This window comes from Gossypium hirsutum, chromosome D09, assembly GCF_007990345.1.
Source record: "Gossypium hirsutum isolate 1008001.06 chromosome D09, Gossypium_hirsutum_v2.1, whole genome shotgun sequence".
NCBI lineage: Eukaryota > Viridiplantae > Streptophyta > Magnoliopsida > Malvales > Malvaceae > Gossypium > Gossypium hirsutum.
Genome location: NC_053445.1, coordinates 42859759 through 42963815, shown reverse-complemented (window position 1 = coordinate 42963815; position 104057 = coordinate 42859759). Strand labels below are relative to the sequence as shown.

At 31.1% G+C, this 104057-nt stretch overlaps 5 protein-coding genes, 2 long non-coding RNA genes and 2 pseudogenes across 12 annotated transcripts; 3 read left to right on the top strand and 6 right to left on the bottom strand.

The window, feature by feature from the left end:
• Positions 1-13372: 13372 nt before the first annotated feature.
• On the bottom strand, positions 13373-14853 carry LOC107891206 (uncharacterized). Its single transcript, XM_016815927.2, has one exon. The coding sequence runs from the start codon at positions 14063-14065 to the stop codon at positions 13511-13513; it is 555 nt and encodes a 184-aa protein (XP_016671416.1). The 5' UTR covers positions 14066-14853; the 3' UTR covers positions 13373-13510.
• A 24179-nt stretch (positions 14854-39032) lies between these two features.
• Positions 39033-39967, bottom strand: LOC107892879 (uncharacterized). Its single transcript, XM_016817908.2, has 2 exons — positions 39638-39967; positions 39033-39538 (listed from the first exon to the last, which is right to left on the bottom strand). The coding sequence occupies exons 1-2, from the start codon at positions 39756-39758 to the stop codon at positions 39288-39290; spliced, it is 372 nt and encodes a 123-aa protein (XP_016673397.1). The 5' UTR covers positions 39759-39967; the 3' UTR covers positions 39033-39287.
• A 3038-nt stretch (positions 39968-43005) lies between these two features.
• On the bottom strand, positions 43006-49049 carry LOC107891207 (ABC transporter G family member 22). 3 transcript variants are annotated; one of them, XM_016815928.2, is made up of 11 exons: positions 48896-49049; positions 48074-48484; positions 46846-46916; positions 46328-46563; positions 46026-46181; positions 45737-45920; positions 45319-45627; positions 44849-45136; positions 43989-44273; positions 43796-43903; positions 43006-43631 (listed from the first exon to the last, which is right to left on the bottom strand). In XM_016815928.2, the coding sequence occupies exons 1-11, from the start codon at positions 49011-49013 to the stop codon at positions 43410-43412; spliced, it is 2388 nt and encodes a 795-aa protein (XP_016671417.2). In that variant the 5' UTR covers positions 49014-49049; the 3' UTR covers positions 43006-43409. The 3 variants fall into 3 exon arrangements, with proteins under 3 accessions (XP_016671417.2, XP_040956690.1, XP_040956689.1); XM_041100756.1 differs by lacking the exons at positions 46846-46916; positions 48896-49049 and adding an exon at positions 46643-46823 and having other exon boundaries at positions 48074-48210; XM_041100755.1 differs by lacking the exons at positions 48074-48484; positions 48896-49049 and adding an exon at positions 47185-47942.
• Positions 49050-65445: 16396 nt separating this feature from the next.
• On the bottom strand, positions 65446-68621 carry LOC107891209 (myosin-binding protein 7). Its single transcript, XM_041100754.1, has 4 exons — positions 68248-68621; positions 66466-68073; positions 66086-66132; positions 65446-65903 (listed from the first exon to the last, which is right to left on the bottom strand). The coding sequence occupies exons 2-4, from the start codon at positions 67870-67872 to the stop codon at positions 65801-65803; spliced, it is 1557 nt and encodes a 518-aa protein (XP_040956688.1). The 5' UTR covers positions 67873-68073; positions 68248-68621; the 3' UTR covers positions 65446-65800.
• Positions 68622-70213: 1592 nt separating this feature from the next.
• On the top strand, positions 70214-79947 carry LOC107891208 (D-lactate dehydrogenase [cytochrome], mitochondrial). Of its 3 annotated transcripts, none has more exons than XM_016815929.2 (18): positions 70214-70834; positions 71010-71112; positions 71198-71298; positions 72205-72253; positions 72512-72604; positions 72972-73086; positions 73255-73315; positions 74601-74637; positions 74710-74771; positions 75609-75705; positions 76314-76388; positions 76458-76566; positions 76997-77106; positions 78224-78286; positions 78417-78496; positions 78613-78743; positions 78979-79022; positions 79538-79947. In XM_016815929.2, the coding sequence occupies exons 1-18, from the start codon at positions 70560-70562 to the stop codon at positions 79655-79657; spliced, it is 1725 nt and encodes a 574-aa protein (XP_016671418.2). In that variant the 5' UTR covers positions 70214-70559; the 3' UTR covers positions 79658-79947. The 3 variants fall into 3 exon arrangements, 2 of the variants coding, with proteins under 2 accessions (XP_016671418.2, XP_040956687.1); XR_001682147.2 differs by having other exon boundaries at positions 70255-70834; positions 78613-78829; positions 79538-79635; XM_041100753.1 differs by having other exon boundaries at positions 70265-70834; positions 71015-71112.
• On the bottom strand, positions 79718-80379 carry LOC121220912 (uncharacterized). Of its 2 annotated transcripts, XR_005918179.1 has the most exons (3): positions 80229-80379; positions 79984-80139; positions 79718-79893 (listed from the first exon to the last, which is right to left on the bottom strand). It is a non-coding gene; the product is annotated as an uncharacterized lncRNA (long non-coding RNA). The 2 variants fall into 2 exon arrangements; XR_005918178.1 differs by lacking the exon at positions 80229-80379 and having other exon boundaries at positions 79984-80219.
• A 4032-nt stretch (positions 80380-84411) lies between these two features.
• LOC107891210 (probable carboxylesterase 15) lies at positions 84412-89215 on the top strand (annotated as a pseudogene).
• A 3211-nt stretch (positions 89216-92426) lies between these two features.
• Positions 92427-93427, top strand: LOC107892880 (uncharacterized). The gene is made up of 2 exons (XR_001682650.2): positions 92427-92813; positions 93131-93427. It is a non-coding gene; the product is annotated as an uncharacterized lncRNA (long non-coding RNA).
• Positions 93428-94214: 787 nt separating this feature from the next.
• LOC107892881 (cytosolic sulfotransferase 17-like) lies at positions 94215-95474 on the bottom strand (annotated as a pseudogene).
• Between the last annotated feature and the right edge of the window lie 8583 nt (positions 95475-104057).

Below are 104057 nucleotides of genomic sequence, written 5' to 3'. Positions count from 1 at the left end.
TGAAGACGTGCCACCATCAAAAGATAATACAACCCAAGAACCCACAAAATGTTACCAAGACAAATCAGGCAATAAAGATTGCCTAAATAGCAAACATGTGTTAACACAACCCCGAAAAACAAAACATTAGAGAAGTAATAATATTGTAATAAATTTGAATTAAATTTAAAATTTGAGTTTTAAGTAATAGAGATTAAAATTTTTAAAAAAATATATAAGGATTAAATTTTATATTAAAAAATAATATAAAAATTTATGATATATTTTAACCTCTAATGGAGAGAAATTTAAGAATCATAAATATTAAAATATTTAAAAATAAATAATTAAACAATACTTTGGTAATTTATTTAAAAATAAGGAAGTTATTAAAGTTAATATGTTACTTTTGAAATAACATAATAAAAACTCAATAAAATTGATTATAAATAATATAGATAAAGAATGACTTGTATCTCTTAATTTGAAAATTAAAATATGTGAATTCAAATTTTGGTTATTTTTTTTTTCTATATAGTTAGGTTTGTTCTAAACTTATTCATCTCATTTTAAATAATGTCGTGATTCGTGAAGCGAATAAAGTATTGATGAAAAGGTTGAGTATTAAGAATTAAAATTTTTACGTTTAAGTGGATTCAGTCTTAATTTGATTGGTATGAGTATTATTATCAATACAAAAGAATGTGGATTGGAATGCGCTGAAACGCATTATCCTCCTATTTATGGGTATTATTGCCAATATAAAATTATTTGTGCTTTCATAAAATGTTTAATGTAGTATTTACATTTTTAAAATGATTAATGTGGTACATGAACTATCAATCTATGTATATTTATAGTATTTGGAGTTAACATCGTTAGTGAATTTTAAACTTGCGAATGAAAATTTCACATATGGGATGTTTTTTTTCTAAATCATCAATTTCATATGAATGATATAACGTTATATGAAAAACTAAATAAAACAAATTTAAATTAAATTAATAACTAATATTAAACCACATACGAGATAAACTTACATAAACAAAAACGTCGTCTTCTCTATTGAAATAAATACTAATATCATATTTTTCAAATAGTTTCCACTTTAAAATCAAGTTTAGTCCACATAAAATCTTAATTGTAAAAATTTGATCTTTCATTTTCCTCAATTTTTTCCAAAAGACTTTACCCTCCTCACTCGAAAATTTTAGAAACGAAATTTAGAAAATCTCATATTAGTCAAATTTGAGAAATTTCCCATGTGGACTTCATGATTTGGGAAAAAATTTACATGTTGACTTTTTCATTGACTAGTTTAACATTCACGAGTTGTGTTAACTTTATGTACCATAATAATAAATAGACTGATAGTTTAAATATAACATTGAATATTTTCAAAATATAAATACCATAATAAATATTTCATAAAAAAGAAATGTAGTCCTAAATTGCAATGGTTTAATATTGCATAAGTGGCCAGCCCTAAGCCCAAATGGGTTGACTGAATCCAATACCCCATACAAAATGGAAACTTCAAGAAAAAAATAACATTGTATTGATAGAATTATCACTGGTCAAGATTTTTAATATAATGGAATGATATTTATGGAGGACCAAATTTCATCATTGCATTTTCTACTTAAAATTTTAATAATGAAACATTAAATAAAAGCGAAAACCGATTAGATTATTGTGGATGTAATGTTAATGGTATTGATTTAATCGTAATATTGAATTCTGAAAGTTTTATGGGTCGGTTTCTAGATTTATTTTAATTTAAATCTTATTATATGCTTATGTTCATGTTATTGTAGTTATCACTACAACCGTGCGTTATAACTTGTAACCTCTTAAAACATAATAGGTGGATTATTTTCAATATTCATTTTAAGAGTTTTTTTGAAAATCTTTGTAACGTGTTTTTGAAAATTTTGATTTGAGATTTACATCTTTAACATTTATCCAAAAATATTTTTAAAAAGATAAAATGTTTATTTTAGATATGTTGATAGTAGGTATAGCAAGGGAGGAGAAAGGATGATGAGGTGGTGCAAAGGAGGCTAATTCACTTGGATAGGCAAAGGGTCGGAAAATGAGTGGAGTAAGGGAACAAAGGAGACTGAGTGCAGGTAAACACTTTGGGTTGCTAAGAAGGCCAAAAGGAAAGATAACCCCTTCATCGTTCTATAGGGTTTTTATAGGGGAATGAGGTCTCGTGTTTAGTAATGCCAGACATGGTGATCGTGCGGCCAGGCAAGTGGCAAGGCTATTGTATGTGGGTACACATCACTCGTGGTATGACTTTGACATTCTCCTTCCTCAGATAGTACAAGGTTGTTACGCATAGTGGTCCCCTATGAAGGTGAGTGCATTCTCGCTAAAAACGGGTGGTTTAGAGGATAAGGCGTCTGGGTGGTTGGTCACCCTATGACCAGTTAGGTGATGTAAGATGGGAGACTGTCACGATGACCTTCAAATAGGAAACTAACCAAGTGATGTAAAGTAGAGGACCATCTACGAATGCCTCTTAAGTATTCTCTTGTAATTTTATGTGCCTACGTCGGGTAGGAGGTATAATAAAATATGGTGTCAGTAATGTAAAAAACAAGTTACATAAAAAGTAAATTTCCAAAAGTTAGAAGCTGGAAATTTTACTCTTTTTAATTTGACTTAAAAATTTAGTTTAAAAATCACTTTTTAACTTGAAAAACTATTTATTTAACCTTGTTTAGAGCTTAAAAACTAGTTTAACTTAAAATGTTGCTTTACAAAACTATGATGGACACACCATTGATAAGTTATTTATCTACTTTGTCAAAAACCAACCAAAACACATATAGAATTTCATATCCTTTAACTCTGATGCTCCTAATCAACTTTAGAAACACATTCAAACATGATTTCTAAACATTTACATAAGATCAAACTTGACACCCTATCCATTTCAGACATTAAACCAAAATAACCCTAGGTGTATACCAAATGACCAAAATGGAATACACTTTATAAACTTTGTTGAGTCAGAAACGATAATCTAGATGCTGGCTTCAAGTTTTGAGGCTTCGAGGAATACCTGAACCTGCGGACAAGGAAAACAAATTATATGCTAAGCAATAGGGCTCAGTGGTACATTTGAGGCTTCAAGTATTTGTTGAACTAGCTTTATTTAATAAATTGTTTTGATATAACAAATAAAATGTTTTTAAATAAAATTTGTTTTTGAACAAAGAAATTATTAAGTTCAAAGCATAAAAATCATTTCAAGACTTACAAACATCTTAGAAATTGTTTTGAACACTTAGAAAATTTTGGACAAAGTTCAAAAACCGTTTTAAACTCTTAAACTCGATTGAAACAATTTTAAATCAATTGAAAAATTGCTCTCTACAAAAAGTATCTATATTTTACAAAACGTATTGATACCATACAATTTTTATCGATACCATATTTTTATTGATACCAAAATTGCTCACTGACTTGCATAAAAAATTGAATAAAAGCAATAAGTACCGATACTTTTCAAAATATATTGATACCTATTGAATTTTATTGATACCATATTTTTCTATCGATATTGCTTTTGCATTTTGTTTTATGATTTTTCAAACAATGAGTATCGATACCCATTAAAATATATCGATATCTTTTTACCAGGTATGGATAAATCATCTTTGGTATTGTTGTAAACTAACTTTAACGGTCACTGAACTAGAAATTAAATGTTACTAGTATCGATACTCGTAGAAAAAGTATCGATACTTTTTATTGCAAGTGAATTTAATGGTATGATATTTTCATCCCCAATTATTCTATTTATTTTCTCAACAACCACAACAATTGAAAATGAATTAGAGGGTATAAATATCATCTTCTAAAGGTCTTACAAAAACAAGAAAGAATATTCAAACAAAAAGATCAATCAAACAACCTTTGTGCCAAATATTTCATACTTTTCTTTCATACTATAAAAATAGAATGTCGGCAATGACAATAAATCGCAAAGAAAAGAGAAATAAAAATAAAGAACACACAAATTTTTATGTGAAAACCCTTTCAGGAAAAAACCACGAGCAGAGGAGAAGAAAATTCACTATGTCGAATTCGAATAATAACAAGAGGAATAAACTATGTCTATTTATACGCTTGTAAAACCATATTCTAATAAGAGTGTAGGAAGATTGAAACACCTTATTCTAATCAATATCAAATAGATGGAGTTTAATAAGGTTCTAAAATAAAATAAAACCTTATTCTAAAATAAAATAAAAAAGTGTAGTTCTATATGGATTTTACTTTTATTTTATTTTACCACTGTATTTTATTTAAATAAGGATTCGAGTCACTTAATTCTAACAATTTCCACCTTGACACGAATTCTCAATCAACAAGTTCTTTATCGCGAACTCTCAACAAACAAGTTCTCCACCTCTTCCATAAAACCTCTTAAGGGTTTAACTTCAACAATGAACACCAACCAAGTCTAAGCAATGTTCAAACTTGGTTATAGGAAGTGACTTAGTCATCATATCTAGGGGTGAGTAAAACTCGATTCAACTCGAAAAAATTGAAAAAAAATTCGAATTTCGAGTTACACGAATCGAGTTATTCGAATCAACTCGAATTTTTTTCGAATTTCGAGTTCGAATCGAGTTGAGTTTTCGAATTCGAATAACTCGAATAATTCGAATAATTCGAATATCAAACTATAATATTTTACATTTTTACCCTAAACTCCCAAAATTTTTTACTTTTCCCTCAAAACTTTTACTCCTTCCCACTTTTTCCCCAAAACTTTTACTCTCCTCCCCTCCCAATCCCCCAACCTACCCAAAATTCATTTCCCACCAAAATTTTACTCTCCCATTTACTTTTTCTCAAAATTTTACTCCCAAAAACCCTCAAAACCTTTTATTTTCCCCCAAAATTTTTACCACCTCCCACTTTTCCCCTAAAACTTTTATTCCCTTCCCATCCCACCTCCCATCTACCCCAAACCCTCCCCCTCCAATTTTTTTTTAATATTTTCCCTCCAAAATTTTACTCTCCTCTATTTACTTTTCCTCAAACTTTTATTCCCCAAAACTTTTTATTTTCCCCCTAAACTTTTACTTCTCACCCTTTACTCTCAAATAAAAAATCAAAATTATCCAAAAAAAATCACTAAACATAAATAGTAATAATTTTATTTATATCTACTATTTATATTATTAAATTAAATTTCACATTTTATATTAATTATATTATTGAATTGTTTAGTCATATTGAATATTTATATTAAAATTGAATTATTAATTATACCATAAAATATTCGTGTTAAAATTTTATATTGGTATCAATTTCACATTTTATTTTTAAAATAATTTTTATTAAAAAATCATATTTTTACATTTAATATATTATTTAATTCCAAAATACATAGTAACAAGAATCTGAAGATAATTGAAACAACTAAGCAAGAAAAAAAGCTAACCAGTATATAAAAATTTAATAAATAAATTATGAGGTGATGAAAGTTAATAAAATTTTTGATTAAGGTGGACAAATTTTATTACGATGGGTGACAATGGTTACAATGACCCAAAATTATTTTTTAAAATTTAACTAGAACAAATATATTCGATTCGATTCGATTCGATTCGATTCGATTCGATTCGATTCGATTTCCATCTCACTTGACTCGATTCGAGAAAACTTCAAATAAAGTTAGGGTGATAAAATGAGATTCGAAAACTCGATTACCTCAAAAAATTTTGATTCGATTCGATTCGATTTGATTCGATCGAATGCTCACCCCTAATCATATCTGTAGGATTTTCATTAGTACTAATTTTGCTCACAACAATATCACCACAACAATAATATCACGAACAAAATGATACCGAACATCAATGTGTTTTGTTCTCTCATGAAACATTTAATCTTTTGTAAGGAAGATGTCACTCTGACTGTCACAAAATACTGTATTGATTTGAAGGTCTTCATTAAGTTCACTAAAGAGTCCCTTCAACCAAATAGCTTCTTTACAAGCCTTAGTAATCGCCATGTACTCAGCTTTAGTGGTAGACAAAACGACTGTAGTTTGCAAAGTGGCAAACATTAGTAGTACCTCGTAAGTATCTTAAAATCTACTAAACTACTTTATAATGTTCTTTACCAGGATTTGCCACGTATCTGCTAACTGCACTGACAGCATATCATAAATCTGGACGTGAACAAACCATAGCATATGTGAGAGATCCCACTGCACTAAAGTATAGAACATATGACATGTACTCAATCTCATCATCTGATTGTAGAGACAAAGCTTATGAAAGTCTAAAATGGGCTACTAAAAGAGTACTAACAAGCTTAGCACTCTGCATATTGAACCTGCAAAGAACTTTCTCAATGTACCCCTTCTGACTTAGGTACAATTTACTTGTTTTTCTATCTCTGAAAATCTCCATACCAAGTATATTCTTTGCTGTTCCCAAATCTTTCATCTCAAATTCTTCACTTAGTTGGGCTTTGACCTTTATTATCTCTCATTTATCTTTTGCTGTTATCAACATGTCATCAACATAAAGGAGTAGATACACAAAAAAACCATCACTATTTTTCTTAAAGTAAACACAATTGTCAAAGCTACTTCTTTTGAAATCATGAGAAGTCATAAAGGAATCAAACCTCTTGTACCACTATCTTGGTGACTATTTCAAACCATAAAAGGACTTTTTCAGCAAGCAAACATAATCCTCTTTTTCTGATACTGTAAAACCCTCTTGTTGTTACATGTAAATATCCTCTTCAAGTTCTCCATACAAAAATGCAATTTTTACATCTAACTGCTCAAGCTCCAAATCATGCATGGCCACAATACCAAGTAAAGCTCGAACCGAACTATGCCTCACAACTAGGGAGAACACATCTATGAAGTCCACTCCTGGAATTTGACTATAACCCTTTGCTACAAGCCTTGGTTTATATATGGGTTCTTCAACTCCTGAGTTCCTTCTTTCTTTTTAAACACTCATTTACAACGAACAACCTTTTTACCTTTAGGAAGTTTTACAAGATCCTATGTTCTATTTTTGTGGAGTGATTCCTTCTCCTATTGCATAGCAAACATCCACTTTTTTTAGCCTTCACAGCTAACCGCCTCAAAATAATTAGATGGCTCTTGGTTTGTAGCTATATCTTTAGCCACATTTAAATGATAAGCAACTAGATCAGCGTCGACATATTTCTTTGAAGGTTTAATTTCTCTTCTAGTTCTATTTTTGGCAATAGAGTATTGTGGTGAAGAAACGACTCTATTCTGAATTTTTGTACTGGCTTGAGGAGTCGACTCTATTGTAGATTCTAGTTTAATCTGATGCTCCACTTGCTTTTGATTTTTTTTATTGGAAGAGTCTTTAAGAGATAAGTTAGGTAGCATACAAATTTCATCAAAAACATCTCTACTAATCACAACTTTTCTATTTTCAGGACACCATAACTTATACCCTTTTACACTAGTTTTATAACTAAGAAAAATACATTTAATGAATCTGGGTTCCAATTTTCCATTATCAACATGAGCATACGCAGGACACCCAAAGATCTTTAAATCAGAATAGTCAGCAGGATTACCAGACCATACCTCTTGTGAAGTCTTTTTCGCAATGGCAATGGATGGAGATCGGTTGATCAAAAAATATGTAGTAGAGGCTGCTTCGGCCTAAAATGGCTTTGGTAAATTGGCATTTGACAATATACATCGAACCTTCTTCATGATCATTCTGTTTATTCGTTCTGCAACACCGTTTTACTGTGGAGTATGACGAACTGTCAAGTTATCACGATACCTTCTGACTTGCACAGTTTATTAAACTTATCAGAACAAAACTCTAAGCCATTGTCTGTGCGGATGTATTTTATTTATTTTTCTGTCTATTTTTCAATTATAGTTTTCCAAGAATTAAATGCAGAAAACACATTACTTTTCTGCTTTAGGAAGAACACCCAAACTTTTCTGTAAAAATCATCAATAAAAGTTAGCATATAATTAGCTCTACCTCTCGAAGGCACTCTGGATGGCCCTCACAGATCAGAATGAATATACTTCAATGTTTCCTTCTTGTTATGGATTCCTTTGGTGAATCGAACTCTCTTTTACTTCCCAAAAATATAGTGCTAACAGAACTTCAGTTTGCAAATTCCTTACCCATCAAGAAGTCCTATTTTGCTTAATTCTGCCATGTCATTCTCATTCATATGCCTTAGGCGCATATGCCAAAGTTTAGTAATATCATCATCTAACAAGGAAGAGGAAGCGACAACTGCATCACCAGTAACAGTAGAACCCTGCAGAATATATAACTTGGCAGTCTTTCTCTGCCCTTTCATCACAATGAGAGAACCTTTGGAAATCTTCAAAACCCCACTTTCAACTATGTATTTATACTCTTTTGAATCAAAAGTAATCAATGAAATTAAATTTCTCTTCAATTTTGAAACATGCCGTACGTCACTAAGTGTTCTGACAACTCCATCAAATATCTTAACTTTAATTGGTCCAACACCTGCAATTTTACACGAAGTATTATTTCCCATTAAAACAACACCTTCAAAAACTATTTCGTAAGTTGTAAACCAATCCCAATTGGGACTTATGTAGAAGGTGTAGCCCGAATCAAGAATCTACTTCTCGGTCACTTTAGAATTATTAACAGAAGCGACTAGAAGTTTACCATCGCTGTAGTATACTACAACATCAACTTCACCAAAATTTTTTGATTGTTTTCCATTTTGATTCGCAACCTCCCTTTTGATCTTGTTCTATAGCTTATAGAATTCAGAATTAATGTGCCTTTTCTTGTTGTAGAAGTTACAAGTTTTACCTCTGTTTGAAGACTTCGATCTACCCTTAAATTTACGGCGAGGATTCCGTTCCTGTGTCCTTCCACGATTATCATCAGCATTCTGATCTTGTCTCCTACGAACAATGAGACCCTTTTCTCTGAGAGTCAGTTTTAACTACAAGATGCTTCATATTATCATACAAGGTCAAAGAATCATAAACCTCATCAAACTATGAGAGACTCGCGGCTATATAAAATCATATCTCTAAAGGTTGAATAAGACGAGGGTAACGAACAAAGTAGAATCAACCCTAGATCTTTCTTATCATACTAAACCTTCGTGGCCTCCAAGTTTGAGATAATTTCTTTAAACACTGTTAAGTGTTCGTGTATAGATGCACCTTTCTTCAAACGATGAGCATAAAGGCGTTGCTTCATATGCAACTTGCTGGTTAGAGTTTTCGACATACATATTTGTTCTAGCCTCTTCCATAATCTAGCGGCAGTCTTCTCCTTCATCACACCCTGTAAAATTTCGTTAGACAAATGCAGATGTAACTGTGTTAACGCCTTTCGATCTTTACGCTTATTCTCTTCCTCTATCAATGTCGAAGGCATCTTATCTACTCCTAGCAGGGCTTCCTCTAAGTCCATCTGTGCAAGAACTACCTATATCTTTATCTGCCACAATGTGAATCTGGTGTTGCGATCCAACAGCGGAATTTCATAATTTAAAGACGTCATTACCATAATTGAGATGAACAACCCGGAAGCTCTGATACCAAATTGTAAAAATAGAATGTCGGTAATGACAATATATCGCAAAGAAAAGAGAAATAAAAATAAAAAACACACAGATTTTTACGTGAAAACCCTTTTGGGAAAAAAACAACGGGCAGAGGAGAAGAAAATTCACTATGTCGAATTCGAATGATTACAAGAGGAATAGACTATGTCTATTTATACGCTTGTAAAACCATATCTAATAGGAGTGTAGTAAGATTGAAACACCATATTCTAATCAATATCAAATAGTTGAAGTTTAATAAGGTTTAAAAAATCTTATTTTAAAATAAAATAAAAGAAGTGTAGTTCTATATGGATCTTACTTTTATTTTATTTTACCATTGTATTTTATTTAAATAAGGGTTCGGGTCACTTGATTCTAACACATACACTTGTGAGCTCCATTGCTATTCTATTAGCTCAAGTGTTTTTTTTTTGTAATTAAGCTTAATTTGCAAATATTTTGATCTTGTAAGGATTATTTCTTTGTTTGCTTTTTTGTATCTTTTTGAAAGGATTTGTGTCTTAAAGTTTAGGTAGAAACCTTAAGGGGATTTGTAAGGTTAAACATTATCCTCAAATGTCATCAAATTAGTGAATTTGGGAAAATCCTTAATTATGGAAAACTAATGTAGTGGAGTAGGCAATTAAGGTCGAACCACTGTAAATTCTTGTCTTCAATTTTCTATCCTTTCTCTCTACCATCCACAAAATTTTTAAAAGTTAGTTCACCCCCCTTTTGGCAATTTCAGTTTGATTATTTGAGCTAACAATATGCACATCCCATTAGGTAAGCCAATTTGCTTAACATTTCAACATTATCATTAAAGTTATACTTTTTCTACACACCTTTCAGTTTTATACTTAACAAAGGCATTACTTTAATCAACTTGTAATGATCTATTCTATTATTTACCTTATACTTACTGGTCAATTCATTTCTGGAGTCTACCGACTCATTCACATTTGTTTCAGCCCTTAAGGCTTGATTCCATTTGCTTTGCATAATAAGATACATACTTCTCATTTCGAATTAATATTTGGACATATTCAAAATCTCAAGCATCACATTAGTTCGTTTCGATATAAGTTATCAAACTTATTATTAATGACCCCTATTAACCTAACTCGAATTTCAAGATTGATACATGAAATAGATAACCTGTATCTCAATTTGGTACTGTAGTGCATCATCAATATACCAAAAGAAAGTTATTGGCAAACATATTGCATCATTGGGCAAGTCGAAGCAATTATACTAACACACAAGGTGTATTATCGAATGAACTGAAATAATTATACTAACACACATAGTACATCATCGGATGTATCGAAACAAATATACTGGCACACAAGTGCATCATCGAATATACCAAAGCAATTATACTGACACATAAGTGCATCATTGAATAAATCAAAGCAGATACACTAGTATGTAAGTGCATCATTGGCTAAACCGAAGTATAAACCTATACAATTAATAAAGTAACGAATTTCCAATTTCATCATATATTTCAATTCAAAATAAACTCATCATTTCATCACATAATATACCATAATTCAGCTCAATTTCATGCTAATTTCCTATATCAATTAAGTCATACAATTTTTTATTGTATTTAATTCAGTCCTTATCTCAATATTCAATTTCAACAATAACATGTCAACTTAATAACCATTAACAACTCACCTCAATATTATATAATGCAAAATGTCACGATTATGTAGTAATTAGATTGATATCAGGTCATAGAGATACAAACTGAAAGCTCGTGTCACTCATCATCAGCTCCTGCCTTTTTTTTCCTTCTCGACGGTCCTACATCGTCTTTAGCTACGAATAATAATTCAATAATAATACAATATCAATTTCCATATCAAATCACATTCAAATTCAAAGTCATGCATATTTTATAATTTATTCAATTTAGTCCCTAAACCCAGGACAAACATAACTTTCAAGTTAAGGCTTCAGATTGACATCTGATTTTATATTTACTCACTAAGGACCTCCTATTTCTTACTCTTACAAAAAATTCATGTCACTTTTACATTTTAGTCAATTTGGTCCCTAATGTACGAAACTAACAGTTTCTTTTCTTAAACTAAGCTTAATTTTTATAAATTTAACACCTAAAACATTCAATTATCAACAATGACATCACATCAAAACTTCACTAATTGATCAAATTGATCATTGGGTTAGCTTAATCAAGCTTTCGAGATAAAAAAATCTATAAAAATCATTGGAAAATGGCTTGGGACTTACTTGAAATTGAAGTTAAAAGCTTGAAAACCCTTAAAAATGGCGTTAAGTCTTTCTTCTTTTCTTTAATTCGGTTGGAGAAGATGAGTTTGTCTCTCTTTCCATGGAAATTTGACTTATATAATGGGATTAATTTGTTAATTAACCTTAATTTAATTAAACAAAATTTAATTTACTTAAGCTAATGACTATGCAATCACACCATCCAATAAGACACACTTTATCATGGTGTGATTGCTGCTTTGAACCTTCGGTTATTTCCAATTTAAGTCCCCAATTCATTTCCTAATTAAAAATCTAGTGCGATTGGACTTTACAATTTAGTCCCTAGGCCTTAATTAACCACAATTTCGGTTAAATCACTTAACCAAATTTCAATTCATCAATATAATAACCCCGTAAATATCCTTATTTAATATTTATAGATTCAATTTCTGAAAACAAGATCTCGTAAAATTAATTTTCGACACCACTAAATTACGGGTTGTTACAAAAGACCATTCAGATTTACCCTTCATTCTTTTGATGGTATGAATTATGGAAAGAATAAATGAAATAAGGTGAGTATGGACATTTGTGTAAATATTTTTGACATCTTTCAAAGATGAGGAAGTGAAAAGAAGAAAAAGCAAACCCAGGGTGTTTTGGAAGGATGGCCCATAAGAAAGCTCCGGAAGGTGGCAATTTCAAAATGATTCATGTAGCTGAATTCATGTTGTAGAGTTGGTCCCAATGAGTAGACATATTTCAGAAACTTATGCCGCAGCCTGAGGGTCCCCATTGTCCACGAAATGGAATATCAACTTAGCCATCATATCATTTATTTCTTCTAATTTACTATAACGTCCAATGCTACTCCTTTCCAAATTGTTAGCTACACCCAAAATGAAAGAACCAATCCTGCCCTAATCTCTTCCAAGAATATTATGTATCCAATTCAATACAAAAATCATCTGCAAAGTTAAATTAGAGTCAATAATTTGATATTCTAATTTCTATATTTACAATCTTTATTTTTTTCTATTCCAAACAAAACCATTTGCAAAGTTTGGGGAAAAACATTAACCCACTGACAAATCCTAGTTGCAGACCTAGAAAGCCTTCAAACAGAGATTCGGCAACAAGGGGGGGGAGGGGGTTAAGTTGAACTAAGACCAAGGATAGGTGGCCAAAGTCTCATTGGCTCTATATATTCTAATTTTTCTCGTCTTTTGAAAGTAGGGAGCATTAAGATATGATTGTTGAAGAAAGAGTGATCTTTCAAACCAGAAGTATCAAATTTCAAAACCCAATTTTGATGTTTATTCAATCGTTCAATCCCCCCACAAAATTTCTGAATATTGTCAAACCTTTTGGACTAAGCTATTGAAAACAGTTTAGTAGGTAATTAGTATGAACACAATCTTAAATTTGAAACCAATCTCAAAAGGATTACCTTTTGATAAGATTATTATCCAAAAATTCCGTAGAATTAATGTCAACCCATATCAAGAATCCAAAAACAAGCAACAAAAACTTTCAAGGCGACAATCACAATCTCATTTACATACATGTCTTTGATGATATCAAAATCTTGCCAGTTACAATATTTCTTCATTGAAGAATCTATACAACCAGATCGTAGGAAAGAGGGAATTGTTTGTTTTTGTTTTTGTTAAAGTTGTTTAATTCTGGGTGGCTCTCCTTCTCTCTGAGAAGGACTTCTCCAAAATCCAGTACCATAGAATCTTTGCCACATCTCTTTTTCCAGTTCCATCACCGCTTTCTCTGCTTCTTCAGAAGCCTCCACATCTGGGAAAAAATCCTCCACTACCACCGTGTGAATCTGCAACTCGCTATTATCTTCAATTCCACAATGAGGCCGGTGGTTTTTCGGCTGAAGCAACCCTTTTTCCTTCAACTTACGCCGCCGTTTCAGGCGGAGAGCACGGCGGCATAGCCCCGCTGGAACCTTGTAAAATGCTAAAACTAGGAGGTTTGCTATTGTGCAAGGACAGCAGCAACAAATAACCGCACACTCGGCTGTGGTACCCCCACAAAACTCCCCGAACTTGGCACTATTCCTGGAACTGCTCCTTGTGGGGCTGCTGCTGCTTCCGCCGTCGTCGGTACTGGAGGAACAGAAGGAATTGGAAGATGAACCACTTTGCAGCAAGAATTGCCGCCGTTGGACGGACGTTGGGGTCCTAAAATTTATCTGGCGAGACATTATTTAATACAAAAAAAATGATGTTTTGGTTTTGTTTTCCTTTTTGCAACAAAGGGAACTGTCGAATTCTAAAAGAAACAAAAATGAAATTTGGAATTTGAAAAAATGGTCGGTTAAAATAATGATACAGACGATGAAAGAAAGAAGCCACTTTTCCACGGGCTTCGACCTTGTGATTCTCGAATCTCAACACAGTGGACAGAAATCCCCCAAAATAAAAGAAAATATTTGACTAAACTGCTTGAAAGAAACCCAACAATCTGAAAAAACGGGAAATCAAATGAAATGAAATCGAACCTCTTCCCTTTAAGAATCTATGATTACAAGAACCCACCAAGAATCAGAGGAGAGAGACAAGAAGAAAGGGGTTCTTGGGTTGATGATGGCTCTGAAGAGGCATACACTGCTAAAACAGGGGAAAACAGCTTAAGAGAAGAAGAAGAAGAAGAAGAAAAATATAAAATGAAAGCTGTCTTCTGAATTTGTGTGACTAGGATTTCACACACCAAGTATTTCGTATCTATCTTCGGTAATAAAGGCTGTTCTGTGGAGTAGAATTAAAAATATATATTTTTCCGAGTCAAACAGAAAATCAAAGACTGGGGCGAAGAAGAAGCCAAAACAAGATAAATGTGAAAGCATTTGAGTTCATCGAGCCCACGGGGGCGTGTCTACTTGCGCTACTACTTACCCCTCGGGTGCTTGAGAAATTATCAGGTGAAAAATGATGGATTAAACGAGTATCTTGGGAACACAGCGAGTTGTGAGTGTTTAGGGTAATGATTAGATTTGGATAGAGATGGAAGGGAGTTTGTGTTTATAAAGACATGGGCCACCATGACTCGACTTCCACGGCACTATTTTGCTTTGAAGTGTCCCATTCAACCATGGCATCATCTCCTTCTTCCTACCAACGTACGTGCTTTCACAACTCCCGATTCTCTTTCGGTTTAGCCGGCCCTCTTCCTAATTATTCTATGACATATAGCATCTCTTTTATTTCAACAAAATAATAACTAATTATGACTTTTTCTTATTATAATCATCTTTCAAACTACTAAATCAAATGTTTAATGTTCTAGTTTAGATTTTTTTTTCTTTTTCTCTGACCAACTTTTCTGTGCTAATTTTAACACTTAATGGCATCCAACAAAACCAAATCCTTTGTCAAGTAATAAGAATGGATTTATTATATAAAACAATTAAAAGTACAAGTCACTTGTTGCTTCTCATGATGTAGTTGGCATATAAAATCTAAAGTAGTAATTAAAGTTTGTTCCAAAAAGAAAATTTACAAATGCAAATCACAAAACCACAGATCGTCACTTCCTTTAATTATTTAAAGGACTACTTAAAATCTTATTGTAAGCATTGAGAAGTAGGTATGTTGTACATATGGGACAACAACATTGCTTATGCAAATGACTTTTACTTGTAAATTAAAACTATTTCCCCATATTGGAATGTGTCATTCCGCTTTGAGGGACAACAACAGAATGACTAATCATATTGTTAAAGAGATTAAAAGCGAAATGGAGTAATTAATTATCCGTATAGATCCACCAGAATATATGAAAAGTTTACTAAAAGATTATATTCATCATGCGATACATATGGAAGTTCAATACTAGTATAGTTTAGCTTTGGCTAATGTTTTATTATTTACCAAAAAAAGAAAACCTATTCAATAATCCCAACATTCTATCATCACTACCTTTAATTATTTAAACGACTTCAAGCACTGAGGTGAAATCTTATTTAATATCAAGTAATTTATGTCTATGTTTCAATTAGATTAGGTCAACATCAATTTATATTAATACAAAATTTTGATATTTTAAACTAATTTTTAAATTATTTTATTTTAACTAGTTTTATTTTTTTAAGGAAAATCATTTTAGTTTTTCTATAATTATATTTAAAATTAATAATTATGAAATTAATTTATTCAATCTAATTAATGATTTTAAAATTTATATTTATATATAAATATATTTTTATGGATGTAATTGAAATATATTTGTGTATATATAATATATAATTTTTTACAAAAATAATATATATAATTTATTAAGAAACTACAAACTAGATTATAAATATATATATATATGAAAAAATATTTAAATATATATACATTTTATCAAGAAACTAAAACTTAGATTATAAATATATATGTGAAAAATATTTTAAAATACCGATAAATCTGAAATAGTATACCGAAATATGTCAATACCGATATGAAGCATTACAAGACAAAAATAATACGTCTATTGATACGGTACTAACTACCTTGATCTAAACTTTCATAGGCGTCGATGTCTATTTAATATCCTAATAGCCTCTCTCATGTTTATGTGGACCTTGACTCCATTGATTGTTTAATATTTTAATTGCCTCTCACAAGGTGGTCTAAGTTTTGTTTTTTTTGTTACATGCGGAATCATTTAGGTAATCGGATTTTGGGCTTCAAATATTATTTGGGGGTTTGTTTTGTCTTTGATTCTAAGTTTTGGGGTATTTTGGATGGGTTGGTTCTTTTACAAAAGCATGACATGGACAGAGTGTTGATCCAGACGAATAGTTCTGAGATAGTCCAAGCAATTCAAGGGAGGAATCCAAAATGTTTGAGTTCAACTCTGGTTAGGTATGTTCAACAACTGTTACATAATAAATACCTTTGGGGTGGTAAGACACATCCCTAGGGAGTTTAATTTTGTCACAGACAAGATTGCCAAGATGGTTCCTACTAATGCAAAGGTGTTAACGTGATGACAAATCTCTCAACGAGTTTAAGTGAAGCCATTGATAAAGATATGACTAGTGGTACTTTTGATATTGTAAATCTAGATTAAACTTTTATGGTTTTTTCTTCACCAAAAGAAGAAGAAGAAGAAGAGAATATTGTATATTTTATTGGTTAAACATACTTGAAGTTTAGTTTTTTTGTAATTTTCATACATTTCGAACTTAATCTCTCTATTTAATTTTAAGGAATTTAGTCTCTTTAGTTTTTTATGTTAAAAATAAAAATTTAATTATTAACATTGTTAATTTTTTATTAAATTTGAATTCGTTATGAACTATTTTTTTGGTACATGGCTATTAAATGAATATTCTTAAAATTTTAAAATGTTGCACCAATAAATTTAACATAATACTTTTAATAGTGTTAATAATTGAATTTAAATTGTAAAATAAAAAGTAGAATAAACAAAACTACTGAAAATAAAAAAAATTCAAATAATTTGGCTTCTATTTTCGACAAGGGTCCACAAAAAACATAGGGTGGCCGCAGCATTGGTACTATTTGCATATAATCAAGACCATGGATTAACGAAGCGCGTAAGGAAACTCAATGGTGAAACGAAGACATCTATATTCTTCTAGACTATCCTAAGTGGGGCCCAGATTCCATCATACTTGTCTTATAGAAACCTATCACATCGAATGGCTACTTCACACGCCTATCCGCGTTTGGTACAAGCAATAGCTTCACCCAAAGGTGTACGACTGAATGAGTGAAAAAAGATGCCAGAACTTTCACTGTATTAACACGTATACAACCAAATAGTACAAGTAGGAGTAACATTATTGTTTGGAGGTTAAATTCGTTTATGAGATATATTTTTTGAATTTTAAAATTTTAATATTAATTTATGTGGTAGTGGTTAAGTTTAATTATTAGATTTATTTGAATTATTTTAAGTTGATATATTGTTTGAATTTTAAAATTTTAGTTTTGACATAAATAAAAATTATTAATTTATTAACTGGATTTTAGTAAGTGATGTGTGAAAATAAGAAACTGACATGATATTATACATATAATAATATATTTATTACATTAGATTCTAAAAATAACAAAACTTAACTAAATAAATTTAATAGTAATCATTTGGGGAAAACCAAATGTTTAAAATTGGAAAACAACAAAGACTAAAAATAACTAAATAAAAGTACATGGACTAAGTGCCCAACTTAAAATAGGGACTGATCTATGTAATATTACGTATTGTAATATCATATTTCAGATTAAAGTTGTTTTTGTTTAGATTTGAAATATTCTCACTACCCGTAATTGTATATTATCAAATATTGTCAATACGTCAAAATATAAAGTGTAATCTCAATACCATCCATTCTTTAAATTATTTGAGATAATGGGTGGAATTTAGAATTTTAACTCAATTTACCTTTTGTTTTTATTATTTTTTTCTTTTTTTCAAATAAATTTTAAATCTAATTAAAAACAAAATTCTCTCTTTAGACAATAGAAGTCATACTTTAAAAAATTATAATCGTAGGGAAATAATTCATGTATACAATGGACAAGTAAATAAAGTAAAAACAAAAAGATCGAACATGCAAATTTTTGTGAAAAAACTCTTCAAAAGAGGATAAAAATCCACGGAGAAAAGGAGATTTCACTATAATAAAAGGAGAATACACAAGATAGAGAGAATAAAAAAAACTCGAAACCCTAAAATAGAAACCGTACAAAACAAAGAACAAAATTCTCTCAATCTAAATATTTTTGTTATATGAAACATAGAGTAACTAAGGCCCATTTATTGGCTGAAATTCGTAGCATATATGACTAGAATATCCCTGGGTTAATCAGAGTTTAAGTGGGAACCTAAAACAGAGTTTAGCTAAGAGAAGAAAATCGAGAAGCCCAAGAAACATGTCGCATTGTCGTGACCTGGCATTTGCGTCGTCGGGACGAAGGGACATCACGTCATTGGGATAAAGGCTCTCTTCTTGTCATGACGTCGGTTGTTTGTTGGGATGAAGAATACTTTCTCGTTGCGATTTGTCCCGACATCACACATTGTTTGGTCTGAAAATGCAAGGCATAACTCCACAATAATTATTACATTTCATATTAATCTCTTAATTAGGTTTACTTTTATGATTTATAAATCATAGTTGATCAAACAACTATTTTTCATGAATTATTATAATTATTATTTATAAATTTATTTTAATATTATATGTTTATTGTTGATCTTACATCTTGTTAACCAAACATCAAAATCTTAAATTTCACTCGAATGAACTAAAGAAAGTAATATAACATACCCAACATTCCACCCATAATTTTACATTTTCATAATCCTATTACCACAGTTAGTTTTAGTTATTTTCTAAACAAAAAATGACAACAATTAAAACACAATATAAAATTATTATATTAATATATACAAATTTAGAATATATATATCATCTTAATTTTGCTACGGTTTAGATTAGGATTAAAATTTAAAAATTCAAAAAGTATAAGAATTAAAATTGATTAATTCAAAAAATACTAAGATTAAATTTGATCAAATTAAAATAAAAAAACTAAATTCACAACTTCTGAAAAATACATAAACTAATAGTAAAATTTAACTTTAAAAAAATAATAATACAAACATACAAAAAGCTATAATTTTTTTTTGATGGATACAAATTACTAGGGGTGAGCAAAACTCGATTTGACTCGAAAAAATTGAAAAAAAATTTAAATTTCGAGTTAAACGAATCGAGTTATTCGAATCAACTCGAATTTTTTTTTTCAAATTTCGAGTTCGAATCGAGTTGAGTTTTTGAATTCGAATAACTCAAATAATTCGAATATCAAACTATAATATTTTACATTTTTACCCCAAACTCCCAAACCTTTTTACTTTTCACTCAAAACTTTTACTCCTTCCCACTTTCCCCCAAAACTTTTACTCCCCTCCCCTCCAACCCCCCAATCTACCCAAAATCCATTTCCCACCAAAATTTTACTTTCCCATTTACTTTTTCTCAAAATTTTACTCCCAAAAACCCTCAAAACCTTTTATTTTCCCCCAAAATTTTTACTACCTCCCATTTTTCCCCTAAAACTTTTATTCCCTTCCCATCCCACCTCTCATCTATCCCAAACCCTCCCCCCTCCAATTTTTTTTAATATTTTCCCTCCAAAATTTTACTCTCCCCTATTTACTTTCCCTCAAATTTTTATTCCCCAAAACTTTTTATTTTCCCTCTAAACTTTTACTTCTCACCCTTTACTCTCAAATAAAAAATCAAAATTATCCCAAAAAAATCACTAAACATAAATAGTAATAATTTTATTTATATCTACTATTTATATTATTAAATTCCAAAACTTTTTATTTTCCCCCTAAACTTTTACTTATCACCCTTTACTCTCAAATAAAAAAATCAAAATTATCCAAAAAAAATCACTAAACATAAATGGTAATAATTTTATTTATATCTACTATTTATATTATTAAATTAAATTTCACATTTTATATTATCTATATTATTGAATTGTTTAGTCATATTGAATATTTATATTAAAATTGAATTATTAATTATGCCATAAAATATTCTGTTAAAATTTTATATTGGTATCAATTTCACATTTTATTTTTCAAATAAATTTTATTAAAAAATCATATTTTTACATTTAATATATTTTTTAATTCCAAAATACATAGTGACAAGAATCTGAAGATAATTGAAACAACTAAGCAAGCAAAGAAGCTAACCAGTATATAAAAAATTAATAAATAAATTATGAGGTGATGAAAGTTAATAAAAAAATTGATTAAGGTGGACAAATTTCATTACGATGGGTGACAGTGGATACAAGTACCCAAAATTATTTTTAAAAATTTAACTCGAACAAATATATTCGATTTGATTCGATTTGAATTTCATCTCACTCGACTCGATTCGAGAAAACTTCAAATAAAGTTAGGATGATAAAATGAGATTCCAAAACTCGATTAACTCGAAAATTTTTTATTCGATTCATTTCGATTTGATCGAATTCTCACCCCTACAAATTACTATACTCTTTTTCTGAAGGCTTAATTATCTTAAATATAATATACATACTTGACAAAAAACCAAATAGAAATAATTTATGGTTTCGCATATGTTAACTACAAATTAGTATAGTAATTAATTCAAAAAATATTAAGATTAAAATTAATCAAATTAAAGTATAAAGATTAAATCTACAACTTTCATAAAGTATAAGGACTAATAATAAAATTTAAGCTAAAAAATAATATAAACATATAAAATACTATAATTTTTTTTATGGAATACTAATTACTTTACTTTTTTCTGAAAGCTTAATTATCACAATCATAATACATTCACAATTATAATATAATTACAAATATATTATTTTCGCGAAAAACAAAATAAAAATCATTCAGGCTTCCACCTTGATTAATAATACCAAAACCTTATTAGTTATAAATTAGTATAAATTCTCTTATAACACCTTCACTTATCACCGTCACATTGCTTTGTCAATGATTGTTGGACAATTGAAATTGGGTGAAACGGGCTGGTGCGACTGATACAAACCAAAATTTTATCTGGTGTTGAAAAGAGAGTTGGTTGCACTGATTTACTATTGGAATGGTGCACGCTAGCTAGAATCGGTGCGGAACCGACTACATTGGTCGTAACTGAGGCATATAACAACTAAAGAATAGTATCACAAAACATTTGGTTACGCGGTTCAATAATCACCTAAGTCTATGAGACCTTAGCTAGAGAGTCAATCTACCATCTTCAACCACATACAAGGAATGATTTAAGCCTACCACTCACTAGTGTAGTAGCATCACACTTGTATTTAACATCTAGATTACTTTCCACTAGGTTTTCCCCTTGAAAACTTAGCTTGTAAAACCTAATGACTCTCTTGTTTTACTTACAAAATGCACCCACCAAAACAAGCTCCCAATGAATAGGTTAAGTGTTAAAATTTTCATATTTCCAACATACACAAGCCTTATATGTGTGTGTGTGTGTGTATGTGTCTGTGTATGTGTGTTTAAGGCTTTCCAACACATGAATCAATTACAGTACAAATCCCTAATAAAATAGCCTTCAAAATAGGACTACAAATATCCTAATAAAGTCTAAGATAAATAAGAGATCTTTAAGATTTTCCATCAAGTCATTCGATCCAATCTCCATAAAGTAGGGGATCCAACTTGCATGATCACATTTTATCCAATCTTCAATGATTTGTTTCTCCATTAGAACGATCTTCATAGAAGGAACGACACTGTAACACTCCTTACCCGACTTGATCGTCGGGTCTGAGCTACATGATGTCACATCCATTGTTGGAGCAACTATAAATATTTAACATTCAAATTACATCATAATACATACAAACATAAAAATTTCAAACCATAAACATGATATTCACCTTTTCCCGGGTCTTATACAAGCCTATGTATGCTCTAAAATTAGCCCAAGATCGAACAAGGATAAATTTGTAAAAGTTTCAAAATTTCGGGCTAACGTCACGATGTGAGGGAGTTCCTCATCGCAATGTGACATATTGACTTAGCCTCATCGTGACGATAGGGTTCCTCATCACACCGTGGCTTGAAGTCTAGAGTTCATCGCGACGACTATTGCTCGACGTCGCAATGTGGACTCTATTTTTGGTACAAATTAGGCCATTTGGTATATATTTCATGTCCACCTATCCAATTTTAAGTTTGGTGCATAATTGCACAACCTTACTTGCATGAAATCATACCAAAACACAATCCAAGCATTGCATCTAACTATTTCCCAATCAATCAATCAATCAATCCAATATAACATCAAATTGGCCTAAAAAACATTACAATCTAACTTAATCAAATTCAACCTAATCAATCATACACTTGATCATTCAATATAATCATTTAAATAAACCATTTCATACTCAGCATGCCATTCACACAACTCATTCCACTTAACCAAAAGCATATCATATTAGCAAGCTTTACTATATTGCAATCATACTTAACATAGATTTCAAGCTATGTCATTATACAAAGTTAACCAAAACAAATGCCTATGTTTATGCCATAAAATCAAGTTTGAAAACGATTGAAAGACTACAGAATCAATAACGAGACAATGTGAGCTTCTTGACGATCTGATAGACATGCTCCGCAAGTCAGCAATCTAAAAGGAAAAAGGAAGGGAATAGAGCAAGCATATCGAATGTTTAGTAAGTCCATATGAAATTTACTTATCTTACCTTGAAATTTCAAAAATTAAGCTATTAAAACACATTGGAATAAAACATTGCAATCGTTTGACATCCTTATACTTTCATATGCAATTAAACAAATGCATCCTATAGGTTAGTTCATTTGCATATCATGAACTTATAACACAATCATATACATATGTAACAATTCATCTTATATCATATACTAACCAAATCATACTCAATTTGCATGCACATATAATTCCATTCATATTCAATCATTTCAACCATTTCATTTCCATTTAGTTACCATTTTCTTGATCGAGGGAACCTTAGTAATCTAAAAAGTCGGATACACAGGACTATAGTGCTCACATAAGCTGACAATGATTAGAATTGCTCACACAAGCTGACATTTATGAATCGAGAATCTACAACAAATGTTGGATCTCAAATAACCATGTAAACCCCTGATCGTTTTTATATTAGAGCTTAATGGCATGCCATATGTATCCAAATCCTTTACAGAGTTCACACGGGTATTATTACTTTAATCATTTTGACCGGTTATCAGTGGCATGTAATAGGTGTACATATGTTTATATGTGTTGAGGATTAAAATGTATAAACTTACCCATTTTCATATGATTATATGTGTATGTATAAAAGCAAAGTTTATAATGTTGTTTTTGATACCAATAAATGTAACACCCCTAACCTTAATTCGTCACCGAAACAGGGGTACGGAGTATTACCGGAATTTATAAATCAAATAGACAGAAAATGTAAACATTTCATATCATATATCATTCATGTCAAGAACCAATCAAAATCACACATATTGTACCTTATATGAGCCTTCGAGGCTCAAATTACGCATAAAAAACAAATTAGGACTAAATCAGAAACTCAAAAAAATTTTCAAAAACATTTAATATTTTCAACACTGCAGGGGTCACATGCATGTGTGGTCAAGCCGTGTGGCTCACACGGTCATGGGACACACCTGTGTTTCAGATCGTGTCCAAAATTATGGGTTTATTGGCTTGGATCACACGACCGAGCCACATGCTCGTGTGCTAGGCCGTATGAGCGTACTGACTTGTAATATTAAGATGTAGAGGTCACACGGTGAAGCCACACACTTGTGTGCTAGGTCGCGTGAAAAAAATTTAAGCATACTGACTAATGCAAATTAAAGGATACAGAGGACACGCAGCCATATCACCTGGTCGTGTGTCACACAGAGTTGAGACACACGCCCGTATGGACGAAAATAAGTCATTTTACAAGCTATATTTCTCACCCAATTTTATGTCAACCTACAATCAACTTTGTGCATATCTACAAACCATAATTAGACATCAAAAACAAGTCAAAATCAAGCTTTAAACATATAATATTGTCACTTACAATCAATATGCTTTTAGGCACCTCAGATATCAGATTATAACTGTAATATCCCGAAAATTACTACTTTAATACCCCAAAAATTACTACAGTAAGAAAGTAGGTATCTTTAATATAGTAAAATAAGAAAATAAAGTGACAAAAAGGGAAATTTTGAGTTATGGCAACATTGAGAAGTATATTATGATATATTAATTCAAGAAAGGATTAAATCGCAAAAGTGAGAAATTTTTTGTTGATTAAAAGTAAATACTTAAAATTTGAAGGGGTAAAGTGTAAATATGAAAAAGTTGACGGACCAATGGTGCAAATATTTTAAGGGTAGAATAATCTAGAAACCAAGGAAAATGGATGAATTAGGACCAAATTGAAAAGGTGAATAATTTTTAGAGACTAAATCGTAATTTTACCAAATTAAGTGATGACTCAAGGATGGAATTTTTAAAGATTATGAAGGGTAAAATGGTCAATTAGAATAGAGAGAAATCTAGAAGGCAATGATGATGTTGGAGATATTTTAGATTAATTAATTAAATATTAGTTTATTAATATTTTAATTTGATTTTTAAATATTATTTTATTATTTTATTATTATTTTATTTAGGATATATATAAGAAAAGGAAGATGAAGAATCACCATCCCACCATTTTTCCCCATGCACCAACGTGAGAAGAAGAGAGAAAGAAAAAAAGTTTTGCTTTCTTTATAAATGGGTCTTTCTACCAAAAATTTACCATTTTCACCTAGAAATCAAAAGAATTTCCATATCCATCAAGAGAGAAAGATAACAAGGAGACTATGGGGAGCTAGAATATCAAGTTAGATTCAAGAAAGAGAAGCTGGAGGAGAGAGAAAATCAAGTTAAAGGTTGAAACTAATAGGACAAGGTAAGAACATCAAGATTTCAATATATTTTTAAGTTTGATATTATTGAAAAAGCATAGAAATGATGTTATAGTAGAGTTTTCTTATATAAGGTCTTATGTTCTTGATATATTAGTGAAGGGAAATAAGTAAAAGTGATGAGAAATATTATAGAGAAAGGGAATAAGGGAGTTATAAACTTAGTAATCAACATCTTGAACTAAAACAGTTTTGGATAGCAGTAGTGGGTTAACTTTGAAAAATTACCATAAATTGTGTAGATTGAATTAGATGATTAAACGGTGTAAGTAATGCAATTGTAAATCATGAGATATAATAAAATTTGTGAGACAATGTCAGAATGAATTTGGGTTCCCCTATTTTGATTTTGTAAAATCATAAAAAATTTTAGAAAAATAATTAGGAGCTTAAATTTATATTTTTAAATCCTTAATGAGTTTATTTTCAATAGAAACAAACAGTAACATCATCTGAATCCCGTATGAGGATATAATTTATTTTTAGTGAAGAAGGGTCGAAACTGTCAGACTGCAGAACATGGATTACTTTAAAGAATAAACTGCACTTATTGGCTAAACCATAAATTCTGAAAATTTTATGGTAAGAAGATATGTAAGTCTAGTTTCATATAAATTTAGAGGATCTTAATTCGGAGTTCCGTAGCTCAAGATATAAATAATTTAGTGACTATGCCTCAAGTGGACAGCTTTGAATGAACTTATAAATAAATAGTGAAATTATAGATAATGTTATATATAAGCATGTTATATATATTAAGGATGTGGAAATGGAGAGGAGGAGGAGAAAAAAATATATGATTATTCAACTAGCATGAGTCTTCATTAAAAATGATTAATTTGCATGTTTTAGGTTCAAGGACTAAATTGAATAAAAGTAACATTTTAAGGGTAAATTTGTAAAAATGTCAAAAAGTGACCAAATTGCATGAAATGAATTGTTTTATTATTTAAATTAATAAATTGAATAAAATATTAATTTAGATCAATATTGGGTGGAAATTTGAGGAAAATAGAAATTTACCAAAATGTCCCTGAATTTTGGTATTTTTGCAATTTAGCCTGGTAAGTTCGTATGAACTATATTTTGTATAATTTTAATTAAAGTGAATGTTATTTAGTGATGAATATTATATAAATATGTGTTTTATTATTGGAATTGAATTATTATTGGTAATATGTATAATTATTAGATGCATTGAAATGATTATCGGAAGCTCGATTGGGTTGAAAGCTTATCGGAGATATATCACACTATCCATTGGTTCTATCGGTAATTTTGGATGATTTGATTATGGTTATAATGGCATGTATAAGTTAAATTGGCCAACGTTAGCTCATTAATGTTTTGATTTTGATTGGTTATAAATATGAATGCTTGATGAAATGAAATGTTTGTAAATTAATTTGTAAACTCCGGTAATGCTCTATAACCCTATTCTGGCGATGGATACGGGTTAGGGGTGTTACAATAACAGGTATATTCATATTTTCAATATATTCATATGTATAACTAACTTATATGCATATTTGTACCTAAAGTTTACCAAGCTAATTTGCATTATTTCTAACTAAGTCACTTACCTACCAAAACTTACCATGTGATGCCCAAAATGTAATTCAAATACTAATATATTTAGTTATATATATACCTTACATATCATGGTACCGATTCATGATCAATTCATTGCATCCCAAAACACATGTATGTAAATGCACTTTTATCTAATATTTTACCTTTCACCATACAACTATAAACCAAACCACACATCAAACATTTAAGACAAATATGCACCAAACCAATATGTGCCAAAACACAAGCCAAATAAGTGACTAATATTAACAAAACTCATATAGGCCAACATTAACTAGAATATCTATACATGTCATTATAACCAAATCAAAACATTTAAAAGTACTGATAGATAGTGTGATATAACTCCGACAAAATACCAACCCGATCGAGCTTTCGATAATCTGAAAAGTAAAGGAAAACAACTACGTAAGCAACAAATGCTTAGTAATCTTGTATAAACTTTAATCATATTAATTCATTTCAAATATGAAATCTATACGTATCAACTGAAAAGTACTAGAAAACAACTACATAAGCAACAAATGCTTAGTAAGCTCGTATAAACTTTAATCATATTAATTCATTTCAAATATGAAATCTATACGTATCAAGAATAACCCAATATTGATACCACGATACTCATGAAGTTATATTCATCAATTCACAAGGTAAATAAATCCATAGTATCACATATACATATTATCCCAAGCATAGTAGGATTTTATATAACTTTAACTCTTCCAATTTTCTTTATTTTCATTTGCATTTCTTTACTTTCCACACTTATTCGATATGCATGACACACAAGTCATAAACATATCATTCAACCATGGCCACAAGCTAGTGCATTTAACCAAATCCTTTTTCGAATTGATCACATGGTAAGTCATTTCATAAGAAATTGCATAATTTAAACCTTACCACTCTTTCATGAGCACTAGCATATTTTCACTTAAATACTTATCATTTCAATGCATCGTATAAATAAACATATTACCATTCAACCAATAGCTTGGCACTTGCCTAAGCATCAAACTACAACACTGGTTAGCATACTTGCACATATTACATATAAATTTAACATTGATAAACTTATTTTCTCGACATGTCACACTTGAGTTTATTACTCGTCACAACATAATTTCCTTGTATCAACATATCAAAGATAATCACATATTTACATGTCATGATACATATCATTCTCTTGCCGTTTCTTCATAAACATATATCATTCATTTCATTGTATCAATATTTCATGTACCATCATTTTCATGAATTTCGTGCATATTTATTCCGGTAACAGTTCATAATCATGAATATACATAATTCTCAGGCATGTTTTATATACATGTATTTTCCATGTAATGTTTCAATATATCAAGTAAATATCATTTCCATGTATTTCAGGTATATACTGGTAATAGTTCATTTCAAACTCATGTTATCTTATATAAGAACTTTGCCCGTTGAATTTATTAGAAATATTGATGAATACACAGGTAGTACACTTGAAGTGTACAAACTATAAATCGTCAGTTCATATTCGGGAGTGCTCCTTAGAGCACATAATCGGGAAGCCCTCTCTCGAGCTATATAACAAGAAGCTCCGAAGAGCCATTAACGGGAAGCTTATCCGGGCTGTATAACAGGAGCTCATAAGAGCCAATAACGGGTAGCTCCGAACAGCCATTAACATGAAGCTCCGGATAGCCATGAATCAGGAAGTTAAAGCGAGCCATATCAGGAAGCTCATGAATAGCCATATATCAGGACGCTCATAAAGAGCTGCGGTATGTCCGCAATATATGCAGGATCAAGACCGATCATATAATAGGACGCTCACAAAGAGCTGTGGTATGTCCGCAATAGAGGTGTCCATGGGCCAGGCGGCTCGGCCCTGCCCGACGGCCCGCCTGAAATATGGGAGGGTTCAGGTAAAAATATAGGCCCAAAATATGAGTTTGGGCAAAAAAATGTAGCCCGTTTAGAAAACGGGCGAGCCTCGGGCACCACTTTTTTAGCCCAGGCCAAGCCCGGCCCGAATTTAATAAAAATTAATTTTTATTTTTATTTTTTAATTTTAAAATATTTTTAAAATACTTTTATTTTTATTTTTTTATTTTTAAGATTATTTTTTGGTGTTTATTAAAAAATGGGTCGGGTCGGGCCGGGCTCGGGCTTAGGATTTTATTCCGGGGCTGGGCCTGGACAAAATTCTAGGCCCATATTTTGGGTCAGGCCTAGGCCTAGGAGGCGGGCCAAAATTTTTTCTGGGCCTGGCCCGACCCATGGACACCTCTAGTCCGCAACACATGCAGAACCAATACCGACCAGGATGCTAGCAAGAAACATGTAACGGAAAGCTCGAGAGGGCTTATAACAGGACACTCTTTCGGGATATGGTGTGTCCGCAACATGTACAGGACCACAACCAATACGGGAAATCCCGTATCCATCGAATTTCATTATTCAAACGAGACTTATTATTTATCGGGCATAATCGGACATGTGATTTGTTTCATACATAAGGCATTTATACATTTCACATATACAACATTCAATTAAAACATATAAATATACACAATTTAGTTACATGAACTTACCTGGCTAAATTGCAGAAATACCAAGATTTAGGGGCATTTTGGTAATTTTATATTTTTCTCGATTTTCCACCTGATCTTGATCTAAATTAATAATTTCATTCAATTTATTAATTTAGACAATAAAAAAAATTCATTTCCTGCAATTTGGTTTTTTGACATTTTTACAAAATTACCCCTAAAGTTTTACTTTTATTCAATTTAGTCCCTGAGCCTAAAACATGCAAATTAGCCATTTTTAATGTAAACCCATGCTAGCTGAATATTCATATATATTTTCCTCCTCTTGTCCATTCCACATCCTTAATGTATATAACATGCTTATATGTAACATTATCTATAATTTCCTGCAATTTGGTTTTTTGACATTCTTACAAAATTACCCCTAAAGTTTTACTTTTATTCAATTTAGTCCCTGAGCCTAAAACATGCAAATTAGCCATTTTTAATGTAAACCCATGCTAGCTGAATATTCATATATATTTTCCTCCTCCTGTCCATTCCACATCCTTAATGTATATAACATGCTTATATGTAACATTATCTATAATTTCACTATTACTTATATGTTCATATCAAAGTTGTCTACTTGAGTCATAGTCACTAAATTATTTATATCTTGAGCTAAAAATTTCTAAATTAAGATCCGCTTGATATTTTTTAAACTATACTCAAATATATTTCTACCATAAAAATTTCAAATTTTATAATTTAGCCAATAAGTATAGTAAAATCTTCAAATTTATCCATGTTCTGCTAAATTATCTCTTAGTACGAGGTTTGGATGATGTCTCCGTTTATTTCTCTTGAAAATAGACTCATTAAGAATTTAAAAATATAAATTTAAACCCATAATTATTTTTTTACAATTTTTGATGATTTTCCAAAGTCAGAATAGGGGAACCCGAAATCAATTTGACATTGTCTCACAAAAATTCATATATCTCATAATATGAAACTCTTTTGCTTACACCGTTTATTATATGTAAAACTAGACTCAATAAGATTTAATTTAATACTTTAATTAACCTCTATTTCAATTTCTACAATTTTTGGTGAATTTTCAAATTCAGACTACTGCTACTGTCCAAAAACTGTTTTAGTGCAAAATGTTGATAACCAAGTTTATAACACCCTCCTTTCCTTTCTCTACAATATTTCCATCACTTCCTCTTATTTCCCTTCACTAACATATCAAGAACATAGAACCTTATATAAGAAAACTCTATTTTAACATCATTTTCCTGCTTTTTCAATAATATCAAACTTAAAAACATATTAAAATCTTAATGTTCTTACCTTGTTCTATTGATTTTAATTTTTAACTTGATTTTCTCTCTCCTCCAGCTTCTATTTCTTGAATCTAACTTGATATTCTAGCTCCCCACAGTCTCCTTATTATTTTACTCTCTTGGTAGCTATGGAAATTCTTTTAATTTCTAAGTGAAAATGGTGAATTTTTTATAAAAACACCAAATTGTAAAGAAAAAAATTTTCTTTCTTCTCTTCTCTTCTCACGTGGGTGCATGGAAAGATGAAGATAATTTTTCATCTTCATCATCTTTCTTTCCTTAAATACTAAATAAAATAATAATAAAATATATATTTAAAATATTAATAAAATAATATTTATCTAATTAAATAATTATAAAATATCATCAAAATATATCTAATATCATCATTGCCTTCTAGAGTTCTCTCTCTTTCTAATTGAACATTTTGACCTTTATGATCTTTTAAAATTCCATCCTTGAGTTACCACTTAATTTGGTAAAATTGTGATTTTAGTCCCTCATAATTCTTCACCTATTCAATTTGATCATAATTCATCCATTTTCCTTAGTTTCTAGATCATTCCACCCTTAAAATATTTACACTATTGGCCCTTCAAAATTTTCATATTTACGCTTTAACCCATAAAATTTTAAGTCTTTACTCTTGGGCCACAAAACTTTTCTTACTTTTGCAATTTAATCCTTTCTTGAATTAATATATCATAATACTTTCCAATATTGACATAACTCAAAATTTTCCTTTTTGTCACTTTATTTTCTTACTTTAATATATCAATGATAATATCTTACTTTCTTACTGTAGTAATTTTTGGGGTATTATAGTTGTGTAACACCCATTACCCATATCCGTAGTCGAAACAGGGTTACGAAGCATTACCAGAATATACTGATCAAGTAAACAGATATTTTATTTTATATAGTATTCATGTCAGAAATCAAACATAAAGTCTCTTATATGAACCCTTCAGGTCCAAAACATGCATTAGAAACGAGTCGGGACTAAACTGTGTACTTAAAGAATTTTTCAAAAAATATCAATATTTTGCTTAGGTTAGGGGACACACGCCTATGTGGTCAGGCCATGTGGCTCACACGGCCAAGGGACATGCCCGTGTCCTAGGCTGTGTAACTCTTTGACATGGGTCACACGGCCAAGACACACGCCCGTGTGTAAATACTTGGGCATTCTGTTTTGAAATTTTAAAGATGCAGGGGAAATACGGCTAGGTCACACGCCCATGTGCTAGGCCATGTGTCACACACGGCTGAGACACACACTCGTGTCTTTGCTTGTGTGGACAAAAATAGGCTATTTTCCAAGCCATATTTCAAACCCTATTTTGTCATCCTCCTACACCAACACTTTAACACATTCACAAGCTATTATAGGTTATTTAACCCAACTCAAAATCAAGTCCTATACATGATATAATACCTCATATAATCAAGTATACACACTTACTTAAATTACCAAGTTAACATATATGCATATCTTATCGAATATGCTAACTTAATTCAATCATCAATATGCCAATATAATTTCTATCAATCAACCATTCCAAAACATACCAACATATCCATTACAAGCCATTCCAATGGCTAGTTACAATTAAAACATTTATATGCCAATATTGGCCAATTAACCTATACATGTCATTATAACCATAATTGATTTACCATATATATATCGAAATGGGCTGATGGATAGTGTGAGTGATCTCCGCCAAGCTTCCAATCCAACGAGCTTCCGAATTACTATAGAACAGGGGAAAATAAAATAGAGTAAGCATGAAATGCTTAGTAAGTTCGTATAACATGGTAATTAACTTATCACTCATTTAAATTCAATATAAACATATAAGGCACACTCAATCAACTTGATTACGAGCCCTAACACATATCCTCATCACCCTTGTTAGTCACATATTTCATATAAATATCAAGAAACATGTATGGGCTCAACAATAATTAGATTTCCATGTACATATACTTTCCACATCATGTATTCATATAACATATACAAATCATATCATTGTATTTCAAGTACATTTTCATAATAATTTGTCTCGAGTTCATATTATTTCATGTCGAAACTTTGCCCATTAAATCATTTGAAATGTCAGTGTCACACGGGTAATACACTCAAGGTGTACAAATCTATAATCATAGATGAACATATTCATCAAACAAATTCCATGTTCATATATTATCATTTCGTATTTCTATACATCATGTATCATCATTTTCATGTATTTCAAGCAGATACTTGTATTAATTCATTTCATGTTCATATTTTCTCATGTTAGGATTTTGCTCGTTGAATCATTGAAAACATCGATGGATACACAGGTAGTACACTTGAAGTGTACAAATAAAAAATCCGTCAATTCATATTCAGGAGTGCTCTTTAAAGCACATAATCGGGAAATCCTCTCTCAAGCCATATAACAGGAAACTCACAAAGAGCATATCGGGAAGCTCACAAAGAGCCTATCAGGAAGCTTAAATGGGCTATATAACGAGAAGCTCATAAGAGACATAATCAGGAAGTTCACAAAGAACTTTTAATTAGGAAGCTCACGAATAGCCTTTAATCAGAAGCTTTGGATAACCATATATTGGGAAGTTCAAGCGAGGCATATTAGGAAGCTCATTAAGAGCCATATATCGGGACGCTCATAAAGAGCTGCGGTATGTCTGCATTATATGCAGGATCCATATCAATCATATAACAGGACGCTCACAAAGAGCTGCGATATATCCGCAACACATGTAGGATCAATACCGATCGAGATACTCGCAGGAACCATGTAACGGGAAGCTCGAGAGGGCTTATAATGAGATGTTCGTAGGAGCTGTGGTGTGTCCACAACATATGCAGGACTACAACCAATTCAGGAAATCCTGTATCCATCAAATTTCATTATTCAAGCGAGATTTAACATTTATCGAGTTTTGTCGAGTATGTAATCAATTTCATGTATATGGAATTTATACAATTCACATACACAACATTCAATTCAAGCATATAAATATACATAATTTAGTTACACGAACTTACCTCGACAAATGTTCGTGTACGTAAAATCTACTAATTCAACACTTTCTCTTTTCCTCGTTCTAACTTCGAATTTGGTCTATCCGAATCTATATGAATGAATTTAACATCAATTCATGTTTATTTCAATTCAATTCACATCTTAGGAAAATTACCATTTTGCCCCTAAACTTTTAATTAATGACGATTTCATCCCTAGGTTCGGAAAATAAAATTCATGCAATTTAATCCTTATTCCAAGCCTAGCCAATTTTTACATGTAAAAAACAGCCCATGTATTTCATAAAATTTAGAATTTTTCCATGAATTTCACATCTTTACAATTTAGTCCCTAAATCAATTTTTCATCAAATTTCCCTTTACAAAAGTTGTTTATCTATCAACAACCTTTCATTTTCTACCATAAAACTTCATAATTCAACTATGTTCATCCATGGAAAAACCCTAGTTCTTTGATTAAGCTATTACGATATCGGAAATATAAAAATCATTAAAAACTAGATAAGAAAACATACCTAATTGATCAAAGTAAGATTGCTTGAGCTACTTTCTCTTACCTAGGGTTTCCATGGAAATAATTTGGGAAAGATGATGAAAAAGATGATATTTTCATTAATTAATTAATTATCATCTTTTTTTTTCACTTTCCAATTTCATCCTTTTCTTTATTTTATTTTCCATGGATGAATCATCATCCTTAACCACTAAGAATTTTTAAATGGTCTATTTACCATATAAGGACATCCACTTTAAAGTTCTATAGCTATTTAATCCCTTTAGCTATTAGAACTCAACTTTTGCACTTTGTGCAATTTAGTCATTTATTAAATTAAACATGTATTTGGTGAAATTTATTTACGAAATTTTCATACGACATTATTATTGTACTGTAGACCATAAAATAATATTAAGATAAAATTTCTTTCTAGAATCAGAATTTTGGTCTCGAAACCACTGTTCCGATTTTACCAAAAACGGGCTGTTACAAGTTGAGTTATACATATGCTTATATGATGTGGAGATGGGTATGATTAATTTGAATGTGTTCTAGTGACTTGAAATAAGGTTGATATGATGATTGTATAGGCAATGCATGAATGGATTGATTTAACTTTGTTATATTGTGGTGTCAAATGTGGCATATTGGTTAGGCATTTAGGGATGTTTGCAAGGTATATTTTGGCATGATATGTGTATGTTTAAGTAGACAATTGATGTTGGTTAAAATGTGCATTTAGGTCCTATCTTGAGAATGATTGTGCTATGCTTCAAATGACCTTTTTTTGTCTCACACAGGCCAGTGACACGGACATGCGCTATTTTGGAATCAGAATGCATGTGTCCTACACGGTTACAGTTAATTACACAGTCTAGCCACATAGCTGTGTGATCATTGCACACATGGTCACAGCCTTTCACATGGCCTGGCCACACGACCGCGTGACTCATGTTTTCAGAAATTCTCATACTTTTTTTTATATATGTTCAATTAAGTCGTTAATTGTTTCCGGATTGATTTAAGAGCTTTCATAAACTCGTTTGAGACTCAGATTTGATTATAAATCATGGCATACTTAAATTATGAAGTGTTTAATGTTTGGATTGATTGCTAAATAAATGTTGGTTTTGGTTGTAACTATTCCATTATATATTGAAGCATCCTATAACTCAGGTTCGACGATCAGACCAGATTAGGGGTGTTGAACTTACTTCCATGATTCAACAAATCAACAATATGATCTTCACCGAATCTGTTTGATGTCTAGCTATGAGAAAAATTGTAAGTGTTGATTTACTATTTAAGTTGTTATGGTGAGTTGCAACTTATAAAAACAACTTAAAACTTGAAAAGCAAACAATGAACACAATCACTTGGTTATGCAATTCGAATCCAATCCTACGTTTATAGGGTCTTTCTCAAATAGTAATGCAATACAATTTCTATGGTACAAGAGATTATTTAAGCTCAATGTCACTCACGCTTGTTGCAACCTCACTCTCATACAATAATAATAAAGGAACTCTCCCACTAAAACTTTCTCCAATGAAGGCGTAGCTCAAACTGATAAAACAAGTTTATTACAAAATAGTTGCACTCATAAATATTCCTCTAATCAACAAAATTGTGTTCTCTTAATTCCACACACAAAACCATAAGTTTTGTCTTCAATATATATATTTATATGGGGAGAGATCTACTTACATAATGTAAAAACTAAAATAGTTTTACACACTTCCATAACTATTTATATTATCAATATTTTATTGATCCAACCGTTGAATTTATTAATATAATTGTACTTGTCGTGCATGTAAATTTTCGAATCAATTTAATATTTCTATCATATTGATCTAAAATATATAGTTGATTTTTTAATATAAAATAAATAGTTAAAAATTTTAAATTTACATCAAATTTGACATAAATTACGTGATTATAAAATATAATAATTGAATTGTTAAAATACTAAATAATTTTACAGACTGTATGAGTAGATCTGTTATGTTTATATATATACGTTTGTAGTCCTTGTAACCTAAGCTAATGTGATGAAAATAAGGTTCTAGAATTTTGTTTCAATTATTAGACCACATAATATGAAATAAATAATGTAGAAATATTTATGTATTAAACCACTCAATTGCATATTTTGTAAATAAGTAAAGATAATGACACTAAATTTTTTTTGAGTTATTTAATAGAAAGTCTTTCTAAATTATATCCAATTTACTGCACGAAATCTCATAAAAATTGCATAAAACTATCAAAAGATGCCATAAATAACTAAACAAATATTTTTTTTTTTGGGTAACAATATCCATAACATTGGTGGCTCATATCTTTTTCATATTTCTTTTTGGCAATTAGTGGTTTTGTGCCTTTTCATGTGAATTATATATTGCCTTTTGCGATCAAGAGGTGGACATTTAATGTCTTTTTTCTTTAATTTTCATATTGAAATAAATTTAAATAATTAATTAGTAAATCTAACATCGAATTAATGTCAATAACATAAAATTAAATTTTAGAATCCTAATTCACCACTTGTTGGATTAGGAAGAATTTTAAGATTTTTGTTATTTTTCTTCTTTAAAAATTGTGATGGTCTGATGATTGAGGTATTCACTATTTTAAGTGTGACCTGAGTTCGAGTTGCGTTAAATGTATTTATTATTCGAATTTTATCTCATTTTTATACTTCAAAAAAAAAAAAAAAGAAAACCTACAGATTCCATCATGGCTAAGGCATAAAACTGTAAATAATAATAAATTAATAAATTAATTACTCTCATCTTTCACGTTATATTAATTGTAATTAAGTTTGTGTTTTGTTTTTTTTTTCTTTTATGTTTCTTTCATGAAAATTAATTGGTTCAATCAAAATAACTGACATGTAATAGAAAATAAGTTTTTTAAAAAAAATGTTTTACCCTTTAAATATTACAATTTTATTTTTTTTAAAATAATTTAATTACTCTCACCTTTCATGTTAAATGTATCGTATGAAGAAAACTCAAGTCATTTTTCGAAAAATGCTCGTTTATGAATAATTTTATTTTTTAAAATAAAAATTAACTTGAATCAAATATAGTATTATTATAATAATAATTTTTATTTTTTAAAATATTTAAATATCAATATAAAATATTATAATTTTTAATATTATTAAAAATAAATATTTAATAATATAATTAATTATTTTTAATAAATTATTTAAATATTACAATTTTATTTTAATAATAAATTTTAACAGTAATAATTTTAAATTTCAAATAACATTTTAAATATATTATTTAATAATATTTATATTGATATTTTAATAATAAATATATATTACAATTTATAAATATTCAGTACTAAATGTTTTACGGTATAAAATATGAATATTTTAATTATATAAATATGAGTATTTATTTAGATCATGCTTAACTTCATTTATCTTTTCCAACTCTAATGTCCCACTATCCACTCTCATATATGTAATTTAAATTAAATTTTAATTAGGCATTGTTTATTATTAAGTTAATTTATGATATTAGTTATTATAAAATAAATTCCGGTTATCAAAAGGAAATGCTATTACAATATTTGGTAACAAATATATTTATGTTGTATCTGTGTCACTAAGAACAACTTTTAGAAAATGATTTTAGAAAATTTTGCCAAACAACAAAAAATGTTTTACACAGAATCATCCAAACACTAGAAAATATCAAATTTTTTTAGAAAATCAATCTATTTTTTGGAAGTTATTTTCAGTGAAACAAATACAACCTTATACTAACTAGTATGAACCTATGCTTTCATTGAGTTAATTATTTGTCTATGCCAAATTATAGAATAAATATTAAAGATTAAAATGTCTTTTAAGTTCCTATACACTTCATACATTTGAAACTTAATCTCCTATTTTTATTTTCAGGAATTTAGCCCCTATACTTTTCAATTTAAAAATTTAAGTCTAACTGTTACCATAGTTAATTTTTTTCTGGCTAAATTAACTGGTTTGTCATTTTTTTTTAAAACTTACCTGGTAGTGATGTTAAAAAGTTAATGTTAAAAATATTAATGTGATTTAAAAAAAACACCCATTTGAATTTGTCTTAATAAAATAATTTTTTTAGAATAGTGTTCTTAAAATTATGAATGCATTGTAATTGAAATAATTAATAATATTGACTAACTAATGACATTATAAAAACAGAGGGGCCAAATTATGTAAAATATTGAAGCATATTTTAGCATAGTATAGGGGCCAAAACTAAAATTTAACTATAGGACAAACCCAAAAATGTGTAGGTGTCTAATGCCCTTAAAGTATTTGGTCCAACTAAAAACAAATTTAGATGTAATTAATTTAGTTTGTATGGTTGTGATGAGAAGAGTTTCCATTGTAGCAGTCACCTTAAAATAATATCAAACCTAAATTAGATGTATATTTGTTCGTCAACGAAAACAATAGTAGGTAATTCTTCCTTACGTCAAGAAGACTTAAAGCAGCAAACGTTTACTTGTGGATGTATACCTTAAAAGTAAATGGAAAACTTCTTACCATCTTACATTCTTCAATTAAATGCCTACAGAAACAAGCAGTTTTAGTCAAAGAAACAAGAGAGTTAGAGTTTCAATCGTTGTCCATTTCCAGAGGGTGCCCTTTTTTCTTAGAGATGAAAAAAATTGAATAATTCAAAGATAATTTAAGCATGAAAACTGAACAAACCAAAGAAAAAAGAAAAGAGAATGTTTAGATGGAAAGAGAACTTCCCCTGCTGCTAAAATCAAAACTTCATCTCCTACTTGACTCAACAATAAAGAAGAAGTTGTACTAACTTCTGATTTGATCTCAAAGAACAAGAAAGGAAAAGGAAGTTTCAAACATGACGGGTTTTATATTGAAGAATTCCTTTGTACAAAACCTGCCGGTTGAGGGGCATGGAATTTGACATTTCCAGGAGCTGCTGAGCCTGAGCCTGAGTCTGATGATCATCTTCACCAGCTGCTTTATTTCCCTGCAGCTTTGGCAGGCTGTTCATGTTGCAGTATTCTTTGTTATTGGATGATGGCTCCCTCATCACATCGTCTGCAAACCCAACCCTTTTCTTTTGTTCATATTTTCCGCTTCCTGAAACAAACACACACACATGTACAAAAGAAAACGAGACCCAGAATGCAACGCACTGTAAAAAAAGATAAAAAGTGGTGTAAATGTAGAAATGTTTACCACACAATTCAAATTCAACCTTCCTCATGAAATCTGAGAGGAGACGTTTATGGAGTTGGTGTGCAATGAAAACTACACTTCCTGAAACTGCAAGCACTGCCACCAACCCTGCTGCTTCCATTTCTACAACCCTATAACGTTGTTTTGGAGTTTTTATAGAATTGGAGTTGAGAAGAGACAACTTGTTTTGGACGCAAAAGACATTAAAAATAACTATGAAGAATGACTTGTTTGCTTATTATATTATTTTCCTTTCAAGGAAAACCGTTGAAATTCCATATTTATTTTGAATTATATAAATTCTAAAAAGACATGCCAAAACAACAAGATTACAGCAGAATATTTAAGGTAACCAACTTCACATTTCATATTTAGGTTTTTCCCCAAATTCCATACACGTTTACAAACTAAAAGGCGATGATTTTTATTTTAGTTACATCATTCTTTTACGACATTTTTGGCTTTATTTCTTTTTCCACACATTTTTAGCTACGTCCAAACCCATTTTATAATTTAATAAGATTTATAAATTTCAATAAACATTTTTTTATTGCTTAACGTGTATATGACCTTTCATAAAAAGACATGTATATAACATAATTTATTTTGTTTTTAAGTCGCCCAAACATTAATGGTATAATGAGTTTTTTTACCTTTTTTACTTTATAAATTATTAATCAAATCACCTCAAATGGATAGAATGTCAACTTTGTTGACCATGTTAGCAATTAATTAATTTTTTAAAATTTAAAAATTAATTAATTACTGATGTAACATCCACGTGTATGTCATGTCATCAAAGCTAAAAGACATTAACTTTTTCATCTATTATAAGATGATTTGATAAGCAATGCAAATTTAAGGGCTAAAAAAAGATAAATTAAATAGAGAGCTAAAATAACTTTTTCATGGAAATTTTGAAATAATATTATTTTACACAAATCTTAAATTATCCATAATCTTGCATTTTCTGAAGGGTGGATATAATTAGGCGCATCCTCAAACTGTTAAAGAGTATACAAGTAACTTAGCTGAGCTGCATAAGCTAAACTGCTACCTAAGCTGAGCTGATTAAACAACTTAAAAGATCAGTTAATTGTTAAACAACTTAAGTTTACTTAATTCAGTTAGTTAGGTAATAAGTAAATGAAGTCTATTAATCAGATTTTGTAGATACAAGTTTTCAAAAACATCAAATATATTTCTTCTTCCTTAATCAATTACTCATAAATACAATATTCTAATATGGCATCAGAGCTACAAATTCGTTTGCATTCATGGTTTTGTTGTGCCGTAGAAAGAAAGATTCTTTGTATAGCCATGACTAACAGTAATGAACATCAATAATCAGCTGATAAGAATTTTAATAACAAGAAAATGAATATTCAATTTGATGAAAGTAATTTTCCTTTATGGAAACAACAAGTGTTGTTTACAGTTAAGAGTTTGAAAGGTACAGATGTCATTCCTACAGAATTTGTGGTTAACAAGATAGTTCTTCATGTTCTTGGTTGTTGTCTATTGTTAGTTTAGAAATTTTGACAGATCTTGTAAGTTGTGATTCAACTACTTCAATTTGGAATGTTATACAAAAGTTACAATTTGCCAAGTCTACAACAAAAATTATGAATCTTAAATGAACTTTGCAGCTCAAAAGAAGAGAGACCAGACAATGAGGGATTATCTTAGACAAATCAAGGTAATTTGTGATAACCTAGTTGTTTGTGGGAGAAGGTATCTGAAACAGAACACATTTATGCAATCTTACATGGTCTTCCATCGGAATATGAGTCAGTAGTCACAATAATTACAACCAGCATGCAAAATTATGATATTGAAAGAGGACAAAGTTTGAAGAAACCAGTGAGAAGTGTGTTTTCATTGGCTATAGTTCTATGTCAAAGTGCTATAAACTTTACAGCTTGAAACTAAGAAGATGATCATTGTCGAGAATGATAATTGTAATTGGCTAGAAGGAAAGGTCAAGGAGAAAACCGTTCCTACTATGATTATGCATCCAATAAATGTTGATGAGCAACCAACCTATTCTACACCAAGTTTTCCGTCTTCACCACCTAGCTCCACTCCAAGAAAAATGAGGAGTTTTTAAGTGATGTAACTATTGTGTAATATAACTAGAAAACTTTGACGAAGCAATCAAAGAGGATGCTTGGAAGAAAATTAGCAAATTGAAAAGAACAAAATATGGGTGTTGGTTAAAAAGTCAAATGACAAAGAAGCTATTAGCGTGAAATGGGTGTACAAAGTGAAGCACGATAAGCCAAGTTAATGGTGAAAGACTATGTACAACAACCTGGTATTGACTACCGTGAGATTTTCTTTAACCTTGTAGTTATTAACAACAACTCCATATTTTAATGTCTCTGGTTGGATTTTAAGTTGATTTGTTAGTGTGTTAAGTTGAACTATCTTCCGTTCCAATTTGAAAACCATTTTTTGTTGCAGCAAATGGAGAAAAACAGTGAGAAAAGACAAATTTATGAAGGAAAACTGACTGTAATACTACATCCTTGGATATTACTGACATTGTCATTGGCTTATAATATCTCCAAAACTTTCTCTTATATTCCTTTGATCTTCCCTTATCTTTCCCATATTTTCTTTTATTCGTTGGATCCTCGCTTTCAAACTCCTTATTTTTGGTTTCAAAGCCTCCTTCTTCTTAATGATGTCCAGCGCCTCCATCGTTATCGACTTAATTTGAAGTTTTCAACTAAAATCAAAGCTGAAAAGGTCGACATTGAGATGTAAACTTGGATTGTATGAGTGAGCAACCATGAACAATGGATTTATATAACAAGTTAATTTTAGCAGAATCGCATCTGGTTTCGGAATATGGAGGAAACAATTGAGAAATATGAAGAGAAACCAGGGGGAAAGGAGGAAGAAATATCAGTTTTACAGTGACGCCAATATGTGGGGAATCGGGCAGTAGGCTTAGAAGTTATGAGTAAAAAAAATTAGTGCACGTGTCAAAATATAAGTGGAGGGGCAGAGGATATTTGTTCCAAATTACGTTTTATAAAAATAATGAATTACGTTCTGATGTTTGTTTATTGTTCCAGACTGAACCGTGTTTGAGGTAACATTGGGTTGGATGGCAAACACTGACCATCATATAAATGTTTAGACAACCTAAACCCGGCGTTTTCTTCATCAAAACTGATAAGCTTAGCTTCACATATGTCACACAGAGGCAACCAATCATAACCCAATGAAACCCTTTTCTATGAGCTGCGAAACCATCTTTTTGATACATTATTTTACGCAGAAAAATGATGCATGAGATAGAGATAAGAGCCTCAATACCAACATTCATCTTGCAGTTTTCTATAGCGCTCTCACTGTTGATAAACTGGTTACCAAATTCCAAAGATAATTGGTAAATAATGGTTACTTACAAATCGAAAGGCTGCCTTTCAGTGTATGACTAAGAATAAGAACTCCATGAAGTTAAAGTTATTTTATCCTTAATTCAAAAGCATATGTTAGGACTAGGATTCTCCTGATACTAAAATCTTCATGCTTGCTTTGCTTATACTATGTGAAATTCTCATCAAAACTATCCCTTGTTATATGAGAGCATTGACCAACTCTTAAGGTAAAATCCCAAGGTGCTGCTGATTCTTGATCCTCTTTTATAACACTTCTCTCTGATAATGCCCAAGCTTTTCAGAATTATCCTTACGGCCTCGGCATAGTGGCAACGAGAAGCTTTTTTCATCAGACACTCGTCGAAATTACTGTATCATTAAGCTCCACGGTGAAGTTGCATCCTCCGCAAAGACAGGTATGCTAAGACACGGTAGCCAAAGATCATTGCTACCAGAGCACCCACTTCCCATAAGCCATTGTCTGTTTTTATCCCGTTTACTGGAGGCGTAATGTCTTGGTACTGTACTTTGAGAAGAAGCTTGTAAATATGATAGTTGAAAGACATATAGCGGATCCAGGATATGAACACTGGAACTTTCTGCAAAATTAAAGAAGATGATGACGACGAGTTAATATTTCTGCTCTTAAAGCTTGTAATCAGGCAGCTTATCCAAAGTAAACTCATTGCATTGATCATATGAAAGCTAGTATTTTTTATGCAGTTTTGAACTTCTGAGTAATATTTGGTTGCCTAATGCCTACCTTCACAAAATAGCCACCAGCCAGCATGAAGGTCATCACAGTTACTGAAGCCAAAGTTGTAGCCCTCTTTAAGTCCATTAGTGTGGCACCAATGGCTAGTCCAAGACCCTGTCAAAGCACCCATGCCATGGTTTTACACTCAGTCTTGAATGTTATTGGTATGCTTTTAACTGGTGGTTGCAAATGCACATACCTGGGCGGCAATGATGCAGAGAAAAACCGTAAGCATGCTGAGGAAAAAGCGGCCGGCACTCAGTCTCAGGCCAGCCATAAAGTAGACTACCAGAAGGAAAAGTACTGGTAATATTAGATCAAGTGGAAGGTCGCTTGTAGTCCTCGCTAAAAAATATGCGCTCAATCTGTACATGTCAGCTGCTCTTTCTTTACTAAGCATGGCTCTCTCTTGAGGAAAAGTGAAGATTGCGGTAAAGACAGGAAAGAATCCCCAGAAGACAGCAATAAAGAACAATAACCCCGCCTGCAAGGTTCCATGATATGCTCATTCCAGCAAATTTTTTGTGATGATTAGTTAATGTTGAAAATTGACCAACCATGCTGCAGTTATATTTTTCGTTAAGTGCATGCAGCTTGTAAACATGCTGCAGCACGTATGCTTGCTGTAACAGCAAGGTTGTTTAGTTACTTTGTTAAGCTACTTAGTTGAAAATGAACTAAGTTGGTATTGTTTTGATGTTTTTAGGTGCTGATTGACATAATCAGCTTGTGTGCAAGTTAAGTTTTACTTGTTTCAAAGTATGATTAGTGGTAGTAGGTAGTATTTGGTGATGTATTTGGCTATAAATGTATTGTTTTTTCTAGTTGAATGAATGAGCAAAATGAGCTATCAGCCATAAGCTCCCTTGCTGCAAATTTGTGAGCAAGTAAAAATATTTCTTGCATCTTGCTTCATTGTTCTGCGCTCTCTGTTTTCTTCCTTTGCTCCTCCTCATCCCCAGCAGTTAAGAAACAACTATTATAGTGGAACCTAGCTGTTGGTTCATGCAGCACCAATTAAAAAAGCGACTATTACGTAGTTTGCTATGATGAGTTTACCTGATCTTGACGGCCTCTGGTGCTTTTACTATCAGACTGCCACCACAGTAATCCCAAGATGATTGCTGTAGAAAGAACTTGGGTGATTCTCAACCAGCTAAAATAGTCATGCCTTCGTTCTTTGATCCCTCTGCAGAATAAGATGCAATATTGTTGCCACCAGCTTGCCCCCCATTCCCGTTTCGAAGAAAACACTTTTAACTTAATTTCATCATCCAAGGGAAGAGGAGTCATAAGCTTCTTCTTCTCATTTTCTGCAACTCTCGACTCGTAGGCCTCGACAAGATACTACTTCCAAATGAAAACGTTATTAGGCTGATTACAGTTTTGATGCCTTTTGAGAAATTAGCTATGTGTGCTCCTTCAAAATGCTGTCTATTTACCTTGCCTTTCAGCAGACTGATAAGGGTTTGGAGGATTTTGGATAAAGATTTTATATTCATAGTGTTTTGAGCCATAGAAAACTTTACCTCATGAACGACTGCCGGTGGTGGCTTCTCGTTTCTTGTTTCAGTTTCAGAATTCCCCATTTGTACTTTGTCCTCTAATTCCGATGGCACAGATATGTCATTTATGTTCCCATTTGCAAGGTCAAGCAGGAACTCTGCTGGATTCATGGCAATGAGAGGGGAACAACCTATAGATGAGAAATAAGCCATTGCTTCCGAAGCTCTCCCGAAGTAAAGCGAACTGCCTTTCCCTAGAAGAACCAACTTGTCGAATTTGTGGAACAGTCTACTTGATGGCTGGTGGATTGTTGTTATCACAGTCTTCCCGGCCTGCAATGAGAACTCTGAAGTCATTTAGATTCAAGAAAATACACACACACGCTTTCAGTTTTTGAAACTACAACATTGGCTTCAGATGTTGCATATGGGGATGTCAAACCTCGGCTATGTTTTGTAATGTTTGAACTGTCCTTAAAGCGGTGGTGGAATCCAAACCAGAGGTTGGTTCATCAAGAAAGAGAAGGGAAGGGTTGATTATGATCTCGTTGCCAATACAAACTCTTTTCCTTTCTCCACCGGACACTCCACGGACGAATGAGCCGCCTATCATGGTGTCTTGACATCTATATATGCACATCATTTGCAAGAACAAGTTAATTTAGACTTAGATGTTTATACTTGGTCAGAGATTCAATAGCAGTAGCAGAGTGAATAAGAGAGTGATTTACCTCTCCAAGCCTAACTCATATATGACATCTATGGCTCGCTTTTCCTTCTGCTGTCTCGATAAAGCCTTGGACAGTCGCAACCGGGCTGTATAGGTCAATGTTTCTTTCACTGTAAGGTGAGGAAACAGGACATCGTCTTGAGTCACGAATCCGATCCTGCCACATACGCATGTTTTTCATCACAGATGATGAGCAGAAAGGTGAAGTAGGTTCAACAGGGAATTAAATTTACTTTGAATGGAACTTAAGAAATCAACACAAAGTGCAGTTGATGAAGAGTGAGCAAAGTTTGAGAGTCCTACTTGCTTTTGAGGAATTTGGAGTAGGGTTGATCATTGTATGTGACTGAACCACCTACAGTGGACTGAATTAACCTGCCACCAAGCAGATTAAGAAGTGTGGTCTTCCCACTTCCTGAAGGTCCCATAAGTGCCAGAACTTCCCCAGGACTTACAGCACCGGTGATTCCATTCAATATATCCCTCTCTTCAGAAGTTGTCATTCCTTCGGTGATCACCTTGTAAGTCACATCACTGAACTGCAGATTTCAGGAAAACAAGTAAACCTTCATTAATTAAATTCATTGGTATTCATCCGAATATCCTCGGAATAATTACCCTCTTTGGTACTTGAACTTCGGATACGGGTGCATTTGGAGGGTCATATCTCCGTATCCATTTCCATGTAACTTTGGTTTTATGCATGTTAAACTTCAGATACAATCCTCCATGTTCTTGTTTCAAGATCCGAAGATGCTGGTGCAGATTAAAAGAGGAATAAATGCAGGGGGAAAAGATCCTGCATGTTCAGAAAGTGTTACCTTTAGATATATTGGTAAAGTAGGTTCTGTCTGAAATTTCGGCTTACAGGTGCCAGCTTCAATGTCTTCAGCTGCAATGAAAATTTACTTGAGGCTTAAGAGATCTTATATGTGAAAATGGTTTTGCTTGGTGATTCGTCGTTTAACATCTAATATCGACTGAATACTTGAAACCTCTGCTATTGCAGTTATGTTTATGAGATTACCCTAACATTTTTATTACAGTTTCCTTACCATATACCTACACCATAGTCAATAAAGTACAGCTCAACTAAGATATCTAAATGAGGTACCAAATAACAAAACGTAAAAAGTATATTTATTGATGAAATATCTCACCATTGTCATTGCTAAATGTGCTCATTGTCGAAGAAGATTTTGCAATAAAGATTAAAAAGGTGGAGAGAGGGGATAAAATAGAAAACGGTGGAGAAATTTTTTTTTTTTTGGACAATGATTAATAATATGGGAAAATTTAAAAAAAACAATATAAAATAAAAATGCATCTCTTTTTTAATCAAATACGCGTAATCTTTCATAATGATTCATTTTCAGTGTATATATTTTGGTCCAATTTCAATCAGTTAGTCACAACATTGGAACCAAAAAGTCTAAAACTGTATGTACATGTGGAAGTCGCATTTATGTGAGTGAGTGTAGGCGAAATTGGAGAAACCAAAGAGATCCTTCCCTGTCAAAAAAGCAAGTTGTACAACTACAAACATGGGTCCAATTTGTACCATCAAATTATTAATTAGTGTGATGTTATCCACAACAATTCTTTCTACATGATGACCCCACACTTTGTTTATTTTGATTTTGGATTTGATAAAATTTGTGCAATTCAATAATTTAATTAAACATTTATTTATGATTAAAAATACTGAAATAAATGTATATATTTATATTGAATTTCAAATTTATTTTTTTTGTTCCATGTAATTAAAATAACACACATTCTAGACTTGACCTACGGTCTACTATCAAACCATATATCTCCCATAGATGAGGAGTTTGATGTGATGCTTCATAATTTTTTTTAATACATGTTAAGGTTATTTAAGCATCCAATTTTTTTTAAAATAATTAATTAAAATATATGAAGAGTTGTGAGTAACACCATTTTTACTTTATTTAAAAAATAAAATTTTAATTATTTAAATGAGTTTCTGTATATTTAACTCAGTGACATCGTTTATAATATAAAAGAATATAAATATACACTTACGAATATCGTCGTCGCTGAAGGGTTTGGAATCAGTGATTTCATCAGGTGGGACGGTGAAGCCAGTGAAGGAAAAAGATAAGCCCAAGCTAGCGCTAGAGGCGCGGCTGAGAGCAGCCCCGTTGCTCAACTCTTCCACGTCCAGCTTCACCTGAGCACTTCTAGCCTTCCTAATGTGGGAGTTATTCTTGTTACCGCCGCTGCTCCGCCCCGGCGATGCACCCACCACCATCCGCTGGCTTGACTTCCGCGACAGAGTTCCCATGCTTTCCGATGTTATCGGTGCATCTTCATTTTGCATCGTTGGTGACTTGGACGTCTGAGTCGCCGCCGCCTGCGTCTCAATCACCAGTTGCTCCGATTTTGTTCGAGCTAAAGTTGTTGAATTCATCGATTTCTCCATACAGAAAACAACTGCAAGAGCATAACACTAAGTTTTAACTTCTTCTTGATGCTTTTCACCAAAAAAAAAATGCAGATGATGGAAAGGAGGAAGTGTATGGCGAGGATGGGTTGCCACATGAACTGGTAACTAACATATGACAAATTCCAAGAATCACGTAAAAGAAAAACTTAATATTGGTACGAAATTATTTCTTTAATTTAACTATTTTTTGCAAATTTATAATGTTGGTTTTCTAGTTCATTATCATGTTGAGGCCAAAAAAAAAACCGAAGTCTTTTGTTTGTTTGATGAGAAAAATCCATAGAGAAAAACACTTTCATTGGAACAGGAACATGCTTTGGGAAAGCACAGAGTTCTTCCAATGAAAAATGATGATAATTTAGTTTTGAATTTTTCATGAAATTAATATTAAGATTTACCTTTTTCGGGGTAAACCAGAGGAAGAGCGAATAGCTGAAGGGAAGAAAAAAAAAACAACAGTTTTTGCCTTTTGTTTGGAGCTTTGATGTGCTTCAACTGCAACGCCCCTCTCAGCATACCATTAGTACCTATAAGGTGCAATTAAAGAAGAGGAAGATTTAAATTACGGAAACACCCTTGAACTTTTCCAACTTTACAAATACAACCATATAATCCAATAATTTTGTGATAATAACTTCTTCACTTTGATTAATTAATAATATAAGATACGTACGGGTCTAGTAGTATCCATCACTCCCCATTGGGTGTTGTATTTTTATCGTACACGTGTATATCTGGCAGCTCTTTTTATATGGAAATTTTCTTTTTTAAAAATATATATATTTTAGTTTGATGTTAACTTTCAATGAATGGAATTATATAAATTAGAGAAAAAAATAACAAACACTCATTGTAAATGGTGAAGGACAAGCTTTATTAATATAATAAAAGTTTTAGCCTTAGCATCAATAGAACATCATGATACGTTGACAATTGACTTTGTCACAACTCAAACACGACATATTTGGAGTGATTGCAAGCATTTAATACGATAAGGAAACCTTAATAAACAAGAAAATGAAAACATAAGTTTGAATATTTTAATAATTAAAACTTGAGACGTTTTTAGGTTTCTAATTTATAGATAATAAAAAATAAAATAAATTAGTTTATGAAATGAAAAAGATGAGATGAAATTTGTTTAGGTGATTTTTGGGTGGATGGTTTGGGACGATTGGTATAATACTTCATACCCGATTTGATCGTCAGGTCCGAGTTACAATGTGTTACATTCGTTATCGGAGCAACTACGATCAATTCATAGTTTAATTTATAACATAAAACATCCCAATATAAGTTAAACATGAGTATAAATAATTTTGTGTTTATTTTCGAGTCTTATACGAGCTTACGAAAGCTCTATTGCTAACCTAAGGTCGAATTAGGACCAAATTGTAACAATTTAAAATTCTTGGGTTGACGTCGCGATGTTAAGGTTTCCTCGTCGCAACATGACTCTCTATATGGTGCTCGTCATGACCTCAAGTAATAGTGTCACCACTTAAAGTTTTGTTGTTTCTCATCGCGATTTTAGATATTCCACATCGCGACGTGACTCATTGTTTTGAAAAAGGACCATTTTGAAACAAGTTTAACATACCTGTATTAACCTATATAATCTCATTTACAACTAAAAAACACTATTACAATAGCATAAGAGGCAAAACATGCCAAATCCAAAACTTCAAAATAACATTAAGCAACTAAGTTCCAAGTTGACCATTTTCGATACAAAACCAACTTAAACCTTAGGTACATGCCATTTACAATTGAAAGGGTACTTTACTAACTTTTTTTAGTCGAAAATGGTCGTCTAGATGCTGACTTCAAGTTCTGGGGCTTCAAGGAATACCTGAACCTACGCATGGAGAAAACAAATTGTAGTTTTTGTTTACTTTTTTCAATTTTTAGTTTACAAATTGTAGTTTTTGTTTACTTTACTAACTTATTCTCAAGCAATTTAGGTGTCTTTTATTTACTTTTTTCGATTTTTAGTTTTTGTTGTTGATAAATTATTTTTGTGAGTTTTATGCTCTTTTGAGATCCAAATTGGCCAATTGTGCCATGGGAAACCTAATAATATGATTAAGTGGTGTAGGGAGTTGATAATGGCCCAAACTTGAAGAAAACATCATCTAGAAGGGGGTATCGCGATATTGAAGCATGGAAGTCGTGATACCCTTGACAGTGTTGACATGAAGAGAAGTGAGGTCACTCCAATGGTATCGTGATACCAAGCATGGGTATCGCGATACCATGACACCCCAAGACCCCCTAATTCAAGACTGTCATGGGTATCACGATACCAGAGCCTGGGTATCGTGATACCGTTGCCTAACGAGTGAACGCTACAGGGGTAATTTTGTATCTAAACAGTCTTAAGTCTTTGTTTTCATTTAAGGGCATTATGGTCAATGTTAGGTTAAATGTTAGAAGGCTATGAATAAATACCACTTTATAAGCTTTTGATTTCAGATTTTGTTGGCTGAACAATTTCTCTTTAGTTTCCGTAGTGTTAGGTTATGTTTTCTTTTCTTTTCATTTTTAGATTAGGTTTTCCTTTTTTTTTAGAGTATATTTTGCTTTTGTTGTTTTATTTCTTTTTCTTGTTAAAGACTTTTTGTAAAAGAAGATGGATCAAGCTTTTGGGTGTCATTGGTTCCACATCTAAATGAACATTTCTTACCCTTATCCTTTTATTGTGCATATCAATTGTTCAATGAAATGTCTATTTGGGTGTTAAGCTTTATTATGTGATGATATTGGTTGTTGGTTAATTGATGAATTGATTATTAAACTAAGTTAATGTCTATGCTTGATTATTTGGTTGTTCTTTTATGTCGAATGCTTAATACACTAGAATTGACGTCTCTAGTGGAAAATTTAGATAAACAAGATTGAAAGGAGAGTTTATCATTAGATAGTTCGATATAATGGTGTTGAATAGTGAGACCAAGAGGAGAGCTATATGCCTAGGTGAGACTAAAATGAGAGTTTAGGTGGTATATTTTAGGATGAGACGGTGAGGAGGTTCCTAACTAAGAGTAGCAAACAATATAATCCGTATGGGTTTATTAGCTTAGTTAGCGATTAATGAATCAATCGATCATCGTTTTAATAATTTATATTGTCTAAAACAATAGGAAGAAAGTTTAGATTAATGAATCAATCGATCCGTATGGGTTTACTAACTTTGGGTTTGAGCCCTTATTTAAGTATTAACAAATTTAAGTATTGAAATGTAACGGAGTTAAACCTTAATTAATTATTTTATTATTATTTGAGTGGTAGGACTGCTCCTACATCTATTACAGAGCCTATAAATTTTTTTATAAATGTTAACCGACATGATCCAATCATTTTAAATAATACAAATTTATTTAAATTTTAAATATAATTATATAAAAATAGTTTTTTGAAAGGGGTACAAGTATTAATTGAAAAATACAAAGATAATACGTCTAAATTATTTCAAGCAAAATTAATCATTACAAAGCACATATCAAAGAGGGACAAAGTTAAAAATTTTGTTTTGAGGACGAGATACAATTTTAGAATTGTGAAGAGCCAAAACTAAAAAAATTAATCTAAAATGGCTTAGATTATATAATTAATTTTTAAAAGAGATTAAAATTATAAATTTACATTTATTCGAATGATTAAGAGACTTAAAATGAATTATTAATACTTGCCCGCCGATCTCCCTTAACTTTAGCTTTGATTTAAATCATAATAAATGTGAATATATGATAATAAAATCTAAATATATTACACACAATCACACCAAACTAATCGCTCAAAATCAAGGCATGCTCCTCATTGATTATTAATCCAAAATCATGGAGAAACAAGAAAAGAAGGGAATTTTCTTTTCTTTTCTTTTCTTTTCTTTTTTAAAAGAAAAATCCAAATTACAATCCGAGTGGAAGCGGACGAATAAAAGAGGTAAGTGCCGCCTAATGAAGAAGGGGTACATCCAGACAAAGACGAGGACTTGCAATTGTTTGTTTGATGTCTGCGATGGTTTAATTATTGACTACATTACCTCTTTATTAGGGAAGCCAAGTCTTTATTACTTTTGGAGCTTTGTACAAAAGCTGTTTTTTATTTCTTTTCTATTTTCGATATTTCTTTTTCTTTTTCTGCGTCAACTAAAACTAGTTTTGCCAATTTCTTCCATACATGATATGATGGCGATGACACCTTCTCACTTGACTTGTATTTTAAGCCTTATCATCATCTTTAATCATCAAAACTTCACAAATTGGTCATTTTTGTCATCCAATCAAATAATTTTAAATTCAATTAAATTCATATTTTTTCATATTTTATTTATTTATTTATTTTTGTTGTACTCATACTCCGACAATGACATGTGATAGAACATGAGATGGCCTATCAAGGACCCTTTATTAAGGATTGTTCATGACCGATCTCCCGTGAGCCCTACCTAAGTTACCTTAAAACGATTTGCTACAATCCTTCCATGGAACCAAAGAGACGCAACAATTTCGTAGAATCTCGGCATAGAGAATGTTATAGTAGAACCACAGAGTATCACATATGGTGACAACCAATCTGAAACAGCCTTGCCACATGGTCGACCGCATGAGCAAGCCTACCCTTCATATTGTCGACTACGTGACATTATCAAACAAGAAGGCACCCTCCTGTATATACCTCAAGGCATGAGAAAGAATAGGATTGTACGAAATTGGTGAACCAACCATTCTATATCAAACAAGAAGGCACATTCTTGTTTGTTAATGTCACTTAGTTTTCAAGTGGTTTGAGTAGGTTGTATATATTCTCTTTTTTGTCTTCTCCTTTCTTTCCTTCCTAAACCTCTTACTTCGGCTCTCTACCTTTCATAGGTGAACCAACCATTCTATATCCACCACCTTCTACTGCTTACAATCTCACCTGTTGAAATCTTATATCAACAATTGGTGCAGTGAGTATGGATTGAACCAACACGGTTCATTCTTCCACCGTTGTCCCAGGAAATGCTACAAACTAAAACTCAAAACTCCCTTCGACCCAAAGACAAACTCAACAACCTACTCAAACCACTTGAAAACTACTTCTCAACTCTAACCAACAGCAGAGTACCCAGCATCAGTCTCAACCTCTACAGTACCTCTTCAACTATCCCACGTGATACCCATACTTTTTAATCTATATACTCAATTAAAAAATGTCTAATTTTTTTAAAAACAAATAATATTGTTATGAAATTATTTGTCTTTTAATCATTTATATATAAATTCTTTCAAAAACCTACCTTTAAAAAGCTACATATTAACTAATCTCCTTAAAGAAAACAACATATATTTATACATGGATATGGAAAGCATAATCCATCAAAATTTGCTATTTGTCCATGTATTATATGTAAGTTGTATATTTAATTTTTGTACTCTAATTTAATCAAATTTAGTCTTGGCACATTTCAGATTTTAGTTCTGATATCAATAATAGCAATTAAATGTATTAGGTCAAATTCTACTATTAGTCTCATACTATGTATAACTTGTAGATCTACTTAATGTTCTCCAATGTGATCATTTTAATCTATATACTTTTTGAATTTTGAAATTTTAATCCAATAGCCGTTAAATCCATTAGCTAATGTGACGTGATTTTTTTGTTAGTATTATGTAGAAATATTAAGTTGACATAGCATTACAAAATTGATAATATGTTAGCCACAAACTTTTGTAAATAGCATGATTTAACTTAATAGATTTAATAGTTCCTGTATGGGTCATGAGTGAAATTTCAAAATTCAAAATGTCCAAGGATTAAACATAACCAATTAGAGTATAAAGATTAAATCTACAACTTAAGCATAGTACAAGGACTAAAAATAAATTTAACCAAATATAATTTGATAGGTTAGTGAAGGGTAGGATCGTAAATGCAAAGAACGTGACTTTGCAAAGGGCAGATGAGTGGCTAATATAGTTGGCACTTGGTCGGAATTGATATGGACAAAAGAAAAAGTGGCCCCCAAAGGACATATTTGGTGATAAGGAACCATCCGCCACGTCATTTTATTAATTCATTTTTTAAGTATAGACTTAATAAGTTTTTTTTATTATCTTCGTGTCACGACTTAATCAAATATCAACTCAATTAAAAAATTATTAAAAATTATTTATCTATTTATACTCATATTATTGTCGAGGGGTATCATAAATCAATCGGACACTAATTTAATCAAAAAATTACTTTAAAATATTATTTTATAATAAGTTTTTCTTTATTATAAGGATGATTTAATGTTTTTTTATAAATTAATAAAAATTATGAGATTTAAATCGGGAATAATAAATCTTAAACTTTTAGTTTAGCTATTTCAACTAAAATTATATTTATTTTTTGAGTAGGTTATACAAATGGCCATCCAATTATTAGCATGTTTTTGATTTTGTTATCTAATCATAAAATTTTAATTTAGACACTAACGTTTTTAATTGTTTATTTTTTTGTCACCTTTTGTTAAATTGTTGACGGAAGTGATAACGTGACCTTTTCTCAATTAAAATAATAACATATTTAATGCTTAACACTTACACATTCTAACAATTTGGTCCTAACTCTAAACAATTCAATGAATTTAACCTTTCATGTTTATAATTTTTATCAATTTAGTGCTTAAACACATATAGTTAAATATAAATATAATCAAATGATTATTATATTATGAAAAAGTACAAAATATAATATTATTTTTAAAAAAATATAAAACTTAAAAATTTTATAATTTTATAATAAATTATAAATAAAAACAATTAGAAGTTATCGCCGCTCTGTTATCCCTCCCGATCCAACATTGCCTCCGTCACCGGCCTTGCTAAAAACATCGCCTCGTTATTTCTCTTCGCCAGTGCTAAAAATTTCTCTTCAATTTTCCTTTTTTACTCATTCAATTGTTGAGACCTTCTGGTTGCTGAAACAGAGAGCTCGGCTAGTGTGTTTTTTATTTTGTTCATTTCTTCAACTCGAGCAGCTAAAAAATTCTGCAGCATTTGACTGAATGGAGCCTCGGCCTCCCCTACCCGCTTTGCCAACAAATTACAAAATCTCAAACGGTATTTACATATTTAATTTAATTGCCAAGGTTTTTTTTTTTATGTTCATAAGTTTCCTCTTTTCCTTAAATTATGTTGATTCTATATTTCAAATTTTTGGCATCTAATCATTTAATTATATGTGTTTGAGGATTAAATTTATTGATTTTTTAAAGGTTAAATTTTTTGAATTATGTAAAATTAGGATCAATTTGATATAATATGTAAGTATTGAGGGTTAAATATGTTATTATACAAATTAAAAAAAAGTTATGTCATTATTTTAAGAGTGAGTGACCAAAACAGAAAGGAATATTAACGTTACTGTCTAAATAAAAAAAATTATATTTGAATGATCAAAACAAAAATGCGCTAATAATTAAGTGACCATTTGTATAATTTACTTTTATTTTTTACATGAAGTTTCAATAAACATATTTGTTATATAATATTTTTTACCACTTCTTTAATCATAAGTTGTTAGGGATCGTCCCGATTAAGCAACAAACAAGTAAAAATAGCGGAAGAAATTGAGAAGATGAACACACAAATTTAACGTTGAAAAACCCCTCTAAAAAGGATAAAAAACCACGGGCAAAGATAATTTTACTATAATGGCAAAAGAATGAAGAGTACAAAAGATGGAGATAAAACTAAACCCCGAAAACCCGAAAAATAAAGAACCCTCAAAACGTAAACACAAAATTCTCTGAATGTGTTATGAGTTCTAATCTAATGGGTGTATTTTCTAAGGTTGTAAAAGAGCCTAGTTATAGGCTAAATTCATATGTCAAATAATAATAAAATAATCTAAACTAATCAGTATTTGACTGAAATAAATAAACAGAGTTTAACTAAAAGATTATTTTTCAAATTTGACTGAAAATAAGAGTCATACTTAACAAATCTCCACCTTGACTCATATTTCTACAACGTCATCTTTGCCAAAGCCCGCCACGAGCCTATCTTGAACTATGCAGGGAATTAACTGAGTCGAATTTGTGCTTAGAAACTGGAAGACTTCTAGCCTTCGACTTGTACACTGCCAAATCAAAACTAACTCAGGTCTGATTTTCACGAACACAGTGCCATAACTTTTCAAAACCTGCATCCAAAAGAGAACCTCTCTTCAACGAAACCGTCATATATTTTTCCCTCCTATGACCAAGTTGCCTCTGCTCCAAACGAGTTGACTTCGACTTTGTAACAGATGAGGGACATCCGATTTCACCGGTCACTATAGAACCTTCCAGAATATAAAGACTGCCAGTTCTTTTACCTTTTAACAAAACGAGAGCTCCACGAGATACTTTAATGCCGCTTGACTTGATGTTGATTCTGCATCCTTTCAAGTCTAAAATACTCAAGGAGATGAGATTCTTTCGTAAATCAGGTACATACCTGACATCTGAGAGTGTCCTAATCGTCCCATCGTGTATCCTAATTTTAACAGTACCAATACCAATTACCTTACTAGATGAATCGTTTCCCATGCGCACAACTCCACCTTCAACCGAACTGTATGTAGAGAATCATTCTCTATTGGGACACATGTGGAAAGAACATCCCGAATCTAGGATCCACTCGGACGTGAGCTTGGAGTTATCGCTTGTTGACACTAACAAGAAATCATCACCGCTTTCATCGGCCAAATTAGCATCAGCTACATCTTCCTCGTTACTCTCAGCAGCTCTTTTATTTCGTAGTTTATAACAATCTGCTTTGACGTGACCTAACTTTTTACAATAGCAACACCTTTTGTCTCATTTCTTTGATGCTACCAAAACGGAAGCTTGCCTATCTGCCTTGCTATCCAAATGAAGCTCATTGTCGAGTTTGTCTCTACTCAACAAATGACCCTTCACATCTTCGAATGAGATTTTGTCTCTGCCATAAATCAATATCTCCCTGAAAGACTTCGAAGGGGATAAATAGCACAATAATAGCATAGTTTGATCTTCATCATCAATATGAATCTCAACGTTCTTTAAATCATTTAAAAGAGTAATGAATTGACTGATGTGATCTCTAAGAAGCTCACATTCGTTCATGCGAAACGTAAATAGACGTTGTTTCAACACTAAACGGTTAGCCAAAGACTTAGTCGCATAAAGAGTTTCTAACCTTTTCCACAAGGCGAATGAGGTCTTCTCCATCAATACCTCCTGTAATACCATATTCGCGAGGCACAACTGGATTACAGACAAGGCCTTTTCATCAAGCTCTTCCCATTCTGTTTTATTTAGATTCTCAGGCTTTTTCCCGGTAACAACCTTTTTCAAACCGGATTGAACTAGAATTGCCATCATCCGAACTTGCCACAGATTGAAATTTGTCTCACCATCGAACTTCTCAATTTCAAATCTTGTTGTTGCCATATCTGAATGGGCTAATCTATGAAAATTGAACTAGCTCTGATACTACTTGTTAGGGATCATCCCGATTAAGCAACAAATAAGTAAAAATAGCGGAAGAAATTGAGAAGATGAACACACAAATTTAACGTGGAAAAACCCCTCCAAAGAGGATAAAAAATCACGGGCAAAGATAATTTTACTGTAATGGCAAAAGAATGAAGAGTACAAAAGATGGAGATAAAACTAAACCCCGAAAACCCGAAAAACAAAGAACCCTCAAAACGTAAACACAAAATTCTCTGAATGTGTTATGAGTTCTAATCTAATGGGTGTATTTTCTAAGGTTGTAAAAGAGCCTATTTATAGGCTAAATTCATATGTCAAATAATAATAAAATAATCTAAACTAATCAGTGTTTGACTGAAATAAATAAACAGAGTTTAACTAAAAGATTATTTTTCAAATTTGACTGAAAATAGGAGTCATACTTAACATAAGTAATATGAAATTTTAAATTTTAAAAAATTAATTAATTGCTAACATGGCATACACGTGTATGCCACATCAACAAAATAAACAAATGTTAAATTTTCTATACATTTTCAGTGATTTGACAAATAATGAAAATTGAAAAATTAAAAGAGGTAAAAAATTAAATAGAAAACTAAAATAATAATAATTTAAAGGGCCAAATAAATTATTATACCTTTCATTAATTAATATAACAGTTTAGGTTATTTAGATTGAGACATGTTTGCACCCCGTTTTAGTTTTAATTAATTACATTGTAAACGAACAAAAAAATATTTCTACTAATTTAAATGATACAAAGGTTTTTTTTTTAACTTGTATAGAGCAATAGTTAAATTTTTTATCAGATAATCGTTTGCTACAAGTTCAAACCACAAAATCCACTCAATAGAATAAACGGGTATTTATGGTAGAACGGGCCAATCTAGGATTTCACGATAAAGTGATAGATGGAACTGTCATTAAACGGCTTATTAGCATATTAATAGACCACTTTGAAATGATATATACATCACACATTCTAGATCAAGTAAAAACTCTGAGTTTCTAGCAAGCCATTGCTATATCCATTTCATTAGGAATTGATTATCTTTTAACCATACCTTCAAAGGGATGGTTAGTCCAAGATGTTGAACAACAAAATTTAATTTTGGAAAAACATAATCATTTTGGGAATGCACGCGTGGTAGAAAGTTTACGCCAATCTATTAAGATATAGTATGCTACAAGTGAATATTTGTGACAAGAAATGAATTTTAATTTAAGATGACTAATCCCTTAATCCAATCCATATTTTTTTATCTGAAATGAATAATTATGTAATTAAATTTAGAAATTTGTGATGGTAAATTTTATATAGACATTTATCTTCTTTTTTTTTTCATTTTTTAAAATTTACATATTTCGATGTTTCTAAATTAATACATCAAAATCAAACCAGAAATCAGTGAATTATCAGTTGGTGAAAATTTTTTGGGTTTTATTTAATGAAAAAACAAAAAAATAAAAATAAAAATTTGGTGGATGTATTTAAAAAATTAGCTTAAATACCAGAAAGTTTGATTTTTTTATATATATTTTGAGTGGTTTATCTATTTTTTAAAAAACAATTTTGTTTATAATTTTCGAAATACTGGAATATCTTATTTTGATTTTATTATATAATTTAGGGATAATTCGTTTAAGAAATACTGGAATATTTGTTGCGAAGTTTTTTTTTGGGATATTCCACAGAAAACTTGAGTTTTTTTTAATATGCTTTGAAATTTATGAGTTATTTGATCTATTTTAATTTTTTCAAAATAATAATTTTGATTATAATTTTTAAAATATTAATTTTTTTATTACAATCCACATTGCAAATATAATTTTTAGGATGCAAATTTAAATTCTAGGATATTTCACCAAGACGCTTCACGTGACATTAAATTAGGATATCTAGCTCAACATTGGGGTCTGATACCTTCTAGTACTATAATATATATATATGATTATTTGATCAAAATATATTGTTAGCATGTATTTTTGTAGATTTTTTTTCTTTTGTAGAATTTGAGATTTACATATGATTATTTGATCAAAATGAGTTATTTGGTCTATCTCATCACTTGTTTTTTTTCTTTTTTTATCTGATCATTAGTATTATTGGTATTTATTTTACCAAAAAGTATTAAATTTAACATATTTATTTACGTCAATCAAGTCATGTTATACGAGAACAGTCTAATCAATATGTCAAGTTAATAGATTTTAATAGAAAATATTAAATTATATTAATGATTTGACTAAAATTTTTAAACATAAAAAAATTAACTTTTTAAGTATAGACACTAATATCGAATTTTATCTAAATACATAGACTAACAGCATATTTAACCAAACTATTTTTATTAATAAAAGTATAAGTAAAAAGATTTATTTATGGGTTATTTTAATTTTTTTATATGAACATAATATAATTTTCTAAGATAAAATAGAGGTTAATTTAGATACCATAAATAGATATAAGTATATAAATATGTTAATGCTAAATGATGGCATAAATAGAGAAAAGACTGCCGACCATCGACCTATTGTATTGATTACTGATTTGCCATAATATTACAATAACAAATATAAAGTTTTTACCTTTTCAAAAAAAGAATAGGAGTAGTTGGCATTATCTGCATGGTGTCCCCTTAGCCTAGCAATGATGTGCCATATGAGGAGGGAGCAATGACGAAAAAGGTGAAGTTGAGCTTGGATCCAACTCAACCTGTTTCCTTTCTGTTTTCTACCATATTATCATTTAATTATATTTCAACGTTGATATTTTAAAACTAAATGAAAAAAAGAAGGAAAAAGGAACAAGATCGTCCATTTACATGCAAAAGCTGAAATTGATATTTGACAATTGGTGATGATGATGAGTACTAAGTGTCAAAAATGGCCGAGAACTAATTAACTCCTCCCCACCTTTTCTTTACTCCCCATTAGTCCCATAAAAGCTTGAAAATGAGAGCTGAAATTTTGTTTTTTGTTTTTTAAATAGTTTTTATTTTTGTGTCTGATGGAGGGTCTTAGAAAGTTTTCTAGTTTAGATGAAATGAAAAGGACTGTGTGTTAGGTTAGGTGTCATGTGCTTTGATGGCCTTTGGTGAATTAATTGCATGGAAAATGGTAATTAGGAGATGTTCATGATTGTTCTACTTGAAAGCCCTATTTCTGACTTGGGTCTTTTTGATTTTAAGATCAAAAGATGAAAACCCTTTTATCTTGTTGTCTCTTTGTGTTTTCATGGACCTTGTGAGGTAAGAAATCAACAAGTTGTCATTATCATTCTTTTCTTTATCATATATATCTTCATCTTCTTGCTGTTTTGAGTTGACTTCAATTTATTTATTCAACCCTTCTAAAATCAAATTTTAAATTGTTTTAATGGGTTTAACCCTAAATCATCTACTAAAATTTTCAGTTAGTTTTGCCAATTTCCATGGATGATAAAAAGCAAAATAAAACAAGTGGTTCACTTTTGGCATATCAATTTTATTGAATGCCAGGAAAACCTGCTACACACGCCATTGAATTGGTGCAGAAAGATGGGTTTCCCCCTTGGCCATGTGCAGTCCATTGTCACAACAAGACAATCTCACCAGAAAAAATTTACATGACATCCATACCATTTGTGCCTGTATGGTACATGCGTATGGTAAGGGACGTGACGTACCCTGCGATTGAGTTGACGTGACTCATCACCAGAGCATCGAGTAGCAGACAGGGGATGGATTTGGAATCAAACATGACATAAATGGTTAAAACATACATTACATGACATGACATGACATCTGATGCTTAACCTTGTATGTTTTCCAGCTGAGGGCAAATGAATCCCAGCGATGAGTGAATTTAAGGTCAACAAATCTGGGGCCACAATGATTGAAGATTGCTACATAATCTTAGCTCGCATTGCAGGGGAAATGAATTCAACATCAAGAAATTTTACGCATTCCGATTCATGTATATCTCCATGGTTCATTTAATGTTGCTAAGGATGGGAGAGTAGTACATATACAATGAAGTGATAAGTGAAGACAATTTTGACAAGCAGCATCAGAGGGAAAGATAATTGAAATCACAACAGGGATCTCAGATTGTACGATCAAAATTGTATCCAGATGTAAATTAAGAGCCGGATGAATGGCCTCTAAAATCCAATTCAACTACTGAAAAAAGCTCAATAGTAAAATCCGAAATGGGCTCGGGAAATCCATAACCTTCCTCAAGAAGGATTTCAATCCTAATTTAGGAAGCCCACCCATAGGAAAAGAGATATAGCTACCACTCTAAAACTTGCTTCATATCTATTCCAGTTCGTCTGAGTTTCAGCTTGCTTCATATCTAAAACTTGCTTAGCTGAAATTTCAGATTGAGAATGCCCATGTTCATCTGAGTTCAAGTTCGATAAATCTGATCCAAATACTCAAATTTTCGATTTTATAATTAAATAGAATATTTGAAATAAAGTAAAATTTAATCAATGATAATTACTTAATTTATGAAAATGTATTTATAAATATTATATATTATGTTAATACTTTATTAACATTAAAAGTAGTTAATAATGTATATTTATGTTAAATTATTAATTAAAATAAATTTTTAATTATGAGTATAAAGTGTTTTTGGTGTAATCATTATATATGTATACAAAATTAATAATTATTCATATTTGCAGGATTTAATTGTCAGCGGAGTTTTTAGACTCCATAAGTAATATTAGAGGGCTGACAAGAATTTATAAGGGTATAGTAAAATATTAAAAAATAAATATTTTTAAAAAATTTACACATGACAAATTTTTAAGGCTACTTGTGACATAAAAAAAGTACACTATCAATATACCAAATATTAATCCTTAAATTTAATAATTATATAAAATATATTATGATATAATATATTGATGGAATAATATTTGGTACACTGTCAATGAAATTTTTAGACTCCACAAGCAAGATCAAGAGGTTGGCAAGTGTCCTCTAGAAGTATAATAAAATATTTAAATAAGAGAGACATATGACAATTTTTTAATATTGTTTGTAAAATAAAAAAATATATTGTCAATGTACCAAATACTAACTCTATATTAATTTAATAAAGATAATTATTTGGCATGCAAGTAGTGAAAAATTTTAACTACACACAAGTGGGTTAAAATCTCATCCTACTTGTAGAGTTAAAATTTGCGTGCCAAATAATTTTATATTAAATCAAATATAATAACATGCTTAAACTATTTTATCTAATCTGTCCAAAACACGATTTAAGCGAACATATTTCATCAAATTGGCTCAATTTAGAGGGTTAGATTTGTTTAAATTAAATTTACTCACCCATAGAAGCATAGACTAGAGGTTAGGATTTGTACATTTTAATATATAGTTTTAATTTGTAAAGCTTAATAATCTAAATTGAATATAGTAAAATAATTGTTAGCTTTGATTTTCAACTATTTTGATATAATAAAATAATTCTTTAATCCCAAAAAGTTCTTTGAAATTGTTTTCAGCAAGTCTGAAACCTTATTCCAATACATATTCTAAATGTATCAGAATATACCAATTATAAGCTATTGACTTGAAATGTTCCAAAACCTATAAGTAAATGTTTTGATACATACATGGGTATCGGAACATACCCCCCAATGGTTTGAAAACATAACAAGTGAGTGAAGATTTTAAGATAACAAAAGGTATTGGAACCTAACGTAAAGTTATCGGAACATGACCTTAGGTTCCTATACATGCAAGCTAACAGTCACATTTTTTTTCAAAGACAGGTATCGTATTCAGAAGCCATATATTGAAACATGCTAATCTGCAACTACATTTAATTTCTCTCTAACCACTCCAAACTACTAGAAATCAATAAGAGAATATAAATAGATATCAATGACACTCATATGAAGACAAGAAATAAGTTTATAAAGCATATGCAAAAATCCAATCTTTACTTTGTTATTCTCATTTTTCACTTATACACACTTAGGGTTTATTTTCCTTCATTATTTTAAGTATTGGATCGTCTTTGGGTGAGTTTAAATCTTTGTAAATCAACCTTTGGGAGAGGTTATTTTTGTCATTCTATTTTCAAACTTATGAGAGTATACTTAAAATTTTAGAGAGAAAGTTTTAATAGAAAGTAGTCGATATGATCAATATCGGTATAATATTGATTACCATGATAACAATAACAGCGAAACTAATAAAAGATTCAATGGAGAATTCAATAATTATTTGTAAGAATCTTTATATTTGAAGGATGTGGGATATTTGAAGCAAAATTTCATAACAAAGCTAAAAAATAGACCAATATTGTAAACAAGAAGACAGGAGATAGTTGGAAGCTTGTACTAACATTTGAAGATATTAGATTATATATTTTACCATTTTAATAGCTTGAATTCTCATAAACAAATGCAACAAGAGGTGAAGGGGTAGGCAAATATAACAGCAACAACAAACTATCACTTTAGCTGGCTATAATTACTTTTGAATTTTTTTATATTTAACTGAAGTGATATTATACCATATATATGTATATAACACTTTTCTTCTTTCCTGTGTATGTATTTTTCCTTCTATGAATTAATTGCTTGATTGAATTAATAAATTAAGTTTCTTTGATTAAAAAACTAGAACACTCAATACATGATTTTTCTTCGATTAATTTGTTTTGTTTTTTGCCTTCTTGATTGAGTAAATTAATAAAAAAAATAGATGTATTCATATTAGCCATTTAATTTAATTAAGATGATTTTGCTACTTTATTAATCAAAATATTATGTTGATGAATAGTTGAAAGATAGTATGGATTTTTAAAAATAATTAATTGCTTGGTTAATTTAATTAAAAGTTGAAAAATTGGATCTCAACTAGTTCTGATGATTCAATGAAAGAAAGAGCAAAAGGAAGAGATTTGCAAAGGCAAACATAAACTGTAACGAATGTCTACTTCAGCCTAAATGTATAGTGCCTATCACTTCTTATTTGAGTATTTTTATTTATAATATAGACAACTCTTTTTCTAAGATATATATATATATTAATTGTAAAAGCTACATATTTCTGTATTTGGAAAGGAATAATTTTAAAAAACTAACTAATTGTAAAAGCTACAAATTTCTAAATTTTGAAGAATGAGTGTATTCTAGAAATGTAAAATCTTGTAAATCTCATGATGCACGTTGTACAAAAAGGTTGAAAAGTCCGAAACATTGAGCTTAGACAAGTTCATAGTTGAGGCAAGTTGGAATGAGAATATTGATAATACATTAAATTCAAAAATGAAGCAAATTGGACCAAGTTTTGAACATTATGGATAAGAGAAGGCACATGTGCTTCCCACCAACTTAATGGAGTTGATATATATATATGGTACATTACTAAATCATGATTTTGATGATAGATACAGCAACTTAACCAACAACTCTGATGAACTGAGCATTGCTTGATTTTGGAAACTATAAACACTTCATTACTTAAATAAGAAGCATACAAGAATCTGAAATATACACGAGGATATCCACAATAGACGCATACCTCAACCTGAAATCCAACAAATTTATGAGAGAGTATGCTCGCAAGCATCCCTGTTTTGCTGATACGCCACCAAAATGTATCCCACCCCAAAAAGAAAGAAAAAAAAAACGAATATAAATAATGAAATTAACACTGCACAATATACCAACTTCTGCACAAAGGAATCCATTACAAAAAAATGGATGCAAAGCCTATACATGATAGCTTGATCAAAACTCATTGAGCATTCACAGTTACTATTTTAGTCTTCATCTGGACGCTTTTCACACCTGCGTGCTTGAAATGCATCGCCACTGCCTCAGTCGAGGGCCCTTGTCTAATAGCATTAGCAAGCCAACATTGTTTGGTGATAATCCATACAGGCACCTATATCATGATCGATGAAGAAACATGAAACAAAAACGAATCAAACCCAGGATATAATATGATGCTAAACTTTTGAATGTCACTTCTTAACAAACAGATCATGATATATAAAATTATGTATCTAAGTTCATGCTCTCTCTCTACACCAGTATCTCTATGCATATAACAAAAATTCTCCTTACTTGCTTCGGCGAGCTTTCCGCCTCCAGACAATCAAGGATAAAATCCACTGGAAAATAAAAAAGATCAATGCACAATTAAGTTTGAGTGGCAATGTGGAAATACATCAAAGGAAATACAAGGATGTTTAGCTTATGGATAACATATAGTATTGCTCTATTGACGAAACATGATCACATGCTCAAGATGCTTCCAACAAGTAAAGATATTAAATGGCTGGCAAACTTTTTGATTCAACAAAGGATGAAAGATAAGAGAATTGCAGCCAAATTACATTGTAAAATTTCAAAGCAAAATGAAATCAAACGATGCAAAAATATATACACCATGGGTGCTAGAAAATATATACAGAAAAGGCATATTAGCTTAACGAAGATTTTACCTTGAAGACTGTCATGAATGGCAAGCTACCAAGAATAGATGGCTTTGCCACAACATCTTGTCTATTTGATGGCATTTCCTTGGACAAATGTTGAGCTATTTCTTTCAATAAAACTAACTGTGCTTTGTCAGTTCGCATTGATAACAATGCTTGTCTCATTGATTCCCTGTCAGCCTCAAGGGCCTGAAGCCTGGTGTAGAGCTTCTTGATATCAGGATCACAGGCATCAGGCAGGTTAATTTGCTCCCTTGGAGTGGATGCATACTCATCGGTAATTCCAACACCAGGTTTAGAGTCAAGAGTTTCATTATATACGGCCCCATTATGGACAGGATCAATCGTATAAACTCTGTCACTTGTATCGTCTTCAACTTCAGAAGCATTATCCATTCTTTTGGAGCTGGAAATCTCATCCATCCTTGAAATGAACTCCATCTTCTTGTGGCTAGCATTAAACCTGGGAGAACCAATGTGAAACCTGGGAGAATCGATGGTAAACTCTGAAGCCGTCTCTTTAGCCAAGAAGGAATTGTAACTATCGATCGAAAACCTTCTCGAATGTCTTGTTCGCCTAGGAGAGTGACCGACAATCACCTTCTCGAAAACATGCTTTGTTCCGGAACATCCCCCATCCAGCTGACTGCCGCCAGAACTCCTCTCAACTTGGAAGATCCTTTGTTCCAAATTCCTCAACTGATCTCGAGCATGGGGGGTCTCTCCGAATGCATATTTCTCAACATCTTCAGCATCATCACCAGGATTCTCATTCATATTGCACTTGAGTTGTGGATAATCATATTCGGGAAGATCAACTTGCGCATCAAAGTCCTCAGCCATACCCAGATTCCGAATCTCTCCATCCTTGTCACCTTCAGCCTCGGCCTCCGTAAGCCCGTAACTCATCATCCTATGCTTGTAAGCCAAGGCTTCACAAGTAAGAGATTGAACAGACTGGTCTTTCTTGTACAAAAGATCCTCCAAGACATGAATCTCCTCCTGATCGTGTGCCATTTTCTCCTCTGCGAAACGCTTGAATTGGCTTGCCTCCATTTGGATCTCTGCCTTCTGCTTCTCCAACTTCAATATCATCGACATCGCCTCGGTTGCCGCCGAGGATGACGCATTTCTCTCCTTCTCCAATTCTGCATGCAAATCCTGTATTTTTTCTTGTTGGCTGCAAACAGTCTCCCGCAAAGCAGCACATTCATTCTCAATTTGGACTTTGGGATTTGAATAAAGATCAAATCCCGGAACATAAAACCGATCTCCAGTCTCAAATTCATCATATTTTCGCTTCACAGATCGAAACCAAGTACTTGAAGGTTTACCAATCAAAGAACAAGTGGGACACGCGCAATCACAACATTTTACCAAATCTCTTGGAGGTGAAAATATTTCAGACTCCATATATCAAGTTCAAGCGATCTTATTATTTCCTAACAATTTTTTTAAAAAAATCTAAACAAAACAATGAAAATAAATTAAAAGTTCTCTCTCTCTCTCTCATGAATCTTAGATCCTCCAATGAAATTTTCCTTCCGTTACATTTTAAATCCATCCACGACTACATAAATTCCTCTTGGATCGATGGATCAAAAAGAAAAGTTCCTGCAATAAAGAAGAATATAAATGAATGATACGTAAATAAAAATTCTTCTTTTTTGGAGGAAAAGAAACATGTTTTTCTTATCATTCGAATCAAAGCATTTCTCAAGAAAATAATACCGAAATATAAATTTTCTAGAAAACAGAGGACTGAATGGGAAAAAAAATGCAACTAACCGTGGAAGCTGAGAGAGAGAGTATTTAAAAAAAGGAGGCAAAATTTCCCGGGAAAGCTAGCCTCCGGGACAGAAAAATCAACCCCTTTTTATCTTTAATTCCATTAAACTTCTCTTTTGAGAGAAAATAAAAAAAGAATTCAATCGCCCGTCACCAATCAATGCCTCCAAGAGGGAGAAATGGCAACATTTGCAATAGTGTTTGGAGGGAAGGAAAATCAGGAGCGGGGGAAAAGAAAATTGTAAAAATAAAAGGATGGTAAAGTGGAAACCCCCCAATATTTTGTGAGTAGGGGAGAATTTATTTGTTTTTAATTAAGCTTTTTTGCTTTTTATTTAAAGATGTTTTTTTTTTCTTCCTCCCCGTGTCGAGCGTAAGCGAAAATGAGGTAAGCATTACTTGGAAAGATAAATAGGAAAAGGCCATGGATGGGTAGATTTTCAACACAAGTGAAAGATGGACGGTAGAGATTAAATCCGTTGATGTTGTTTACGGGTAACTTGAATGATTGTTTAGGGTTACATTGTTGAGCTAATTTTGGATAATTTAATCAAAATTGTTTAGCTAAATTAAGTTAATTTATCTCCTACACACTCATCACAACATTATGGTATTTAATTAAAGTGGACCAAAAAAAGGAAATTTAATTAACTAAACAAGTGGTATATCTAACCATCTCTTAACCTAATTTAACCCATGGAATTCAAATAACAAATTATATTATATACCTGAATTATAATTTACATTTTAAGTATTTTGCTATTAGTTGTATTTTATGTTCATTCAATAAACAATAATTAACTTTGATTAATTTTAATACTATAAAAGTCACAATTTCTTAAGTTTAAATATACTTCAAGTCCGTCCACTATTCGTATATTTAGAATTTAGTTCATTTATTTTTCATGTTTTTAAATTTAGATTTAATTGTTAATATCATTAAAATTTCTTTATTAAATTTGTGTGATTTTTTAAGATATAAAAAATACTCATTTAATAATCATGTAATAAAAAAAAGACATTAATAAATTTAAATTTAACAAAAAAATTTTAATAATATTAACAGTTAGATTTAAATTTATATATATAAAGATTATAAAAACTTAAGCATATTTTAACTTCTTAAACATGATTTACAAAAGACTTGGCATATAGAATAAGGTAAGACTTGGCATGTTTACTTGCTAAGCTTTTCGAGCTTTTAACTCATTAGTGGTTTTAAACAAGTAGGTAAAAAGCTTTTTAAGGAGGCTTAAGGCTGTAACTTGGGAGGATTGCATCATGGGTAAGGTTGGGATGATGTAAAATTTTAGACCCGTTTGATAAGCTCGAGTATAACTTGAAAAATGGGCTTAAAATTTTACACAAGCTTAGTGCAGATAAAAAATGTTAAACCTGAGCTCGGCTCGACCCACTTGTATTAAAATTTTAGATTATTTTTATATAAAAATACTTTTTAAAAATATAATACATCAAGGGCACTAAAAATATTAAAACAAATGTTTCTTAATAAATTGAAAATATATTTAAAAAAATTATACTCAAATAACACTAATATAATTACAATTTAGCAAGTAAATACCTCTAAAATAATAGTAAAAGTAACAATAAAACAAAATTTATATATATTTAAACAAAAATAACAAAATAGTAATAATATAATAGTGAAATAGTAGCAATATAATAGTAAAATAGTAACAAAACAACAACGTATCATCAACAAAACATTAACATAATAACAACAATAAAAAATTTTAATCAAATTCGGGCCAAACCCAAGCCTAAAAATATTGCATGAGATTATATTTTTTATTTAAACTTAATTTTTAAGCCTATATTTTTATTTAAATCATCTTACTCTAGTAAAGTGGCTCAATCCAATATAACTTAAACTTAAATAAAGAGTGGGAAAATCGTAATTCTCCTAATAAATTCGTCCAAAAGTTTTTAATGTACATTCTTCATTAAAATGATAATATTGAGATAACTTTTCATCGGTGATAAGATATGACAAGCAAGAATTATCTATGTGCCATCTAAAAATACATTGCTGCAATATCCCATCTAAAAATAAGTTCTTGCAAGTCGCTTGAATATTCACAGCTTTGGTGAGTTTAGTTTAAAATGAGATACATGCGTAAGACTAACAGATTGAATACTGCGCCCGTGCGCCGGATATCCAAAGCAATTTGAAGGGCTTATACTTGCAATAAATCCAAATCAAGGGGAAATTGAAGTTCGCCACTTGTTTAAGTTATTACATCTATTTTCCGGGAAAAAGGAAAAACTTATCAGATTGTCAAGCTCCAAACATGGGCTTTTCGTTCTGGCTTGCTCGCTTGCGTTCTTGTTCGAACAAATCAGCTTTTTCCAATGCTTTTCGGGACTCTTTTTACCATTACAAATCTCAGCTTAATACTTGTCAGAAGAACTTACCATCCACCATTGCTGAGAAAACCAATAGCCATGCTTTTTCATGGTCCAGCTGTTTGCTTCCTCTGGCTTTTGCTGTTTCTGCTGGATCCCTTACTTTTCAATCCCACAACAATCATCCTTCACTCTGCGAACCCTCTAATCTGGATTCTCGGTTTGTTTTCTTTAATATATTCCATTGGTTTTTTTTTTGTCATTTTTTATTGAGTGAAATTTGAGTTTCAACTGTTGTTTCAGTAGAAAATTTTCAACTTTTTTTATGCCCTTTTGTTTTTCTTGGATAACTAAGAAATCACCCAAATAATTTTTTTTTAAATTTTGCTTTTAAGGAAAGTGACCATTGGTGGGAAGGCAAGCACAGAGTTTGTGGTGAAGGGCACTCATAAAGAAGTTCCACAAGAGCTTATTGATGAACTGAAAGCTATATGTCAAGTGATTTACCTTCTTTTAATCTTTTTTTTTTGGTTATTTAAATTCCTTGTTCATGTAACAGTTGGTGAAATAAGCCACTTTACAGGATAATATGACTTTGGATTATGATGAAAGATTCTACCATGGGAAGCCACAGAACAGCTTTCATAAAGCAGTAAATATTCCTGATGTGGTTGTTTTCCCTAGGTGAGTCTGATTCTTGATCTTTGGGGTTCAGCTTTTGGTACTTTTTTTTTTCCTTTTTGTTGTAAAGAAGACATCAGTTTGCTTTTCTTTGTGAACACAATGATTTTATGCAAATCAATAATTAAAAATGAGTTAACTTAAATAGTCCTAATAAATATAATTTCATGGGTTTGGGAGTCCCTCTTATTATTATTAGTTGTGGACTGCAGAAGTTGAAGTAGGCATGATAATTGCAGCATTAGTTGTTAATTAAGGATTATGTACTTGTAAAGCTACAGAGCTGTTTTGGAAATTGAGTAAAAAATGCAACGATGATACTAAAACAGTTAAATGCAGCATTGATTAGTATGTCTTAGAAACCCTGAAGCAATTGGCATATTTTAAACATTGGATATCATTTTGAAAGATCTTTGAATTTGACATGCATATTCAGGCACGGGCTTTACCTTGTTCATTTGGAATGAACTCTTCTGATCATACACCTTACATGCATGTCACATCTGAATAAGATGTTTTGTAATGTCATGGAACTACTACTAGGATTATGTTGAACTTGAACATGTAGCAAAACTGGAAACTTCTTACATAGGTCGGCTTCTAGTAGTACTTTATGATAAACCATTTGCAGAGTCTCATTGTATTTTATTAGCATGATTTAAGCTATAACTAAAGCAATTCTCTACTCCCAGATTCAGGTGTTATTTCTCAGATATGTTTGGTAACTGTTGAGTGAGAAATAATGACTTTGATAAAACAAACCTTTTAGTTTGATAGGATGCAATGCATTGATCATGGTGCTTTTTTACAAAAACCTGGGTCACTCCAGAAGTTAGAGAACTGTTCACCATATATGTGCAACATTTTCTGTATTTTTTTTCAACTTCTATTCACAATTCATATGCACAGGTCTCAGGAGGAAGTTTCCCAGATTGTCAAATCTTGTAATAAACATAAGGTTTGTTTCTTTGTTTGTATATAAGTTCATCAATAATGCATTTCTCTTTCCTTTTTCCACTTTAAGTACAATTTGTCATGTTTTTGGGGTTCTCTTTGAATTGAATGGTATGCATTGGTTAATGACAAGAATGTTCTTAGTACAGGTGACAGACACTGTGTCATCTAGAGTATGAGCTTTGCCAGGGTACAACAAAAATGTCTTGGTTCTTCTTGAGCAAGTATAAAATTTTAATTGTTCTTTTATGCTTGTAATCAGGTCCCTATAGTACCATATGGTGGAGCTACATCTATTGAGGGGCACACTTTGTCTCCTAATGGAGGTGTTTGCATCGACATGACGTTAATGAAGGTATATTTAATCATATTTCCTAGATAAATTAAAAAAAAAAAAAGATTGGAATAAACTCTTTCTAATTTTATACCATGCATTTTATTGATACAGTTTAATGTGCTTCCTAGTAATGGCTTCTAACTGAAGTTTGTCCTGCGGCATGAGCTTTATTAGCATCTAGTCATTGTGGCACTCATTCTAAATCTGTTTTGTATTATTTGAGCTGAAGCTTTATTATAACACTCTTTTGACAATTATTTGACTTGAATTTGCAATTAATTTTGTGATAAAATCATCAATGTTCCATCGTGTAAAATGAATTTGCAGTTCTATCCATTTCGGTTTTTAATTTGTGATACTAGGAGTGATTTTTTTAAATTTGTAGAGAGTTAAGGCGTTGCATATTCGGGACATGGATGTTGTAGTTGAGCCTGGAATTGGATGGATGGAACTTAATGAATACTTGGAGCCTTATGGTTTGTTTTTCCCCCTTGATCCAGGTCAGTTTGTTAGAGTTATCCTTGCAACATATCATTTTCTTAATGAAAAATAACTTATTGCAACATTCAGCTACACTTCTTGATAAAAGCACCATATATATATATTATATTATATATTATTTATTGGCTTGAGTGTAACATTATCATCTTAAACCATGTTACACTCAGGGCCTGGTGCAACAATAGGAGGCATGTGTGCAACACGCTGCTCTGGATCTTTAGCCGTGAGGTAGTTGCTACTCTACTACTGTCTTTCTTTGCATTCCCTAGTTGCCCCCTTGGTCTGTTGAAAAATTACATCTGAAATCTCTCTTACTGAGGTTTGTATGATTTTCATTTCAGCAATTTTGTACCAAACAAGTGTATTCAGATATGATGGATGTTATTTCTCCTGGAAAATGTATCTCTCTGTTGTGCATGTAGATTAAGCCTGAAATAGACAAAAAGGGCTTGGAAGTGGCTTCAGGATTGTGTTTAAACTTCTGAAAGAATGCATAGGCGTTGATTCCTCACTAAAAACATTTTATGCAATTAGGGCACTTATATCTTCAATGCCTATATAGTCCATGTTTTAGTTCACCATGGGTTAAACAATGTTCTACGGGCTTTTGTGTCCCTTTTGATAAAGAATAAACATTAAAAACGTTTAAATGCCTCACATACTGAGGAGTCAGCTAGTGCCATTAGTGACCTTTTTCAGCAGAACAGTAGTTATTTAACCTTTCTTTGCTTTAAGGGTACCTGTTGAAGACTTCAATATCGTGACATTGCATTGTAAAATGCAACCTGTGATAGTTTCTTAGCTCGGTAAGTTAGATGCCATTGGTTTCCTGAAGAAAACTTCATTATTGTCCTGCATGTTCTGGTGCATTCCAAGGCTAGAAGGTGAATATTGCTAATAATGTCTCAAATTAACCTTTCTTTGAGGTGCAAACATGATGCAATAATATTTTAAGAAAACTGTCAATGAAGGCTATGTGTACCCTTTAATTGGTTATCATCTTTCAGAATCATGCACAGTGCAAAAAAATGAATGTTCACTATGAATGTGATCCTTTGGTGAAATTTGATTGTAGGATATGGAAATATTGATATTTTAAAATATTAACACCTTGAAGATTCCTTATTCTAGAGGGACTCGAGGATCCTTGAACTGAAGGATATTTACCTTAAAAATATAAGTCCTTTTTTTTTCTAATTCTTGAGATTTCAAATGCCAAGATCAAGAATGCTTCTCTAAAATTGGTAAATATGTTTTATATATGCATGTGTTGGTAAAGAATGGTCACACATGTATTTCAATGTGCAATCTTTTTTCTGCTTTGATTTCTTTTCTTTTTTTTTTTTAATAAAACAATCATTAATAATTGTGTTTTATGGAAAAGAACTGAAATTCATTAACATTGCATTAGGTGGATGGTCTCTTAGTTGCACATATTATTTCATTAAATGTGTATAATGCTTATATGGTTTTACTGTTTATTGGATTTAATGATTTTGCTTTTAGCATGTAGGTATGGCACTATGCGTGACAATGTAATCAGTCTCAAGGTTTGTCAATTACTCTTTTGATGGATTAACTTGTTCATCAGTGAGGTATTTCTCATATATTGTACATTCCAGGTGGTCCTTGCTAATGGAGATATTGTTAAGACAGCTTCTCGTGCTCGGAAGAGTGCTGCTGGGTATGTTGTCCTATCACCTATGTCTTTGAATCATCTCTCTCTCTTTCCTCCCGGATACATGCTTTTATTTCTAGCACTGTCATTTGCATTTGTTGAAGGCACTTGGAACTTTTGGAGCCCAAGATAATTTTCTTTGTGTTCTTGGGATATTTTAGGCATTCCTTCAATTTTTTTTCAGGTTGCTCAATTTCTCTATGTGTTTAGGGTATTAGGGTGAAAGAGAGAAATAGTCAGTGACTTCAAGACTTAAGTTTATGTTACCTAGACTAGGGTCCCAATGTTCGATGTGTCTCCAAGTGTGTGATTCTTCGTTTGCTCAAATTTTTGGACTCATGGTTCATTTAAAGCATTTCCCTGAGTAAGATACACTGATACATGATATTAAATATTTATAAGAAATATATACTGCATTACCACATTATAAATAAGAATCTTTTATTAATTTTACAAAAAGCAATAAAATGTTTTTCTTTGAAAATGTTTCTTTTATCAAATTTCTTTTGATCATTCCTTGTAGACCCTATTCTTTAGCATCAATTAGGTAATGTGCCAGATGCATATTTGGTGTCAGATTCAGTGACATGTGTTGACACCTATACAATGGCCATAAATGACAAGAGTCCTTGGAGCTGGGTTTTGTTAAATAAGAAACAAGTTTAATTTTCTTAATCCAAGTTTTTACTGCTCGAGTCAAGCTAGCGTGATATAGTAGTTTGACATGCAAAAGATTATCGGCATTTTGTTATGATGCCTTTTTCTTAATCAAATTATGCACTTTGTGTTTATTTATCCCCTTTTTTTGTATGATTTTATTCTCATTGGATTTGCTTTTCTTAGGTATGACTTGACTCGTCTGATGATTGGAAGTGAGGGGACCCTTGGCGTGGTAACAGAAGTCACTCTACGGCTTCAGAAAATTCCAGAGCATTCAGTGGTAAATTGACCTTTTTCTGCTTGAAGGCATCGCTTTTGCAATTTAAGCTTGTTTCCTTCGATGGGATTTAAAATGTACAATGATTTGACTCTTTTAACGTACTCAACTTAATCATTAAAGTCTGTTCTGCAAGGGAACCATTAAGGACGCATCCGACTGTTGAGCTTTTATTTCTTGTTGGTGTTTTCTGTTGGCTTTGAAAAGACTGGTTTAATTCAGTTGGATCTGGTTACAAATGAATGGTTGGAAACTGAAAACTATGTCAGTGGTATAGATGTTTTAAAAGTTACAAGTGCAAACAAGAAGAAAGAAACAAAATAGTTCATCAGGAAATTTGTAGGATTTAAGGTTGGAGAGTTCAGAATAAGGAAGAAAATCAAGTTTCACAGAACTACTAGTTTAGTGTGAGCTTCTGAATTACTATAGGTGCATAAGAATTAGGTGCAAGCAAGTAGAAGAAAGAGACAACCTATTGACTCTTACTTTTGGGTTTTGTACTATTATAAGTTTTCTTTTTTGGGTTTTGGGGGGAGGGGGGTGTACTGCTTCTTGTGTTATACTTTAGATCTTAAATTTTATGCATTTTGACTGATTTTATAATATTGCAGGTTGCAATGTGCAACTTCCCCACAATTAAGGATGCTGCAGATGTTGCTATTGACACCATGATGTCTGGTATTCAGGTAGGTTATACCTGTAAAATTTATGCACTTTTAAATCAGTTTCTTAGAATTTGTTTCCATGTATTTTAGGTGTCAAGGGTTGAATTATTGGATGAAGTCCAAGTAAGGGCTATCAATATTGCTAATGGGAAGAATTTGCCTGAAGTTCCAACTCTAATGTTTGAATTTATTGGCACCGGTGAGTTACGGGATTGCTCCCTTTTTCTTTTTTGAATTTGTTCCATAAATTTCTTCTTTAATGTCAAGTTGGGGAGAATTTCTATTGCTAAGCTTTTGGATAGAATAATTTGGCCTTGCTACTTCATTAAAACCTTAAAGCAAGTTAACTATGAATTTGGCATGTTGGGTTCTAGTCTTATTATTTGAACTGGAAGGTTTCCTAAGTGTTGATATTTATTTTTCTTTTTTAAAGATCTTAGTACATCCATGATGTTAGTCAAATAGCAAGAAATATAGAAGAACAAAAACAGATTACATGCACTTTGATTTTGCCGGAAGAGAGTCAAAGCCTGTGGCTTGTTTGAATTGGAGCTTGAGTCAGTTGTCATATTTAAGCTTTTTCTTTGTTACTTGTCCTGGATCCTAAAATATTTATTATTTTTTGTTAGAGGCATACTCCCATGAGCAAACGCAAATTGTTCAAAGAATTGTTTCTGAGCACAATGGCTCGGATTTTGTTTTTGCAGAAGATCCTGAAGCTAAAAAAGAACTTTGGAAGGTAATATAGCTTAGTGTTTGACACTTCAGTTGTATATTTTTTGGCTGATACCTCTTTTGTATGTTTTTCAAGTTCTCTTTTCCTTCATAAGGCTTATCTATCTGTCATTTTGGTATTGATTATGTCAAAGATAAAACTTGATTTGTATTAAGTGATGTTCAAGAACTTGGTTAGACAACTTGAAGAGTCCTTATCAGTAATTCTTTTTATGGAAATATTTTTGGTGATTTTTTGAACTGTGGTGTACAACCATTAGACTTACAGGTCCTTAGAAGCAAACCAGAATAGAAGCGAGACTGTTTTAGCTTGCCCTTTTTGTTATTCCATGCCATTTGACAAGAGCAAGTATTGAGCACGTTTCATATTTAAAAGAAGGATGAAGGACTTCTTTCTCATAGAACCCAGTTGACTGGCACATTTAAAGTTGATTGAGGGCTGAGTATGTATGACATTAGGCATATATTGAAGAAAAAGGCCGGGAGTCTTATTGAAAGAAGAAAAATGACCTGATCTAGTTAATAGCAGCTGAGTGCACTATGCACTTGTCCACAAGCCACATTCATTTTACTAGGTGGGTGGATTCACCTAAGAAGGGAAGCTGATTGTGCAGTTTCTTTTTCTATCATTCTCCTGATCATAATGTTTTACGAGTAGGAAACTACCTGTTCAGATTGTTGCTATGGAGTAGTGAATATGCTTTTATGTCAGAGGGAAAGGCAAGATACAGATGCAATAATGCATGCCAAGGATAATATTATTGTGCTCATAGAACCCGGAATTATAAAGGAGGGAAAGGGGAACCTAGGGTTTAGGAGGGAGGGACTTTACATAATCCTAAAATGTCTCAAGACTGGCTGGACTTACAACTTTGTACTAAATTATTCCTAAAACGTCTCAAGACTGACTGGACTTTCATGTTATGTTTAATAAGTCAGTACTTGGGTTTATTAACATAAATCATACCTCTGCTCTCAATGTCCATATTTGATGATAATTCCTTTCATGTATATATATTATTAATTTGATTACTTTAAATAAGATATTGAGTTATATATATTTACATTATCCAAATAAAGATGCCATTGATTACTCATCTTTAATATGTTGGTTCCTGCAGATCAGGAAGGAAGCCCTATGGGCATGCTTTGCTATGGAGCCCAATTTTGAAGCAATGATTTCTGTAAGTTAGAATACAAGAATTAGCATATATGGATGTCAAGTAATCTGATTTAAAATTATTTAATCGTCATTGCCTGATTTCCAAGGTTGGAAGGAGCCATTTTACCAAATTCTGTTTTTTCTTCATGTAGGATGTTTGTGTTCCCCTATCAAACCTTGCAGAATTAATATCAAGGTCCAAGCAAGAGCTGGATGCATCATCACTGGTTTGGTATATTCAAACTATATTCTTATTGGTTTTCCATTTGGGACTTGCTTTTGTTATTTGTGTGTTGACTTGACCTGATACTGATAATGCACAGATGCTTTTGTTTTTCATAATTACAGTACAGTTATTGCCCATGCTGGTGATGGGAACTTTCACACAGTCATTCTCTTTGATCCTAATGAAGAAGAGCATAGGAGAGAAGCTGAAAGGCTAAATCAATTTATGGTTTATACAGCTTTGTCAATGGAAGGTTCATACTCTCTTCTTGGCACTATGTCAGTTTATTTCAGATAATGAAGTATTGAAGCTAATTCTGCTCATAATATACTGATGCTGGTAATTAGAATACTTTTATTAGCTTCAGAATTATCTTTCGCTTACAGAGTAGAGAGTCTATTACTTTAGCTCATGCATACAGCATACTATGGTATTGCTGAAGCAATTCTAATATTGAACTTAATTTCAATGAGCTTATAAATGGGCAGGAACATGCACCGGCGAACACGGTGTTGGCACTGGGAAAATGAAGGTATATTTCTCTATTTCATTGTATTTCATATGGTTTGATTTGGACTTCCAAGATGCCACCTTTTGGTGGTTTCTTCAACAAGGTCACCATCACAATTCACAGGCCAAGAATTGATATCTTTTAGTACCAATAATAAATGTTCAAATTTTTACCGTGTATACATTATTTAGGCTAAAATATTAAAACGACCGTTGAACTTTATCACACTATTTAAATAAGCCCCTATACTTCTTTTACTTATACATAAGCCCTTATCGTTTGATTTGTATCTAAGTAACTCCTTATTTCATGTTAATTTATGTTAAGGGTTTATTTAAGTATAAATTAGAAGTTAGGAATTTATTTGGGTACAAGTGAAAAAGGTCAATCAAGGGCTTATTATCTGAGTACAAGTTACAAAGGCTGAAGGCATTCAGGCGTACAAAAATTATAGGGACTTGTTTAAATAAAGCGGTAAATTGAAGGGTATATGTTCATGAAAACATAATTATTAACATGTTGGTTTATGTTTTCAGTATCTGGAAAAGGAACTTGGAATAGAGGCCTTGCAGATGATGAAACAAATCAAAACAGCTCTAGATCCTAACAACATCATGAATCCAGGAAAGCTAATTCCTCCCCATGTTTGTTTCTAGAAGCAGTGGCCATCAGTTGCTGTTGCTAAATGCATGCGTGCTATTCAGTGGCTGTTCTGCTAAAATTTTGCTGAAGCTATTTTTCGTCATTGCACCTACCAGAGAATCAGTTCTGACTGGTTGGATAGCAGTGAGCAGTAATGTTGCTGTCATCCATCATTTCTTTTCATAAACTATCCCCGGCTACATCCCAGTGTCTTTGTTCTTTGTTCCTTGGAATTAAAAAACTCTGTAATCTAACAGTGTAACAATAAATTAGCTCATGGAAAATGTTGAGATTTTCATTTTCAGATGGCTTTATTATTACTAAACCATTGTTCCTTTACCTTTTCCCTACTTTGTAGATTTAGCAAGTTACTCCTTGCTTTGCATGTGCAGTAGCATCTTATGGTATACCCCTACCGATGCTATAACGTATGGGGTGTGCTAAGGTATACTTTGTAGCGGGTACTGGATTGGGCTGAATTTGTGCTCCAGGTGATCTGCGAAGCCAGAAACATAATATTTTGAGGCACCCTTCGATGCTGAAATGACAGATAGGAAATGGTGCTAAGTTATACAGAGGTCCTACCTGGGTAATCTCATCGTACGTCTTAATATATATAGCTTTTGTGGGTCTGCCCAAAGTTTCCCGAATCTAATGGCACTAATTCTTGATTGCTCTTACGCATTCATAGTCACAAACCACAATACAAGCAGCATCAGTTTCCAAATACAAGTGTTTTATAACAAAGGAAAATCAAATAAAACAGAAAAAATCAATGCATTGATTAATTCTATGTGATATACTAGGCTTGGTGTAATATTTTTAAAACCCTAACCATTCAAAATTTCCATTAAATCAGCATAAAAAATCTGATGCTTTAATTTCGGTACTATATATTAATAAATTCAAAATTTCTATTTATTATTTTGGATTTATTAATATATTTAAAAATATATTTAATTAATGTATATAAAAATATTTATAGATATAAAATAAATGACACTCAATAAAATTTAAATATAAAATATTCATCAATTGTATAAATTATTCCATAAATAAAAATTCATCATTTAATAAATCTAAAATTGACAATTAAAAAGCTGAAGGGTGAATGGGGTTTTTTCTTTGATGATCGGGTGCGTGTTTTTTTCATATTATATTTAGTTTTTATATTTTAAATGTGAAAGTATGTTCCAAATTTTTTATTTTTAAAGTTTAAAATGTTAAATTTAACTTTCCAGTGTAGTTTTTTGTGATTGATTGGTACATTCCAATTAAGTCTTTAGCATAATAGCAATTATATATTTTTTTAATTTTATTCATGCACTGGCCTATGCACCATATTCTAACCTATGTGACCGGAATTGGCCGGAACAAGCTGATGCGACTAATACGGGCCGAAATTTTTACCGATGAAGAAAAAAGTATTATTTTTTCTACCTTAGCACTAAACGATTTCAACTGATACGACCTGAATCGATGCGAAACCAATCACCATGATAGACATCATTTCTCAAATCTAATGCTCAAGGCACTAATTTAATGGTTTTACTAAGTATCAACTTTCATAAATCTTCCCTAAATAAGTTCATAGATAAGTTGTCACTCATAAGCGATTAAGTGTATCCAATTAACACAAACTTGACATGCATGGTCAACCAAACAAGTTGAAATTAATTCACATACTTCATCATACTGTTAGTCTCTTAAAGATTTAGATATCCATGGATTCCATGCAAACAATACCACAACATCAAATATTATCACCATTTGTGCCATAAAAGTGAAGAGATTGAATTTAGAGATGCTCAATGGTGAGAAGAAATCCCAATATTTAGGTATCCAAGTGTAGAATCCAAGATTTTTCTTACTACTTCGAGTACTTAATTGCAAATAAAAAAGAAAAGAAAAGTGCTTAAAATTAAAATAAAGAGAACGCCTTGTAATTTGTTAAGTATTGAAATGGAAATTACAACTATTGCAAAAATAAAGGAAAAGTGGGTATTAAACTAAAGAAAACCCTATGCTAAAATAATAACAAAAATAGAAGACTATCCTATCTATCAGACTTCTCTCCTCTCAATAGTTGAAAAATAACCCTTTTATACTAAGGTTTGAATAGAGGGTCGCAACCTTGAACAATGAGCTTCATGATTTTTCCTCAAATCTCTCCACATTTTTCTTTGGTAATTATCCTAAATCTGATTCAGCGTGGTGACCTTATACAAGGAATATCACGACTTTCAAATGACAAGCTGTCTTCTCTTGTCAATGAACTATGCGCTTCCTGACTCAACTTGGATAATTGAGCTTCCTTTCAAACAATCTTGAAGGTCGCAATGCAACTAAAAGTTATGTTGTGACATTGAGGCAGGGCTATGCATAAGTTCTTCCAAGTCAATTTTTAACGTCGTGGTCGAGACACAAATGTCTATCTCAGCTTTGCATTATGGTTCAAAGCTTAAGGTCACAACCTTTAGTGGTTACATGTCGCAACCCTTACTATTGTTTTAGCTTACTTCTATATTTTTGAGCCCTTTTACCCATAAGATAAGTATAAATAATACGATATCTGACTTAAACACTAAAAAATTAAAGAAAGCTAAGAAATGCACTAAATTATAAACTATAATGCATGCATGGTTAAAAAAAAAGCTCTTAAAACATTTGTTTTAACTCTAGGTAAGCTAAGAATAAGTGTGAAAAGAGTGCTAGAATGTATATCAATTGTCCACTTATTAATTTTTACAAACGATATCGATTGTTTACATATTTATGTTAACGAGATGGGCTAAAAACAAAATAGTTGGGCTTAAAAGTTAAACCTACCTTATCAAAGATCCTACAAGAAAAAAGTGAGTTCTATAATTTAAAAATAATTAATAAAAATTACATTTTGAATTAACTTCGGCAAATGGTTGTCCATGTTCATTTGAATCTAGATAACCGTTTGTCTAGATTTATTCTATATGTGTTCAAAACTATAAAAAGTTTAACAATTATAAAAAAAATTAATAATTACTAGAAGTCCTATCACACGCGTATGCGTGTGAAAGCTATAAATTTAGAACACAAATATTTGTTTAAAATAACTTACAATAATAACAAAATGCATGGTTTAAAACTAATTAATAATAACACATGAAATATGTATGTAATAATTGAAATTTTAGATTAAATTGTTTATCATGGTATTGTCATTAATCTTAAGTGTATCGAGTTAACTTGTGACATCAACTCAATCAAATACATTGTTAATATATACAACTGATAAAGGTAATGTGTGTATAATAAAATTAAAATGTATAAAAATAAAGATTTAGTTTAGGGATAAATTAAAGGTTTTATTAATGCAATTGGCGTGGGTTCACATCCCATTATATGAATATTTCTATTGGTGTTTTTAAAGTGAAAAGACTAAAATACTCTCAAATGATATTACTTATTTTAATTACGAAATGTCATTCTCATAACTTTCTAACCAAGTTAGTGATCTTGTTGAGGGTGACACCAACTCAATTAGGAGTTTTATTAATAAAAAAATTAAAAACTTGAAAAAATTTAAATTTTATATATATAATTTTTATTAATAATATATAATCAAATTAAAAAATTGAATTAATAATTTTTTATATTCAAATTTTGCATATATAAAAAATCTGTATACAAAATTATTCGAATTTATATATACAAAATTCGAATTCAAAATTTTCAATTTCAACTTTTTAAATTTTGAATATATATAAATTATTAATAAAAATTACATATATAACTTGATTTTTGTTAAATTTTAATTTTTTAATATCTTTATAATATTTTTGTAATTTTTTAAAAATTTATATTTTTTATAATTTTCAATTAGAATGAATCTAGACAAATAGTTTGTTCCAGATGTAATTTTTTATTAATTATTTTTAAAAAAAAATTATAATTGTTTTAAAATAACTGCCCTTTATAGTGAAACCGCAACTGATGTTACATTACGAAAAAACTGATTACTTTTTTTTTTTATCATTAAAGACGATATATATTTTTAAGGGCTCAATTAATTTTTTTTCCATTTTTAGTAAGAGTTGTTTTTTTACCCTTAAATCTTTTTTTCTTGAGATATTTTGCTGCCAGCTGCCTTTTGTTGGTGGTTTGGACCTCATGGGTCATGTAATTCTTGGGCCTTTAGCATTCTTTATGTGGGCAGTATAACAAGGATCATTATGAAAAGAGAGGCTTTTAGGCACTAATAACGTAATGTTACAAGATATTGTTATTATAAACTTATTTGCATATGATATATTTTCTAATTTAATTTAATTTAAATAAATTTATTTAAAAAATTAAAAGTAACTAACTAATTAAAAGGAAAAAAATTATTGAAATCTTTGTGGGATTTACTGGAAAATCATAAGCGTGGGCTTTTTTCTGTTTTAAAAATATTTAAAAATAAAAATATGAAAATTAAAAAATAATAATTTTTTATTAAAATTGTTTTGTAAAACTGAAAATAATAGTTTTTAGCTTTAAATTAATTAAATGTAAAAAAAATTATTTTGCTTATCATGTTTTTTTTTTATATTGATATGTTTTTATTATTAAAAAATTATTTCTATTTATTTAATTCATATATATCAAGTGATAAAATCTAATTAATGAAAAAAAACACACAAAAAAGAGGAACACAAAGAAGCAATGACAAAATTCCCTTGCAAATAAACATTAGAAGAGAAATACAAGCTTATCTATGGTCCATACTTTAAAAGAAAAAACGAAATTGAAGCACATGATGTTGAACCATCCCTCCATTACTATCATCCATTGCATTTACACCATCACCCCCTTTCCACTCTACAGTTTCTCCACTTTCAACCCTCTCTTTCTCTCTCTATATAAACCCTACCCATTCCCAACCATCTTCACCCAATAACTTAAACAATCATGGGTTCATTTCCTCACATAGTGGAAGACTGCTTGGGAGTCCTCCAAGTGTTGAGTGATGGCACAGTTTTCAGATCCAAAACCATACAATTCAACATGCCTGTCATCCACCATCAGAACTCTGTGGACTTCAAAGACGCCATGTTTGACAAAACCCATAATCTTCATCTTCGAATTTACAAGCCCGCATCAGCCTCTAATTTTCCACCCAACGGTCGTCCTCATAAGCTCCCCATCGTCGTTTTCATTCATGGTGGTGGTTTTTGTCTAGGTTCTCGTACGTGGCCTACCTGTCATAATTCTTGCCTACGCTTCGCGTCCGGACTGAACGCTGTAGTCATTGCGCCGGACTACAGGTTGGCCCCGGAGCATAGGCTGCCGGCAGCAATGGATGACGCAGCCAGTGCCATGAGGTGGTTGCAAAGTCAAGCTTTGAGAGAAAATGGGGTTAGTGATGCATGGTTGAACAGTGGCGAGGTTGACTTTGACCAGGTTCTCGTCTTGGGTGACTCGTCAGGTGGGCACACCATTTGGCAGTTAGGTTGGGTGCTGGTTCGACCGAGCTGGCTCCGGTTCGCGTACGAGGTTATGTGCTGTTGGCACCATTTTTTGGTGGGGTGGTGAGGACAAGGTCAGAGTCGGGGCCTAGCGAAGCTTTGTTGAATCTTGATATACTTGACAGGTACTTTGTCATGGTTCCTTAATTACCCAATTCTAACAATATGTGAACAACATAGAAGTTGCTCATATTTTTTCATTTAATTATTTATACTCCATTCATAATTTATCTTACATAAATTTATATATGACCAATGAATTATATAAGTTTAACCTCGATCGTTTTATAAATATAACCATAATTAAAATTCTTATTACATATCCTTTTAATACATTTCTTAAATCATAAGAATATATGATTGTTGTTTTAAAGAACTATTTTATGAATACATTGTTTAATATCTCATCTAAATATTCCACATATATAGGGAATGAAGCAGAACTAATTAAATGAAATAATGATTCATTGAAAGAGACTTGAGTTAATTTTTTTGACATTCTCTTTTACGATTGTTCTCTAACCTTCGATTGGACCGCATGAAAATTAAAATAAACGATTGAGATTTAAGAGTGTCGTGCACCTTGATAAATGATTTGTTTTTCCCTCTTCAAATATTGCCCCATTTTGGGCACTTCCTCCGACCTAATTTGCTCCTTTAAATTCACCTCTTTTCTCTTTCAACAAGCCAAAGTTTTGTTATCGGTAAAATCCTTTTCACTTATGAACAGATTGACATTTATTTCAAGTTTTCTTACTTATTTTTCTAAAGGTTTTTATTACATTTTTTTATACCGTATTGAAAATAAAAAATGGGGATCACATCATTGGAATATAAATATCAAACAAGTATTTGATTAAAATTTTAATCATCATCTAATTTATTCGGTTAATAATGTGGTGGAGTTACTTGTTACAATAAGTAGATCAAATTTAATAAGAATAAAATATTTTAAATAATTTATCAACTACAACTAATACAAACATAATTGAAAAGCCAAACAAGGTTGAAATCTAAAACAATAACTATTTTGTGAAGAATTCATTTATATCGGTGTAAAATTTAAGTTCGCACAGTTTAAAATAGAAAATACTTATTAGATAGCTGTGTAACAAAAAAGATAATATTGTAATTTATTTCAAACTTAAATTTAATAAAACAGTATTAAAATTAGACTTACATTTTTAAATCTAAAAACATAAATAAAATAAAACAACTAAATTCCAAAAATATAAATAAGCTAAGAACTTAAGTTGAATATCATTTTATATAATGGGACAGGTTTACAAATATTATGTGAGGTTGAATCCCACGAATAGTGATTTAAAGTCTAGTTAATAATAATGAGAATCATGACCATATATATGCTCACTTAAAGTCTTAAGCAAGTTGGATTGGATATGTTGGTTACCAGCCTTCATAGTGAATTTCATTTTTATCCCAAGGATATAACAGTTCAATTTGAATAATAAAAAGTAGAAAACTGGGCTATTTCCGACACTTATTCCAAAATTTAGGCTTAATTTATTTATACTAAAAATATTTTTATGTTGTGGCTAATATATGTATTGAAGTAATTTAAAGTTATATCATGTCGAATCAATGTAATGACAAGACATACTTTATTTTAAAAGGAAAAACCATATTCAAACTTTATAAATAATATTATTACAAAACATAATTATAAAACTATAAAATACTTGGATTATAAAAAATAAATAAACAAACTTGATTTAGAAGGTTAAAAAGAGTAAAAGACAAATCAAATCATCTCATACAGATTTACAATTTTCAGGAAAAAAAAAACCCCTAAAATCTCGTATGAAACAAAGCCGGCTGTCCAAAAAAGCAGAAATGGTGGAGGTTCTTATCAATAAAAAGGCAAGGCAATCTCACCTACACCACATAAATATCAAATTATCAATCACCTTTTTAACATGTGATCCTTCCACTTATTAAACATTTTTTAACTAATAAATATTAAAAAGCTAAACATTAATAAATTAATAATATGCAATTCTACATGTATTTTCAGATATCACATGTAAATTAAATAACATATAATTTTTTATTTTTTTAATTAATTAATTAAGCAATTTTCTAGTACCTAATTAGAATAAAGAATAATTGTTAATAATTTTTTAACATGGTTTTATCAAATTTAGTATTTATATAACCTTATTGGAAATTATACATTTATATTCACCCGAAAATAACTTACTATCTAAATCAATAAGATTAGTATATGTTCATACTTATTAATTTTAAATCAACGGTATATTTTTATATAAAAATTTTAAATATGAATACACTATCACAAATAATTATTAATTCAAGTTTATTTTAAATATTAAATTTTTATTCTTGATCATAATACAAACTATAAAGATTTTTTAAAAAATTGAGCATTTATATATATTTTTACTTTCTTAATCATGGTATTTCTAAAGTGCTAAAAATATTTGTACAAATTTATGAAAATTAAATATAATATATATTTAATTGATACATATAATCAAGCTTATGAGAATTAAATTATATTTCATTAATTTTAGAAAATAAAGTAATTTTAAATTATTTTTTCAGTTTTTAAATGGATTTATTAATTAACAGATTCCACTCTAATAACTAATGACAGGTTAATATTTTAAAAAAATACTACATCTTATTTAATCAAGTCTTCGTATTAATTGAAATTCCTTAATTTTAATTGAACTAATAATATTTAGTTAAACATGTTATTATTCTCTATACTTTAATAAAATTTAGGATTCTTCATGTACTTAAAAAAAAGTTAAAAATTAAATCTTTTTGCTTTTTTATTTAAGAATCTCAATCTAATTATTAAATTTGTCCGTCAAAATTTGTTAATTTAGTTTGTTGGTTAGACGACCCTCATGTTACGTAGGATATGATTGATAGAAAATAAATATGTTAATTTGATAAATTTTAACAGAAACTACCGAAGATGATAATGATTAGATTAGAATTTTAAAATTAAAAATATAAAATGATTGAATTTTTAATTTGTTAAATTGACATTTATTTTAATTTATTTGTAGACATGGTAGAGTTTAGAATTGGATTTGAGGTAAAGAGGTGTAGAATAATAAAATGAGATAGTGGTTAAAATCCTGATCAGCACTCCCCCAGAACATTTCAGATAATCATCAAAATCTCTCTTTGTCCTTATCTTTGAAAAGGGGGTTTTCCATAGCTATCTAATCTAATCTTTCGAAAGGAACCTTTATTCTTTTCTTCTGGGATGATAGTTATCAAAAACCGTAGGAGGATTATGTAGTTGTGATGTTTTGGAAAGTTCGCAATTTGGACTCCTTTGTGCATGCTTCATTTGATTCCCTCCTTCTCTTCCTTTGTATTTTTGTCAACAAGCTCTTCAATTAGCCGCAATCTCCATCTTATTGCTCCTTACTGTTCAATGAAAAATCATGTATGGATTCAAAAGAAGTCATAATGTTGAATAAAGGAAAGGGATTATCATAGCTTTTGAGACTCAGCTTTAAAATCACATACTTGCTCAATATTATCTTTAAAAGATAATTATAAAAATTAATTCAACTTTTATCAATCTCATGTGAGTGTGAAAATTTAAAATAAAAATCTATCTCCATATTCCTTGAAGTATTTCTCTTTAAATTATATATGTATGTGGGTTACAAAATTACAGCCTAATGTTGACTGAAATGAGAAGCAGGTTTTGGAGGCTATCAATGCCTATAGGAGAGACAAGAGACCACCCATTAGTGAATCCATTTGGGCCCTGGAGGCCTAGTCTGGAAGCAGTGAAACTTGACCCTATCTTGGTCATCGTGGGCGGCAGTGAGTTGTTGAAAGACAGGGCTGAGGATTACGCCACCAGATTAAAAGACATGGGCAAGAAAATTGAGTACGTCGAGTTCCATGGCAAAGAACATGGTTATTTCAATTATTATCCATATTCTGATGCTGCAATTCAAACTCTACAACTTATCAATGCATTTATGGCTGCCAACTCTGTTTGATATGTATAAGTATGTTAAAAACATAATTTTAAAGTTATTTAGTCATGTAGCTATTTTGGTTTTAGATTTTTCTTTATTTTCCGGGTGGTATTTCTTGAAATTAGATTACTAGAAACATTGCATGTATGTCGAAACACCGTGTGTGTATGAAAGAGTGATCCTATCATTGGCTGTTAAACTTTCTCTTTTCTTTCTTTCTTTATTTTCTTTGATGTGAAAGTAATGTTTCTTGTATAAAAATAATATTTGGTGTCAAATGGTCTAAAATTCATTTCATTATCGTAGACACTTTTAATTTTGTCTACGCTTTTCAATTTTGAATTTATGGAGCTTTGATTTTGCTAAAATAGAGGTCTACATGGACTTGTAACTAAATTAAATTATTAGTTTAGCTTTAGTTTTAAAATTAAAATGTTGGTTTCAAGGTGAATTTCATTCAAAATTTTCGAGGTGGAAACTGAATTAATGGCCAGTTTTGAAATGAAAATTATGTCCTGATGATTCATTCAGATCCGAGAGGTTAAAACCTTTTAAAACATATTTCGTTTAGGGTCTAATTTCATCTTTGCCCAAACTCGATTTCAGAGGCCCAAATGACAAAGGATCAATCGTGGCCTAGATTCGATGTTTGGATTAAGGTCCAAAGTCATCAATTTTGGTCCAATTTCAAACCAAATTGATTAGACCCATTTCTTAGGGCCCAAAATTTATTATATTTTATATTTATCAATTAACTACTATATTTATTTTTATCTACTGTTATGATATATGTCCAATGAAAATACGAATTTTAAAGAAAGATTAGGGAAATATGTTGATTTTAGAGAGAAAATATGAAAACGCATCCTACAAGGCCATTCAGCCACCTCAATTGAAAGCGTATCTTACAAGACACGCTTTTTGAATTTTTTGATATATCAACTCCTTTGGTCAAATGTTTAAATGCTAATGGTTTTGTCATTGAGTTGCGAGTTTGAATCCTCTCATTCACACATTTGTATTTTTATTTCACGTTGTTTCAAGCTTTGTTTTTATTTTTAATTATTGTTTTTAACGCATTAGTTACTCTGGTTAGATGGTTAAATAATAGTGATTTTATCTTTAAGTCTAGGTTTGATTCCTACTTTAAACTCATTTATATTTTTTTATTTTTAATGAATAAATATACTGTTTTCAAGTTTTCAAATTTTTATTCATATTTTTAATTAATAATTTTTTATTTATAAAATCAAATAATTATTACAAATTATATAATAAAAATATATTTTTGATAAAATTGATACTTATCATTATATTAAATATTTTTTTTATTTTTTAAAAACATCAACTAATTTTTTAATATATTTTTCTTTATATATAATATATATATGTCAAATTCTCCATCTATATTGTGGGTACGGTGATTTCTAATATTATAAAATCAAATAATTATTTCAAATATCATTATTATTTTTATATATAATATATTTCAAATATATTTGTTTTTTCATCTACATTGTGGGTATTGTCGAAACCACCTTTTTGTTTAAAAAGAAACGACGGGGATCGACTTTGAAAATAAAATGGGAGTCTCCACCGATCTTTTATTACGGTGTGATCGGTTCACCATTAAAAATAAAATTTAGGTATGCGAGATTTGAGAAAATAGGTTCGTGTGTCGGTTACTCACGAGGAAGGGTTAGCACCCTCATGACGCCCAAAATCGGTACCGAATTGATTGTTTGATGTCTTAATGTCGTAATTTTGAAAAGATTTTAAAAATACAATCCTTTTAAATTTAAAATTTGAAAAAACCCAGTTGAGCAGCAAGATATACTTGTTTTGCAGAGATAAATTGCCACACTCAGTGAGCTAGGGTGTAACAATTCAATCTCTGAAATATAATTTGTTCTTTTTTAGAAAACCATGTAATTTAAAAAGGAGATTTGATTATTTAAGTCAATCGAGAAATTCGAACCCAGTAAGTTAGGGTTTGATCTCTCGAAATTCTTAAACAACCGGCATTCGAAACCGAAATGTCGTATCCAATAAGTTAGGATCAAACATTTGGAAAGCTCAGGAACTTTATTCAATAATTGCATGCATGTTTTAATAAAATGGGCACTTGATTATCTAAATTCATCGAGAAGAATTGAAACCCAGTAAGTTTAGGCATGATTCTCTCGAGAACCTATGAATACCAAGCCCTTTTTTAGGACTATGAAATAAAATGATTATGGTGCTTTAATAAAATTCGACTCTTACAAATGGGGTATGATTGAATAATGATACATGTAAGGTAAAAGATAAATAACCATTTAAACCTAAATTAGAAACGATTAAACAAATAATAGGCAAATACAAATATTGACCTCAATTATATCATGCAAACATCCATATTAATAATTTAACAACCCATAAAACGAATAAAATAAATAAAGTTTAAGAAATAAAACATTCATGTACAAAAATTATGTAAGAAGGCTAATCCGAAGTTAATGATATACTCTATATACGTATATATACTAAAAATAATCTAATTTAAATTATATATATTTTTAAATAATATTGATAAACTTAAAACGTATTGATAACAATTTAAAAAATGTATTATTATTATTATAAAATTTGTATTAATAATAAGTTTGAGAACAATATCTATCTAATATTAAAATAATGCTAAAAACAATGAATATAAGAATTGATCTATTTAAACAACTTTCGAAATCAAAATTAAACATAAAAGGCATTTTGAAATTGAAAATAATAATCAACGAATTTTAAATAAAATTAAAATAATAATGTAAAAAAAATGAAACTAATATACGATTGATTCGAAGTATTGGTATATATATAAAAAAAATACAAACGAAAAGTAATGGTTTATTACATTTTAAACTATAATAATAAAAATTTAAATACTATTAAAATTAAATATTACAAATAATATTAAAGTAGGGTTAATTATAATTAAAGATGTTGTTGAATTTAAAAAGAAATCTAAATTTGTATTAAATCGGAATCTGTTTCAACATTGAAGGACTAAACTAGCAATTAAACGTGAGCAATAAAATAATTACAATCGAGCGTTGCAAACGGCACCGTTTAAAAATTGATCAAAATGAAATCGAAGCCAGATGTGCGGTACAAATTAAAAAAAATAAACAAAATCAGATTGAAACAACATAAGAAAAAAAAGGACTTATTGCGTAAATAAACTGAAGAACCCATGTACGCGGATCCTACCCTCGAGTCGGGTCACCGCGCGGGTCTCGGCACCGAACGACGCCGTTTAAGCTTGGATCTAAATGAAAACGATATCAAATATGCCGTACAAATTACAAACAATTAAAAAAATTAAAACGCAGTTTCAGTAAACACACAAGGACCTATTTAGCAAATAGACCAATTAGCCCAGTATGTGCGGATCCCACCTCGGATTGAGTCACCGCCTGGATCTGGTCACCAAACGACACCGTTTTGAAGCTATTACGCTAGCATCCAACGGCGATGTTTTAGTCCCGTGTTTAAAACCTAAATAAACCTGAAAAATCTAACACCCTCACTTAAAAACTAAACCTAAACTCTCCCCTTTGCGCTGCTCGCCGAATCGTCGTTCATCAACCCTCCAAACCTCCGTTCGACCCCGATTACGACGGAGGGAACAAAGATCTGGCCTCCAGGTGAACTCCTATCTTTCTAGTCTTATTCTTTTTTATTTCTACACTAAAAATGAATAATAGAACTAAAGAAAAACAGAGAAAGGCGAAGAGAGGATTTTGAATCACCTTACGAGTATTCCCCTTTTTTCTTTGAATTTCTTTTGTATTTCAATATGCGTCCCCCTTACAAAGTTCAATCGGCCCCTTTTTTATAGCAGAATAGAGACAAAGAAATAATTTTTTTTACAATTTTTATATTTACTGCCCCTATTTCTGTCAATTGCTGCTCCTTTTGCCGTTGTGGTCTACTTTTCTGCTTGTTTGTTCGTCTCCTGCAGGTACGGAGGCCAGCTAGCATACGGAGGCAGCGGACGTGGCACCACGCGCATGGGGAGAGGCGTGCGTGGCAGCGGCGCAGGAGGCTCCTGCTGCTGTTAGGGTTTTCGGTGTTTGGGGCTGAGTTGGGTTTTGGGCTGGGCTAGAGTTTTGGGTTAGGGTTAGGTGACTTGGGTCTTTTGTATTGGGTCAGGGTAGAATTTGGCTGGTGTTAGGCTATACATTGGGTTAGTTTGTATTGGGCCTAAAGTCTGTAAATGGACATGTAAAATGGACTGCTTATTTTTTTTTTTGGTTTATCTGTGTTTGTGCTTTTGGGCCCGGGCAAATTGGCCTATTACAGGTATGACATTTCAAACACTTTTATATGTGAAATATTTCAATTGATTATATCAAATATCATAATGTTTAAATGTGAAATATTTTAAATACACATACAAAAATATAATATACTAAAATTCACTACACTCATGATATGGATTGAAAAAATAAATATTACACATATAAAAATTATATTTACATAAATAATTATATTTGGAAATAACTATTTTATTTTATAAATAAAAGAGTTATTAATTAAAAAGATTAATTAAAAATATAAAAAAAACTTGAAAACAATATATTTATTGATTAAAAAAAGCTTGAAACGATGTAGAATAAAAAATAGAAATATGCTTACAAGGGAAATCAAACCTAACTAAAAAAATTTAATGTAATAAAATTAGTAATTAAAAATAAAAACCAAGCTTAAAACAACATAAATATAAATATAAATATGATTAGGAGAGGGAGTCAAACTCGGTGCTTAAAGACAAAATCACTAATATTTAATCATCTGATAGAAAAAGTTGATATGTTGGAAAAGTTAGAAAACGTGCCATAGACATGTTTTCTGTTTCTCTCTAAAAAATCAATATTTCTCTAGATATTTTTTAAAATCAGTTTTTTTTTTCTGCTCATGATATATTATTTTATATTTTAAAAAAATACCATAAAAACAAATGTAAAAAAGCGTGTGGATGATAAGATTAAATGGAAAAAAAAGGTGCGATAATAAAGAACATTTAATCAGAATTCATAGGTGCTTCTGGCTTTCCAATATTGTTAGCCAGCTTCTTACTATTCACATATCATAAAAAAAAAATGCCATGTTTGGCTTGTAGTAATAAGTAGAAAGTAGAGCTGATTCAGCCTTGAAAATCACAGATTGGTTCCAAACAAGGAACTAACTTCTCATTTTCAACAATACGTTGGAAATGGAGCAAGCAAGCAAACAAACACAACACATATTTCAAGAAGATTGGAATCTTCAAATTTATTAACTAACAGCAAGCAAGCTATAATCAGACTTAACCACGATGCCCTAACTCTAATTACCAGTTCCAGCAAAAGTTTGGTCCATGAGCTTGTCTAAACGCTCCTCCATCTCAGTTGTTAGATAATTCTTCCAATCCCCAACCTTGCCTTTCCTGAAGTAGAAATTGTTTTCAACTTTGGCCTTTGTTTGTTGCTTTACCCCCGTCTTGTTTACATCCAAGTTGCTCGGATTCTCAAAACTACATAGCCTCACTATTTCCTGCACTGCTCCCACTTCTCCTTCCTCCCGTGAAATAGGGTACCCCATGAACTCTGCCAATTTCTTCACATATGGCTCCGTGTCTTTCATCATTTCTTCATAGTTGAGGAACAGAACCTTCTGTGGTTTCTCCTGACTTGCTTTCCAAAACCCTAAAACATGGTCCAAATAGGGTCCATAGAAAGACTTGCCTTCACAGAAAAGAACGAAAGCCTTCTCCAGGGAAAGGTGATTCTTTGTTGGGAGCTCGCTTGGCTAGAAAATGATACAGTGAAACGAATGCATCCTTTGGCTCCCTACAAATATAAACAACTTTGCAGTCAGAGTTGAGGACAGACTTTGGCAAGGCATGGTAGGGTGTCTGGGTGCTAATTAGAGGAAGTCCAGGCTCGCAGATATCTAGCTTCTTGCCGGGATTGGATAACGTGGGAATGCAATCGTGAGAGACCTTGCTGAGCAAAGGACTGGTGGAAGTGTCGTAGCGGGTTCGAGTAACGATGGCAAAGGTGAGAGCCTTGAGCCAAGTGGAGCCACTTTTGGGGGCACTGCACACAAAGATATCAGTAGGTTCAGCTTTGAAGCCTTCTTGGGACAATATTATATCTTCTATGAAGTTGGGGCTGCACCAAAAGCCTTGGTAGTGGTAGAGTGGATACCCAGCGTTCCAGCCATCATCTTTAGGTAGGTTTGCTATTGTATCCTTGACATTTTCCATGGTTTTTTTTTTCTTTTTCTGAGAGAAATCTTCCAACCTACTCAAAATTTGTGAGGGGGAGAAAAATCCCAAGTGAATCACACTGGAAAGGGCTACACTTATTAATATAGCCTGAGAATCATACCTTTTAAATATTATTTCGTTTGGATGGAAGGAAAATCAAATTTTAATAACATTTAATATCTCTTTTTAGCTTGATTAGCCAAGTGTGTTCAATCGGTTAACCGACCTGAGTTATATATCATTAATCAAATTAACTGATCCTTTTATAAAATCTTAATCGTTAATAGAATCAAATTTTTTTTTAAAAAAATTAACTAAAATTTATATAATTTTTAATTTTTTAGTTAAAACAAATATAGAAGATATCAAGAATTAACTCAATTAACCTAATCAAGATCAGATAAGGACATCCATAAACAAGAAAAGCCAGGATCTTACTTTTAAAACCCAGGAATATTTTTCTAAAAACCCCATAAACCCAGAATTTAAACAAAAAATAGAAAATGAACCAATCAAATTAGAGATCCAAAACCCAAAAACAGTACATCAAGAGAAGAATAACATAGTTGCGTAACTTTGATAAAAATTCAAATTTCCGTTAAAAATGATGTATTTTCCACAGTTAAATTTAAATTGATTGAAAATCTTAAAATCAAACAATAATTTAAACCATTAAAAAAAATCGAATTCACCAGAACTTTTCTGTCAAAAAAAAGTAAATATGATAAAAAAATGTATAATAAGATTGTTAAAAAAATATATTTTTTCTTATTTTGCTATCTAATTTTTTTATCACACTTTGAGGGTCTGTTTGATTGGCAGTAAAATGTTTTCCGTAAAATGATTTCTGGAAAATGTTTTACTTTTCTGTAAAATGACTTACTGGAAAATATTTTCTGGTGTTTGATTGAATCTGTGTAAAATATTTTCCACTGTTTGACAGATTTCCTGAAAATATTTTCCGGAAAAGTTATTTTTTACATATATTAATATATATTAATAATTTTTTATATTTTAAATTGTTTTTACATATATTGCAATGATTTATTTATAATAATACTCAATAATAAGCTACAATATTGATCGTTATAAATTGAAAAAATATTATCCACAATGAGTACTAGTAAGAATATTAAATAATTATAAATTGCTTCGAAACCATAATGAGTACTAGAAATAATATTATCCAAATACATAATTAGTAGTACACCACATAATAACAACATTGTCCAAGTCCATAATATTACACCACATAAAAGTATCAATATCTTCAACCTTGAGAAAATTTTTGAAGCCAAATTTTTCTATGCTTCTTACTTTTAACTAAAAACATTTTGGCCTCTGATTCATGACTCCCTAGATAATCACACACAGAACACAAGAATTCATCATCAAATCCTTCTTCCTCCATCGACATCACTTGTTCGTAAAGTTGTGCTGTCTTGTCGGCAGTAAATTGTTTCAAAGCATTAGCAATTTCGCCAAGTTGCTCACCCACAAATTTAATTTGTTCGTCAACGAGACTTTCTTGACCACTTTTTCTTTTACGTTTGGATGTGCCAGATGAAGATACATTTGTTCTTACACTACACCAAAATAGGCTTTTAGCGGCGTATTTAGCGGCGTTTTAATAACAAACGCCGCTAAAGATCGATCATTAGCGGCGCTTAATTGAAAACGCCACTGAAAATAACATTAGCGGCGCTTTAATAATGCGCCGCTAATGCAGGGCTTTAGCGGCGTTTTTATGGAAGCGCCGCAAAAAAATTAAACCCAACGACATCGTTTTCTTTGCTTTCGGGGGTTTAGCGGCGTTTTTAGTAAAGCGTCGCTAATGCTGGGTTTTTAGCGGCGCTTTTATGAAAGCGCCGCAAAAAAAATTAAACCCAACGACACCGTTTTCTTAGCTTTCAGGGGTTTAGCGGCATTTTTAATAAAGCGCCGCTAATGCTCAGGGATTTAAATAAATTTATTTAAAATATTTTTAAAGTTTTTTGGATACATTACTGATTTTTTTAGTTTATATATTAAATAATTTATTATATAATCGTAAAAAAGGTAGTATTAATTTTAAAATATTGAATTAATTATCATTATAGTATATGGTTTAGAGTTTAATGAGTAGGTCGGGGTATGGATTTAAGGTTTGGGAATTAAGGTTCAAGGTTTTGTGGTTTAAGGGTTAGGTGTTATATTTAAGGGTTAGGGGGATTTAGGGGTTATGTTTTAAGGGGTTGTGGGGATATATTTAGGGTTTGGTTTTACAGTTTAGGGTTTAAGGGTTATGCTTTAAGGTTTATGGTTTAAGATTTAAGAGTTACAATTTAAGGTTTATGGATTATGGGTTTAGTGATTATGTTTTACGGTTAATTTAGGGTTTAAGTGCTGGGGTTTAAAGTTTAGGGGTAACTGGGATTAGTGTTTAAGGTGTATAATTTTAGGGTTTAGTGTTTCGGGGTTTTGATTAATTAGTGTTTTTAATGAAGCGTTTTTCACCCTTACTAATTGTAGGGTTCTTACAATGTCATATGTTCGTGCTCTTGTTTGAAGACAGGCGCAGACACGAATACTAGTTGAACTAAAATCAAGATCAGTCAAGGGAATAGAATTATATATATATCGATCCTTTCTATTAACCAATATTCATGAACTTCTATTTCGGATTGTTTTGATCCTTCTAATTTTTTTCGATTCTATCGTAACATCATAAGCTTTGCCTTCTTAATTTAATACAAAAAATTACATAATATTCTTCAGAAGGAAGACATATATCTAGCTCGAGTTTTGATATTATTTAAAATTATTTTCATGTACACAATTATAATTAAAATTTTACATATTAAATATATAGCGTGGAACAGAACAAATTTAATTTAAATTTATTTAAGAAATAATTAAACCTTTCAAATATAGAAACAAATTTCATACTAAAGGAATTATGTTGTCATAAAAACGGTGCCGTTCAATAGGCTTATTTAGTGGCGTTTTCAGAGAAACGCCGCAATATGTAGACCTATAGCGGCGCAATACAGAAAACGCCGTAAAAAGATAAGATATTTTAATGAAAACGGTGCCGTGTTTATCAAAACGGCTGTGTTTTGTGTGTATCCAGCGGCGTTTTTAGTTAAACGCCGCAAACATTTATTGCAGAGAGTAAAACGCCGTCGTTTTGGTCTCCTACATTTTCTCCCTCGTTCTAATTCTATTTTTATCTAAACGACGCCGTGTTAATGACTTCACAAGTGGCGTTTTTGGTGAAACGCCGTAAATGTGCAGGATTTAGAGGCGCAATGTCAAAAACGCCGCAATTCCTTGTGTTGTATTAATGCAAACGTCATTTTCTATTAACCCAAACGCGGCCGTTTTGGAGGTTCTCTAGTGGCGTTTTGGATTAAAAGCCGCAGTAGGTAGGAATTTAGTGGCGTTTCTAATAAACGCCGCAATAGTTTATTTCTATTACTCAAACGTCATCGTTTTTCTGTCTTCTGTTTTTCCCTTACCCTGAATCTATTTTCAGCAAAACGGCGCCGTGTTGATAGCTTCTTTAGTGGCGTTTTTGGTCAAACGCCGTAAATGCTGCAGGATTTAGAGGCGCAATGTCAAAAACGCCAGAATTCCTTGTGTTGTATTAATGAAAACGTCACCGTTTTTGTGGGTTTTTAGTGGCGTTTGTTTTTAAACGCCGCAATTGCCATGGATTTAGCGGCGCGTCTAGTTAAATGCCACAAGGGTTTATTTCATTTAGCAAAACGTCGTCGTTTGCTTCCCCTCCGTTTTCCTCTTACTCTGATTTTTATTTCCCCCTTCTTCCCCAGCAGACTTTCGACATTCATTTCCCCAGCAGCCCTAATTAGTTCCCCAAACTTTAAGATTTTTAGAGAATTCCCCCTGAAATCCCTAAGTTCACCCGAAAATCGGCAGCCCAACGAGTTTCCCGAAATCGGCAACCTTGAAATCGCCAGCTTAGAGGTTTGTTCTCTTGCCGACGGTAGTTCAAGGGTTTTCATTTTTCACATATTTCAGCATTTTCATCTATATTTATTCGTGAAATGCAGTAGTTTTCACATATTTTAGTTTTCACATTATTCTTTTTTTCGTAGAGTTTAATTTTTAAACATGCAATTCAGTTTTTATTCTACCTAGCCGACTGATGAGGGTCGTCGTATTTAGTTGAGAAATAGCCACTGAAGTGACAAGTAGCCATTGAAATAAGAAAATTCAAACTAGGGTTAAGAAAGTAAGAACATTTTTAGGTATTAATACGGTAAATTCAAATTAGGGTTAAGAAAGTAAGAACATTTTTAGGTAATAATTTACATAACCTTAACCATTTCGATCAGACAATGAAAATGGTTTTAAGAGAAGAATTCTTCTCTGTAAACTTAGTACGTTACTACCTTGGTTAATCATTTATTTCTTTTCTGTCGAAAATAGCTCAGGATGAGGGGTAGGTTATTGATGTTGAGATTCATTCTCAAAACCTATTGATTCACATCTATTACTGTTTGCTATGGCAGGGCAACTATACATACTATTACAAAAATCCAGTAGTGGCAAGGAACGGAACACTACAGCACTGTTCAAAATTTGTAAGTTCAAATTACATTCTGAGCAAAGTAATATTTTTGGTATAAATCTTCTTTCAGCCTCTTTATTAGGCTGAACTTTGAGATTCAATCTTTTTTTGATTCTTTTGCTTTTATTGTCTAGATTAATGATAACATTTGTTGTTGAAGTATGGACTTATTAGTCACTGCACAGTTAATCATATGGACTTACTGCCGATTCAGAAATTTGATCAAGTTTAGTTCTTGTATTTTTAAAATTTTTAAACTGTAATATAGTGGTAAGTAAATCTATAAACTAAAAAGGTCTGACATTTTGTGAATATTACATGGAAATAGCAAGATGATTTTTGAAAAATGTTTCTTTTGGGGCTCTGGTTTTGTATACATGTAATTGGTTTTGATTATTTTCCTCTAGCTTATGTTTCATTTTACTTATTTTACAATTGCCATGTACTTTTCTGACTTATGTTTTTTGTTATCATCCATCAACGATTGCTATATATGTTGAGCAAAATAGAAGCAATTTAATAAATTTAATAAATTGGATTAAAATTTTGTATTTTAAAATTATTCGAAATTTCGGAACTATACGTTACATTCAATAACAAATTAATCCAATTTCTTTTCACATTTCAGTTTCATTGATATCAAATATGGTTAACTGTTGTATACATATTATTCCATATAACAAGTAAATTATTTTGAAAATGAAGGTTATTTATGTCTAAATAATATAAACATTTGGTTAAAGCCCGTATAGTTCGCAAATATTTATATGTTTTCCTCCAAAACAAATTTTTTTTCCTTTAGTTGCTATTTTAATCACCGAAATTTAGTTTGTTTTGTTTTCTTTTATTTAATTTGAATCATGGAAAAAAATTTCAAACTTTTAATTTATTTTTAAGTTTAATTTTAGATAACTTACAAAAATTTAGTATATAACTTAATACATTATAACACAATACATAATTGGTATATAAGCTTGCATAACTTACATAATACATAATAACATAATACATAACTTATATATAAGCTTGTATAACTTACATAATAACTTTCGTAACTTATATATAATCTGATAATACATTACATAATACATAATAACATAATACATAACTTATATTATAATCTTGCATAACTTACATAATAACTTACATAACTTACATATATTCATTTACGTATGTAAGCTATATTTAAATTTTATTAATAATAAATTTATAACTTAAATAAGTATTACTATTTTTTAATATTGTACATATATTCATTTACGTATGTAAGCTATATTTAAATTTTATTAATAATAAATTTATAACTTAAATAAGTATTACTATTTTTTAATATTATACATATATTCATTTACGTATGTAAGCTATATTTAAATTTTATTAATAATAAATTTATAACTTAAATAAGTATTACTATTTTTTTAATATTATACATATATTCATTTACGTATGTAAGCTATATTTAAATTTTATTAATAATAAATTTATAACTTAAATAAGTATTACTATTTTTTAATATTATACATATATTCATTTACATAACACATAACTTACATAACCTACTTAATATATAACTTGCATAACTTAAATAAGTTACGTAATAATACATAATACACAACTTACATGCGTAAATAATACAGAGCTTACATAACTTAAATCTCCTTCTTCACCATTATGGTTCACTTGATAATTTATCTCCCGGACGAAGCAATTCTTGGCGGACCCGTTTTCTATCGATGGATGTATCCCATAGAAAGGTGTTAAAGAAGTATTTTTAAAATTTTCTTTCATTCACCTCTATGCCTATAGTTACAACTTATGATAATGTTGTATATTGTGTTTAGGTTCCTATCCAAATTAAAGTCTTACTGCCGCAACAAGCGATATCCAGAAGGATCGATTGCTGAAGGCTACTTGGCAGAGGAATGTATGACCTTCTGCTCAAGATATTTGGAAGATGTCGAAACAAGGTTGAACAGACCAAATAGGAATGCTGGACTCACGGACTATAACTTAGCCGATAGTACTTATTTGTTCCAAAGTTCTGGACAACCAATCGGCAAAGTTGAAATTGCAGAATTAGATAATTTATCGTGGGTACAAGCACATCGATATGTTCTGTTTCACCACGAATCATTGGAACCTTTACGGAAGTAAGTTCTACAAATTTTATAAATATTTATCAAACTAAAAATTGTTTATCTTCTAACAAAGATCACATTTTTTTTAACATATATAGTGAGTACAAACAAATATTGAGATCTCGTTCGCGCAACCGAAGAACACAACATCGAGATATCAGTAAGTTGTTTACAGAATCTTTTTATGAATGGTTAAGCCAAACGGTATGTAGTTGGAGCTTTCGCTTACAAATAATAATGCTTTCTCATAACATTTTTAATTACTTAGTTTTCTTTCCATTCAATAGGTTTCGAATGGGAAGAGCGTAAACGACGAAGTTAAATGGCTCTCCCAAGGTCCAAATCGAGTGGTTAAAAGATATAGTGCGTTCCTCATCAACGGATTCAGATTTCATACAAAATATCGCGAGAGGTTGAGGAGAACGCAAAATTGTGGAATAGTTGTTAATTCTGCAATTACAAGTTATGCTAGCGCTAGGGACAATAATCCAGTCGAGGGAAATGTGGAATATTTCGGACAGCTTACTGACATAATTGAGTTGGATTACTACGGAAAATGGAAAGTTGTCTTATTTCGAGGTGATTGGGCCGATGTTAATACAGCTCGTGGAATCAAGCAAGATCAATTTGGTTTTACAATGGTGAACTTTGACCGATTGATTCACACAGGACAACAACTGATAGATGAGCCGTATGTATTCTCAAGTCAAGTCAAACAAGTTTTTTACTCAAAAGATCCAACTGATGAGGTTGGTACGTTGTACTCCGTAACATCCCTAGAGACTTGTTTGACATGGGCAGTGGAAGTAGAGATAACATCTACGACAGATCAGAAACTTTGTCATTTCCAGAACAAAACTTAAACGATAATATCCCTAGTACTAGTGCACAATTTCAATAGGTTCGTCAGGATACGGATGAAGATTTTTACGAATAATGATGTAGTAAGATTTTACGATTGTTTAATTATATGTAACTTACATTAGTATTAAATCTTGGTCTTATTATATAACTCAACTATTTTATATGTGCTGTTATTGTTGTAATCAGTTATTAAGTTTAATTACATTTTATGTGTATTGCAGATAAAATGCCTAGAAGAAAAATTATAAGGGAAAGCATTGTTCAAAATGATCCAAACTCGATAGAAACAAATAGTACTGAACAACAGACAGCAATTGGATCTTCGAATGTTCTGATTACACACGAGGATCCTACAGAAGTTCAAAGTAACTTACATTAATTCCATGCGTGTTTACTTATAATTGATTTATTTTTCAAATTCTTATATTATAATATACCATTTGTAGCTGAAAATGGTGGGACGCGTAGAGGTCGATGACGTATGATACTTAGAGAGTTATACGAGTTAGATCCAGTCAAGCGTGTCAAGGTATGCAGAAACAGTTTTGGTCAGCCTGTTGGATCAGAAGCTCGACTTTTAGCAGGATACATGGGCATTTTAGCACGAAATCCGAATATGTTGCCTATCAACTACGAATCATGGCGTCAAAGGCCCGATAGCAACAAAAACCAAGCCCTCGATAATATTAAGGTAACAAAATGTTAATGTCATCTGTAATGCTTGGGAAATAGTTTCATTTATATTTACTTTATTAACTTGTGTTTTTTGTAGGCGAGGTTTGCTTTAGAGGTCTCTGATGCTTATGTAAAGAAGGCATTGGGAAAAAGATGGAGAGACAATAAAAGTACTTTGAAGAAAAATTATTATAAGACAAAAACCACCCTCGATGAGAAATTGCAAAATGTCCCGCCGGGTATGTTGAGGTACCAATGGGAAGATGCGATTAGATTTTGGCATTCTCAGAAAGGCGAGGTACGACGTACTTCCAAACTATTGTAATTATTTTGGTTTATAGTATTTACTATTTACGCACTAAAAATTTTATAACGTAGGATC

What these genes read in the sequence shown, in the direction of transcription:
- LOC107891206 (XM_016815927.2), bottom strand. Translation starts at nt 14,065, where the DNA reads ATGTCTCGCCAGATAAATTTTAGGACCCCAACGTCCGTCCAACGGCGG.
- LOC107892879 (XM_016817908.2), bottom strand. Translation starts at nt 39,758, where the DNA reads ATGGAAGCAGCAGGGTTGGTGGCAGTGCTTGCAGTTTCAGGAAGTGTA. An exon ending in GGTTGAATTTGAATTGTGTG is followed by an intron (nt 39,539 to 39,637) that starts GTAAACATTTCT and finishes TGTTTGTTTCAG; the next exon opens with GAAGCGGAAAATATGAACAA.
- LOC107891208 (XM_016815929.2), top strand. Translation starts at nt 70,560, where the DNA reads ATGGGCTTTTCGTTCTGGCTTGCTCGCTTGCGTTCTTGTTCGAACAAA. An exon ending in AATCTTGTAATAAACATAAG is followed by an intron (nt 72,254 to 72,511) that starts GTTTGTTTCTTT and finishes GCTTGTAATCAG; the next exon opens with GTCCCTATAGTACCATATGG. An exon ending in GATGCATCATCACTGGTTTG is followed by an intron (nt 78,497 to 78,612) that starts GTATATTCAAAC and finishes TCATAATTACAG; the next exon opens with TACAGTTATTGCCCATGCTG.
- LOC107891207 (XM_016815928.2), bottom strand. Translation starts at nt 49,013, where the DNA reads ATGCTGAGAGGGGCGTTGCAGTTGAAGCACATCAAAGCTCCAAACAAA. An exon ending in TCCAAATTCCTCAAAAGCAA is followed by an intron (nt 46,182 to 46,327) that starts GTAGGACTCTCA and finishes CGTATGTGGCAG; the next exon opens with GATCGGATTCGTGACTCAAG. An exon ending in CCAGAGGCCGTCAAGATCAG is followed by an intron (nt 44,274 to 44,848) that starts GTAAACTCATCA and finishes GGAACCTTGCAG; the next exon opens with GCGGGGTTATTGTTCTTTAT.
- LOC107891209 (XM_041100754.1), bottom strand. Translation starts at nt 67,872, where the DNA reads ATGGAGTCTGAAATATTTTCACCTCCAAGAGATTTGGTAAAATGTTGT. An exon ending in CATTCATGACAGTCTTCAAG is followed by an intron (nt 66,133 to 66,465) that starts GTAAAATCTTCG and finishes TTTATTTTCCAG; the next exon opens with TGGATTTTATCCTTGATTGT. An exon ending in CGGAAAGCTCGCCGAAGCAA is followed by an intron (nt 65,904 to 66,085) that starts GTAAGGAGAATT and finishes ATCATGATATAG; the next exon opens with GTGCCTGTATGGATTATCAC.